The 129,811-nt window shown below is 39.6% G+C and overlaps 1 protein-coding gene across 3 annotated transcripts; it reads left to right on the top strand.

The window, feature by feature from the left end:
• The first annotated feature begins 61,308 nt into the window (after positions 1–61,308).
• Positions 61,309–120,655, top strand: LOC131225619 (ferritin-like catalase Nec2). Of its 3 annotated transcripts, none has more exons than XM_058221180.1 (3): positions 61,309–61,754; positions 119,742–119,967; positions 120,152–120,648. In XM_058221180.1, exons 1-3 carry the CDS (start codon positions 61,411–61,413, stop codon positions 120,527–120,529), a joined length of 948 nt encoding a protein of 315 aa, XP_058077163.1. In that variant the 5' UTR covers positions 61,309–61,410; the 3' UTR covers positions 120,530–120,648. The 3 variants fall into 3 exon arrangements, with proteins under 3 accessions (XP_058077163.1, XP_058077161.1, XP_058077162.1); XM_058221178.1 differs by lacking the exons at positions 119,742–119,967; positions 120,152–120,648 and adding exons at positions 62,801–63,026; positions 63,517–63,962 and having other exon boundaries at positions 61,388–61,754; XM_058221179.1 differs by lacking the exon at positions 61,309–61,754 and adding an exon at positions 118,732–119,120 and having other exon boundaries at positions 120,152–120,655.
• The last annotated feature ends 9,156 nt before the right edge of the window (positions 120,656–129,811 follow it).

The following is a 129,811-nucleotide window of genomic DNA, read 5'->3' as shown; positions in this document are numbered from 1 at the left end:
ATGAATCATAAACTGTGAATCAAATATACTTAGGAGCTGTTTAATTTTCTAACTACTATCATAAATCTATGATGATAAATATGTAATGATGACTTCAGAAAAGGGTTTGAATGAGAGGGAAATACTTACATAGTTACCCCTCTAATACCACATAAAAATGCATAAAATCAAACATGAATTAGAATCTTATAAAATCTATGGGTCCCACCGGTGATCAACTTAATCCATCCATTTTAATTATCATCTCTTTTTAAAGTATGAGCCCAAAACTAAGGCAGATTGTAAGCTTAAATAGACCTCGCCACTGGAAATAGGGTAAATAATGACACCCACCATTCAAACTCAAAACCTTCTTAAGGCTCATGGGGATGTCTATCTCTCATCCAACCTATTCATAAGGTCACAAAAACATATATTAAGGGAATACACAAATATCAACTTGATCTAGAACTTTTGTGCCCCAAAGAAGTTTTCAATGTTAGGCGTTTAATTTTCAAGCATGGTCCACTTAAGCTTTGGATCTACTTCAATTTTTTACTGTAGCCTTAAAATGATCATACGGTGGAATTGATGGATAGCGTGCATAAGATACATATATCATGTGCCTTACCATTTTTACATGCCAAAATTATACAATGGTTAAAGCTCTGTAAACAAGTTCCTGTCAACGTAGTCAACATTGGAACCGCTGCTGTAAGTGTACCTGTAATTACTTATTTAGGTTGAATTACAATAGCAAAAAAATAAATAAAATCAAATATATAGCTCGTTATAAAAGAAACAAGTATATTCTTTTATTATAAAACTACCATTTTAATTGTAATTGTAGTGTATGATGGACAAGTAATTAAATGTACATAACGTCTCAATATGAATATAATTAGTAGAATAAATAATCATTATCTATTTTCAGCCAATTATCATTGTAATTGAAAAGCCAAACACGCCCAAAACAGCTCTGATTTAGCAAGCTCATGCAATGAACGTGTTAAATGCCATTTAGCCAACACGGTTGATAAAAATCTGACACATGCTATTATTTTGTTGTGGCCAATGAAAAGGTACGTACATTGACCAATTTGGGGTAAGAATTTCTCTAAGGATTTCCAGATTTTTGACTTCTTTCTCGTAATATTATTGGAAAAATCTTGCTGAAAATAAAATATTAGAAATATTTATTATAAATTACTAAAAAATTTAAACTTAAAATGTTCATGTATAAACTAAATTATTTAAACTTTGAAATAAAATTTCCATTAAAATTGTGATAATAGAAACTCAAAATTGCTGACATTTTCGGAAAAATATTTTGAGATTTGATATTTTATTACGATGCTGATGCTGACAACGGATGTTGACATTGACGGCAGGAGATATCATCGTTTTGTCTGCGTCGTGAGTCGTGTCTCGGGATCAACAGCTTGCGCCACCCCACAGGGCCCACACGCAGATGTGTGAAGTGTACACGCATTGATTGCTACCTAGGATGGCCTGCGATACAATATAATACTGAAAAATGATCCTGACCGTTGATTTATTGGCTTGAATCTGATTCCTTCAGAAGCTTCCTTTCCAATGGTTCACATTCTACTCAATGTTAAGCACGATCCATTCAACATGATTTTATTATTAGACCATTTCTTCAAGTGGGACCTATTCGGGGACGTATGTTGGAAGTAGATTGGCTGGTGTACCACACACCATCGATCTGGCTGGTGTGGGTACGTGTCGTGCGAAGACGAGCACCGACGCTCTTCGACCTCCGACTTAAAGGAACGGTTTAAAGAAGATCAAAGTTACATGGGCTCACAATGATGTATTTATGATATCCAAACCGTTCATCCATTTGGAGAGATCATTTTAGAGCACTTCCAAAAAAAAGAGTCATATGAAAATCTCAAGTGGACCACACCAGAAATAGCTGTGGGACAATGATTCTCACCGTTAAAACATTCGTTGGGCCCACCATGATGTTTATTTTCCATCCAATCTATTCTAAGGTCAAAAAGAGCAGGATGAAGAGGAGAAAAAAACATATCATGTCGATCCAAAATTTCTATGACCCCCCAAAAGGATTTCAATGGTATACGTTCAATCACCTACTACTTTTTGCAGTGTGGTCCACTTGATCTTAACATCTGTCTTATTTTTCGGCTCAAGACTTACGACGAGCTTGCCAAATGGACGGACATTTTTGATATAAAACGTAGCTCATGATGATGGGAACCACAGAACTTAGTGACGTCAACAGACCAGCCAGGCCGGTGGGTGTGGTACACCAGCTTCCACGTATGTTGATAATTATTTTTAAACCAAACAGCAGATTGGCATACGTTGGAATCATACGCAAGTTATCTCATCACGAGAACGAAGAGATGCAGATAATCTTAGTCAAACCTTATCCAAAATTCATAGGCCAGAAGAATCAACCCTCAGGATAGTTCGACCCATCACGACACGAAACGGTGAACTACTCCACTTACGTGACAAATTTGGAAAAGATTTGATATACCCAAACGCACCCTCTCTAACCACATGATGCTCCCCGTTGGATAGCTTGGCTAAAACTCGGGTGGCATTAGGCCGAGTTTGAGCCGGGCAAGGCAAGGCATGGTTCGACACTATCGGCCCAACATCTGAGCCCAAAAGAGTAATTGGGCATTTGGGCTCGGGCCTGACCACGCCATTGTGAGCCACACATGCACGAAAAAAAAAAAAAAGACATTTAGAAAATGAAATCAACGGTCATGATGCAAGATACACGTGTTTTCATGGTTTTCTGACTCAGCAACTCAACCGGAATTGTTTGGAATTAGCCGAGTTGGTAAATCGGCAAATCTGGAGTGACTCGTCCGAGCCAGGGATTTGGCAGGGTGGCTGGTGTACCTTATTAGATTGGAACTAAGTAGGAGTTGGCTCAGTCGGGTCACAGTTGGAATTCTACAATCCTTTTGCATATCCTAACCAAAGATTAGAATGGTATATTCATAAGAAGACATGTATACAGTATGCATGAGCCAGAACGACTTGAGCCCAAGTGCAGCCTGGAAATTGATCCGGCCATGTATGCCGGACCCAAGTCCACAGGCCAAGCCAATAAATCCAAGCCCAAACATAGTGGGTCCCAGCTCAACAGGTGACGTAGAGCAGGTCGCATACACTTTCATAGCAAAGATGGGCAGAAGCAATATGGACTGTCAGAACCTTAAATCAACCGTATCTTGCAAATTGAGATGAGTTTTTGGATATATTATATACGATTTTGGTGGAGGACCTAGTTAAGCCAACCAATGCGCTACGCTTGGTTGCACCTATTGGATTTGCAAGATTTCAACAAATCAACGGTCGAAAGTTTCATTTAGTTTCATTTTTTACTATAAATAGTAAATTTTAGTTTAAGTATAACTTTTAATCCAAGTTGTAGAAGTCTTGACCAACATGAAAGGGGTTTAGAAAAGTTAGGTGATAACATGGTTGGCCAAATTGTACACTTATTTTGGCCAAAAACCAAGAAGTGTAAGAATTAGAGGAAGTATATAAATAGTAAGTTTACTATTTAGAGTAAGTCACCCTTTAGGGTGTTTAAGTTGGAGTCTAAGTCTAAAACTTTGTCCTATATTTGAGTTTCTTATATAAAGAGTTGTAATTTTATTTTTCTTATTATCAATTAAATTATTTTAAATTTATTAAAAATTATTTCTACTTTTATCCTTTTATGGATTCGAGGAAGCTCTATTTAGAATCTAGAGATCTCAGTGAATTTGGAATAGTTATCTCCTAAAGAAAACAATGATCTACCTCATCACGTCCCTCCCTACAACGGTCAGTCCAATCATCAATCAAGTCACCATGTATAAATTAAAAACAAAATATAGATAGATGGTTTAAAAGGACCTTCTTAGGTTAACTTTCAATATACATACGTGTGTATCACCAGTGAATCTGCCTGATTTGTCACCTCAAGTCATCAAATGATGCTCAATACGAACCTAAGACAGCAAATCCTCAAGAAACAGACCAACGTAGTGGTTTAAGCTAGTAATTTATTTTCTGACTTGCTCTTTGGTTTGAAAATTTTTCTTTAAGTTTTTCATCTGCCAACAAACTGGGTCCACAAAGTTCCAATAGTGGTTTTTTCGTGCTAATCGAATGCAGAACCACACACAGGCTCGTCGTATCTTAGAAGCTATTTTGCCTGCAACCTGTCAGCGGTCTCAATTAATTTGAGAAGTGGTGAATGATGGTTTAAGAACAATGTTCACACGTGCTTCAGCCTATCCTTAATATATATAAATATATATATATATATATATATATATATATATATATATATATATATATATATATATATATATATATATATATATATATATAATTTTCTTTATTAACAACAGCCATAAATATGTAATTTGAGATCATCAAATTTCTCAACACCTAAAGCACGAAACAGTGAACTACCCAACTTGTGTGACAATTTCGGACAAGGTTTGATAAACCTATAAGCACCCTCTTTAACTACATACTCTTTTACACACACGTGCTAAACCCTATATATATCTAATATCCTAGTCACTCTTAGCATGAAACATTGAAATACCTAACTTGCATGAAAAATTCAGACAAGGTTTGGTAGTCCTATACACATCCTCTTTAACTGCATGCTCTTTTACACACACATAATGAACTCCATTGGATAGCCTGGTTACCTACAATACGAAACAATCAATTACTTAACTTGTATGATGAATTCGGAGAAGGTTTGGTAGATCCATACACACCCTCTCTAACCACACGTTCTTTTACACACATGTGGTGAATTCTATCGAATAGCCTTGTCACCATTAGCATGAAAAAATGAATTTCCCAACTTGTGTGACAAATTCAAACAAGGTTTAGTAGATCCATACACACCCTCTTTAAGCACACACTCTTTTACCCATACTTTGGTGAACTTGATCGGATAGCATGGTCACCTACTACACGAAACAATGAACTAGACAACTTGCATGACAAATTTAGATAATGTTTAGTACATCCATATATACGCTCCCTCTCTAACCGCAAGCTCTTTTACACAATACAATACGTGTGGGGTCTAAAGTATCAAGTACCCTAATTATGATGTATGTTTGACAATACCAAGATTGCCTTTAAGTTATTTCAATTTTCAAAACCACTTCAGCCGTTAAATGCATTTGTTTAGTTATCAGGTTAAGTAATATTGAAAAACTAAAGAGTGCTTTGGCACACAACTACTTGTGTGGCCAACTAGTTCACATGTGTGGAGCCCACCATGGTGTTTGCAAGACATTTCATCCGTGTGACATCGTCATTCCATCATAAAACTACTACCAATAATTGTACCTTTTTCCTTAAAAGCTCATTAGTTATCCCCCTTCTGTTTAATGCTATACGGCACCCGTGTTGTAAGCTGGGTTGATTTATTTTATTTTATTTTTTTACCATAGGGCTAGCATCTAGGGGTACACCTTATATACGATGTGCATGCCCCACATATAGTATGGTGGGCCCTGAGAGATCATGTGTTTTGCTACTGGCATACAACAGGTAGTGTAGAGGATTCCTCTCATCAGTGGAGAGGTCATTCCTAAGTAAGCTAGTCTATAATGTGTGTGGGTCATACCGGAAAGTATGTATCACATCCAACCTGTCCTGCCGGATCACCCCACCATGGAAGTGAAGGTTTTTAGATATGTCTATAGTTTCTTGTGGTGTGTGGCTCACTTAGGGAGTGTTTGGTATTCCAATTACTTGTGTAATGCAAAGAAAAAGAGCCATTAATTATTATCATTTCAAGGTGTTTGTTTAAATAAGAATTACGAATCATAAACCATGAGTCAAATATATTTAGAAGCTATTTAATTTTCCAACAACCATGATAAATTTATGATGGTAAATATGTACTGATGACTTTTGAAGAGGGTTTGAATGAGAGGGAAATACTTATATACTTACCCCTAGAATACCACATAGAAATGCATAAAATCAAACATAAATTAGGATCCAATAAAATCTATGGGTCCCACCATGATGTATGTGTGTAATCAATGCCATCCATTCATTTTTATCATCTCATTTTAAGGCAGGAGCCCAAAGCTGAGGCAGATTGTAAGATTAAATAGACCACGCCACTGGAAATAGGGGAGATAATGACACCAACCGTTCAAACACGAAACCTTTCTAGGGCCCATAGGGATGTCTATCTCTCATCCAACCTGTTCATAAGATTGTACAAACATATACACAAACTTATACCAAGGGAATACACAAATATCAACTTGATCTAAAACTTTTGTGCCCCAAGAAGTTTTCAACCATAGGTGTTCAATTCTCATTGTTCCTGTAGTGCGGTCCACCTGAGCTTTGGATTTACCTCATTTTTTGGCTCTAGCCTTAAAATGATCCGGTGGAATGGATGGATAGCGCGGATAAAATACATACATCACAGTTAGGCCTACAATTTTTAGCTGCTGAATTTATACAACGGACTCTACAACTTTGCAAACAAGTTCCTGTTGGGGATTTGGACTGCAGAATCACATAGATCTAGATCTAGGATAGCAATCCAATGACACCAAGCACACACAAGAGAACACAAATTTAACGTGGAAAACCCTTGCGGGAAAAAACCACGGCACAAAGCGATAGATTTCCACTATGAAAATATAAATTACAAAGAGAGAGGACTTCCCCGATTCGAATAACCTCGAATCTCACCCTTGCTACACCCTTTAGAAACCCTAAAATCCTTTTAGGAACCCTTGGAACTCCTTTAGAAAGCCTTAGCATACCTCCCAATCCCACATACACCCCTTTATATAAGTTTAGAAAGAAGTAGAATCGGAATAGGAAACAAAAATGGCAAAATCTGCGTTTCCGCAGAAAATCTGCGTAAAATCTTCGATGTCATTGAAGGTCTATCGATGTTATCGAAAATGGACCAAAACTGTCTAACGACTAGGGGTGAAATTTTTTGAAAATTATCGATGGAATCGAGCAACCGTCGATGTCATCGACGACTGGCTTCGATGACATCGAAGCCTGGTCGATGTCCTCGACAGACCAACAGACAGATTTAAGACATCCGTCCATAACAATCTCTACCATATCTTCAATCTTCATCCGTGTAACTTCTTGTCCCCTTCTCTTGTCTCTGCATCTCATCATAGCTTTATCAACGCTTCTTGTGCACACTCCATCCTTCTTTTACGTTATCGTCAAGCCCAGAGAAGTTACACAGAACTTGAACTTCTTTGCAGGAACATTCTTGTTGATCATGTCTGCCGGATCTAAATCCACATGCCCAACCACCTTTGCTCCTGTCTTTCTAAAAGAAAAGATGTAGTCTTCTTACCATCTCATCGCTACCCAATATTGCTTGTCGGGGTACTTGCTCACAACACTGATAGCCTGTGAAATAACTAGTCTAATCTAGACCATGGCATAAACTGCCAACCGCATTTGAATAAGGCTCATGAGATATCCTGCTTTTCCTCACCTGTTTTGGGACATGTCTTGAGGAAAACTTGAGGAGAGACGCGTAGGGAATGCTTTCTGACTTTTCCTGGCTCATCACATCCTTGATCAATACCTACACACAAGGTATTCCTCCTATGATTACCAAAGCCTACTCCTCTTTCAGTCTCAACGCCAAGAACCATCTTTGCAGCCCCTTGATCCTTCATCCTAAATGTCCCACTTAACCGAGTCTTCAGTACATTGATTTCAGACATGTCATAATTGGCGATTTACATGTCATTCCTAACTCACCATGAAGGAATCAAACCACTGCCTTACCGATAGGTCGAACCAAGACCTCCTGCAAAGTCTTTTCTCAGCCCCTTTAACTTCGAACTGCTCTGGTTACTTTATGTAGATCTGCTCTTCACTTTTCCTTGCAGAAGTGCAGACTCCACATCTATCCTTTCAGCTCAAGATCACATTGGCCAACCAGGGCCAATCATAGATCTAATAGACACCTGCTATACTGTCAGCATGAATATCTTTGAGAAGTCGATCCATTCTCTCTGAGCATAACCCTTCGTTACCAACCTCGTCCTGTATTTATGATGTATCCTCCTAAAGATCCACCTATATCCAACCACTTTCCGACCCACTGGAAGCTCCACCAACTCTCATATGTCGGTCTGGTACAACGAATCCATCACATCGCCCATAGTCACCTTCCACTTCTTAGCACCAAGCTCACCTAGAGTCATCAAAATAGAAGATGAATCTCTTGCGATATTGGAGTCATCCATGCACCACGCCGATATCCTGTGATCATGCCGTGTGATTCTTATCACAGGTGGCTGCTCCACCTGCTCTGTATTCCTGTCCATGTGTTTTAGCCTTTCTGCTCTACCCGCTCATGTGGCCATGCCCAACATGCCACACACGTGCAGATGTGGAATCTGTTACATCTACTGCAGCTCCACCTTTTGAAGTGCTCCCAATTAACTTGTACAAGTTACCAAGTCGTTGCACTTTTATGATTACCCGTGCCCCCTTAGATACCTTAAGAGAACTATCAATACCTATGTACTTACATCCTTTTGCCTCAAGTACACTAAGAGAAATCAGATTCTGCTTCAAATCATGAACGTGCCTGACATCAGTCAAGGTACGCTCCACCCCATCAAACATCTTGATGTGCACCGTACCAACAGCTACAACATTACAGGCAAAGCCATTGTTCATAAACACCTGTCCACCATCGCACTCCCTATAGCTGGAGAACCAACTCTGATGAGAAGTCATGTGAAAAGATGCCCCTGTGTCTAGCATTCACTCATCCTTACGATCATCGTATGGCCGCCTGATAGTAGACATAGATAAAACATTACCATCACATCCACTCGATCCATCTGACGTGGCAGCATTGGCCTCCCTATATGAAGCCTTAGAATCTTCTCTCTTCGATTTAGGATTTTCACAATCCTTCTTCACATATCCTTCCTTCCTACAATTCCAACACTTTACCTTTCCTTTGCCCTTTCCCTTGGATTTGGATCTAGAACCTCAAGAACCCGTACCTTGTTCAGAATTCCTACCCCTTATAAACAGTGCACCAGAAGATGTCCTCATATTGCCATTTAGCTTTCTCATAGCCTTCCCTTAAGAGGCTGAGATAACGGTGTCGACACTTAGGATTTTATTTGTGTTGCATATAACGTCCTTGAATGACTCATACGATGCCGGAAGAGAATTCAGGAATATACATGCTTATTCTTCATCTTTCATTACTTCCTCCATATCTAACAATTTGCAAACTAATTTATTAAAGTTGCTGATGTGAGCCTCTAGATTTCCACCCTCTGTCATCTTGAAGTTATACCACTGCCGCTTCAAGTGTAGGCAATTTTTTGAGGATTTTTTCGCATAAACATCTTCTAACTTCGTCCATAACTTAGCCGCAGTTTTCTCCCTCATGACATTGTAGAGAACCTCATGCGTGACACATAAATGGATTGATGATAATGCCTTCTTATCAAGAGTATTCCATTCATCATCAGTCATAGTAGACTTTCGCTCCTCAAGAGCACCATCTTCGCTTTGCTTGATTAAGGAACTCATCATCTTAATCTTCCATAACTCAAAATTATTTTTCCCTGAGTACTTCTCAATATCATACCTGATGCTCGCCATTATTACTAATCCCTCAGATTCAGATTCGTACCCCAGCAATTGATCTGATACCACTTGTTGGGGATTTGGACTGCAGAATCACACAGATCTATATCTAGGATAGCAATCTAATGACACCAAGCACACACAAGAGAACACAGATTTAATATGAAAAACCCTTGCGGGAAAAAACTACGACACAAAGCGACAGATCTCCATTATGAAAATAGAAATTACAAAAAGAGAGGACTTACCCGATTCGAACAACCTTGAATCTCACCCTTGCTACACCCTTTAGAAACCTTAAAATCCTTTTAGGAACCCTTGAAACTCCTTTAGAAAGCCTTAGCATACCTCCCAATCCCACGTACACCCCTTTATATAAGTTTAGAAAGAAGTAGAATCAGAATAGGAAACAAAAGTCACAAAATCTGCGTTTCCACATAAAATCTATGTAAAATCTGCGATGTCATCCAAGGTCCATCGATGTCATCGAAAACGGACCAAAATTGTCCAGTGACTAGTGGTGAAATTTTTTGAATATTATTGATGGAATCGAGCAACCATCGATGTCATCGACGACTGGCTTCGATGACATTGAAGCCTGGTCGATGTCATCGACAAACCAACAGACAGATTTAAGACATCCGTCTATAACAGTTCCTGTAAAGATTAGCATTAGTACCACATGCTGCTATAAGCATACTTGTAAATAATCATGACTTATTTACATTGAATTATAATTGTAAATAAAAAAATCAAATAGCAATCAAATAGCTTGTTACAAAGGAAATAAGTAAAAATTTTAATTATAAAACTACCCAAGTAAATATAGGTAATATCACAATATGAATACAATTAAAAGAGTAAATAATCATTACTCATTTTCAGTCAATTACTATTTTAATTGAAAAACCAAACACTCACAAAATAGCTCTTATTTAGCAAGCTCATGCAATGCACGTCTTGAATGCCATTTAACCAAGATGGTGGGTGAAAATCAGACACGCATATACAATTATTTTGTTGTGGCCAATACTATGGGACGTATGTTGACTAATATGGGGTAAAATTTTCTCTAAGGATTCTTATATTTTTGACGTATTTCTCATAATATTATTGCTGAAAATAAAATATTAGGAATATTTATTATAAATTACTAAAAAAAGATATACTTAAAAACTAAATTATTTTAACTTTGAAATAAATATTCCATTAAAATTGCAATAATAAAAACTTAAAATTGCTGACATTTTTAGAAAAATATTATGAGATTTTCAAAGTCTCAGTGATATTTTATTACGATGCTCACAACCGATGTTGACATGGCTATCGTTTACCATTGTAAGAGGATTGACAGATGGCGGGAGGAGAATGGTATTTGGGCAACATGAACGTTTTATCTATGTTGTCGGTCGTGACTTAGGACCACCAGCTTGCGCCACCCCACAGGGCCCACATGCAGAAGTGATGTAAAGCAGGCTGTGTACAATTTTATGTTCAAGATGGACCAGAAAAGGCCCAATGGGAGGTGGAAGTGATCCAGACTGTCAGAACATTAAAACAGGCGTATCTCGCAAATCGAAATGATTTATTTGACATATCCTATATGATTTTAGGGTAGGATAAGCCACCATAGCCAGTTACCCATGCCAAATTTGTGAGATTCCATCATATCGACGATCAAAAATCCATTTTATTTCATTTTTACTATTTATAGTACGTTTTAGTTTGATTATAACTCTTAATCATTTACGCTTTAGGAGTTGTGTCCAACATGAAAAGTGCTTAGTAAAATTAGGAGAATAATGTGGTTAAGCTAAACACTTACTATAAATAGTAAATTTAGTATTTATAGTAAGTTATGAATTTTAGGGAGTTTAATTCTGAAACTTCTTCCAAGGTTTATTATCATTATTTAAAGGGGTAGTAAATTTGTTTTTATTACCTATTAATGAAATTTCAAATTTATTAAAATTTATCTCTGTTCTTTCCTATTTTTTCATCGTGGATTCGAGGAATCTCAGTGAGGAGTCCAAAGAAGCTCCGTGGATTCGGAGACTTATCCCCTTGAGGAAGATGGTGATCGACTTCATCACGTTCATCCCTGCGTCAATTGGTATCAGAGTGAGGACTCCCCTTGGATAGATGACAAAAAACGAAGGTATGGACCAAAATCATGTGGATGATGATATAAGAATTCATTATCTTCTGGAAAGAATGAAAGCTTTTCATCGGGAGAGTCAATTGATCATGCAAGGGCTACAGGTAACCCTTGACCGTATTTCGAATGTGCTAATTTCACCCTGAGCCTAAGGCGATGCTCAGCCGCCCATGGTTGTTGTATGACACAACCCTAATTTTCATAGAGCACTACTAGTGGTGAATTGTAGGGCTACTCCAAATGATTTGAGTTCTAGTGATGAGGACCTCGATGATGGATTTACTTGATGACCAGTCCATGAAGTCGATCGACTAGATCATGCCGAAAGAGATTATGAAGGTAAGGCTGAACTTTCTAGTTTTAATGGCTTATTACGTATATAATATTTTCTCGACCAGCTAGCCGAAGTAGAACGATATTTTGATTACATGGATATGCTGGAATATAAAAAGGTGAAATTAGTACTGTGTAAATTAAATTTTGGTGCTTTTGTAAGGTGGGAGCAATTACAACTCTCACGTGCCTGAAAGAACAAGGCGCCCATCCGATCTTGGCAATGGATGAGACGCCTTCTTTGATCACGATTCCTTCCTAGTGAATATGAGTAGGTATTGTTCAAAAAATATTAAAATTACTGATATGGGAGTTAAACCATCACAGATTACACCGAAGAATTCCAATGGTTGGCAATGGGGAATGATCTATCAAAAACCGAATTATAGAAGGTAGCACGATTCATAAGTGGGTTACGATTGATGATTCAAGACCGAGTTCAGATGCACCTGGTTGGTACTATGAATGAAGCAATTCAGTTGACAGGTAGAGCAGAAACACAACTTGCAAGAGCCTCTACTCATCCTTATCCTTCAACTTAGCTGCCCATGACGGGTCTCACATAGGATTCAATGTTGGTATGAGGAACGGAACCAGTAGGAAGACATCCTCAACCATCCACAACTACAAATCGTGATACGGGAAGCGGCCCATCTAGGCCTTAATGGAAACACCCATAGTAGTGGGTCTGAGTAAGATTTCAAATCCTTAGGGTCAGTCCAGACTGAACACTTGTTACCAATGTTGCCAACCATGCCACTTATCAAATACCTACCATCAACCCACCTGACCATTAATGAAGGAGGCATTAAAGGTGATGCAACGGAGGAAGACCTTAGATTTTATGAAGATGAACAAACCATCGAGGAAGGATTTGCTGACGAAGAATGGGTGGCGGAGGATCATGACGAGTCCTTGGTCATGAGGCGATTACTATACATTCCATGGAAGGAGTTAAATCTACAATGGCACAATATATTTCGTACGTGATGTACCATCAATAGCAAAGTCTGTGATGTAATCATAGACAGTGGCAGTAACGAGAACATTGTTTCGAAAGTGATGGTGGGCAAGTTGTGGCTACCTACGATAAAACATCATTCCCCTTACTCGATTGGTTGGATAAAAAAGGTGAATGAGACCAAGGTAATCGAATAATGGATTATCTCATTTTCAGTTAGTAGAAATTATAAGGATCAAGTACTTTGTAATGTGGCTGACATAAAAGCATGCCATATATTACTCGGTCGACCATAACAGTCGGACTGTAATGCGACCTACCGAAGATGAGACAATGTTTACATATTCGTTAAAGATGGTGGAAAGATGGTCCTTGCCCCTATGGCACCAGAGAACCACTCTGAATCTTATAAAGTAGAGGAGAGTTCCCTCCTGACCATTAAGGATTTCATGGAGGAATCTAAGGAAATTGGCAAGATGTATGACGTAGTGGTAAAGGGAGAGGAATCAGAGTCCTTAAATATTCTCCTAAGTTTAAGGCCATTGCTAAACGAATTTAAGAAAATCTCGCTCGAATAGTTACCTGATAGATTACCACCCATGTGGGATATCTAACATCACATAGACCTCACCCCTAGGGCTAGCTTGCCCAACCTCCATTACTATTGGATAAGTCAGAAAGAGTGTGAGATACTTCAGAGGAAAGTGAAGGAACTGATCTATACTGATTAAGTCAAGGAGAGCATGAGTACATGTATTATGTCTGCTCAAGAGCCTATTGCAAGATACAGGGAAAAAGATGATAAACATTGATGCTAGAAATTATTTGAGTATCATGATCAAAGTCCCTTGAGTAACTCGAGGATGAATTTTTTCCAAGTGAAGGACTCTGTTGTAGGACATGGCACCGATATATTCCTAGCATGATTGGACTAAAAAGAAGGTGAACCGTAAATTGGCCATAACTTTTAATTCGGGTATTGTTACAGGGTGCACCTAACCGAGTATTATGAACCAAAGTAGGATGACAACTTGAGGAGAAGTTCTTTTGAAGTAGAGGAGACTGATATAGATCAGGTCAAGGACACTTTCATGTCCAAGATAGACTAGAGAAGGCCCAATCAGAGGTGGAAGTGATTCAGACCGTCAAAACCTTAAAACAAGCGTATCTCGCAAACCAAAATGAGTTATTCGATGTACCATATATGATTTTAGGGTAGGAGAAGTTACTTTAGCCACTGCATCAGACTCCATGGTACCTGCATCTATGATAGGACCTGGTTGGTATTTTAAAATATTATCCCAGAGTGGGAATGGGTGATCAACTTAGTGATTCAATTAACTCTAAGCCACTTATGTTATCAATTACACGAGCACAAGTAATGATTAAGAAACTTAAACACCTAGTTCCTAAATGCTTTTATTAATGCATGTGCATGCTGTCATGAGATGATGCATGCCCTCAGAATCCAACACTCCCTCATAAGCGACTCCAACAACACATTCACAAATGCCAACACTCCCTTAACACACGACCACAACTTCCAAGTCACTACAACCTAGACTAATGTGATGCGATGAGTATTTATGTTAGTCGAGCAAGTTAATTAAGTTCGTTCATCCAGCAACATTGGGAAAGCTGGAACACCTCCATTTAGTTAATGACCTTACCCAGATTGCTAGGCCTAGGGCAGATGTAGCGGCTCTGTGCCTGCAATCCTTGATGTATATTAGGGTTTACCACCCAGATGACAACTCCCCAATCAATATGAGGCCAACACTAGTCCGACCAATTAACCCAACCGATCACTAAGGACCCGGATGACACAATTCAGACGCATAGGGTTAGGCTGCCCATCGATGAGTGGAGGGTGCCCACAAATGACGTAAGGGTCGACACCTAAACACAATTGTAGAGCGGTTGTAGCATCATTAGAATTTGATGTTTTAGGCTCATTGCTTCCTTGATTGCTCATTGATCACTATGGGGAGGCTCGTCACCCTAGCGTAGGTCGACAACATGGACATGGTGTCCTATACCACTATGCCCGGCTCTTGAGATTTGGGGATCGTATCACTAATAGTTGTTAGTAGATCTCTTAAGGGTATGGGGTTCTCCAGATTTAGGCAGGCGTGATCATATATTGGACACACATGGTTGGTCAACTATTAGGCTAATTCAATTGACTTAGGCGAACCTTGGTGTAACTGGCATTGGGCGCAAGCGTCCCGTGTAGTCTGACTACTATTAGTTGTTCGTATTCGGCCTTAGTCAATTGAACTAGTCTGGGATGGCCCACCTAATCAAGGCTGCACTCATGGATTTGTTATTTGCCGACCAACCTAATTACCTAAATTGTCACGCCTTAAACTCAGAAATTGGGCTCATAAAATTTTTGACTGTCGAATCTGGTGTCGACAGTCTCCTTAGAACCCCATTCTCGGCTTCTAGCACCCATATGCCAGATTTCGATCCTGGGATCTTATAAGGAGGATTTTTCAATGTACATTTATCTCATAAAAAGCATAACCACAAGTTTACCCAAATTACAAAGGCAGCATTATCATCACATATATACTAATATAAACAGTTGAATATAGTGTTGAAAGGGAAATACATATATCGATAATCAAAGCTCCAGAAGACAGCTGGACGCTTTAAGCTCGACACTACTATAACACGCATCTATCATACATAAGTTTATAGAAAGGTTAGAGGGTGGTGTAAGTGTGTGCGCAAGGTAAGTGCCAAGTATGCAATATCAGAGTAATGTGGAAACATGCTGGTAAGTCCATAATTACCATAAGCCTTATTTAGGCTATGTGATGCAAAACATAATATGCCAATATCATATACTGAGGAAACAATGTAGATCAGCTATACAATGCAGAGTCATAGTAAGCCAAATATCATATACTAAGAATGCAATAAATATGCGGTGCGAATGAGATGACCAAGCTGGAGTGTGAGTTGGGATGATAGTACGTAGTATCACAGGATATGGGGTTCATCACAAGGGACTTCTATCCAAACCAGTCTCATACCTAAATTTTGATAGACACACTCAATGTGGTAAACTTCTGATCTCAGGTTAGTTGCGTGCTCCAATCGAAATCTTGGCCATTGTGAAGGTACACAATAATTAGTTGCACACCACCAGCCCGAGTGGATAATGAATGAATGAATGAATCAAATGCTGAGCACACAACTGCTGCTCAGTAAGTCCATATATCAGTATCGTACATCTCGAGGATCATCACCAGGGTCTAGTACACTTTAAGCTGGCTACCACCCTTACTGGTCGCGTAGCCCAACGAGTGGACAAGACCTCACTACCCACCTGCCAATATTGGCCTGACTCATCGATAACGGACCCATTTGTGAGCTGGTCAAAATCAGCCTAGCTTACGACCCTTTCACTCAGGCGGATAAGGTCACACCCCCTCCCAACTAACCACGACATAGTGGAAAGTGTGGCCTCTTGGTATTTGCATTCAGCGCTCATGTCTTCCACTCGGTCTAGACATTGGAGCATCCTCTGGCCACGAGAGTTTAGGGACTTTCACCCACGGACATCCAAAGTACCCATATGCTCAAACCAAACATTTTTGGTGTCCCATCTGGCCATCCACGATATGCCTGTGGAGGACGCAGCCCTGATGTTAGTAGAGCGCCAAATGATCATGTCACAAAATGCGAGATGCATGAGCCATACCATCCAGTCATGCATCAAACCTGCACGTACCACACTCTCATGTGGGTCAACTCCGTCTCTCAGGGAGTCCCATAATCAATCAGCCCAATGGCACATGCTATGTTCAATCACTCCTCACAACAAGCATGCAAATGATGCGTATGGGCATGTATCATGAAGTATACTAAGCATGATTATAATCACATACATCATGGTGGGCCTGTATAAGGTGGCCCATGGCTCGTAATAATGAATGAGCAGCATGCACACAATCACATACACATGACGGGTCTCACACATCACAATTGGGCCTCGCACATACAAGGGGCTTCACACAATCACAATGGGCCTCATATAATCATAATGAGCCTCATATAATCGCAATGGGCCTCATATAATCACAATGGGCCTCATACAATCACACAATGGGCGTCATACAATCACGATGGGCCTCACATATTCATAATGGGCCTCATACAATCACAATGTTATGCTAACACATACTTAGTGTATGTACCAATCATAGTCGTAATCGATCACAGGCCTATATATATATATATATATATATATAGCGAGGTTCATAGAAGGACAATAGATCTAATCCATAACATGAGGATCAGTCCTCAACAATGGATATACCAAACCTGATACCACCGTTCTTTCCATCTACGGTGACGATGTTCTCTCTCCATATTAAGGATGTGCCTAGATGGCCTACTCCTATCAAGAATGGGCTTAAGAACAATGAGTGGGCTTCCTTGCCCATTTTATCACGTAGCAATCTTAGCTTCCTAAGGGCCCAATAAGCACAAGTTGGACCACATTTCCTATGGAAGGCTCGGTACGAACACAAAATGGGCTCCAAGGCTTGGGTGGTCCTATAAGGTATGCTGGAAAGCATCATTATCAATTGTGGGCCCAACGGATTGAGATAGCCTAATCAAGGGAAAGATGGGTAATGTAATCATCAATGGGGGCCCAATGGATTAGGGATAGCCCAATAAGGCAAGATGGATCATACTAATAATAATAAGGGCCCATCAATTTTCACTAAGGAAAATGAGAATGAGCCTAATACAATCACAATGGGCCTCATACCATCTTAATGACTTGTATCATGATGTTATACTAGCACGTACTCATAGTCGGCATCGATAATCGGCCTATACACAAGGCGGGGTCCATAGATGGACAACAGATCTATGACATGGGGGTCAATCCTCGACTGTGGATATAGCAAATCTAATAGCACTGATCCCTTCGTCTACGGTAATAATGAACTCTCCTCATAATAAGGTTGGGCCTAGGTGGCCTACCTATAATCCTAAGGATTCAGAACAGGCTTCCTTCACCACACTATCATATGGCCTGTTAGATGCCCTAGGAGGAGGGCCCAAATAAGTCCTAGATGGACTCTAAGATTAAAATAACCTTACTAGCAACCAATGGGGGGGCCAATAGCTTAGGTTAGCTCAATGCGGATAGATGGATCATGCAAATATCAATGGGGCCCATTGATTAGGGTCGATCCACTTAGAGAAGGATGAGAATGGGCCTAACAAGGTTTAAGGGAAGGTTACGAAGTGAACATTTAACCATCATTTCCCATCAATGTGGACATTTAACCAACATTGCTCCCAAGGAGTAGCCCATATAGAGCCTAATATATAGTGGGCCCATGGCCTCATACAAATGACCTAATATACATCACAAGGGGCCTCACTCATGGGCCACGTATGCATCACATTGAGCCTTACTCATGGGCCACATATATATCATAATGGGCCTTATCACGTGGGCCATATATACCCTACATCGGGCCTCATCATATGGGCCTCACACATCACATTGGGCCTCATTATAAGGGCCTTATATACTACACATCGGGCCTTATATACATCAGATTGGGCCACATCCCAAGGGCCTCAAATATAACAATGGGCCACATCCCATGGGCCATCACAATGGGCCACCCCCATGGGCCTCTCATATACATCGCAATGGGCCTCATATACATCAAGTGGGACCCATCGTCCTAGATGGGCTATCTACACCATTCATCTATTTTAGAGATCATTATAGAGCATTACCCAAAAAAGATCATCTGGACCATACCACAAATAGCAGTGGAGATAATGATTTTCATCGTGAACAATTCATAGGGCCCACCGAACATTTATTTTCCATCCAATCTGTTCATATGGTCACAAGGACCTGAATTTAAGAGGAAAAACAAATTTCATATTAATCCAGAACTCCTGAGATTGCAAACGCGTTTCAATGGTAGTCGTTCAATCCTCCACTGATTGCAGTGTGGTCCACCTGATGGATAGATCTGTCTTAATTTTAGTCTCAAGCCTTAAAATAAGCTCACCATTGGGATGGATAATTTGGATGTAACAGATACATCATGGCCCACCGTCCAGATGGATGGTCTGGATATATACATCGAAGGTGGGTCCCACTTGAAATTTAGATCTATCTCATTCTCTTTGCATCTCTATGCATGGTTGGATGGTATAGATGAAATGCATACATGATGTGGGACCCTCAGACCTTGCTGACGTTAATCCAGTAGCTACATTTTGCTGGGGTCCCCACCGTCCAGATGGATGGATAGGATATGACGTATACCTCATGATCGTGGTCCACAGGACCTGTTGACATTAATGCAATAGCTATGCTGCTCGTCTAACAAATGGACAGTGTCGGTGAAATGGATGGACGGTTAGGTTATAATACATACCCATGATCAAACCCACATCTTACTGACGTCCGTACAATAAACAGTTTGGATATAACACATACATCATGTGGGACCCACAGAACTTGCTGATGTCAGTCCAACAGCTATCTACTGCTGGATGGACAGTCTTGATAAAACACACATATCAGGTGGGTCCCACACCACGTGTGAGGCTGGACGGTGGGATAAAAGACATACATTATATCTGGCTCCACCGTCCCTGCTGCTCGGATGGTGGGGATACAACAAATATATCAAGTTGGGTCCACGTGGTGGCCCACCATGTCTTGGATAAGCTGATATCCGTGATTTCTCTTCATCTCAGCCTGTTTAGATGGACGGGCAGCAGGCCTGTCAGCTGGATAGGCAGTGAGGTGGGTCTCTACTGTCGGACGGTGTGGATGGCATGCATGCATACGGTGGGGTCCACGGAAGGGTGGCCCACACAGTTTTGGATCAGCTGATATTTGTGTCTATCCTTCATCCAGGTCCGTCAAGGAATGATAGTATGGATAACACATCATAGTGGGGGCTTTACTGTCCGTTGTGTGGATTTAATCCATTCATCAAGGTGGGCCACAATAGGAAAAAAGTAGGGCGAGAGAGAGAGAGAGAGAGAGAGAGAGAGAGAGAGAGAGAGAGAGAGAGATGGTGTGTGTGCGAGGGAGGAGCTCCGCCACTATGAGCTCCTCTTTGTTTACAACACATACATCAAATGGGTCCCACCATAAGTGGGCCCTCAAATAAAATCAATGGTGGAAATTCTAGGATCACTCACTGATTGCCTTCTTCTTTAGCTCATTAGAATCTTTGGCTCCTAAGCTTCAACTTTGATGGAGGATGATGAAGATTGAAGGGCTAGGATGAGAGATGAGAGGGGTAGAAAGTAAACCACACTTGGCTCTCTTGGGAAGCTTGAACGGTTCCTCTCTTTGGTAGCTTGAAATGGAGTGAGGAATGAGAGACAAAGGGAGGTGTGGTGTTGTAAGGAGAGATGACATAGAGGGTATGGTGCTTGTTGACTTTTGGGATGAGAGGAGTGGGCTAAGCGTGGGTTGATTTGACTTGGTGAAGAGAGAGGTATGGGTGAGTGATGGGTTGTGATGAGATGTACTTGACTTGATTGATGTGATTGATTTGATAGATTCTCTTGGGTTTTGCAAATGCATGATGTTTTTCCGAAATATGTGTGGGCTCACAACTCCTAGCCTAGGTATCACATCGGTGCACAAGACGCAACATTGGAACTAGGGCGATAACGCGGTTGCAAGAGTTCAAGTCTCAGGTCAAGTCGACTCGGGTTGACAGGGTGTGACTCAGGGTCACGCGCAAACGCTGTCTATAGGTCGCGAGTTGCCAAAAATCATCGGGGAGGATCGCGAAAGTCTAAGGAATGGTATAGTTTAGGATACAAACCTTACACAAATAGTCTTGATCAGTCAATAACGCTAATAAAGTGACTATCACGACTATAGGGGAGGTATAAACAGTGAATCAAGAAATTCTACTTCATTGGGCATTTTATCGAACATGTAAGTTGTATTATAACTGAGATAGTAATTCACAAGGGGTAAAACAAATTAAATGCATACACAGGTGAGTAATAGGAAGTACGAGCACTAAATCAACAAATTTGACCTACTCTAACAACCAATTGGGCACACGGGCTTCATCACACACATGAATAGCAATTCATGGAAAGTACATGGTCATGCGAGTGTACATTGGTTAGCATGCATTTTTCTATTCATTACACAAATCATTAATTGTGACACGGGTTCGATAAAGGGCAACCTAGGGATAATGATCTACACCATAGGTCGGTATGTCAGGTTTAGGCTTGCTCCTAGTGCTAGGGTCCCGTAGGTCGGCTCATCGGTGCACTACACTAACATGGTTAGCTCGCAAGGGCACATGTAATCGGCCCTCAAGGCCCAAAATTTGAGGAAAGGCTCGATAGTTACCTCTACTCATCGCCGTGGTAAATTCCGATTGTGAGGCACGGTCGCATCTACGTTGCAGTTAGCGGGGTGAGCGAATTCTCTAGTTAGCTCCTCTCCTATGCATCTTCTCCCCTCTTCTCCTCTCTCTCTTATTGCAAATAAAAATTTGTATGGGAGAGCGAGTATGGTCAATAAGGCTATTTATAGTGCAAAGAATGTGCACAGATAGCCCCGGTGCTCCATTTTCCATTAAACTTGCTATGGGGGAGGCCATTTTCAATTTATAGGGTCTTTTTGGGGGCCCACTAACTCATCCACACCAGGGGGGTAGGTGCCCCATTATGAGACCTATGTTTCATCACAACGGGGCAGCAATTAAACACTTCGATTAGACGTGGGGACCCCACTTATGATAAATGGTTGTCGGTGATCGATCGAGGCCGTGACTATACAAATATGAGTGGAAAATTATCCTTAATGCATACCTCAAGTTTGGTTGCGATCTAACGGTCGAAAAGTTACAACTTTATGAAATAATGAGGAGTCTATTTCACTTAAGTTTTCATATATAAGCCTAGGGGATTCACGTGTTTTAAGCACTTGACTTTTGACCCAAGTTGAGTAGTCTAGGCACTTCCTTGGTTCGCCAACCGCGTTGGATGTCAAACCTACTAAAATGAACGTCTTTCTATGGCCTTGGGTTTAGTGGCCTACTAATGAGCGGTATAGAGCTTATTCGAAAAATTAGGGCATTTCTGTAATGAATTGGGTAGAGAGATTTCTTATGTGCAACGATTAGGGTCTAAATTAGCCAAGTCCATAGTATGGCCTATTTGCAATTAGGGAATATGGTGATTTGGTCCTAATCACTCCAAACTGTTGGTTCGTTGGCTAAATGAGTAGCTGGGTTGATTTGGTTTGTTAATTAAGATCTGACCCCTAGTTGTCTCGATTTTAGGTAGGTCTTTATTTAGTTATAGTTGTCTCGATTAGTCAGTGATAGGTTAGCTAGATTTGGACCATATGTGAACAAATCTCAAGACTAAACTCGATGTTTAAGTGATCAGGTGGATTTGTTGGCTTTCTACGGTTGATTAATCGGATTTGTACGGTTCTTTACTAGTACTACTTGCGTGTAGACTCAATTCGAGCATCAATGGTAAGTAAGTTACAACGTAGGCTAGTCATATCTAAAAAATTTCAAGGAATTTTGGAAGTCTAAAATAGTGAAAATCTAAGACGTTACACGAGAACTTGAGGATGAGTTCTTTTGAAGTAGAGGAGACTGATATATATTAGGTCGAGGATACTTTCATATCCAAGATGGACCAAAGAAGGGCTGATCGGAGGTGGAAGTGATCCGGACCGTCAAAACTTAGAACAGACATATCTTGCAAACCGAATGAGTTATTCGACGTACCATATATGATTTTGGGGTAGGAGAAGCTACTTTAGCCAACCAACTTGGCCATTCCAGGTTACCCATGCCGAATTTGCAAGATTCCATCAGATCGACGGTTGAAAATCCTTTTTATTTCCATTTTTACTATTTATAGTAAGTTTTAGTTTGATTATGACTCTTCATCATTGGAGCTTTAGGAGTTGTGTCTAACATGAAAAGTTCTTAGAAAAATTAGGAGAATAACATGGTTAAGCCAAATAGGACACTTACGATAGTAAGTTACAAATTTTAGGGAGTTTGAGTTGGAGTTTAGTTATGAAACTTCTTCAAAGTTTAGTTTCACTATTTAAAGGATTGTAAATTCGTTTTTATTATCTATTAATGAAAATTTGAATTTATTTATATTCTTTCTTATTTTTTTCTTGTGGATGTGAGGAATCTTTGAGAGGAGTTCAGATAAGCTTTGTGGATTCGGAGTAGTTATCCCCTCGAGGAAGACACTGATGGACCTCTTCATGTTCATCCCTACGTCAAGAAGTGTACGTGCACCCAACGATTGCTATCTAGGATGGCTTGTAATCCAGTATAACACTGAAAATTTATCCTGACCACTGATTTATTGGGTTGAATTTGAGTCTTTCCGAAGCTTTCTTTTCAATGGTTCACATCTGCACATGGTAAGCATGATCCATCCTGCATGATTTTCTTATTGTTTGCCCATCCAGGGAAGCATACCAAAACATATACAGATCATCTAACCATTTCTTCGATTGGCCTCGTTTGGGAATGTATGTTGATATTTGTGAATAGCGATATAGCCAAAAGAAAGACATTTTGTTTGTTTGTTTGTTTCTTTTCTATTTATATTTTGAAAACCAAATGGCAGATTGTCAAACGTTGGAATCATAAGCATGTTGTCTCATCATGAAAATGAAGGGCTGCAGAGGATCCTATTCAAACCTCATCCAAGAACCATAAACCAGTAGCATACAAGATCATTCAACCCATCACAAGACGAAACAGTGAACTAGCCCACTTACGTGATAAATTTGGAAAAGGTTTGGTAGACCAATACACACCCCCTCGAACCACATGCTCTTTTATACATAGACGATGATACCCATTAGATAGCCTAGTTGGCTAAAACTTGGGTGGCAATAGGCTGTGTTTGAGCCAGGCCAGGCTATACCTGGTTCGACACTATAGAGCTCAACACCTGAGCCCAAAAGAGTATTTGGGCTTTTGAGCTAGGCCTGACCAAGCCATTGTGAGCTGCAGATACATAAAAAATGGCCATTTAGAAAAATGAAACCAAACTATCATGAGGCAAGATACATGTGTTATCATGGTTTTCTGACTCAGCAACTCAAATTTAATTATTTGGAACTTAGCCAATTTGGAAATTCGGCAATTCCAGAGTGACTCGTTCGAGCCGGTGATTTGGCAGGTGCATGGCTGGTGTACCTTACAAGACTGGGACCAAGTACGAGTCGACTCAAATGGGTTACGGTTGGAATTCGACAGTCCTTTTGCATTACAGTATACATGAACCAGGCCTGGTCTGACTAAAATGATTTGAGCCCAAGTACAGCCTGGAAATTGATCCGACCATGCCGGACACAAGACCACAGACCAAGCCAATAAATCCAAGCCCAGAGGTAGCATGGCAGAGCGGCTAGATAAGTCATTTGGTTCATTGTCATCCATATTTAGTATTGGGGGACATGTAGAAGCAATTTCAAGTTATAATTAAATAATAAGAGATCAATCAAACTAAGCACAAACGAAATATAAAGTTTTACGTGGAAACACGGTTTGGGGAAAAAATCATGGTATAAAGTGATACTGAATCCAAAATTAAAGTTTACAATAGATGGAAGAGCTTATCGATCTAGAATAAACTCTGAATATCACAAAAACCCTAACTTTGAACTCCCTTTACTCTTCAAAAGTTCTAGACAAGTTTTTCATACCCCAATTCTCAATTTCAAATTCTTTAATAAGTTAAAAACCAAAATAGAAAACAAACCTCACAATTTTGCAGAACTGTGCAAAATAGTCCATGGAAGCATCGATCATATCGAGTACCATTAATGTCTATCAATAATATCGAAGCCACCTCCAATTATATCGATTTGGACCTAAAAATGATCCAACACACAATAGGCTTAAAATCAAGATTTTTTATTTTATTTTATTTTATTTTTTATTTATTTATTTTTAATTTAAAGGGATTGAGTGATCTATTAATCCCATCAATGAATCAATGAATCGTAGATACAGATAAATTTAAGACATCAGACAACATCTATAACAAAGACCACCGGGTCAGTCCATTCATCATTTAAGTCATCTAAAACAAATACCACCGGTTTATTCATCAGTCAAGTCATTTAGAACAAAGACCACTTTAGTTCATTCATCAATCAAGTCACCGTGCACAAATAAAAAACTAAAAATAGATAGGTGGTTTAAAAAGACTTTACGTGTGTCTGTCGTGGCCAGTGAATCTACCTTATTTGTGGCATCGGGTCATCTTCACAGCAGGGACCACCTTATGACGCTCAAGTGACTTGCACGTGCAAGTTGGTTAGTGATTTGAGGGTGCGTGTGTAGCTAGCAAACCTCCAGGTTGGCCCCTCCTCTTCAGAATTATTCCTAACACTTGTAAATTCATGTGTTATGTGCCACCTCAGTTTTAGAATTGCGTGGGAGAATACTTTCATCCTACGTGTTTAACGGATGATGTCCTTTATAATGTCCTTGATTAAATGACTACCATAGGACTTTAGAAAGACTAAAAAAAAAACTTATACATGATAAAATCGCTCTCGAATCATCTGAATTTGGAAAAAGCAATTCTAAAAGCTAATGATAGTGGAAGGGTAAGATCTTAATGATCATATCATCGCATTCAACTAGTCACTTTACAAATTGACAAGTGTAGAAGTGAAGATTGACGAAGAACACCAAGCCCTAATCTTGTTGAACTCTCGTCAGGAGTTGTACAAGAGCTTCATAGATACTAAGTGCCATTGTAGGAAAACCATTGATGTCAAAATTGTCATCTCAACCCCTTAGTTGAAGATGTTGAGAAAAAAGGATAGCGACGCGGGGTCCTCTATGGATACATTGGTCACTAGTAGAAGAGCTTCTGAGTGGGAGAAGGGTTAGTCGAGATATAGGTCCAAGTCGAAAGGTAAGGGGAATTACTGGAATTTTAGAAAGCCAGGGCATATGAAGAATGATTGTCAAAATCATAAATCCTAGAAGGGAGACAAATTAGATGAATTACTGAAGAAGGCTAATGCAGTGGAATCAAGTGAGGAGGAGGGGAATAGTGATGTTCTAGACGCTTCCAAATCCAATTATCTTAGTAATGAGTGGATTTTATATTCAGGAGCATCATAACACATGACCTCGCATGGGAGTTGGTTCACCAGTTACATCGAGTACGATGATGGCCATGTGTTTATGGGCAATGATGTTGCCTGTAAGGTTGTTGTTGTCAGATCGGTGTGCATCAAAACGTTTGATGGAATATAACATATTCTAAATAGTGTGAGACACATTCCTGACTTAAGGAAGAATCTGATCTCACTAGGTACGCTCAAAAGCAAAATTCATTATAATAAAATTGCAACAGAGTGATAACCTTTACAAGTTGATTAAGAATACCGTGTTGGGTGGAGCTGTAACGTCTATAGCGGAGTCCATGTTGACACATTTGTGGTATGCATATCTATGCCACATGACTAAGCGTATTATGAAGATACTTTCTGATCATTGTCTAATTTGTGTATTTAAAAGCGTTGATTTTAATATATATGAGTATTGTATTGTAACGCTCCAGTTTTTTAAACCCGAGTATCTAACTCGTTTTCTAAAAGCCCGAGTGTTAATCTTTAAAATTCAGTCTAAATTTGAACCGCTAATCAAATATCAGAGTTAGCAGCAAATTAATGTTGGCGGAGTAAACCATGCATTAGATAAAAATATTTTAATTACCATAAATATCTAAATGTAGCACCTATACAGGACTTATACAATCCCAAATAACAAAGTTTATTAAATAAAGATAGAAATCTATCATCTAATGGTTGAGCTCAATATGGGCCGTCGGGACCCCGTCTAGCTCCTCAGCTACTTGATCTACTCTAATGACCCAGTGAACAACATCGACTCGCTCTACACCTGAATCAATTGATACAGTTTGATAGCGTCAATGGCTATCATAGTGAGGAGTACCCTCTAAGATTACTCACTCATCACTCATAATCTAGGATAGATCGCAAGTCATAAGAATGGATATATTAAACAACATAATGCATAATTATGATTATATGCTCAAAATTAAGCCAGTCAACACAATCTCATCATAAGAAAAATATAATAGCAATCATAATGCAAGTGTATGTGTCCAGATAGTCAAATAATCAATCATACGACTTTCTATTATATCCGGAAATCACATTGTATGTGTACTTCGCAAGATGACTAGAAAATTGATAAGCGAACTCTTGCTCCAACTAAAAATCATGGTATAAGTGAACTCCACATGGTGAATAAAAAATCAATATTTAAACCTCTACTTCACCTGCAAATTGTATTGTACGTGAACTTCACAAGATGTCTAGAAAATCGATAACTGAAAATTATGGTACGACTGAACTCTACAAGATGAAGAGAGAATCAATAGGGGCATTCCAACATTATCCAAAAATCGTATGAACTCTGCAAGATGGCTTGAAAATTGATAATAGGACTTCAGCTTCACCCGAAAATCATAACGAACTCCGTATAATGAGAATCAACACACTAACATCTACTTCATTTGGAAATCATATCGTACGTGAACTTCGCAAGATGGCTAGAAAATTGATAAGTGAACTTCAACTCCACCCGAAAATCATGATATGATTGAACATTGCAAGATGGCTAGGAAACCAACATACAAAACTCTACTTCACCCAGAAATCATATCGTATGTGAACACCGCAAGATAGCTAGAAAATTGATAAGCGAACTTCGGCTCCACTGGAAACTCATGGTACAAGTGAACTCCGTAAGGTGAATAGAAAATTAACCTTTAAACTTCTACATCACTTGGAAATCATATCGTACGTGAACTCCACAAGATGGCTAGAAAATCGATAAGCGAACTTCAACTCCACTCAGAAATCATGGTACAAGTAAACTCCACAAGGTGAATAGAAAATCAACCTTTAAACCTCTACTTCACCTAGAAATTATATCGCAGGTGAACTCCGCAAGATGGCTAGAAAATCGATAAGCGAACTTTAGCTCCACCCAGAAATCATGGTACAACTGAACACTGCAAGATGAAGGGAGATTTAACATACAAATATCTACTTCATCCGAAAATTATATCATACGTAAACTCCAAAAGATGGCTATAAAATCAATATGTGAACTTCAGCTCCACCCGAAAATCATGGTACGATTGAACTCTATAAGATGAAGAGATAATCAACATACAAATTCTAGACCACCCGAAAATCATATCGTGCATGAACACCGCAAGATGACTAGAAAATCAATAAGCAAACTTCAACTCCACCTGGAAATTATAGTACGACTGAATATCGCAAGATGGCTAGAAAACCAACATATAAACCTCTACTTCAACCGAAAATCATATCGTACGTGAACTCCGCAAGATGGCTAGAAAATCGATAAGTGAACTTTAGCTCCACCTCAAAATCATGGTATGAACGAACACCGCGAGATGAAGAGAGAATCAACATGGGAAGTCCGACGTCATTTGAAAATCTTGTGAACTCCGCAAGATGGCTAGAAAATTGATAAATGAACTTCAGCTCCACTCAGAAATCATAACGAACTCTGCATAATGACTCGAAAATCAACAAGATATGTGAATAGAACCAACAAGCCACAAAAGGGCACCAATGTTTCATCAAGGCCACAAAGGATAAATAAGAGATCCACGTAGGGTAAATATGCGATTCAAGCCACGTAAGGCAATGCACGATGCAATCCAAGCCATGTAAGCCAGATGTGCGATCCAAGCTGTGTAAATCAAATATGGACCGCAATATGGTAAGACAACGACAAGTTTCATTCAATCCATCAAATGATCATAAATGACAATCATATAGTTAATTAACAGATGTACAACTAAAGATAACATTTTATCATCAAATCAATTATGCTTGCTATATTTAAATAGACATGTTCATCATCTAACACAAGAATTAAGCATGCAACGAATTAACATATTGACATAATGAGGTAAATAACTTAATGAGAGAAATCATATCATCATCTATGTCCAAATTGATGAATTTGAATGGGAAGCTCAAAGGGTGAGTCCTCACCTTATGGTTTGGTTCACGTTGCTAGATGGTGTGTGCTTCTTAGAATTGAATCTTACTCAATTGGAATCGTAAGAGGTTCGGCTTGGTCTTAATCAAGAGACATTTGGAATTCCTACACACTCGAATAAAATTTAAAGTTAAATACTTTCAAGTATAATAAATTTAGAACTTAGGATATATATGGAGATGATTCTTACCTATCCCACTAAGTCAACCCAACCCAAATTTAGGTCCAAGCACCACTCATCTTAGACTCCATAAGAGGGATCGAAAGTAGCCTTTAAGGAATTCCTATATTTAACCAATACAAGAAACTCACTAATCTAGATAAAGTTTTAAATACTAATATAAGGCAACTAGAGAGTCAACTCACCTAGTTGTCGACTTGTCCTCGACATGGCCTCAACCTGGATTAAACCCGCAAGACAGCCGAGTCGACTCACACGGCGGACCTCGACTTAAACTCACTCTCTTCCTCTTTTGTTTCTCCCTTCTTCTTTTTATTGTATTTTATTTTATCTTCCTCTTCCTTAGTTCCTCTTTCCCCTCTCTTCGTTTCTACACAACCAACAACACCTCTAGCTTGAGCCATACCCGTTCTAGACTTAGAAATGAGTCAGGCTCAGCTAGCTATCTTGAAGGTGCCGGAAACACTCCAACAACAAGCCCACCTCTGACCTTCTTCTTCTTCCTGCTTCCGCTCTCCTCTACGACTGGACCAGCAAGGAAACTAGGCCCAAACCGATCCAGCAACTCTGGGTTAGAACTGAGGTTGAGTCGTGCTTGACTCGGTTGAGTCGGACTGGTGCAACAGTTGCTAGCTTGACTCTCTTCCTCTTCCTCTATCTTCTTATCTGTACCGACCAGCAGCTGCTAGACCAGACCACACCCAACTCGGTCTGTAACTTGAAAAGGCCTAGCTATGAGTCCTAGAGGGAGGGGGGGAGGGGGTGAATAGGACTATGCCAAATTAAAACTTTAACAGCGGAATTTAAATGAATAAAGGAAAGATAACACTTTAAACAAATTACAATACGAAAATGTAAAGCAACCTCAAATAGAGAGATTGATACCAATGTTGTTCTAAGTACAACCTTGCACCATAAAAACCAAGGGTTTATGGCAGGACAACCTTACTAGAACAATTTAAATATCAAAAACTCAAATTGAAAGGAAATAAAGGAAATAGTAAGAAATAAATTCTAAACTATTACAACATTCCCCATAATGCTTGAAATGTAAATATTACAACATTCACATCCACACATACATCCCATAAATTTGAATAATAAAAGATATAGAAAATAAATCACACATCCACAAAATACAAAGAGTTATAGTGGTTCACCTGTGTGTACACCAACTGTTAAACAACAACTACACAACTTGCTACTCCACTCCTAATATCCTCACACAGTGGATGTTAGCGTTCACTATGAAAATAGGTTTTTCTCAGGTTCACCCAAAACCTTCACAATTGTGTCTTTTAAATGGGCTTACACAATTCAAAAACCCCTACTTCTGAGTTTTCTGGCTCTCCTTAGATAACCAATAGATTGAGATTTTTTGGCTTAATCTCAAATAAAACCAAAAGAAGGAAATTTACAATAATGTAAAATACCTAGATTTCTCCTTTTGTTGCAGCCCGGAAGAACCAAGTTGGAGTAGAAGTTCGAATGTAGAAGTTCAATGTCCAATACTCACTCAAGAAATGGTTCTAAGTTCTAATCGATTTTAAATTAAACCAGTTAGGCTAGCTCTATTTGATTTTGATTCCAAGAAGAAGGAATACAACAATTCCTCTTTCAAATCAGATTGAAATATAGAAACAAAACCAACTCAACAAAGCTAACAAAAGAGAATATTAAATATACATAATGTCGCTTAAAAAGAACACAAACTTATCTCAGAGTGATGCCTTGATTTTACTTTAATTCGATATTAAACTCTGAAATTCGTGCTCTATTTATAGATGCAGAAATCGTACCTTCGACTAGTCCTGTGGACACTACGACTGGTCTTAAGTCAAACAGATTTTTGAATATTGAGCGCGATCGGATAAAATCATTTCACGACTGGTCGTAGGCTGCTCATAATCAGTCGTGATACCTCCACAATTGGTCGTGACCATCTTACAACTGGTCGTGAGGCACCAGGTTTGGTCACTGTAGTTTGAGTCGTAGATCTTGGACTGGTCGTAGGACGAGTCATGCACTGTTCACACAACCGGTCGAACAGAGTTTAGGATTGGTCGTGGATGAATAAAAAGTTCTAAGAAATTACAACAAACTAAGGACTGGTCCTTGAATTTCTTGGACTGGTTGAGGCAGTGCTAGGACTAGTCGAATAGAGTTCAGGACTAGTCTTAGAATAGTTCAATTTCATATAAAGTGATTTAATTTGAATTATGTATACAAAATGACCTACCCTAAGGTCAATCTAAGGTCTTTCATACCTGGGATATGAAGTATGAACATTAAAACTTCATTTCTTTAGATGATGGTTGACCTTTGAAGATTATGAAGCTTGAGATCTCCACATGATGTAGCTTGAACTTGAGATCTTCTAAAGCTTGGATTTGTCGTTCTTGAGTTGTACTTTATGTTGAGTTGAACATTATCTTAAGTCTTGAACAAGCACTCATCTTTTTGATGTAGCTTTAAAAACCCTGAACATTGAAGCTTACAGAAGTGGACAAAGTACTTAACCTTGCATTTCTTGAAGCAAATCACCATTCTTTCTTAACTTGAAGCATTGTGATCCACTGTCTTGATCATATAAATCAACATACTACACAAGACACAAATTGTGTTTTTGGCACCACAAAATTTGACAACCAAAGGAGTAGGAAACCATAGCACTTACATAACTCTCCTTGGTTGGACTTGGTACACAACAGCAGTCGCACCATCCTCTCTGTCTCTCTCTCTCTCTCTCTCTCTCTCTCTCTCTCCTTTTTCCTCCATTGCACCATCGAGCAACCTGGACCAGTCGGCGCTTAATTCACACTCGACTCAGTTGGGTTGGGTTGGGGCAGCAACCACTCTCTCCTTCTCTATTCTCTCCTTCCTTTTCACTCTCCCAAAAAGGACCAAACTGGCACCTGAGTCATTCTTGACTCAACGATGAGCTGGATTCATTCTAGCAGCTTGTTACGGCATGGTGAGTGCATTAGCGAAATTCTTGTGGCAGCCTCCACTCCACTCTGCTCCTCCCTTCTTCTTTATACTTTCTTCTCCTTTCTCTCCGCCCCAGCAACAGTGCCAGAATCACCCAGCCACGATTGTGTCAACTCGACCCAACATGGCGGGAGGAACGACGCCCATACTATTTCGTTTCTCTTTCCTTTCTTTTAGATGGGCTGTCCTAGCTAAAAGAGAGCTTAAATAGGGCTATTTTAAAATCCCAACAGGGTTAGCTATGAAGCCCAGTGAGTAATCTCTATATAGGTTTCAAAATAACCTCATATAATTTTAATAAAATGTGCTAAAAGATACAATACCTATTTAGGTAAAGCAATAGATAAGGATATTAATAAACAAGATTTTTTAATGTAAATTCTAAAAAATGAATGAATGAAATCAACATATGTTATAATCCATAATAACAAGTGTAGTTTATTCTTTTTAATACCAGGGCCAGTTTACACCGGTTGGCTAATACCAGCGCCAATACAACACCTAACCTAGTAATGGGATACTCTTGTGTGACATGCTCACCCATCCAAAGGGTACTTGGTGAGGGACCTATTTATACATTAGCTAATCAGACTACTACTCTACCAAATCTAATAATAGGAACCTTTTACAATCTTGACATGCTCACCTACCCAAAGAGTATAGTAAAGGTTCTAAGAGATACCAATCGAGTTTTTAGGACTTTCAACCCAAGGGTTTTAATCGCCCAACCTATTTGCACTTTAGGAATTTTTAACCTAAAGGACTTGATCACCCTATCTATTTTCTTGTGTTTCAAAAACTATTATGATAATGTATGATATCAGTATTACATTAATCAGATATTTCTAAAAATCTACAATGATCGCTATTCTTCGATTGAATTCATAATATATGATGTAAATAATTTATCAAACCAAACATACAATCTCAAATTAAGATAAACTATCCATACACGATCAAAGTTTCATGTAGAAAAATATATATGCAACATATTCTATTATATTTCATAAGCTTAAAAATTATATATAAACTCGAGATTTCTACAATAATTTTAAGAAAATAGAAATAAAATCCTTAAAAAATGAATTATTAGTGTAGGATTAATAATAAATAAAAATTTAAAGTTGAATTGAAGTATGTTAAAATATCAACAACCGAGGTAAAAAACTAAATGAAATATCAAAAAGCATGATAAATAATTACAACAATTAAAAAAACAAATTCGGCATACAATCTAAGCTTAAGTGGAGTTTGCTTGTTACGAATTGATCCTCTCAGACCCCACTCAAACTTCTTAACTTTGCGAGCTTCATCCTTAATCATGTATGGGGTAAAATGGGATAGTTCAACAAATTTGGACTTATATTAGCCTACGGTCAGCTCCCCCTATTCTAAGTGTCACGCCCCAAACTCGAAAAATGGGCTCACAAAATTTTCGATCGCCGAATCTGGTGTCGACAGCCTCCGTAGTGCCCCATTCTCGGATTTCGGCACTTACATGTCAGATTCCGATCCTGGGATCATACAAAGAGGATTATTTTTAGTATGAATCTTTTTTTTGTAATGGAGTATAACCACAAGCATAACCAAGTTACAAAACAACATCACCACATATCCACTATATCAAAACTTTAAGTACAATATGGGAAGGGAAATATAGGGTGATCAAAAACTCCAAAATAGTCTGATGTGCGCTCCTGCCTCAGCGCTGGTGCGATCCAATGCCACTTGCATGCAACGATCGTGCATAAACTTACAAAAGCTTAGAGGGTGGTGTAAGTGTGTGTGCAAGGCAAGCGCCAAGTGTACAATATCAGAGTAATGCGAAAATATGCAGTAAGTCCATGAATACAACCAAGCATACCAAAGCTATGTGATGTAAGGTATGAATGCTATTGGCCATATCAAGGCCATGCGATGCGGGACATGAATACTATCGGCCATATCGATGCAATGCGAGGCCTATGTAGCCGAATATCATATGCGAGATGTAATCCATGCAAGCCAGTACTCATAAAGTACACATATCAGTGCAGTTCCTCTTTGGATATCACCGGGGTCTAATACACTTCACACTGACTGCCTCCTCCCTAACTGCACAGCTAAGCAAGTGAAATAGATGTCACTATCTGCCTCACTAATAGTCTGCTAATACCTACACGGCTCGTCGATAGCAGACTCATTTACAAGCTGGTCAAACTCAGCCTAGCTTATAGCCCCCTCACTTGGGCAGATAAGGCCACACCCCCTTCCAACCGACCACGACACAGTGGGAGATGCGGCCTACTGGTATTCAGTACTCGGGCGCTCGTGTATCCACTTGGTTTAGACGTTGGAGCAACTCCTGGTACCAAAAAGGTTTTAGGACTTTCACCCAAAGACATCCTAAATGGCCACAGTGCTAGAACCAAGTATTTTCGGTATCTAATACGACCATCCATATGTACCTGTGGAGCCACGACCTTGATGTTGCTAGGGTGTATAATGATCAAGTCACACATATGCGGGATGCATGAGTCACACCGTCAAATCATGCAACAATCTTGCACGTACCACATGCTCATGTGGGGGCACTCCGTCTCATAAGAAGTCCCGTAAATGTCTTAGCCCAACGGCTTATGTTATGATCAAACATTCCTCATATCAAGCATATATATGATGTGTATGACATGAGGCATGGAATTATACTAAGCATGTTATAGAGAAATGAACTATCCTTTCAATGCAGATGGGCCTAAATGGCCTACACACAACAAGTACAGGCCTATCAATGGGCCTTAGGGAGAGTCATAATGCGGACATTTAACCAACATTATTCTTACAATATGGACGTCAAACCAGCATTGTTCCCAAGGCATAGCCTGCCATAAACATCATTACTTAAACCATGTTGGGATCACACATTGCAATGGATCTTAGGTACATCTCATTGGGCCTTAAATACATCAAATGAGCCATATCACATGGGCCTTATATTCATCAAGTGGGCCACATCAATGGGCCGCACCAATGAGCCTTATGTACATTGCAATCGGCCATAACCCATGGGCCTTAGAATGCATCAAAACAGGCCTGATCACATGAGCCTTATATGTATAAAATGGGCTACACCAATTGGGCCCTATGTATATTAAATGGGCCATATCCAAAATATAAATGGTGATGATGACTTCCACCATTAAAATTCCTAAGGCCCGCCATAGCATTTATTTCCTATCCAATCTATTCATAAGGTCATAAGGACCTGGATTTAGAGGGAAAGCAAATATCATACTTGTCCAACCTTGCAATCCAAAGGTTTTAATGGTGGACATTCAATCCAACACTATTTTTATATTGTGGTCCACATGACTCTAGATTTGTCTTATTCTTAAGCTCATGCCAAAAGAAAAATGATCTTTCAAAATGGATAGACAGTTTAGATGCAACATATGCATCATGGTGGGTCCCACTGTCTCAACAATGGACAGTGGTGAGAACCGAGTGGGTTCCAGCATCCACTGTGGATGGCGTGTATGAACACATACATCATAGTAGGCTCTATCGTCCGCCTGGACGGTGGGAAGAAAACACATATATCACTGTGGGTCCCACGTGGGGCCCACCATAATGTTTATTTACAATCCAACCCATTAATGAGGTCGCACGTACCTGGATGAATGGGAAAAATAAATTTCATATTGATTTAAAACTTTTGTGCTGACCTAAAAGGGTTCTAATGGCAGACGTTAAATCTCCACTGTTTCCTGTGATGTGGGCCACCTGAGCGTCAGATGGGTCTAACCTTTGGAGGGGGGCCACTTCAGGGAGGGGCCCACCAACTGAATGGGGTGGATACTAAACATACATTATGGTGAGGCCCACGGCTGGGACCGTGGGTCCCTGTCTGCCCGCCTACACGCGCAGGCGCTTCCTGCGCCTTTGGCAGCAGCATCATCTGCTGCCTATATATATATATATATAATTTTGAAATATCACAGTTTTTCACACGTGGCACTGGTTCCCATAGTTCAAGACAAGCCAAACAAGCCTATTATCTGATATTTTTCGGTGTATAGAAATGACAGGGTGGTTTTCAACGGTAGGAACCACTGTTTTATATGCTATGGCCCGTCAAAAGATCGGATGGACTTCATTTTTCGGCTTAACGCCTAAAATGGACCAAGGAATGGAATGGACGGCGTGGATTGAATACATACATCAAGGTGGGGCCTACACAAGTGGCCCACCCAATAAGCTTGAAATCAAGCTTATATTTGTTTTCACGTCCCTGCTCAGGTGGGCCACCACATGGCTAGGTGGTGTGGAACAACACATATAAAGTGGGCCTCACGTATAAATGACTTGAATCCAATACATGCTTCATGGTGGGGTCCATCCAAGTGGGCCACACGGCCATATCATCACACACAAAAATAAATAAATAAAAAAAGAGGGATAGAGAAAGAGAGAAAGAGAGAAAGAAGGACACACGTAATGGAGGGACCCCGGCACTATGGGCTCTCCGTTTCAAGCATCCAATCATACATCAAGTGGGTCCCATTGCATGTGGACCCACCAAATCAAAGATCAACAGTGGAGATCCCTTCTCCACCAAGATTTAAGGTCTAGATGACTTTTTGTTAGACTAGAAAGTAAACATCATGATGAGGTCTATGGAGAATGGCACCATCATGGAATGATAATAAAATCAAGGTGGGCCATCGGCCACATCTCCTTGTGTCTCACTTTGATGGTGAAAGATGAGGTTTGAATGGCTAGGATGATGGATTTGGGATGGGAAAGTGGGCCATACACAAACTCACTTTTCTCTCTCACATGAAATGCTCAGACGTGTGGTTTTTAGTTGCTTATAATGGCTTGGAAAATGTGAAGAGAAAAGGAGAGAGAGAGGTGGTTGTAAGAGGTGATGGATGTGAGTGATGGGTGTGAGGTGATATTGTACTTGACATGTATGGGTGTGTAAGAGAGAGGGTGAGAAAGAGTTAACTTGGTAGTTGCTTGACTTGTGGAGAAAGAAAGCATGGGTGCTTTGTACTTGACATGAGATGATTAATTAATTGATTGATTGATGGGACATGTTGTAGAGATTCTCTTAGAATTGCAAACGCGGGGTGTTTCTCAAAATAAACGCCAGCTCACATCTTCTGACTTGGGTATCGGATTGGTATGCGAGTCACGACGTTGGAACTGTGGCAACGGTGCGGTCGTAATGGTGCAAGTCTCGGATTAAGCCGACTCAAATCTATAGGATACGACTTACGGTCGCGCGCAAACGTTGATTATACGTCGCCAGTTGTTGAAATTCGACGTGAAGGATCACGGGAGTCGACGGAACAGTACGGACTAGGATACAAGTCTTACACTAAGCTTATGAATTCTTTTGCTTTCTGCTCCCATACACACTCAAGAAAGTATTTCTTGTTGAACTTCTCACAAAACAAATCTCACGTCCATGCGATCTCTTCTTCAATTGTTCTAGCAATTGTCTCCAACTAGTGGTTGGCCTCTTCCTCTAACATCAAAACTGCAAGTGTGACCGTCTGCTCCTCATCACATCCTAAAACAGTGAATATCTTCTCTATTTATTTATTTTTATTACTTTTCTTACTTCATAGGTTCTGACAAACCCTTGAAAGCACGCAGTTTCAATCTCTTAAATTTCTCTACTAAGCCCCCAACACCATCCTGCATGGGGTGGCTCCTCCATTATCACGACGAATGTGCTGTCCAAGAATTGTCGCCATGTCACTTAAAGTATGGAAGACCCCATCAAGTGACTGGCCACTTTTGGTGGACCCCAGTGTGGCCACCACAGGACTGGCTCTAACTCTACCTCTATCTCCACGCCGATTCTCAACATGTTCTAAATCAAACAATACTCTTTAGATGTCATATAAGGGTGAATCACTAAAAGATATACAAGTTAAGTTTCGATCACAACTACACTCACAGGGGATATATCCTAGTTTCCAAAGTAACTATGTTTTCATATAAAACCCTAGGTCCTTAATTATTCTAAACTTAAGCTTTGATACCAATTTGTCACGCCCCGAAATCCGACACCTAGGTATATCTGACCACGATTTTGTACCCGAAGGTGTGACTTATATTTTGTATGTTTACATTTCATAACCCGCATATATATATATTACTAATATGATTTTCATTCATAAAATATAATCATCTAAAAATTAAATAATTAAGCATTTATTTAAAGAAGAATAAAATATCCGTGTTCCGACTATTGAAGATTATCACCAAACACATGTCATCACCATATTTAATGTTAATTACAACTTATTTAGAAAATGTTAAAGAAACAAAATAAATAAAAGTGAATCTCTTTAAGTGTCTCCGCGAGATCTTGATCTTGAAATTTTTAAATCCCAATGGCATAAGTTGCAAAGCCCAATGAGTAATCTCAACACAGGTTTCAAAATAACCTTACATGATTTGAATAAAATGTGCTAAAAGATACAATACCTATTTAGGTAAAGCAACAGATGAATGAATGAAATCAACATATGTTATAATCCATAGTAATAAGTGCAGTCTATTCTTTTTAACACCAGGATCAGTTTAAACCAGTTGACCAATACTCACGCCAACATAACACCTAGCCTCACAATAAGAACCTCTTACATGACATGCTCACCCATCTAAAGGGCACTTGGTGAGGGACCCATTTATACATTAGCTAGTCAGACTACTACCTTACTAAACCTGAGAGCAAGGACTTTTTGCAATCCTGATATGTTTACCCACCCAAAGGCTATGGTAAAGGTTCCAAAAGGTACCAATTGGGTTTCTTTGACTTTCAACCCAAGAGTCTTAATTGCCTCACCTATTTACACGTTATGGATTTTCAACCCAGATGACTTAATCATCCCACCTATTTTCTGGTGTTTCAAAAACTATTATGGTCATATATGATTTCAATATTACATTAACCAAATATTTCTAAAATTTTGTAATTATTGTTATTCTTCAGTTGAATCCATAATATATGATGTAAATAATTTATCAAACTAAAAATAAAATTTCAAATCAATATAAACTATCCGTACACGAGCAAAGTTTCACGTAGAAAAATAAATATATAACATAATTTATTACATTTGAGAATCTTAAAAATTATATATAAACTCGAGATTTCTACAATAATTTTAAGAAAATAGAAATAAAAATTCTAAAAAAAATGAATTATTAGTGCAGGATTAATAAGAAATAAAACTTTCAAGTCAAATTGAGGTATGTTAAAATATCCACAACCGAGGCAAAAAAGAATGAAATATTAAAAAGCATGATAAGTAATTATGACAATTAAAAAACAACTAAGATAGCAAAATTACTTGATGTTTATATATATATAAACATCAAGTAAGAGAAACTCACTTTTCTTTCCATTTTTTTCTCTTTCTTTCTCTCTTCCTTTTTCTCTTTAGTTTTTTTTTCTCTACCTTTTCCTCTCTCTCTCTCTCTCTCTCTCTCTCTCTCTCTCGTGACTGACCAACCACTTTGTTTATATATATATATGTATATATATATATATATATATATATATATATATATTCTTTCTTCACTTTACAATAAAAGAAACTAGCCCTACTATATCTCTCTACTCACGTTATTGTATTCTTCCTGCTTCATTCTCTCTCACAAGTCCTTTTATAACACTTTAATGGCCTATGCATCACGTCTGCAAAGTCTTCATCTCTTAACATTTTTTTTTTCTTCTACAGTTTCTCTTTACATTTTCAATTAAAAATATGTGTGGAACAAAATTCAATTTTCATGCACAAACGTTATGAACACTGTATGCATGCCATATGTCTGCCACATGTGTGTGCATGTGATGTATTTGATGCATGCATGCCACATGTGTGAAAGGTATGTGTGCATGATGTGTTTGGGGCATGTGTGTGGTTGTGATGTATTCAATGGTGCACAAATGGATGATGTAGATGGATGGACAGATCGATGTATAAATAGATGGATGGATAGATATATAGTTAGATGAGTTGGTGCGTGATCATTGGTTGGACTCAAAGGTGTACATATGTATAAAAGGTGGGGTGGATGAGTATCATACAAGGATGGGTTAAATAAAATGGTGATGAATGATGATTTATGGAACAAATGATGTGTACACCTTTAATATGGACCCTACATTGGGTATGTGGTCAGATAAATAGGTACGATTGTAGATGGCCGCATGACCAACAAGATGGATGATTAGTTTAGATGGATGAACCTATTCTAAGCAGAATCAAAGGGCAACCCTCAGGAAGGTCTCATTCATAGGTTAGCTGTTGAAGACAAGGGCCCAGAGGAGGAAGTGAATAGAAAACATAGAGTCCGAGCAAAATCGGTGGACAACTTGATATCCAACAAGGCCTTAGATAGGGAATGCCAAACAATACAGCCATGGGAAAGAGCAAGAAACTAGTAGTCGTGACACAAATTTCCTCTACCTGATTCATGGCCTCATTCAACCATGTAAGTTGCTTCATCTCGGCAACAACACTCCCTGTGTCAGTAGATTCCTCCACCTCCTAGAACAGGATTGGAAGTCAATCTGTCACCTTTCTTCATGTCCATCACCAGCCCAACAAATGATCTCAGACACTCTACAGAGGACCTCATATTAACTCCAGTAGTCCAGAAAGAACAGATAGGGATTTGTCGCTGTCCAGATCCAGTAGAAGAGAATTTCAGATTGCAACAGATGCAAGATCTCAGAGTTTGTAAGGCAGGTCACACACAAACAGTGGAAATTAAATCTAGGATGCTATCCACCAGCCCATAACGAGAGAAAGTAGCCACAAAGGTTCTAAGAAGGCCCAGAATTCATTATTCTGGGAGAGACTGGGAATCCAGACTGTGAAGATGAAAGAGAAGGGCTGTTAATTCAAGATATGTAATGGATGGATAAGACCCTAGTGTGGAATGTCTGTAGCATAGAAAATCAACAAACAAAAAGGTCATGCAGGAGATTAATTAGGGAGCATAATCCATGGGTAGTGGCCATCCTTGAGCCGATGCTTAGAGATGAGAAGCGAGTGGGGGTAGGCCTAGCTCTGGGCTACCACGATTCGTGCTCCAATAGTGACGTAGGTGGAAAGATTTGGGTCTTTTTCAGAGACCACATCCCATAATCAGTGGTGAAAGCAATAAACCAGTTTATAACAGTGATGATCCCAGGTCAAAACAATCATCCAGTCATCCATATGACCTTTGTCTATGCTAGTTATGCTAGGAATGTCAGAAGGGAACTGTGGGATGATTTGGCCGTAACTTCCTCCTCTATGCAGGGACTGTAGGTGGTATGTGGCGACTTCAATGCAGTAGTTAATGCTTCTGAAAGAAGAAGTCGTAGGGATCTGAACAGGGCAAGTGCAACAGAATTCTTGACTACGATAAATGTTGCAGGTCTTTTGGACGCAGGCTACAAGGGCAGCCGCTTCCCGTGGAGTAACAATTAGGTTGGGGCAACCAGAGTTTGGGCACAGTTGGACAGAGTGCTGTTAAACTTCCATTGGACAACCTGCTTCCCCCTTTTCCAGGTATACCATCTTCCTCGTATCTCTTCGGATCATGCTCTGCTACTTCTTCAAAGTTCTTAGCAGGCGTATAGTGGTCCTAAACCATTCAAATTCCACTGTGTGTGGACCCAAGATGATTCCTTCATGCTGCTGATCAGATCTGTGTGGGCCCAGGTTGACTCTACCCATCTCATTTTGAACGTTTTAGTTAAGATAAAATCAATTAAATAGGCTTTGAAAGTCTGGAACAAACACTGTTTGGGAACATTTTCACTTAGGTAAAGCTAGCAGAGGAGGCTTTAGTAGCTGCTGAGCTGGAGATTTAGCAGGCTACCGCTGAAAATGATGCCCATGACATAGAATTGCAGAACAGGCTCACCGAGGCAGTAGAAAACCTGCACAAGATGGAGGTTCGTCAGGAGATTTTTTGAAAGCAGAAATCCAGAGTCAGCTGGCTAAACGAGGGTGAAAGAAATACCAGATTTTTCCATGCGGCGGCATTGACGAGACATAGAAAATCAGGCATTCACAACATTGTTTTGGATATGAGTCAGGTCATGATGGATCAGGTGTAAATCAGGGAGGCAGCGATTCTTCATTTCATGTAGCTTTTCACGGTAGGGACGTGCGCCAGTGTCCCTAACACCTTGGACAACATTCCCCAACTGGTTACTCAGGAGGTAAATGAGATGCTGTTAGCCCCTCATTTGATGTTGGAAATCCAGGTGGCAGTTCAGGCCATTCAAGCTGATGGGGCCTCTAGGCCAGACAGGTTTTTAGGAATGTTTTTCTTAGCCTAACGAGAAGTAGTGGGGCTGGACCTGCTCAAGGTTGCAAGGTTTTTATTCCAAGGCAGGAACCTCCCAAGGGCAGTTATCACATCCCTTATTTACCTCATTCCAAAGTCAGGTTCCCTGTTTAGGTTCTCAGAGTTTTGCTCGATTAGCCTTTGTAACTATTTTTATAACATCTTGGCAAGTGTTATTGTGACGAGGCTTAGTTAGGTTCTTCCTTCCATTATCTTGCCTGAGCAGGGGGCCTTCATTCAAGGAAGATCGATCTTAAAAGCATAGCGTTGGCGCAGGAGCTTTTTAGAGACATTAATAGGAAAGTTCGAGGTGAAAACAATATCCTAAAGCTTAATATGGAAAAAGTTTATGACAGGGTGGAGTAGCTTTCCTTAAGCAAGTTCTGTTTTGATTCAGGTTCAGTTCCAGGTGGATTCATATGGTTGAAGGCTCCTGGGAAAATGTATGGTTTTCAGTTCTTATTAATAGAGTGCTGGCGGATTTCTTCAAGTCCTCAAGGGGTCTTCGACAACGAGACTCGCTTTCTCTTAGTTTGTTTATTATTACCGCGGAAGTCCTTAGTAGGGGCCTTAAGAGATTGGTGGAGTAGGGCCTTTGCCAACCTTATAAATTGGCCCGCAGGTGTCATCAGGTCTCGCATCTCCTGTATGCAGACGACACCCTTCTGTTTCTAAATGGAGGTAAGGCTTCCCTTTGGAAGGTGAAAGATTTCCTTGATGCCTACCAAGTGTCCTCGGGCTAGGCCATTAACCTTCGAAAGAGTTCATTTTTTACTTCTAGCAAGCTTCCGGTGTCTAGAGTTAGAGCGATTGAGTCCTTTTTAGGTATTTCCAAGTCGGCAGCCCATCTTATGTACCTTGGTGTTCCGATGGCAGTAGGCAGAGTGAAAGCAAGCAATTTTTAGCCCTTTATAGATAAGATAAAAGGTTGAATTTACAGGTGGCAAGCTAGATGCCTCTCAGGGCAGGTAGACTAGTTTTGGTGAAACATGTTCTTGGAAGCATCCCAATTCACATCCTTGCAGCCGCCCACCTCCCTGCTCAGGTGATATCTTCGTTGGGAAAATGTTTTGCTGATTTCTTTTGGGGATGGGCTGACGGTAAGAAAAAATGCATTAGCGTAGCTAGAAGGTAGTGGCTCGAACCAAGCTAGAAGGCGGGTTGGGTATTCGGAAGTTGTCGAAAACTTTGAAGGCCTTCCGCATCAAGATGGCATAGGCCTACCGATTCAGTGATGGAGCGAGTCTATGGGGATCCTTCATGGCTTCCAAATATGCCGCTGATTTGGTGGTGAACACCCTCCCATGGTCAGCTTCTACGCCGTCTCCATTTTGGAAGAAGATCCGTGTAATGTTCCCATTTTTAGAGGCCGTGGTGTGGAAACTAGGCTGAGGTAGTTGTAACTTGTGGAGTGTTAACTAGATGGGCCTCGACCCCCTTCTGAATTTGATTTCGGCCCCTATTCTTGCTTCTCTTCAGTCTTTATAGGTGAAGCATTTCCTGGGCGTGAGCAGCTCTCTCCCTCCATCTGCGGTGTTTCACTTTCTGCCTCAAGAAGTCATTGAATATATTTTCCCGATAGGGTTTTTGCATTACAGGTGGCCTGGACGTGCCTCTCTGGCCTCTCACCCCGTCGGGGTCTTTCTCGGTTAGATCGGCTTGGTCGGTTAGCAGAGTTTCCAGCGAGCATGAAGGCTGGGCTCTTTGGGTGTGGCATGTGAAAATGCCTCCTAGGATCTCGGCATTCCTCTAGAGGGTCCTGCATAGATCAATTTCGTTTGATGTTGCAGTCCATAACTAAGGCATTCAACTCGCTTCTAGATGTGAATTCTACTAACCTAGTGCAACAAGGGGCCTTGCAGTTGAGATAATCTAACATTTATTATTGGACAGCGACATGGAAAATCTAAGGTGGCAATGGCTGGGCGTTCAGTTCGGGATTAGCGTGTGCTCTGTCACCTCAATTGAAGTAAGACTCCTTCAGTGGTGGGGAGCTTAGTCTGATAACAATAATTCAAACCAGGTTCACAAGCTCGCCCCGGGTTTTCTACTACGGGAGCTTTGGAATTCGAGGAATGCAACTCTTTTCGAAGGGAAGGCCTCCAATACGGGAGCGATCTTAAGGCAAGTTCAGTGGTGGATTTTAGTCATCTGCGATTCCTCTGGCAATGAGCAGAATCAAGGGTCGTCAATTGGAGTTGATGGGCAGCAGAGGAGAGAGCTAGTCAGTAGCGTGGGCAGTCCTCTAATCAGATCAGACAAGTCCGATCCCTCTAGGTATGCAGAGGTGGTGAAGTGGATCAGGCCGTGCAGTAACTGGGTAAAGGTGAGCATTGATGGGTCCTCCGGATTGAACCCGGGTTCAGCGGGTGGAGGGGTGTTCGCAAAAGAGACAAGGGCCAATTCCTTTTCGCCTTCTCCATGGGTTACGACATTGGTTCCAACACCTATGCAGAGCTTTGTGTGGTGCATGACGATCTGCATTTTTATTTTTTTAGAGGCTTCAATCAGGTTATAATCAAATCCGACTCGTTGCAGGTTGTGAAAGTGCTGAATGGGCTAACCCAACCAGGTTGGAAGTGGAGCTATTGGTTAAGCCAAATCAAAAGTATGAAGTGTAGAGGCCGTATTGATTTTGCTCACATCTTTAGGGAAGGGAATGCCCTAGCGAACGCCTTGGCTTACCAAGGTAGCGAGTCTCAGATTTCCTCCTCCATTGATCTTTTTGCTGATCTCCCACCTAGGATCCAAGGTCTCCTATTTCTGGACAAGGTGGGGCTAGGGGCGATTAGAGAGCTTTAACGAGTCTAGCGTGTTTGCTCGAGGTTAGGGCAGTGGTTTTGTTAGGCTTGACCTTTGTTTAGTGTTCAAATATATGATAGGTTTCCCCACATCCTTTTTCTCCTGGGGAATCCCAAATCAGAGCTTTTGTAATTATCCTCTCATATCAATGAAGCGTAATTTTTTTTTTTATAAAAAAGTTTAGATGGATGATAAGTGTTTTGACAATTTTTCAGCATATGAACGCTTAGATGAGCGTTTCTTTGGATGGGTGGTCAAATACATGGTTAAATTTATTAATTAATGGATGATTGAGTTTGGATATGTTCAAATTAACAGTTATGATTGAATTGGTTGATCATGTAGATCAACGATCATAGTGAATTAGTTTGACACAACGATCAATAGTTAAAATTGGCCAGTCAAGATTAATTCAGGTTATTACAAGGCCAAAGTATATTCAACAATGTTGGGTTAGGCAAAGAGCTATGGACTGAGGCCATTAATATGAATTTCTACCTATCGATTTGGTCCCCTTCTATGCAGATAGATTATAAAATTCCAGAAGAAGTATCAAATGGTCATGTTATTTACTACTCAGGGCTGGGAGTATTTAGTTGTGATGCTTACTCTTACGTACCGTTTATTGAGAGAGATAAACTAGACCAAAGGGTGAAGAAGTATACCTTTGTACGTTATGGTGATTGTGACAATGGGTATATGTTCTATGACTAGGTCATAAGAAGATCATGATTAGCCATGACATCAGGTTTGATGAGAATTTCTTGTTTTGTAAGGAAGAACACAAGAAACTAGAAAAATCAATAGTGATCGATGTCGAAACCGACAAGGATAAAACATAAGAGGAAGTTGAGCTACAAGAATAGGTACAAGAGTAGGTGGAGCATCCACCTGTGATGAGAAATCCATTGAGAGATTGCATATTATTGGAGAGATATAAATATGACTCAAATATTGCATTCGCTCAAATTGTGGATGATGGGATTTCTTGTCATTCCAAAAAGTATTGAAAGACACTGATGCTGAGAAGTGGATGGCGACAATGCAAGATGAGATGGACTCTTTGTACAATAATGAAACATGGGGGCTGGTGGAGTTTCTCGTTGGGCATAAAGCAATTGGTTATAAGTGAATTTATAAAAAAAAGGATAAGTACAAGGTGAGATTGGTTGTGAAAGGGTATGCTCAGAAAGAATGTATCAACTTCAATGAGATCTTTGTGCATGTTTTCAAGAAGGTATCTATCAGATTTATGCTGGCATCGGTTGCCTAATACTATCTGAAACTAGAATAAATTGATGTGAGACTGATTTCCTAAATGGGAAATTAGAAGAGCAGATCAATAATGAAACAACCAAAGGGGTTCGAGATACAGGGGTTAGAGAATTAGGTTTGCAGGTTATGGAGGTCATTGTATGGCCTAAACAGTTTCTTAAGCAGTAGTTTAAGAAATTTGATACTTTCATGGTGAGTTAGTGGTTTATCATATGATTATTGTGTCTACTTTAAGACACTGAGTGATAGAGAATATATTGTACTAGTATTATATGTTGATGACATGCTTATTGTCAGCCATAGCATGTCTAAGATCAATATATTGAAGAGTTAGTTATCAGTTAGAAAGGAAAGATTTAGGGGTTACAAGGAGGATTCTTGGCATTGATATAAACAAAGATAGGGAGAGAAGTAGGTTATTGTTGTCTCAAGTAAAATACCTTAAGAAGTTGTTACTCGAGTTTAGGATGAACAAGGCTAAACCAGTTATCACGGCCCATGTTGCTCACTTTCGACCTTCTTCAGAGTAATATCCCATTACAGATGAAGAAAAGCAGTTTATGTTTCATGTAGCATACTTGAGCGTGGTTGATAGCTTGATGTATGCCATGGTCTTTATGAGACAGAATATTTCACATTTAATCGATGTTGTGAGTAAATACATGTTAAATCCCTATAAACAATATTGGGAGACAGTGAAATGGCTACTTCATTATCTACAAAGTACAACGGACTAAGCCTTGACATTTGAGAAATCAGAGGGAAAGCTTATAGGCTATGTTGATTCAGATTACGAAGGGAATGTTGAAAATAGAAGATTGACTTCCGGTTACTTATTTATATTAATGGGTGGAGTGATCAATTGGATGTTGAAACTTTAATTTGCAGTTGCTCTTTCCACAACCGAAGTTGAATATATGGTGGTGATGGAGGCATTCACAGAAGATTTTTGGTTGAGAGGAATGATAAATGAGCTTAGGTTCATCAAGAGGTCGTGTCAATTAATTGTGACAGTGAAAGCGCAGTAAAGTTTGGCAAAGAATTCAGTTTACCACTATAGAACTAAATATATTGATGTTCGTCATCATTTTATCCGACAGGTGCTTGAGAAAGGTAGTGTTACTCTTAAAAAGATCCATACAAGCATGAATCTGATGGATATGCTTACTGTAACTCCCCTTACTTTTAGTCTTCTGGTGTTACTAACCGTCAATGTTTGGATTGTTATTAATCTAACCATTGGATTGATAAATATCCATAAATAGACAAAATTCAGTGATGTGGACCACCTAAGCTTTGGATATGCCTCATCTCTAGTCAAATGGCCTGGTGGGACCTGTAGAATCTAATGGTTGGCTTGGATCTCATAAAAGTAACTTGTGGGCCCCACTTTGGGACTTTACATGTGTACAGCGTAAGTAGAAACGCAATCAAATTTGGTTTGACCAAGCCGAGCCCGAAGAGAAAAACCTCTTCCTTTCTTTTATTTCCCGTCGCGGGGCATTTTTAAATGGACAACATCTATTATCTAATATGTGGTCCACCATGCATGATCATGTCAATGATATGAACCATTCTTCTTGTGTAGGAGGGGTTTTTAACCAAAACACTAGCCATCTTGCCTGTGGAAGCTCATTCGCATGCACATAAACACAAGCACATGCAGAGTTACGCACGAGCAAGTTCCGAAAATAGAAAACTATTTCAGTGCTCAGTTGACAATCCATGTGAACTCTCTTCCTGATATTTCAACTGCAAGATATAGAGCATCCCAACCCTCCATTTCAAAAGTGCGGGTCGCTAGCTGTGCAAAACCATATGGTAAAATCTGTTCGTATAGAGCATGCAAGTAGGAAACCCTAGATTGAATCTAGGCTATCTATTCCTTATCATACAACTTTAGGAAAGATTAGGGCATGCTTAAGACAAGAGAGGATCGAGCAACAATAACTCTTTCTTCTTCTCTTGCGATGAGTTGTAAAATCCCTGAAAAATCGGTTGTAACCTTCTTGCCATAAACCTACCAGGAAATCTATGTCAATGCTTCAAGAGATCATTTTTCATGCTCCTACAAACCCATCCACGCCATCAAGCATTGTCAGATTGAAGAAAATAACCATTGTGCAAAAGATGCCATTAATGGAGGTCTTCTTCCTCGTCAAAAAATGCAAACTATATGATCCTAGTTGGATACCAATTCCAAATATGGTTCATTCATCAGGTACACTGCAGCACTGAGTTGAATCTTCCTTCTTGTGTTTGAGTTGTTCGCTTGTTCCATAAGGCCTCACTGTTGTTGAGAAATTTCTGATAGAAATTTGGTAATTAGATAAAGAGAAGAGGAAGGAGAGGAGTAGAGCAAGAAGGAGGCATTTGAGAGAAGGAGAAAGAACATAAGTGAATTCGGTTTTATCGAGTCATTGCAGTCCAACTCAGACCGAGTCTAAACCTGGTCCATGGTTCGCTCTCTGTCCAAATTGACTAGACATGGTGGGGTTTCAAAGGAGGAGAAAGAAGGAAAAGAAAGAGAAGGAAAGAAAGAAAAGGGAAGAAGAAGGAGATAAAGATAGAGAGAGAGGTGTGGTCTTTCGAGTCAGACCAAGTTGACTCAGTGATCGACGGAGTTCAGCTCTGTTCAGATCCATTATGGAGTGTCCAGGGGTTGCGTCCTGGTTGAATTCACTCCAATTTTCTATCGATTTAATCGAGTCCTCCATCGAGTTTAAAATAAATCTAGTCTTTTTACTTTGTGTTAAGCTAAACTGAGCTAACTCAGTTGGGTCTACTGAGTCAAACAGTAGGCTAAGCCTAGGTTGGATTTTAGTTTTTTGCTCAACTCGTGTGCCTCTAATCTCATGGGCAACTTCATTGCGTGGTGGACTTGATATTAAATTAAGCCAGAGTGACTCAAGCAGCGATAATTAGTTTTGAGGCTTGAGTTGTTGAGTGAACCATGTCGCGATGGAGTTCATTTTGGGGCATCAGGTCATAATGAATTGGATTAACCTTTCAAGTTTATGTATAATCCTTGATCTAGTTGCTAAGTTTAATAAAGGTAAGTAAATCTTTATTGCCTTGTGAATATCAATTCTAGTTTCACATATATATTTTGTAGTCTTAAATTTCATGTAGAAGATCTAAGTTCCCTTTCCCATTTAGATCAAAATATTTATATCTAGTTCCATGTTTAATCCTCTTTTTGATCAAATCTTGTATATGTAAATCCTAATCATTCCATATTAGAAATTTTTGTTAGAATCCAATCCTTGCTCATTTTCACATCCTTTCATCATTAGGTAACAACTCGTCTTAGAAAGGTGAGGATCACCCTTCAAGCTTTCCCCATTATGATAATTAGATTAGTTTATTTTCATTTGTCTTACATGCTTGACTTATTACTCATGTTTAGTGATAATGCGAAAATATTGCATATTTATCCTCTCAATTGCACGCATTAACTTTTCTGGTATTTAAGTGTTAAACCGATTCATTAACATATATTTCATACATGCGAAGTAATTTTAGATGTAAAGTTGAATATATGTTTAAAAGGAGTAATTAAAGCTCAAAGAATGATCGAATGAAGAATTAGAGATTTAGAGGATATTATTGAAGATTTCAAGCGCCAAAGATCCAAGAAAATAAAGTATGAAGGATGGACAAAAGACTAAAAAATCATAAAGTGTAATAACAGAAATAATAGATAGTTCGGTCCCACTTGAGGTTAGTTCGATCTGACTGAACGTGCATAGAATAATCTAGTGATAAATAGTGATTTTAAGAGTTCAGTTCGACAGTTCGGTCTGACCGAACATGCATAAAACAATTTAGTGATAAATAGTGATTTTTAGAGTTCGGTTCGACAATTGGGTCTGACCGAAGTCATGCTCGGTGCCACCGAAGGAGGGTTCGATGCGACCTAAATGAGACAAAGATTTTAGATAGATTTTGATGAAATTCGGCTGCACCTGAAGAAATATTCATCTAGACTCGATGTGATTTTAGTGTGACTAAAAGTGATTATCAGTGCGATCGAAGCATAATAAAAGTACATAAATTTTAAGTCGGTTTCAAGTTGGTGTTGGTTTTTCCTATTTAAAGAAGTGTGCTAAGCTATTATAGATAGAATTAGAGCTTAAAAGAAAGACCTATGGGTGGTAGAGCTTCCACGAAGCCATCCTTCTTCTTCAATCATTCAATTCTAATTTGTCTTTTATATTTTTTTTTGTTCTATCTAAGGGACGAAGCTTGTAGTCAATTATAATATTTAGTTTATTTGATTTAATAACATTGGTTTGAATGATCATAGTAGATTGAAATATATTTAAATTTATTTTAAAGTCTTTGAGTTGTTTATTTTTATTTCTTTCGTGCACTACGGGTACAATGAATGCTTTGATTTAACAATCATTTAGCCCGAATTAGAGAAGGATTCAATCTATATAATTGATCGATTTATTCTTGCCTACGGGTGCTTTAAATGCTTTTGATTCCTTGCGATTGAGATTTGAATGCTCCATGAAAGAATCATTCAATCGAATTCATATTCTTATTGGTGTTAATGAATAGTTTAACAAAATTATGCTCTGATTGCATAGTATAGGACTTTGATTCCAATTGAGTTATATATTAAATTAATGAATGAAATATTGTGATTGCTATGATTAGATTCCTGGATCCTTAGTCTTTATTTATTGTGTTAAAATCCTTTAACCTATTCACTAGATAAAAACCCAATCATCCTTTACCTTAAGATTAGTTCCAGGTTGTGTTCCCTACTCTTGGGGGATTCGACCTCAGTCTCACCAAGTTATTACTATGTTACAGCTCTGCACTTGGGGTTGTCAACCCTTGGGATTGATCATTTAATTTACATGAATGATATAGTTTCATTTAACTCTAAATATATTTTAGAATATGACTAAAATCATTATGTACGTTGTAAAATTAATATGCTTTATATTGTAGAATTGTCTCTCTAATCTAGTTAAGTAGAATATCTTATTTGTATATCGATGATACATTTGTAAGTTGATGGAAGTGATGTTTGTTTATTTTTGGAGGGTTGAATTGATTATAGTTTGGTTTGAGATTTGTTTATGTTAATGAGTTGTATTGGAAATCTAATGATATATGTTGATAAATATATACATTAGAGGCTGTTCAAACTAGTAGCCAGTTGTGAATAGATGAAATATATTTGGTTTTAAAATTACCATCTCATGGATTATTTGTGCCTCATGGCTTATGGTTTGTAATATTTTGTTGTATCCTTATATGGAGTTGGTGCTAATGTGGCTTGTTGGGAGGATTCTTTTTGTTGGAAATCCCTTAATTTTTTGTTCCAATACAAACAATTTTACTTTCAAAAAGACATCTTGCAGTTGCTCTTTATGATTGACTATGAATATTATTTTTTTTTGTGTTTGACAAATCTCATAGTTAAATAGTCTTTTCATATAGAAGTAAGGTACAACCCATATTTATTTGTGACAAGTGGATTGTATCTCCTTATATTATACTTTGAATTGTGGTTTGGATATATAGCTGGTGTTGTATTTATGAGTTGTAATTTAAATATTATAGTTTCTTCAGTTATACTTGTAAAATATGGATTATGTCTTCTTTTAATTTGCATGTGGTATCCTCTTATATTCTACTTATGAAGTGTAAATTGTACATTGAATATTGTACTTAATTTCTTGAGCTTATTTGAATACTATTATTAAGTATTATAATGCCTTGATAATCTTAGGGAGTATACCACACTAGCATAGCTATTGACGCTATCGAAACATATGAAGTTGATGCAGGGTACGTAGATGATGTACAGGTTGATGCTCATATGAACAAAGAGGAGTTGTATAATCTTGTAGCTCTAGATTTATTACTTTTTAGATTTCTTCATATTTGCTAATTTAGTATTGTTTGTATTTGTGTGGCATGAGTCATTGGTTTGTATGAGCCCTATGGGCAGCCATTTGTATATGTTGATATATATATATATATATATATATATATATTAGACATTCCCTTTATGTGTAGTTTGGTTTCCTTCTGTTGCGATGCTCATTAAAAAAATATTGTGAATTGTGAGATATTCTTGAATGTTAACACTCGGAATTTAAAAAAAGAAGTATTAAACCCGGGTTATAAAATCTGAGGCATTACCCTTACAAAGGTTGTTCCTACAGAGAAGTTTAAATTCTATTCGACTTTTCTAGGTTTGGCAAATGTTTGATAAAGACGGAGTGTGTAAGAGAAATGACGACGATTGTAAAGTTATGATGAATGTGATTAGAGATAGAGCTTGGAGCCATGGTTCATGATGATTGAAGTAATTGTGGATACTTTTGTCAAGATGTCTTCAATCTGGCTAGAATAGAGGAGTTTGATCGATCGAATCCCTGCCTCAATCGATCAAGAAACCCATTTTTTATACAGTTTTCTCTTTGGATAATTTAGGCTATGTTCGATTGATCAAACATGTGAGCTACTTAATTTATGTCGATCGATTGATGCTTAGATTGACGGAGCGCAAAATTTTTACAGAATTGCGTGGATTTTGTTTCATATTACAGGTGTAACATCATATATGGGTGTATTGCGGGATTAGAGTATTTTAATCAGGGCTAAGTTATTTATAGGATTTGGAGATGAGAAAACAATAGTTTTCATGATTGTAGGCGTATCGATCTTTTGTGCCTTTCACTTTCATAGTGATTGCTCGTTGCTTCGTGCGGTGGTTGTTTTTCTCGTGAGGATTTTTTCACATAAAATTCGTATGCACTTATGCATGCTTTGTTTGTGTTTTCTTATCGTCGTGTGATCTGAATTTGGGGTTTACTTCTATGGTCCTCCAATAGGCATCCCATGATACAACCCACAAGGTAAACGGTCTATATCCATCATCCCCTTAACTAGGGAAACCTAAAGGCACACGTGACTAACCAATGACATGATCAACAAGAGGGGGGCGGAATACGTGAGAGGGTGGCCCTTACCACGAGAACCTTGATGTATGTATTGTGTATCTATGCAATCCAGTCATTTTGTCATTTGTCAGATCGTTTTGGGTATGATAAAAAAAATGAAATAATTCCAAATCTCAGGTGGACCATACACTAGGAAATAGTGGTGATCGTCTATTAAAAGTTTTTTGTTTTTTGTGAGCCACAAAATTTTTACATCAAGCTAACAAATTTTTCCAATTTTTCCCTTTCATCGAAGTTTCCATGACCTTATCAATAGCTTGGATGAGAAATAAACATTAGGGTGGGCCCTAGAAAACTTTTAATGGTGTAGCATTCATTGACGTTGTTTCTTCTAGCATGCTCCACTCGAGATTTAGATCTCCTTTTTTTTGACTCATGTCCTAAATTGATATTATAAAACTGATGGATGGTGTATGAATACACTACATTCATCAAGGTGGGCCATGGTAAGGGTTGCACCATCTTGGTGAGGCCAGGAGAGTGGATAACGTGTGGCCCAGCCTTGTCTAGGACTGTTCGGCCTTTACTGAGGGGCCCACTTGTATGTATTGTGCATCCATGCCGTCCATTCATTTTCTAGATCATTTTAGAGGATGAGCTCAAGAATGAAGCAGATTTAATTCTTCTGCAGGCCATACCATACCATAGGAAACAATGGCGACGGACAATTAATGGGCTGCAAAAGTTTTAGATTAAGCTGATATTTATTTATTTTTTCCTTCATCCAGGTTTGTGTGACCTCATCAACATATTAGATGACAAATAAACATCACTGAAACATTATGGTAGACCTTAGGAAGTTTTAAATTGTAGGGTGTTAAATCTTCTCCATTTCCTATATTATAGTCCACCTGAGATTTGGATCTCCTTCAATATTTAGTCCCATGCCCTAAAATGAAATGAAAAATGGATGAACGACAGATATAGAATTCATACATCGGATGGCCCTACAGTAATGCCTACACCGTCTCAGGTGAGACTAGGCCTCACCTAATACACTCCCTCCCTCAAAGAAGAGAATGTCTACGGCTCGTTAGTTGAGAATGTAGAGACGTTGCTCTTGGAGATGAAAAGCTGATTAATTGCTTTACAGTTATTCCAACCCGTATAGATGGTCAGGTGGGCCCACCGTGTTGATGAGCTAGTCTAATTTAATTTTAAGATGGAAAAAGGGTAGTAAAAAGGAATAAAATACTAGGGCTGAAAGTTGGGCGAGTTCAACCCGACTGACCCATGACCGAATCGACAATGGGTTGGGCTTGCGTAGGATATATCGGGTCCAATCTCAAGCTTGGGCTATACAAACACCAACTCGATAAAACTTGGGTTGGGCTTGGGTTGAGGTCTCAGGTTGCCCAACCCAACCCGAACCTGTTCAATATATAAGTTACTTATACGTTATAATTGAGTGTGGATCGTTTGTGTCAAAGGCAAACTAGTGATGTCGAGTGTCATTTGTCCACGTCATTTCCAATGACTCGAGCTAACAATATATGCCGGATTTCTCTCTCCCAAATAGATTGCGTGCTATGCTACATGACTTTTAAAAGAGTAATTCGTCTTATATTTTAGCTTCTTTTTTTTTTTTTAAAGAAAAAAATGAAGTTCTTTACCATGAATAATCACATATATAATTAATAAAATTGTAGATATAAAAAATAAGTTCTATATTGAAATATAATAAACTAATGTAATAACAAAAATATTAGCACGTATACACCCGACTTACTCAAACTCATATTGATGGTCAGGTGGGCCCACCGTGCTGATGACCTAGTCCAAAAAGTCATCCCATTCGAGGATAAAATCTCACGTATGCGAGTGGGATTGACACATACCCTAAACCTAGCCCAATTTTATTTTAAGATGAAAAAAAGGCAACAAAATACCTGCCACTGCAAAAGTGAGAAAAAGCAAAATTAACTTCGGTTGTTGGGTATGCGCCACCGACCTCATTCCCATCCCTTTCATCACCACCCTCCATCACGCTAACATGAACCATGCTCCCATAGAGCATCCATACAAACGCATGCATGCTCATAGACACGTATAACATGCATCCAAGAGTAGGCATGGATGTATACACATTACGTACGGTGAATATTGGACGTGATCCTGATTGCCCATCACTTGGGTGGCACGGAACGGCGTTGCACTGGGTCCATCGCTACGAATTTTTGGCATTTTTTTTACTAAACTTTTACATATTTTTAACGATCAGGGAACAAATTAAAAGACTATTATTTTCCATACTTTATTTTTTGTGGGATCAGTACACGACAGTACCTTATGCAAATATCAGCTTCGTCCACCAGTTGAGTGGCTTATTACACTAGCGTTTATCCATTTTTTTTCTATGGTGTGGCCTACCTGATAAGTGGACTGGGTTGAATTTTGCACGAGGTGATCTTTATGACGGTTCCAACCAAGTGGAAGGATTGGATTTCGCACCAACATTAAAGGTTGGAATCTGTCGACTGGTCCAACATGTTGGATGAGGGCAACACCACCTTCATGGGCGCAGGCACACATGCAGCACGTATAGGCACGAGAACATTCCAAAAACCACGATCCATATAATATATGATCTTTGGAATTTCGTATTTTATCATCTTTTTTCAGGGCCATTAAATCAACGGTTGGTGTATTTCTAAGGCCCCTCGTGGATCCAAGCGCTCACAATTTCGCTAAATTATTTGTTAAGGCATTTGAATACCCACTCAACCCAGCCATTGATCCTTACATCAGTACCGTTCATTACCACTGGGCTCCCATGTCATTCCATATGTGGGACTTGTGGACTATGTGGGCACTAACGCAAACATATACGGCTAGGTTTCAAGAAAGAACAAGTAAACTGACCATCTTTACCTTTATTATTAGCAAGAGGGCTTACTTTTACTGTGAGGGTATCTACATGGTGGGGCCCACATGATGAGCAGCTTGGATCTCATCCACGTGTGCTAAATTGGCACACGCATGGAACAATTTTGCCAATTAAACTGATAAATGGCCATTTTTACCCTGCTATAGCCAGCCACATCAACTTGACTGCCCAATTCGTAATAATTAAACAGCTTAATTAGGTTATATGATCAAAGAAATGTTCATCTTGGAGATGTGGCCCATTTATTAGATGGATTAAAACAATGATCAAGTGCATGCAGCAATCAGATGGTATAAATAGTCGGTTCATTGAATTAAATCACATGAGTAACACCAGCTCAGGGCATGAGTGCAACGTTTTCATGCAGCCGTTGGCTGGTTCTTCGGATGTGAATGGGAGCCAAGAGGGTCATCTACACTTTATACAGTCCTTGGGTAAAATTCATTTGTACATTTTAGCTAGGAGTTTGGATTAGGGCTGAAAGTTGGGCGGGTTCAACCCGAACGACCTGTGACTGACCCGACATTGGGTTGGGCTCGGGTTGAGGTCTCGGGTTGCTTGACCCAACCCGAACCCAGTCAATATATTAGTTACTTATAAATTATAATTGAGTGTGGATCGTTTGTGTTGAAGGTACACTAGTGATGTCGGGTCTCATTTATCCATGTCATTTCCAAGGACTCAAGCTAACAAGATATGCCGGATTTCTCTCTCCCAAATAGATTGCGTGCTATGCTACATGACTTTTAAAGGAGTAGTTGTCCTATATTTTAGCTTTTTAAAAAAAAAAAAAATGAAAAAAATGAAGTTCTTTATGATGAATAATCACATATATAATTAATCAAATCATAGATACAAGAAATAAGTCATATATTGAAATATAATAAACTAATGTAATAGTGAAAATATTAGCACGTATACAACTGACCAACCCGATCAAACCGACCAAGCCCGCTTGGGATGGACTTGGGTTGAGAATTCCCAACCCGAGATTGGGTTGGGTTGGGTTAGGGTTGAGGTATAGGAACCTTAGGTTGGGTTAGGGTTGAGCACCAACAGGACCCAACACGCCTTACTTTAAGCCCTAGCCTGGATCCTGCAATGTGATTGGACTGTCTCATTATTAACTATATTTAATACATCATCATTGATTGCATTTAATACATAATAATGACAACATCAATGATGAAGTTAACCAATCACGCAGGAAATTCGGTAACACAGTGGTGTTATCCTTGCGGTTGGGCCCACCTTAATTTAATGATGTGTTCTATATCCAAGCTGTCCATTCATTCTTCCAACCAGTTTAGGACGTGTTTCTGAAAATTAAGAAAATTCAAATCTCAAGTGTACCGTTTCAAAGGAAACAGTGGTGGCTGAACGTCCACAATTAAAAGTTTCGTAAGGCTGACTGTTGATTTCGGACCAATTAGAGACACTGTAGTGCATGGATTAATCAACACCTTCTGCCCATTTTAGCATATCATTTTAGATTTTTGGCCCAAAATGAGAAGGGTTCGACTGGACCACACTACAAGAAAGAAGCAGTGTAATAATGATGCCCCCATTAGACCAAGAAAAAAATAAAATAAAATGACGCCCCCATTGAAACATTCCTAAGGGCCACAGTAATATTTATTTGTCATCCAAACTGTTCATAAGCTCACATTGACCTAGATGAAGGCAAAACACGAATATTCAACTTGATCCAAAACTTTTGTAGCTATCAAGAAATTTTCAATGGTGTAAGTTTAATCCTCATTGTGTGGTTTACTTAAGTCTTGGATCTGCCTATTCTTGAGCATATACCCTTAAATGATATGACAAAATGGATGGACAGCATACATAGACCCATTCATCACAGTGGCCCCTCATAGCTCAGCCTGTTCCTTGCTAGGGAGAGGCTGGAGAGTTCCTAACCCGAGTCCCATGATCCATGCTAACGCGGAGCATTTATACATATGCATGTGTATCAATATGTACCTAAGTTTGATGTCGCAGATGTATGTTTTGTGTATCCACACTATTCATCCATTGTGATCGCATTTTAGAGTGAAGCAGATATAACTCTTAGGTGGATCACACCATAGGAAACAGTGGTGATTGAACACCCACCATTAGAAACCATTTAGGGCCCATTGTAATACCCAACATAATGTTTATTTGCCATCCAACCTCTTGATAAGGCCAAGCAGACCGAGATGAAAGATAAAAAACAAATATCTAGCTTTATCCAAAACTTTTGTGACTTACAAAAAAGGTTTTAATGATCAATCACTACGGTTTCCTATGCTGTGGGGTACACTTGACATTTGAATCTACTTCATTTTTAGGCTTATGCAGTAAAATCAGTTGGAAAAATGGATGAACAATATGGACATACAGTGCATACATCAAGGTAGGCACGATGGTCAAGGCCACACATAATCCACTCCCAATATAGAGATTCAAGCACGTCTTTTTAAGAGTGAAGACTGGAAGAGAAAAACTCACCAAATATGCTCATAGTATAGATGGGAGCGGATTAGGTGCTGTGCTGGCCTCACCTAAGATTGTGCGGCCCTTATAGTGTGGCCCACCTTAGCATATGTATTATACATCCATGCTAAGCTTAAAAATGAAGAAGATCCAAATCTTAGGTGGATCATACTATGAAACAGCAGTACTTGAAACCGTAGATTAAACTTCCTAGGGCCCACCCCAACATTTAGGTAATGTTTATTTTCTATCCAACTTATTAATCAGGTCATATAAACTTAATTGTAGGGAAAAAATAAATATAGTCTTGGTCCAAAACTTTAATAGCCCACAGGAAGCTTTTAAGTGTTTACCATGTTTTTTTTTATTTTTTATTTTTTATTTATTTTTTATTTATTTATTTAATATATAATAGGTTTGCGTCAAGTTTGGATATATTTCAATTTTGGACTCGGGCCTAAAATGATCCCAAAAAAATGCATGGATGGCATGGTTATAAAATACATACATCAGAGTGGGCTCTATGGCAAGGGCCCGGCCTCACCTAATCCACTCCTATCATCATCGTGTAGAGAAATGCTCCAGTGCTTTCACAGCACTATAAGTTATAGTGCTCCTAGTTGAATGCTATGCATACAGACAGTTCAATCGATTTATCTGAACTGTCCATTAAATTAAGATACATTCACAGGGATTTTGTACAAAACTCGGACTTATCAGATGATCCAGTCCATTTTTTATTTGCATTTTTTTTTTCTACAGCCATCAGTATTCAAAGTCATGGATGGGATGGTTACAATTGCCTAACAAAAGTGATGTTTTAGAATCATAAGCAATCCATTATGGCCTTAACATAAAGATAGATCAAATGGTTGATTACACCTAGTTTTAGTAGTTGATGTTAACCGTCCATATTAAATACCATTCACCAAACAGTTCATATTTGTTAGAGAAATAATTGTGGCTTGAGATGCTGCCTTTTACCCGTGTGATTTGGCGATGTCCCAAAACCTTAAGTAGGATGAAATTGCCCTTTTTTTTTTTGTTTTGCAAGAGTAATTCTGCTTTTACAAAAGTGAGTAGAAAGCTATTAAAAGCAGGGGCATTTTTGTATTTTTTGATTAGTCTGTATGAACAGAGGTCTACTTTGATGCTTAAGATTTTTTGGGTCCAATGAAAAAGGGTGGATAGTAAATTAGGTCTATGCAACACAAAAGCCGGTTGTTAGATTAGTGTGATGTTTGAATGATAGCTCGTGAAAGATGCGCTGAACCTAACGAACAGCCTATATCAATGGACTGAAAGTCCAGGTGTTCCAATGCAACTAGAAGCACTATAACTTGCTCTGAGCGCACTACCTAATGGCCCATCACTTGGACGGCACGGATCAACGTTATACTGGGCCTAAACTCCTGTGCATCTTGTTTAGTGTATAGATGTGTTAAGATCTTAATTTTTTATCTTGTTTATAAAGAAAAAGGTGCATCTTGTCCATGTATGGCGTATATAATAGGCGCTTCCTACATCCTATAAAGACAAAGGTGCATATTCCGTACACGACGTGTATACACGGATACAATGGCCACGATAGGACCGACTTATCTGCGCATACGCCTACCAATGTCGTGTGTGTGTGTATACATATGAGCCCGAAAAAAGAATTCTGATGGGCTACACCATTTGGAAAATGTAAAATGGCTCCTGTAACCTTTCACGTAGTGTGGCCCGCCTAAGTTTCCAATCATGCATAATTTCTTAAATTCACTTCATCCTGGTGATTTTCACCTGATGAACGAATTTGATGAAAGATAGATATCAGGTTGGCCCCACGGGCGAACCTATGATTGGCATCCCATTCCCATTATTCCCTGTGGTGTCGCCCACAGGTCCGGCTAATTATTTTCTCCAGTGCCTAGAATCAAGGACAGAAGCTGATGGACGGAGTGGATTTCACATGTTCAGCATAGTGGGCCCCACAGAGCATGTCTTATTACGATAAGATAGAGCTTGTACGTGCCAGCTGACGTTAATAGAAGATGGAAAAAATCTTGAAGCGGCGGCTACACAATCTTCGTAATTTGCGTAAATTGACTTACGTGGATCTTGTTTTTCAAGTATAAATACCATGGCTCGATAGCACTTCTCTCACTCAATATCTATTCCCATATAGAGAAATTAAGGAATTTCGATGGCTGTATCGGGCTTCTCTGTTTCTTTGCTTTTCTTCTTTCTCTGCTTAGGCTATTTTGCGCCGGGGTGTCTGACAGAAGACCCAGCATGTGTATCTCCTCCACCACTAAATGGGACTCCGATATTCCCTGATGATGTGGACAAAATACAGTTCGCTCTCAATTTGGAGTACTTGGAGGCTGAGTTTTTCCTGTATGGAGCGCTAGGGTACGGTCTAGATGGGGTTGCTCCTGAAATAGCCCAGGGTGGCCCACCTCCTATCGGAGGTAAGAAAGCCAACCTCGACCGCCTTACACATCAGATCATCGAAGAATTTGGTTATGAGGAAGTTGGCCATTTGAGGTCTCTCTCTCCCTCTCTCTCTCTCTCTCTCTAATTCTCTCATATCCTATTGTATTTTGAGAGATATCCATCCATCAAAGGTTCGCCCCACTAATGAGGACCACCTTATTCTAAAACCAGCTTGACTGGCCCATTAATCGGACCACACATAAATTTTCTTATCATACTAGCCTTGCTGTCGGTGAGTCAAGTTTTTCGGAATGCAGCCACCAATGGATAGTAAATTCTGTCTATTGGCGTAGAGGGAAAAGGGTGAAAAGAACTTTGAAAATATAGTAAAAAAATACTTAAATTATGAGGAAGGAAGTAGAAGGGGAATCGTGACGGACGCGGATTGCGTCCTACCCCCGTCCGGTCCGGACAGGGCTCTGTGGGACCACAGTGATGTAAGTGTTTTATCCACGCTGTTAATCGTTTTTCTCAGATCATTTTAAGGTATGATTCAAAACATTGAGTAGGTTCACAGCTCCAATGGACCACACCAAAGGAAGCTGTAGTGATAATGACACTCACCGTTGAAACCTTTCTAAGGGCCACGGTGATTTTTTTTTTTTTTACCATAAAAACTATTCATAAGGTCATGTAGACGTGGATGAAGCGCAAAAAACAAATATCAGCTTCATCCGAAACTTCTCTAGCTCTCAAGAAGTTTTTAATGGTGGAAGTTCAATCCCCAATTTGTGGTCCACTTGAGCTTGTTCCTGCCTCATTTTTTTGGCTCATTTCTTAAAATGATATGAGAAAAACGATGAACTGAGTGGATAAAACACTTACATCACTGTGGCCCCCACAGAGCCCTGTCCGGATGGATTACCGTCCGCGCGGGGGTAGGACGCAATCCGCGTCCCACTCGTGACGTGCCAGCTGTTGTGATATTTGCATTTCTTGCTCTCTTCTCTCCCACGTGCACGCGCATGTGTAGCACATATAAGCTAGCAGATGTACAAACATTCAATCACTCATAGATGCAGCAAATATCATTTTTTTTTGTTTTTTATTATTCTTTTCCTGAAAGGTTGTTTGAGTTGTGTATTTTTTTTTTTCAGGGCCATTAAATCAACTGTTGGCGGATTTCCAAGGCCCCTCATCGACATAAGCTCTAAGAATTTTGCTACTATATTTGATAATGCATTTGAAAAGCCACTCAGCCCACCTTTTGATCCTTACATCAGCAGCGTTAATTACCTTCTTGCTTCTTATGTCATTCCATACGTGGGACTTGTGGGCTACGTGGGCACTAACCCAAATATCAACGGCTACGTTTCAAAAAGAGTAAGTTTACCGTCCATTTCTTTCTTTTTGTGCAACTCTGTGTGGTACGGTACATGAGGGCGATGGTGCAACCCTTTTGATCTAACCACTACATGTGGTCCATTTGTGTGAAATCCTAGACACTCATCTCTATATTGATTTTGACTGACGTGACCCTTTACCTAAGGCCTATCCATGATAAGGATATATTACATGAACGATCACAAGAATCATTTAGGTCCATTTTCACGTGGGCCAAATTTGAGGAAGCAAATTTATAACCTGAAAAGGTTTGGCCAAAGGTCATGTGCATAGAGTTCATAAACTTCCATCTGATCAGTGTTAATTTAATAAAACAGTTTTATTTATTTATTTATTATTTTTTTTTATTTTTTTTTATCATACCTATCCCATCTATTCAACGGACTAGATTGATAATCAAGTGCACCAATCTGGTTTATACATTGAATTTGGGTTGTATAGCTGACATTGGTGCACCATTTTTATGCAGTTGTTGGCTGGGCTTTTAGGAGTGGAAGCGGGTCAAGATGCCGTAATTCGAGCTTTACTCTACGAGCGAGCTGACGAGCTTGTGCTTCCTTACAAACGCACGGTGGCTGAATTCACAGCCCGTGTATCGGACCTGCGAAACAGACTGGCAAACTGTGGCATCAAAGACGAAGGCCTTTTCGTCCCACTACAGCTCGGTGCGGAGAATAAGACCACTAGCAACATCTTATCGGCGAATGCAGATTCTTTATCGTATGCACGGACGCCTGCCGAGATTCTAAGGACGGTCTACGGGACTGGCGATGAAAGCAAGCCTGGCGGTTTCTTTCCAGAAGGTGGTAGTGGGAGCATTGCTAGAGGATTTCTGAAAACGCCATGAATGTGTTCTGGATCTTTGATTTGGATCATGTTTGATGAAACTTTGAATAATTGTGGTTTTCTAGAGTTGTGATCCCACTAGTAACTCATAGAAAATCACGACTAGAATAAGTGAATTGAGTAGAATAAGTTGTTTAATAGCACTTGAATAGGCAGGTCCGGCCCATGTTAGAAAGCCTACTAGGCCCAACATGGACCACATGGGTTAGACCCGCTATCATTGTATGTTTAATAAGATCTAGGGTCCTCCATACCTTTTCTTCTCCTGAGTTGATATACCTCTCTATCTCTCCTTCTCTTTCTTTCATTGCAATACCTCATGGTATCAGAGCATTGTTTGCTAAGCAAACCTTGCAATTTGGTACATTCATATCCACAGCAGTCCTACAAGTATTATAATCTCTGCTACTGACTGCTGGTAATATCTACCCTCTCTCTCGATCTCTTCGTTTTTAGATCAGAACCAGTTGAGTTTTAATGATATAAAAGATGTCGTGCATCATCTGTTAATGCTGAATCAATTGAATCCGAGCCGTCCGGTACTTGAGAATCAACGTATGTTGTTGAGCCAATAATCGTTAGACATTTGGGCCTTGATCAGTGATCGGCAATCAGTTTTCGGCCATTGGGTTTGGCAGTCATATACCTTCAGCGTTGGTATTGTTCTTTAATCAATCCAGAAAGCAGATCTGCCATTTTTAAAAAATCTGCTTTGATTAAAGATCAACTTCGTTGCTGCTCTTTTGCATGGCCTAGATTCATGTTTGGATCAAGTGCAGCTCCAGCTTTGGTGGTTGCTTCCATCGATTACTACTAAATTGTAGTTCATCAAGAGGTTGCATCCTACTTTTTGTTAACTTAATGCACTTTATGGGAATACATATATGTGTTTCAATTCATGAACTTTATGAAATATATGTATTTATTCCAATACATGTACTTTGGAATACATGTATTTGTTCCAATACATACATGAGGTTACGGATTTATTTATTTATTTTTAAGGTGTAATATATTCATACCAAAATGAGAATACAACAACTATCCAGCCTAAGCTTCCGGGCAGGCTCGAACTGGTTGGGCCCACCTATAGTAAGAAGAAAAAGAATCTGGAAAACTGAGACAAATTCAGCCCACCTGCAGGCTCCCCAATTCAATTTTGTCAAGGAATAAAGAACCTCGAATAGTTGGGGGGAGATCACCTAACATTCTGTACCGATGGTCCACTTACCCGTCACTCCCCAATTATGCCAGGAAATCCAGGGCAGTGTTCGCCTCCCTAGGGGTATGGGCGAAGTGCACCTCCAAAATGCTCCTTAGGGACTCGATCCTAATCCTCCAATACCACATGGACCAGGAGGATAGAACAAGATTAGAGATGGTATATACCACTGATTTAGAATCACTTGTTGTCACGCCCCAGACTCGGTAACCGGACTCACAAGGAACACAATTGCCAGTTCTGACCGCAACAGCTTCCGTAGGACCCCATTCTCGGCTCTTGAGGTAGGTTTCGGTCCTGGAATCCTATAAGGAGGATTTTCATAACAGTATAATCATTTTCAATACGAGCATACCCAAGATCACAGCAAATACATCTAAGAATAACAAAGGCACACATCGCAAAATTCACTAAAAATTTAAACTTTTACATCATCCATAAGGTCCAAAAGGACATACATGAGAATAAAAGGAAAAGAGAGAGAAATCAGCAACACTGGAGTCCTCACTGCTCAACTCTACTCCACGCTCTGCTGCTACAGCGCCTACCTAGAGTCTCCTGCACGCATCAATCGTGCATAAGCTTATAGAAGCTTAGAGGGTGGTGTAAGTGTGTGACAATGGTGCACAGAAGAATAGTAGAAGGTATAAGGAGAGAAGCATGATCAATGAGTATATCACTATCCTTACCAAGGCTTACCATGAATGCGATGCAATGAGTAATGAGTGTCATACCAAGGCAATGTATGAAGGGGGGCTTGTACAGCCAATGCTAATGCGATGCAAGTAATGTCAGTGCTCATATCCAAACCATAAGTTAAGTACATTTCCAATAATAAGGAATCACCAGGGTCCATTACACTGCTGAATGACTGCCGCTCTGCAGACCCCGCATAGTCAAACGAGCGTAAGAGACCTCACTACCCGCCTGTGGACAATCAATCACTAACAAGGCCTGAAGGTAGTGGACCCATTTACGAGCTGGGCAGACTCATCCTAGTAATACCTCCTCACACCAGGCAGGTAAGGCCACACCCCTATCCAACTGACTACACGACAGTGGGAGTCGCGGCCTAACGGTATAAGGCCCTCGTGCGCTCATGTGTTCCACCTGTTCACGGCGTTGGAGCAGATCCTTGGTACCATGGAAGTTTTGAGAATTTCACCCATGGGCATCCTATGCACCCGGTATGCTCAACTAATATTTTCGGTGTCTAGTCATACGGCCATCTACAAATACCCCTGTGGAGGTAAGGCCCTGATGAAGTAACGGCAGATATCCACAAGCTATGCAATGCTAGATGCATGAATCACACAATCACCCATGCATCAATCCCAAGCATCCATCTCTCGGGGAGATACCAACATGTCCTACACAATGACACAACCATGGCCAATCACAACTCAACCAAGCATGCATATGATGCGTATGGGAGTGGCCCATGAAGATGAATAGGGGTGCCAATGAGGTGAAGATGAACTCTCTACCTAACTATGAAGGGTCTAGGTACTTAACTAATTCCTTATAAGGAATACAACCTCTAGTGGGGGGCCCATATACCTAGGGTAGCCCATGAGACTAAGGAGAACAATGGTATGGGCTTAAATAGATGAAACGGGCCTAGCAAGGGTCTATGGTAGACCTTTAACCACCCATAGAAGCCCATGGGCCTACCTTAGGGCCACCAATGTGGACATCCAACCACAATTAGTCCCCAAGAGGTAGCCCATCTTTAATTGATCATGTATCAAGGCTCAAGGACCACGCAACATCAGAAATAAGAAACGGGCAGCCTTAGTCATACCACAAACACTCATGTTGGGCTTTAGAAAGGGCGGCCTAAGGCCTATACAGAACATGGGTCCAAGGGAAACACACATAGCCCAACTCATAATTACTATTATGGGCCCATAGGGGAAAGGTTAGGGCTCAACATAAAGGCCACTAATCCCATATATTGTGGTGACCTAGTGGGCAACCCATTGCTCAAACCACACGGGCAAATGTCATGCTCTTAGTCAAGTAAGTTGGGCCTACAACCTAGCCCAAGTATTAAAGTTGATTTGTTGGGCAACCAAGGGCCCATCTACTTGTGTAATCCGGCCCACTAACCCAACACAATAGTATGGTAAAAAAATGGCTCAAGAGTTCAATGGGCCTATTTGGAAAGTCCCAACCCAATCGGGCATAAAGAGTTCAACAGCTAGCTACATTCATGGACCTAATTAAATTCAACTGCGGTGGGCCTCAAAAGTGCATTTATTAAGCCCAATATTTAAAGAATTAAAGGTATAAATTATTCCTTCTAAGATCTTCACAATGTAGTGGGCCTCACTCCTCAAAATGTCAGTCCAAAGGCCAAGCATAATTATAACATGTTGCTGTCCTAAATTTGGGCACTCCATTGGAGTGGGTCCAGGGCCTCTAAAACTCTGGAAATTGAGGGCCAAGGCCCCTCATCATGCATACAATGAGAGGAAACTCAAAGAGGTGGCCCACCATTAAATGAAATATTTTTAAATTATGGTTTTATCAAGGCATATTGTTGGACTGCACAGCAGAAAATCTGGCAGTCCAACTATCTTGGCCCATTCTTTTGGATGCCCAAATGAGGTCAGTTGGGGCTGAAATTTTACAGAGTGATACTCCCATAGGTGAACCACACCCTTACAAAATTTTATAATTTTTGAACATCTATAAATATTTTAATTCATTTAAAGAATTCAATTTGTCCTGAAAATCAGACTGATCTGGACACCATGTTGTAATGGGCCGGTCCAGCCACCACTATGGTGTGTACAGGTGTCCATTGGCCCCAAAATTTTGAAGTTGGGTCCTACCATGGGTCGTACACCTTCCTGTAAATTTTTTTATAATTTTTACACACCCAAAACTATTTTAATAAATTTTAGAATTCTAACATGTCCAGGGTGGATTGTTGTTGGATTAGTGCAGAAAATCCAGACTGTCCACCTTACTTGGACCACACCTTTGGGACCTCAATGAATGTCAGATAGGGCTGAAATTTGGGGGACATCAAGATGAGATCCCCACCTTTCAGAAAAATATATTTGGTGGTTATGAATAGCCCCCCAAACAGTCCCAAAATCTAGTCCAAAATCAACCAGAAACTGTTCAGAAAATTCTGGACAGCAACATGTACTTGGATAAAATTAATTATATAAGTTAAATAAAAAGGGGAAATACTCCAAGAACTAGGTGTTATGGCCCTCCCTAGTGGGCCCCATAAATGGCCAAAATAAATCCCAAGGTTACCACACTTGCATGCATCAATAAAGGTCAGCAAATGGGACACCCAACCATAGTGTAAGTGGGTATGGATGTCCCACCCTAGCTGAACTTTTCTGGACTATCCAGGCCCACTAAGTGGACCACACACATCATCAGCAATCATAGGAAAGGTGGAAGAAGGAAAAAAAAAAATATTCCGGCCATTGGGAGAAGGCACCGTCACTATTGAGCCTTCCCCAACACAATCGCACCCATACATTGCATTTTCATCTACATTTCACGATGGATCTTCATCATGCATGATCTACACTTGAGATGAATGGATGAGATACCATCCCAACCATGATGTAAGGGTCTAGATGACCCATCAAGTTATGGAATGTGGAAAACCCTCCATGATGGGGTCCATCAAGAGGAAACCCCATACATGGGACATGCATGCATAAGATGGATCATTTGGCCACATCCAATGAATTGTGTAGGATCTCCACCATTGATTGGTGGGTCCTACACGTTCCGAATGAAAGAAGAAGAAGATCTACACTATAAAAAGGATATTGCATGGAATAAAGAAGCACCCACCTAAATATCTTCACCAAAACTTGGATCACCAAGCTCCAAATGCTCCAAGGAACCAAGATAGATGGATGAGATGGGTTTTCAATAGATGGATTAAGAGGAAAAAAGAGGAGAAGGGGCTAGAGAATTTGGAGATTTTTGGAGGAATGTTGCTAGGGAAGAAGAGAAGAGAGAGAGAAATGAGAGGGAAAGAGAGAGAAATCTCTTTTAAGCTAAGTAATCATGAGTTTCTTACCTTAGATAGAGAAGAGAAATCATGGCAATAGGGAGTTAGAAACAATGTTGTAGGGTTAGTAGGCTTTTTAGGTTAGTGGATGGTGTTTTAGAGATGGGTGGTGTAGGGATAGGGCCTAGGTAGTGTGTGTTGGAAATAGTGTAGTGTGTGTTGAAAATAGTTTTAAGAGATGGGACCTACCTAGAAATCCATGCACACCACCCCTAGGTGGGCCACATGATCATGATTAAGGGCTTAGAAAATGAAATGCACCCAACTTACGATCTACACATCGGATGGATGCACAAGACGTGTCGTTGGAACCGCAGCGACGATGCGATCGCAATGGCATAGGTTTTAACTCGATCCGAGTCGGGTTTACGTGACCGAACTCAAGGGTAACTGCAAACATTATCCGAAGGTCGCGGGTCACCGAAATTTGACCGATAGGACCGCGGGACCAAAATGAACGAAATGCATACTCACACACACACATGCACACACGCGAACTCGGGTTGGGTTTCACAACCCTCCCCACCAACAAAGAAATTTCGTCCTCGAAATTGAACAATTTAAGACAAAATAAAAGATAAAACACCACCATCATATAGTAATCATCATATAAGGAAGGCAATACAAACAATCATATATCAATCAATCATCAAACAAATGGGGATAACGCTCTCTAATCTCGGCCTCACGTTTTCAAGTCGCCTCGGCTTCTGAATGATGACCCCATTGCACCTTCACTAAGGGAATGACCTTGGTCCTGAGGACCTGCTTCTTCTGATCAAGGATACGAATCGGCTGCTCAATATAGGAAGCATCCTCACGGACCTCAAGTGGCTGTCAATCAATCACAGGAATAGTGTCTGACTCACATCTCCGCAACATAGAAACATGGAACACGTCGTGGATCGTAGACAACTCAGGAAATAAGGCAAGCCCACGCACTCGATAATCTCAAAAGGTCTGATGAATCTTGGGGCGAGCTTGCCCTTCACACCAAAGAGAACCACGCCCTTCATTGGCGAGACCTTGAAATACACCATGTCCCCGACTGCGAACTCGAGGGGTCGATGCTGACGATCAACAAAACTCTTCTGCCGGCTCTGAGCTGTGCGCATCCTCTGCCTGATAACATTAATAACCTCTGACGTCTTCAGCACAAGCTCGGGACCTAAGAGATGACGCTCTCCAACCTCGGTCCAACAACTAGGAGATCTGCACGGTCTGCCATAAAGTGCCTCAAAAGGAGCCATGCCGATAGTTGCCTGATAGCTGTTGTTGTACGCGAACTCGGCGAGGCGCATATGATCATCCCAACTGCCCTCAAAGTCGATCACACAAGCCCTGAGCATATCCTCAACGATCTGGTTGACCCTTTCGGTCTGCCCATCCGTCTGCAGATGATATGCGGTGCTGAGATGCATAGTGACCCCCAATGCCTGTTGAAAACTCCTCCAAAACTGAGACGTAAATCTGGTCATATAATACCTCAAAAGGAGCCATGCAGTGTCACTATCTCCTCAATGAATATCCTTGCTAATCGATCCATAGACCAGAAGCACGTATCGAATGAAATGAATCGACTTCGCCGATGATCGACGATAACCCAAATGGTATCGTGACGCTGAGTCCTCGGCAAACTGCGATGAAGTCCATCGATACATGCTCCCACTTCCACTCTGGAATGCTCAATGACTGCAAGGGACCAGGGGGTCTCTGATGATCGGCCTTAACACGCTGGCATGTATCACACTCAGCCACAAAACTCGCAATCTGGCGCTTCATCCCTTGCCAGAAGTACTGCCTCTTTATATCACGATACATCTTCGTGGAGCCCGGGTGGATAGTAAGTCTCGATCGGTGTGCCTCGGTCATCAGATCCCGACGCAACTCTGGAACGTCCGGGACACACAATCGGCCTCTGAAGCGTAATCCACCATCGGAACCAATCTGCCCGTCTGACTACTCCACGGATGCGGCCTCTGCTCGGTACTCCTGAAGTGACTCGTCCGTCTGTTGAGCCTTGATCACCCTGGCCATTAAGGAGGTTTGAATCGACAAGCTCGAAAGCTGAACAATGGAAGACTGCAGACCGAACTCAAAGTCAAACTCGAGCATCTGCCACTCACGCACCATCATCCGTGACACCAGGCCTCGTGGCTGTCGGCTGAGCTCGTCCGCCACCACGTTTGCCTTGCCCGGGTGGTACTGAAGGTTAAAATCATAGTCTTTCAGCAACTCCATCCATCGCCTCTATCACAGGTTCAACTCGGACTGCGAAAATAGATACTTCAAGCTCTTATGATTCGAGAAGAGCTCGAACCTGACCCCATATAGATAATGCCTCCACACCTTCAGTGTGAAGATGACTGTTGCGAGCTCCAAATCATGAGTGGGGTAGTTCAGCTCATGGACCTTGAGCTGGTGCTAGGCATATGCCACTGGCTTCCCATGCTGCATTAGTACAGCACCCAAGCTAACTCTGGAGGCATCAGTAAAAATAACAAAACCCTCACTCCCATCAGGAATAGTGAGAACAGGAGCCGATGTGAGGCGGTCCTTCAACTCCGTAAATGCCTTCTCGCAAGCGTCACTCCAGACAAACTCGACGCCCTTCGGCGTCAACCGGGTCAGCGGTGCTGCAATACGGGAGAAACCCTCGATAAACTGTCGGTAATATCCCGCTAGACCAAGGAAGCTGCGAATCTCGGACGCGTTCGTGGGCTGGCCCCACTAACGCACTGCATCAACCTTCGAGGGGTCCACAGCGACACCCTCCCTCGTCACCACGTGATCGAGGAACTTCATCTCCTCCTGCCAAAACTCACACTTCTCCAGCTTCGCATATAGCTGGTGGGCACGGAGGGTCTCAAACACAATCTGCAGGTGCTCAGCATGGTCCTCTCGAGTCCTCGAATATACAAGAATATCATCAATGAATACCACCACGAACTGATCAAGGAACGGCTGAAAAACCTCATTCATCAGCTACATGAATATAGCGGGCGCGTTGGTCAGTCCAAACGACATGACCAAGAACTCGAAGTGACCATAACGTGTCCGAAAAGCTGTCTTCGGAATGTCCTCCTCTCGGACCCGAATCTGATGGTAACCAGAATGCAAGTCTATCTTGAAAAAATACTGTGCACCTTACAGCTGATCGAACAAATCATCAATACGGGGAAGTGGGTATCGGTTCTTGATGGTGACTCTGTTGAGCTCACGATAATCTATACAGAGTCGCAACGAACCATCCTTTTTCTTCACAAACAATACCGGGGCTCCCCAAGGTGAACTACTGGGACGAATGAAACCTAACTCCCGAAGCTCATCCAATTGCTCCTGCAGTTCCCTCAACTCCAATGGTACCATCCGGTAAGGGGCCTTCGAGATGGGCGCAGTACCGGGTACCAAATCAATCTGGAGCTCCACTTGCCAACGTGGATGCAAACCCGAGATCTCCTGAAACACATCCGGGTACTCACAAACAACTGGTAACAACTCAATACTCTCTGCCACAGAATCCTCAATGACTGAAGCCAAGAAACTAGATAACGGCTCTCCTCTGGGCTCAGCAACGAACTGGAACACTGGCAAGCCTGGAATGTGAAACGTAACCGTCCTCGCGGCACAGTCTAAGATGGTACCATACTCTGCAAGCCAGTCCATACCCAGAATCACATCAAAACCTGACATCGGCATCATAAACAGATCAGCAGGAAGGAACATCTCACCCACTAACGCCAGGCAAGAAGGACAGCGAAGGGTCAACATCATAGACTTCCCCATGGGAGTCGAAACGGTCAAAGCCTCAGACACGGACTCCGATGAAATACCGGTCGATCGGCAAAACTGCTCGGCCACAAAAGAATGAGAGGCACCAGAATCAAATAAAACATGAACAATGTAGGAAGAAACAAGAAGAATACCCTCGACTACTCCACCGGTCGATGACTGCGAGTCCTGGCCTGGCACCTGCTGCGCAGAATAAAAGCGGCCCTGAGCTGGTAAGGGAAGTAACCCGGAAGACTGAGGGTCCTGAGTCTGTGCCTGCTGGGCTACGATACATATCGAACCCAGGGACCGGACATGCGGATATCTCCTCTGCTGGTGCTGCGGCTGCTGCTGTCTCTGCTACTGCTGTCGCTGCTGAGGAGGTTTGCCTGACTGCCTCTGCTACTGAAGAGGAGCCCTAGGAGCGGTGGGTGGAAGCTGAGCTCTCTGCTGCTACTGAGGAGGATGAGGAGGAGGCAACTGCGGTGGCCTCTGCTGTTGAATGGGGAGAGGGCACTCATGCCTCCGATGCCCGGCCTGTCCACAGCCGAAGCATACACCAGAAAAGGGGCCGGAAGATGGTGCTGACAATGATGATGAAGCTACTTTTTGAACCGTAAGCTGCTGAAATCCTGACATGCCCCTCCGTCTCTGCTGACGGTGCTGCCTAAAACTGCTGGCTGGTGCCCTCCTCTTCCGGTCTCCACCGGAACTCTGCTCTCTCGACCTCTGGGTCATAGCCCAGTCCTCCTCATAAACCAGTGCCTGATGAATGACCTGGTCAAACGTCTCCAAACAATACCCTACCACACGACTGCGAAGGGCAGGACACAAACCAGTCACAAAACGACAAGCCCTCATCTTCTCATCGCTGGTGAGATGAGGAGCAAATCTAGACAAGGCCAAGAAAAGGGCCTCATACTGAGATACAGTCATATCACCCTGCACTAGGGTCTCAAACTCGATCGCCCGTTGGATTTGAACGTGCTCAGGGAAGAACTTCTGGTCGAAACGGACCACGAACTCGTCTCATGTCCAAACAAACTGAGGTCCGACCATCCTAGATACAGATGACCACCAATGGCGGGCCTCGCCCTGAAGGAGATAGGTCGCAAGGGATACTCTCTAACCCGCAGGATACTGAATAGTGTTAAAAATTCTCACAACCTCAGTGTGCCAAGCCTCGGCGGCAGAAGGGTCAGGGTCACCACTAAACCTCAGGGGATCATGCTGCCAGAACTCTCGGGCTATCGCACTAGAACGCGGTAAGTCAGACTGCCTAGACACCTCAGCGGTAGCTGGCTAACGGGTTTGCAATGTGGTGGTAACAAGCTGCATCAACTGCTGAAAATGCTCAGCTCCTATAGGTACTATCGGAAAGGCAGGGGTGGCACTCGCCTTAGGCGGAGGCACGGGTGTGACCGGCGGAGCAGGAGCCTCCGAAAATGGAACAGCAAGCTGAGGAGGGGGAATAGGTGGGGGAACCGGAGCAACTGGAGGTACAGACATTACGGGCTCACTGGAGGAACAGGCCAAATCGGGACCTTAGGAATCGGATCCTCAACAACGGGAGTAGGATGGGTAACTCGGGTGCCTCGTCCACGGGCAACATGGCCACGGGTGCACGACCAATAGTGCCACGACCATGGGTGCCACGTCCACACAGCATCGTCTACAAAATAATGACAACGCAAGGAATCAGGACAATTACATGCTCAATACGGAGCGAAAGGAAGGATCTCGGGACACTACTTGTCCCATATTCTTGGCAGACATGCGATGTTATCCTGAGTCATCCCAAAATTACTTGTTATGCTCTGATACCAACTCCTGTCACACTCCAGACTTGGTAACTGGACTCACAAGGAATTCGATTGCCGGTTCTGACCGCAACAGCCTCCGTAGTACCCCATTCTCGGCTCCTGAGGTAGGTTCCGGTCCTGGGATCCTACAAGGAGGATTTTCATAACAGTATAATCATTTCCAATACGAGCATACCCAAGATCACAACAAGTACATCTGAGAATAACAAAGGCACACATCGCAAAATCCACTAAAAATTTAAACTTTTACATCATCCATAAGGTCCAAAAGGACATACATGAGAATGAAAGAAAAAGAGAGAAATCAGCAACACTGGAGTTCTCACTGCTCAACTCTACTCCCCGCTCTGCTGCTACGGCACCCACCTAGAGTCTCCTGCACGTATCAATCGTGCATAAGCTTATAAAAGCTTAGAGGGTGGTGTAAGTTGTGACAATGGTGCACAGAAGAATAGTAGGAGGTATAAGGAGAGAAGCATGATCAATGAACATATCACTAGCCTTACCAAGGCTTACCATGATTGTGATGCAATGAGTAATGAGTGTCATATCAAGGCAATGCATGAAGGGGGGCTTATACAGCCAATGCTAATGCGATGCAAGTAATGTCAGTGCTCATATCCAAACCATAAGTACATTTTCAATCATAAGGAAATCACCAGGGTCCATTATACTGCTGAATGACTGCCGCTCTGCAGACCCCACACAGTCAAACGAGCGTAAGAGACCTCACTACCCGCCTATGGACAACCAATCACCAACAAGGCCTGAAGGTAGCGGATCCATTTACGAGCTGGTCAGACTCAACCTAACAATGCATCCTCATACTAGGCTGGTAAGGCCAGACCCCTATCCAACCGACTACACGACAGTGGGAGTCGCGGCCTAACGGTATAAGGCCCTCGTGCGCTCATGTATTCCACCCAGTCACGGTGTTGGAGCAGATCTTTGGTACTATGGAAGTTTTAGAAATTTCACCCATGGGCATCCTATGCACCCGGTATGCTCAACTAATATTTCTAGTGTCCAGTCATACGGCCATCCACGAATACCCCTGTGGAGGTAAGGCCCTGATGAAGTAAGGGTGGATATCCACAAGCTATGCAATGCTAGATGTATGAATCACACAATCACCCATGCATCAATCCCAAACATCCTTCTCTCGGGAAGATACTAACATATCCTACACAATGGCACAACCATGGCTAATCACACCTCAACCAAGCATGCATATGATGTGTATGGGAGTGGGCCATGAAGATGAATAGGGGTACCAATGAGGTCAAGATGAACTCTCTACCTAACCATGAAGGGTCTAGGTACTTAACCAATTCCTCATAAGGAATACAACCTCTAGTGAGGGGTCCATATACCTGGGGTAGCCCACGAGACTAAGGAAAACAATGGTATGGGCCTAAATAGATGAAATGGGCCAACCAAGGGTCTATGGTGGACCTTTAACCACCCATAGAAGCCCATGAGCCTACCTTAGGGCCACCAATGTGGACATCCAATCACAATTAGTCCCCAAGAGGTAGCCCATCCAATCGAGGGACCGGACATACGGATATCCCATCTGCTGGTGTTATGGTTGTAGCTGTCTCTTTTGCTGTTGTCTCCGTTGAGGAGGTTTGCCTGGCTGCCTTTACTGCTGAGGAGGAGCCTTAGGAGTGGCGGGTGGAAGCTGCGCTCTTTGCTGCTGCTGAGGAGGACGAGAAGGGGGCAACTACGATGGCCTTTGCTGCTGAATGGGGAGAGGGCACTCACGCCTCCAATGCCAAAACCCTGATCTTCCCCTCCATCTCTGCTGACGGAGCGTCTGGAACTGCCGGCTAGTGCTCTCCTCTTCCGGTCTCCACCGGAACTCTACTCTCTCGATCTCTGGGTCATAGCCTAGTCCTCCTCATAAACCAGTGCCCGATGAACAACCTGGTCAAACGTCTCCAAACAATGCCCTACCACACTGCTACGAAGGGCAGGGTGTAAACTAGTCACAAAACGACGGGTCCTCATCCTGAAGAAGATAGGTCGCAAGGGATATTTCTGACCCACAGGACACTGAATAGTATCAAAAATCCTCGCAACCTCAGTGCGCCAAACCTCGATGGTAGAAGGGTCAGGGTCACCACTAAACCTCAGGGGATTATGCTGCCAGAACTCTCGAGCTATCGCACTAGTGCATGGTAAATCAAACTTCCCAGAAACCTTGGCAGTAGCTGGCTAATGGGTCTGCAATGCGATGACAACAAGCTGCATCAGCTGCTAGAAATGCTCGGCTCCTATAGGTACTATCGGAAAGGCAAGAGCGGCACTCACATCAGGCGGAGGCACGGGTGTGGCTGGCGGAGCAGGAGCCCCAGTAATTGGAACAACAACTGAGGAGGGGGAATAGGTGAGGGAACCAGAGCAACTGGAGCCTTTGTAACCGGAACAGCAAGCTGAGGAGGAGGAATGGTGGGGGAACCGGAGCAACTAGAGGAACAGGCTAGATCGGGACCTCTGGAATTGGATCCTCAACAACGGGAACAGGACGTGCTCGAGTAGGATGGGTACCTCGGGCGCCTTGTCCACGGGCACCACGACCACGAGGCGCCACGACCATGGGTGTCACGACCACGCGTGCCACGTTCACGCGTTATCGTTTAGAAAATAATGATGATGCAAGGAATCAAGATAATTACAGGCTCGATACAGAGCGAAAGGAAAGGTCTCGGGACACTACTTGTCCTATGCGCTAAGCAGACATGCGATGTTATCCCGAGTTATTTCAGAATTACTTGCTATGCTCTGATACCAACTCATGTCACGCCCCAGACTCGGTAACCGGACTCACAAGGAACCCAATGGCCAGTTCTGGCCGCAACAGCCTCCATAATACCCCATTCTCAGCTCCTAAGGCAGGTTCCGATCCTGGGATCCTACAAGGAGAATTTCTATAACAGTATAATCATTCCAATACGAGCATATCCATCACAACAAGTATATCTGAGAATTACAAAGGGCACACATAACAAAATTCACTAAGAATTTGAACTTTTACAAGTTTACATCAGGCCCAAAAGGACATACATCAGTTAATAGGAAAAGAGAGAAATTAGCAACACTGGAGTCCTCAAGCTCAACTCTACTCTAAGCTCTGCCTCTACAATGCCTGTCTAGGATCACCTGCATGCATCAATCATGCATAAGCTTATAGAAACTTAAAGGGTAGTGAAAGTGTGTGTCAATGGTGCACAGAAGAATAACAGAAAGTACAAAGAAAGAACATGCTCAATGAGAATATCACTAGCCTTACCAAGGCTTATCATGAAGACCATGCAATAAGTACTGAATGCCATACCAAGGCAATGCATGAAGGGGCTTACACAGCCAATGCTAATGCAATGCAAGTATTGCGAGTGCTCATATCCAAACCACATATCAAGTACATTTTCAATCATAAGAAAATCATCGGGGTCCAATACACTACTGAATGACTGCCGCTCTACAGACCCCGCACAGTCAAACGAGTGTAAGAGACCTCACTACCCGTCTGTGGATAGCCAATCACCAGCAAGGTCCGACGGTAGCGGACCCATTTACGAGCTGGTCAGACTCAGCCTAGCAATGCCTTCTCACACTAGGCAAGTAAGGCCACACCCCTATCTAACCGACTACACGACAGTGAGAGTCATGGCCTAACGGTATAAGGTCATCGTGCGCTCATATATTCCACACGGTCATGGCATTGGAGTAGATCCTTGGTACCATGAACGTTTTAGAAATTTCATCCATGGGCATCCTATGCACTCGGTATGCTCAAATAATATTTTCGGTGTCCACACATACGGCCATCCATGAACATCCTTGTGGAGGCAAGGCCTTGATGAAGAAAGGGCAGTATCATCATGAAATGCGATGGCAATACATGAGTCACACACACAAATCATGCACTAGTTGCAGGTACACAATGTGCACGAGGAGAGAAACTCCATCTCTCAATGACTACCACACAATGCAATCAATTCATACATATGATGCATATGGGTCACGAAATGTAAGTGGGCTACCTGCGAAATTATGGAATCCTCCATCCTAAGGAGGGTCAAGGTTTAGGCACATAGACAAGTATTCTAAGAAGAAGAGAAATCCTCTAGTGGGAGCCTAATAATTTGGGATGGCCCACATGCTAAGAGAGAGTCATGGCCCTAAAGAGGGACGGTCCTAGCCAACCCAAGGTGGGCCTTTAACCACTTATAAAGGTCTCTATGGGCCTACCTTAGGGCCACCAAGGAGGACATCCAACTACAACTGGGTCCCTAAAAGGTAGCCAGCTATGCATATGATAAGAAATCTAAAGTCTAAGCAATGTATAGTTTAGTGGGTCATATCCTAAACTCAAATCATAGGCCATGAAGTGGGCCCTCAAGTGAAGTTTGGGCCCAACCATAAGGGTCATGGGTTCACTCATTGTGGTGGGCCCAATGGACAGCCCATTTTCCTAACATATAGGAAATCCTTATATTTAACACAAGTTAGGCCTCACATCTCGGCCCTAGTATGAATTTATTATAATGGACAAGCAATGGCCCAACTACTTGAGTATTTGGCCCATAAGACCCATCACAATGGCGAGGTAAATATAGGACCCAAGGGCCCAACGGGCCTATCAAAAGTTCTAGCCCAACCAAGGCTATAAGGCCCATTAATTAGAAGACTAGCCCGAGAAGAATTCAATTGGAATGGACCTTTAATCATGCACTAAGTAAGCCTAAAAATAAAACTAAAATTGTAAGATAACTGACTTAAATCTTTTCCAAATCTAGTGGGCCATACTACCCCAAAACAAACATTTATGGGGTGGCAACATTGGGCCCATTGCTGAATTTCCAGCCCACCCGCTTTTTGGGTTGTTGGAGTTCAACAATTTAATTAATTTATAGTATATTTATTTTCTGATATCTCACATACATCACTGTGGGTCCTACCAGATGAGAGGGGGATGCACAACACATATTATAAGTGGGCCATGCTGCTGGAATATAGGCCCAGCAACAACACAAGGTAGGGGCATCCCATGGTGGTTAGTCCTACGGGCCTAGGTATTTGACCCAAAACTGACCTAAATTGCAGGCCCAACCGCGGTCAGTACAGGGGCCCGTTGGCCCTAAAACTTTGCAGGGTGGTCCTTCTATGGGTGGGACACACTAAACAAAATTTCACAAATTTTGGATAACTAAAAGTATTTTAATTAATTTAAATAAGACAGTCTGTCCAGAAAATCGGATACACCTGGACGTCCCAATGTGGTGGTCCAGTCCGGCCCTCGCCACGGTGTGCATAGGAATCCATTAGCCCAAAAAATTTGTAAGTGAGTCCCAACATAGGTGGACCACCTCCTTGTAAATTTTCATGATTTTAGGCTACCGAAAAGTATTTTAATAAATTCAGAAGTTACAATGTGTCTAGGGTGGAATGTTGCTGGAAATAACTGTTTTGAATTTGGGCCATCCAAATGGGAGGGTTCTGGGCCTCCAAATTTCTTGAAATTTGGACCCAAGGTCCCTCATCAATCCTAAAATAAGAGGAACCTAGAAAGATGGCCAGCTTCTGAGAAAATATTTTTAAAATTTTGTTTTCATGGGACTATGTTACTGGACTGCACAACAGAAATTCTTTGCAGTCCATCAACTTGGCCCACACTTTTGGATGCCCAAATGGGGTCTAATGGGGATAAAATTTGGTATGGTTGTAGGTGGGTCATGAGGATACAAGAATCACAAATTATTTTGTTTTATTATTCCCACTAAAGATCCAGAAATCAGGCCCCAAAGTGGCCCAAAAATCAGTCCAGGCAGATTTGGACAGCAATATGTACTTCAAAAAAAAAAACAATTGCAACCATAAATTAAATGGGGATCTAGCCCCTGAAAATCATGGTGTGGTCCACCTAAGTGGACCTCAAAAATATCCAAACCATCCCATCGCCAAAACAAGCTTGCATGCACCCATTTTTGTGCATTTAGGGGCCACACATTCAATGGGAGGGACTTGTGAAAACATCCCCTCTCTATGGATGGTTGGGATCTTGTTAGTCCACAAGGTGGGCTACACACTCATGATCAGCACTCTCAACAAGAAAAGGAGGAGCATCCGGCCATCGGGGGAGGGTCCGCCACTATTGAGCCGTCCCCACACAATCATCACCACAAACAACATTACAAACACATGTACAACCTAGATCTTGTGATGCATGGCCTAGATCTTTGAGACGAAGGGTTGGGATGCCATCCCAACCACATGTAAGGGTCTAGATGACCCATCATACTTAGGGAAATAGGGGAAATCCCTATGCAAGGGGTCCATCAAGAGAGAAATCCCATGCATGGTCATGCATGCACGAGATGGGCCCATTGGCCACATCCAAAGGGTTAGATGGGATCCCCACAATGGATTAGTGGGTCCCACTTGTTCCCTACATGAAGAAACAAAAGAACTAAGATAGGGAAGGGAGATTAGCATTTGTGGAAAACACCCACCTTGAATCTTCAAGCTACCACCAACACTAAGTACTCCAAGCTCCAAGCTTTGAGTTCAATGGTCAAGATGAGTTTGTGGTGGCTAGATGGAGGAAGAAAAGAAGGAGAAGTTGCTAGAAATTGGGAGAGGGAGGGCTAGACCTTCCACCATGGAAGAGGAAAATGAGAGAAATGAAGGAGGAGAGAGGAAGGGAGGGTTGTAGGAGAGTCATCATTGCTCTCCCTCATTAGTTAGAGAAAGTAATCATGACTTATGGTGATACAAACAATGTTTGCTAGGGTAGGTTAGGTGTGGGTAGTGCTTAGGGTGGGTAGTGTTTATTCTATGAGAATTTAGTGTGTGTGGGTGGTGTGCATGCGAACTTGTGCCATGAGAGTGGTCCATATGCTTTGTGCAAAAAGTGGGTCACATAATGAAATGCTCACAACTTTTGATCTATAAGTCGGATGAACGCACAAGACACGTCGCTTGAACCGCAACGACGATACGAATGAGATGGCATAGGTCTAGAGTCGACCTGAGTCTGGTCTATATGATCGGACTCAAGGATGACCTCAAACACTATCCGAGGGTCACAGGTCGCCGAAATTTGATCGATAGGACCGCAGGACCAAAATAAACAAGATGTGTACTCACACACACACATGCACATATACAAATTTGGGTTGGGTCTCACAATCCTCCCCACCAACAAAGAAATTTCATCTTCAAAATTGATAAAACTGGAACAATAAAAATGGATAAACATCATCATATATATATACCTCAATCATCAAGCACAAGAGAAGGTCAAGGATAAAAGCAAGATTGGTAGCTTAAGGATATTCACGGATAGAAGGCATTGACTTTGATGAAACATTTGCTCTTATAGCTCGTCTTTAGTTAATTAGGATTCTCATGTCAATTGCATGTGCTTTGAAATTTAAACTGTTCCAAATGAATGTCAAAAGTGCATTTCTCAATGGAGTACTTGAAGAAGAAGTCTATGTGGAACAACCTAAAGTATTTTTAGACCTTAAGTATCCTCAACATGTTTATCGATTGAGCAAAGCACTTTATGGTCTCAAACAAGCACCATGTGCTTGGTATGAATGTCTGACGTAATTTCTTCTAGACCACAAATTCTGCAGGGGTAGTGTAGATAAAACACTATTCACTCAAAAGACAGAGAATTCATTGCTCATTGTCCAGATCTATGTGGATGATATAGTCTTTGGCTCCACATGTGAAGATACTACTCATAACTTCACTGATCTAATGAAATCTGAATTTGAAATGAGCATGGTTGGTGAGTTGAACTTCTTCTTAAGCCCACAAGTGAAGCAATTGCATAATGGGATCTTTGTATGTCAGAGCAAATATGCGAAAGATCTAGTTAAAAGATTTAAACTTGAACCTGGTCGTACCTATCATACTCCCATGAGCACCACACTCAAACTCTCTAAAGATATAAATGGGAAAAGTGTGGATCAACACCTATATCGAATCATGATAGGAAGCCTATTATATCTAACTGCAAGTCGTCCAGATATATCATTTAGCGTAGGAGCATGTGCGTGATATCAGGCTAATCCCAAGGAATCTCACCTAACAGTAGTTAAAAGAATCATCAAATATGTGGCTGGAACAACTGTCTTCAGTCTATGGTATCCATTTGAAACAACTACCATCATTGCTGGATACTCAGACGCTGATTGGGCTAGAAATTTAGATGATCGCAAGTCAACCAGTGACGGCTGTTTTTATATTAGAAATTGTTTAGTGTCTTGGTAAAGTAAGAAACAGAATTCTATATTCCTATCCACTACCAAAGCCGAATACATTGCTGCAGGTAGTTGTTGTGCTCAACTCCTATGGATGAAACAGATGCTAATGGATTATGGGATCGAGCAGCCAACTATGACTCTCTTCTGTGACAACACTAGTGTATCAATATTTTAAAGAATCCTGTTCAACACTCTCGAACCAAACACATGAACATTAGATATCATTTTATCCGAGAGCTTGTTGAAGAAAAGATCATACTGTTGGATTATGTGTCTATAGAGAATCAACTTGTTGACATATTAACTAAACCACTTGATGCAAACAGGTTTAGTAATCTTCAGAAATCAATTGGATTAAGTGCAATTTGATGACAAGTCGAGTCAAACAAAAGCTAAATGGGCATATTTAAGGACTATGGTCCTCTTATTTTTGTATGGTTAAACATGTACTACATAGGTATATCTTCATGTATTAACCATATTCTGGATGTTCAGAGAGATACTTTTCATTTTTTTTTTATGAAATCGACCATGTATCGATCTCATCGATGGCTGTAGGGAATACAAGGTCTTAACCGTCGATCCCTTCTAACGGTTATAAATTCAACTATCTCGATATTTGCTGGTTATTAACTGTTGATCCTTTCCAACGGTCATCGACACAGTCTTCGATATCTTTATGAGCCTACTTTCGATGACATCGATGGTATATCGATATCATTGACACTCTCCTATAAAAGAGAAATGAGCATCAGACTTGTCTATCAATTTGTTCTTTCTCTTCTCTGGTTGTTTCTCCGTATCTGTATCTGTCTTCCTAGGTTCTCCTCCAAAAAGAACCATGATGAAAGGCAAAGGTAAGGATCTTACTCATTCTAAATCATCCAAATCAAAGAATAAACAACCAAAAACAAGTCAGTCTCATCCTAATCAGTTGGCTTAGGAACAAGTTATAATAGCAGAGCGCATTCTTCTTAACAGTGCTATTGAACCATTCGGAGTGGATCTCCTCTTAGAAGTTATAGGGTGGTAAAATATACTCAATCTTAGTGGACCCTATCAATTTGACTTGATTCATCATTTTTTCAACAGCTACCATATTGTTCATGATAATCCCCTATGTATTCGATTGGAGCTCTTGCATCACGCGAAACTCATTACTCCAATCATACTTGGCCGTCTCCTAAATCTAGAAGTAACTCGAATTCCAATGATGGAACGCAATCTAAATGGGTTAGGAGTATAGGGCGAGATAACACGAGTACTGTGTCATGGCACCACAGTTCCTAGGAATGATGAAAACACTCTTCATGTCAACCACCTTGGACCCTCCTTCAAAATTCGTCACAGCATCTTTGGGAATAATGTGTATTCATGTGATGCAAAGGAAAGTTATCTTACTCCCTTTGTGCTCAATGTCCTATATGATGTTTATCAAGAGGTCCAAGTGTGCCTTCCAACCCTTATCTTAGGGTAGCTTACTCATATAATCAGAGGAGACCATCGGGATACACTACCATTTCCCTCGCTCATATGCAAGCTAGCTCACTATATGGGCCTACCAGCCACGTCCGATGTTGTTCATCTGGTAGTATGGTTTGATCAAGATGCAGTCCAGCGGACACAACAACTATGCCTAACTTCATCCCTTCAACCGAGTAATACTTCTGCACAGACGCCTGGCGTAAAAAATGATCAACTCTCATATCTACCCACGCCATGGGGATCAAATCGTACACCGTTGTACAGTCCTGAGGTAATCACAAATCATCGAGACCACCAACTTGAACATCATCTGCTAAATGGTCTGGCTGGTATTGACGAGCATCTTTACAATTGTGAAAGATGTCTAACAGCGATTGAGGATAAAATTGGAGCCCTCCAACATACCACCCAGTAAGTGGTTGACTTGTTAACTGATGGCGAAACTCAAGCACCTTAAGTGTAAAAGGAAGGATTGGTATAGATGAGGCCAATTTGGACATTGAGGTTGATTTCTTTTTACAGACAACATGATTTTCTTATAATGGATTGAAACATTTTGGGGTTATTCATCCTCTAGGAGAGGAAAATACTTTATTTTGATGTGCTCATGGTTAGGCCGGAATTTTAGTTTGGTTGTTTTGGGTTAGATGTTTAAATTCTGCCATGCTTGGGTAGTTTTTTTATTTTAAATATTTTGATGGTCGATTGATAATTTCTATATATTTGCTGCCATGACTATCTGCTCTCAATTATTCACTGATCTCTATGGAATGCTAGTATAAATTGTTATTGCTTTCTACTGAATATCCATTAAGATTGAGAACTGGATTGTGATTTCTGACATTTAAAGATATACTGCTATTCGTTTTTACGAAATCACCGCTCTCCTTTGCCTTAATTCTCCCATGTCTTTATGCTTCAACATCAGTCAACTAATATTGATATATATTGTCCTTTACTAATGACTAACAAAAAGGGGGAGAACAAATCCCACCATGGAGAAAGTTGTGTGTATCATGTATGTATGGTGGTACGGGTGTTAAGGGGAGCAGCTGCAAGAAGATAGGAGGAGTAGCTACTATTGAATGTTACAATCTTGTGTATGAACTCAAATAGCCTATTTGTAAATTTGTGTAAAGTTCTTGTACACACAATTTAGGATGTTGGTCTAGGTGTTGTTCTAAGATTTCAGGTGTTTTGTCATGTAATTGACAAAGGGGGAGATTGAAAGTGCCTTGGTTTGTCAATTAATGTGAGTGTTGAGTCAGCAAGTCAAGGGACCCCCATAGGAAGATCATTCAAGCGTCTACCTCAACTGGATGTGTGCTCCAAACTCCTTAAAGGTAAATTTAACCTCACATTCCATGTCCCAAAACACCTAGGTATATAAATTTTCTAAAAGAGGATAGAATGACATAGGTTTTAAAGTATGAAAACTATTTTGAAAATTAGAAAAATTTCTAAGTTTTCAGCTTTTATCGATATATCGAGACCACCTCGATGAGATCGAACACCAGTTATCAATGTCCTCAGAATACAATCGATATCATCGAATTGAGGACTACTTATGTCCAGCAACCAACTTGATATCTGGATAAAATTATCGATGAATCGACGAAACAATCGATATCATCGACATTCAAATTTTGAGATCATCGAGATGACTTGATATAATCGAATCCTGGTCTGTTTGCGTCCAGCAAGCTTCTATGGTAAATCATACATTTATTGATGACTCGAAGGAAGCCTCGATATCCTCGGAATTCAAACTCCGATGATATCAATGGACCTTCGATGTTATCAATTTTGGACCAAACTATCTAGTAAGCTTTTTAGGTAAATCATCTTTAAATGATTCGAGGAATCGAGACTCTTTCGATATTATCGATATTCAAATATCGATCATATAGAATCTAGGTCGATATCATCAAATTAGGACAATGGAGTGTCCAGCGAGCTTATAGGAAAATCTTTTATAAAAGATCGATGAATCGAACTAATTACCGATATCATCAATGTTTGAAATCCGATGACATCATAGGAGGATCGATAATATCGAAACTACTGTCTCATGTCTTAGCCTACTCTCATAGTTTTCATTGTCGAGAAATCGTGGGTCGATGAAATCGGAGTTCGAAATCCGATGACATTGAAGCATGTTCGATATGATCGATTTGTGTATGAGAGATTCAACGGTAATTATCAGAAGAGTTCATATCATTGATTCGTCCCTTGATGTCTTCGAAAATATACGTTCGATGATATCGAAGATGGCTCGATGATATTGAACTCTGTAAAAAATCTGACTATTTTATTACCGTTGGATCTCTTTGCCTATTTAAGGAGAGCTTGCTATTGGTTGTTGGAGAAAAATAGAGAGAGCCTTGAGAGGGTCTTGTATACCATTTACCCTAAGCTCTTTTTCTCATGGAAGTTCATCCTCCAACCCACCCTCATCATTGATATTCAATAGAGTGGATTGGGGATGAACTTCTGCATTCAAGGATCATCCAGCTACCACCTTAATGGCAAATCATTAAGCTAGGATACCTTAAATGCTTAGATGCTTGGAATCACTCCGTCTCTAAAACAGGAAAACATTTAATAGAGTAAGATTCCAACATAACCCAACCCGTCGCCATACATTGGAGTATCATCAGTATTATGGTTTAAGGGAGCTAAAGATTCTTCATCATTAAAGGAGGAGATCTTCATTAACGTGCTTAATGGGGCTCATCTACTTATTTATAAGTCATTAGAGTCCAGAGACCATGCTGATAATTCCTTTGTGTAGGATTAGGTCACAGGTGATTCTCACCCCTTTCAAGTCCTCATAGGAGGCCTCCAACGGAAGAATACGTGTGGGTTCTATATGTTAACCCTTGCTCTTAGTGAGCATAAACTTAGGTCCTTAGTATATGTCCTTGGCCTGTGTGGCCTAAAACCTAAGTGTTGTATGTTGACCTTTGATCTTGTGTAGGGCATAAACTCTAGGTTCCTTGTGTGGATCATTGGCCTGTGTGGCCTAAAATCTTAAGTTCCTTATGTGGATCCTTTGCTCGTGTGTAGAGCATAATACCTAGGTGTTGTGTGTTGACTCTTGCTCCTGTATGGGGCATAAACTTGTGTCTCGTGGAGACATGTCAGGTACCTTGTGTAAGTCCTAGAGTCAGCCTTGTGTAGGTTGTACTGGTTTAAGGTAAACCTGATTTGAAACCTCCTTTAGTGAGATTTGGTATACTAAAGGGTTGAGTGCGTCCGCCGAAAGTGGAGTAGGCACGTAACCGAACCAGTATAAATGATTGTGTTTGGGATTGATATTTTCGCCTTATTATTTATCTTTACTTTAAATGTTCTCATAAAGCATACTCACATGATTATTTAAAACTAATAAGAATCACATCCTACACACGCACACAATCGTATCTTTCATTTCTCATAAACTAAGCCTGCATACTGTTTAAATTCTGAATAGTCTTATGATCGGATCCTCTATTTGGCTTGGAAGCCATTGGAGTTAAATTGGGGTCATCTTGATAGGAGTTTGTTAAATCAGGATTATGTCAATAGGATTTTAAATCATCATAAAATTTTTATAAAGTCATATTCACCCCCCTCTAGGACACTTTGACATATTCCCACTTCGACTAAAGCGGTATTTACAGCATTTTCAATGTACGGTCCGTTAAGAGAGAAGTTGAAGCAAAGGGTGAAGAAGTATACCTTTATACGATATGGTGATGGTGTGAAGAGGTATAAGTTGTATGACCAAGTCACATGGAAGATCATGATTAACCGTGATATCAGGTTTGGTAAGATTCCTTATTCTGTAAGGAAGAACATAAGGAACTAGAAAAATCAATAGTGATCGATGTTGAAATTGACAAGAATAAAACATAGGAAGAAGTTGAGCCGCGGGAAGAGGTACATGAACAGGTGAAGTAACCACCTGTGAGGAGAAATCCATTGAGAGTTTTCATATTACTAGCAAGATATAAAGATGAATCAAATGTTACATTCACTCTCATTATAGATGACGACATTTGTCGTCCTTCTAGAAAGTATTGGAAGATACTGATGCTGAGGGCAATGCAAGACAAGATGGACTCCTTATACAAGAATTAAACATGGGGGTTGGTGGAGTTTCCCGTTGGGCGTAAAGCGATTGATTATAAGTGAATTTATTGAAAGAAATAGGATAAGTACAAGGTGAGATTGACTGCAAAAGGATATGCTCAGAAATAAGGCATCGACTTCATTGAGATCTTTGCACCTATTTTCAAGAAGGTATCTATCATATTTATGTTGGCACTAGTAGCATAATACTATCTTAAACTGGAACAAATTGATGTGAAGATTGCTTTCCTAGATGGGAAATTGAAATAGCAAACATACATGAAGCAACAAAAGGGGTTCGAGAAACAGCGGGTCAGAGAATTAGGTTTGCGGGTTGTGGAGGTTGTTGTATGGCCTGAACAATTGCCTAGGTAGTAGTATAAGAAATTTGATACTTTCATGATGAGTCAATGGTTTATCATACATGAATATGATCATTGTGTCTACTTCAAGACATTGAGTGATAGAGGATTCATTGTACTAGTATTATATGTTGATGACATGGTTATCATTAGTCATAACATGACTAAGATCAATATATTAAAGACTCAGTTATTAATTCAAAAGGAAAGATTTAGAGGTTATAATGAGGATTCTCAGCATTGATATATACAAAGATAGGGAGAGGAGAATGTTACAGTTGTCTCAGGTAGAATACCTTGAGAAGTTACTCAAGTTTATGATGGAAAAGGCTAAACTAGTTCTCACACCCCATGTTACTCACTTTCAACTTTCTTTAGAAGACTGTCTTATTACAGATGAAGAAAAGCAGTTTGTCACTACGCCAAAACTGCGAAAAAAGGACGGTCCAAAACCGTCTCAAATGGCCAAAAAGGACGGTCATGGACCGTCGCAAGGGCCGTCAAATTTTGACGTGTTGTATTACTTAAAGGACGGTCGAAAACCGTCATTTTTATTGACGAAAAAAAAGACGGTCATGGACCGTCCCAAAAAAGGACGGTCGTGAACCGTCCTTAAAAAGGACGGTCTCAGACCGTCTCTTATAAGCCTTTAAAGGACGGCCATCGACTGTCCTTTTAAAGGACGGCTATCGACCGTCCTTTAAAAGGACGGTCATGGACTGTCCTTAAAAATGAGCGTCGTAGACCATCTCTGATAAAGGACGGTCATGGACCGTCCTTAAAAAGGACTGTCATGGACTGTCTCTTATAGGCCTTCAAAGGACGGCCATAGATCGTCCTTTAAAAGGACGGTCATGGACCGTCCTTAAAAAGGACTGTCATAGACCGTCTCTTATAGGCCTTCAAAGGACAGCCATAGACCGTCCTTAAAAAGGACTGTCATGGACCGTCCCTTTTGAGAATTTGAGAAGATCACCTGTTACAATATATTTCATCATATTCTTCCTAATATACACCTGTTATATAATATATTTCATCATATTCACATTCACATCCATCTAAACAACCCAAACCACATAAATCCAACATAAACTACATTCATCCAAACATAAACTACATTCATCCAAACATAAACTACATCCATCTAAACACAAGCAATCTTATCCACATTACATTCATCCACACATAAATACATATAAGTTTAACATCATAAATAAAAAAAGAAAAAAATCAACAAATTTCTTTTTGTGTCTTTCACCTGAAAAAAATATTAAACCAACAAAACATTATAATTCAGAATTACGAAGAATTGCATAAACTTCTTCCAAACAAGTGGACACTTTTTAAAAATAAAACTGATCATTAAAACAGGTTTAGGTTTAGGTTTTAGGTTTTAGGTTTAGGTTTTAGATTATAAGTTAACGTTAAGGTTATAGGTTTTGGTTTAGGTTTAGGTTTAGGCTTAAGTTATAGGTTTAAGTTAAGGTTTAGGTTTTAGTTATAGGTTATAGTATATAGGTTATACCTTTAGGGAATTGAGAATAGGTTAAGGTTTAGGTTTAGGAAATCGGGTCCGAGTTCGGGATCAGGTTTAGGTTTGGGTTATCAAGTTTAGGTTTAGGTTTTAGGGTTATGTTTAGGTTATAGGTTTAGGTTATAAGTGCAGGTAATAGGTTTAGGTTTATGTTAGGTTATAGGTTAAGGTTTGGGTTTAGGAAATCGGGTTCGGGTTCGGGATCAGGTTTAGGTTTGGGTTTTCAAGTTTAGGTTTAGGTTTAGGTTAAGGAGTTGAGATTAGGATTAGGTGTAGGTTTAGGTTTAGGAATTTGAGAATACATTTCGATTTTAAGTTTAGGTTTAGGTTTTAGGCTTATGTTTAGGTTATAGGTTTAGGTTAAAGGTTTAGGTTTAGGTTAGATTATAGGTTAAGGTTTAGGTTTAGGAAATCGGGTTCGGGATCGGGTTTAGGTTTGGGTTTTCAAGTTTAGGTTTAGGTTTAGGTTAGGGAGTTGAGATTAGGATTAGGTTTAGGTTTAGGTTTAGGGATTTGAGAATACATTTAGGTTTTAGGTTTAGGCTTAGGTTCTAGGTTATAGGTTTAGGTTTAGGTTTAGGTTAAGCTGTAGGTTAAGATTTAGGCTTAGGTCATAAGCTATAGGTTTAGGGAATTGAGAATATGTTAATGTTTAGGTTTAGGAAATTGGGTACGGGTTCGGGATCGGGTTTAGGTTTGGATTTTCAAGTTTAGGTTTAGGTTTAGGTTAAGAAGTTGAGATTAGGATTAGGTGTAGGTTTAGGATTAGGGATTTGAGAATACATTTAGGTTTTAGGTTTAGGTTTAGGTTATAGGTTATTGGTTTAGGTTAAAGTTTAAGTTTAAGTTTAGGTTTAGGTTTAGGTTTAGGTTTAGGTTATAAGCTATAGGTTTAGGGAATTGAGAATAGGTTAAGGTTTAAGTTTAAGAAATTGAGTTCGGGTTTGGGACCGGGTTTAGGTTTGGATTTTCAAGTTTAGGTTTAGGTTTAGGTTAGGCAGTTGAGATTAGGATTAGGTGTAGGTTTAGGTTTAGGGATTTGAGAATATATTAGGTTTTAGGTTTAGGTTTGGGTTATATGTTATAGGTTTAGGTTTAGGTTTAGGTATAGGTTATAAGCTATAGGTTATAAGCTATAGGTTTAAAGAATTGAGAATAGGTTAAGGTTTAGGTTTAGGAAATCAGGTTCTGGTTCGAGATCGGGTTTAGGTTTGGGTTTTCAAGTTTAGGTTTAGGCTAGGGAGTTGAGATTAGGATTAGGTGTAGGTTTGGGTTTACGGATTTGAGAATACATTTAGGTGTTAGGTTTAGGTTTAGGTTATAGGTTACAGGTTTAGGTTTAGGTTTAGGTTAAAGTTATAGGTTATAGGTTTAGGTTTAGGAAATTGAGAATAGGTTAAGGTTTAGGATTAGGAAATCGGGTTCGGGTTCGGGTTTTGGTTTGGGTTTTCAAGTTTAAGTTTAGGTTTAGGTTAGGGAGTTGAGATTAGGATTAGGTGTTGGTTTAGGTTTAAGAAATCGGGTTCGGGTTCGGGATCAGGTTTAAGTTTGGGTTTTCAAGTTTAGGTTTAGGTTTAGGTTAGGGAGTTGAGATTAGGATTATGTGTAGGTTTAGGTTTAGGGATTTGAGAATACATTTAAGTTTTAAGTTTATGTTTAAGTTATATGTTATAGGTTTAGGTTTAGGTTAAGGTATAGGTTTAGGTTTCAGTTTAGGTTATAAGCAATAGGTTTAGGGAATTGAGAATAAGTTAAGGTTTAGGTTTAGGAAATCGGGTTCGGGTTCGGGATCGGGTTTAGGTTTAAGGTAGGCAGTTGAGATTAGGATTAGGTGTAGGTTTAGGTTTAGGGATTTAAGAATACATTTAGGTTTTAGGTGTAGGTTATAGGTTTAGGTTTAGGTTTAGGTTTAAGTTATAAGCTATAGGTTTAGGGAATTGAGAATAGGTTAAGGTTTAGGTTTAGGAAATCGGATTAGGGTTCGGGATCGGGTTTAGGTTTTAGTTTTCAAGTTTAGGTTTAGGTTTAGGTTAGGGAGTTAAGATTAGGATTAGGTGTAGGTTTAGATTTAGGAATTTCAGAATACATTTAGGTTTTAGGTTTAGGTTTAGGTTATAGGTTACAGGTTTAGGTTTAGGTTAAGGTTTAGGTTTAGGCTTAGGTTTAGGTTATAAGATATAGGTTAGGGAATTGAGAAAAGGTTAAGGTTTAAGTTTAGGAAATCGGGTTTGGGTTCGGGATTGGGTTTAAGTTTGGGTTTTCAAGTTTAAGTTTAGGTTTAGGTTAGGGAGTTGAGATTAGGATTAGGTGTAGGTTTAGGTTTAAACATTTGAGAATACATTTAGGTTTTAGGTTTAGGTTTAGGTTATAGGTTACAGGTTTAGGTTTAGGTTTAGGTTAAAGTTATAGGTTATAGGTTTAGGTTTAGGTTAAGGTTTAGGTTTAGGTTTAGGTTATAAGATATAGGTTTAGAGAATTGAGAATAGGTTAATGTTTAGGTTTAGAAAATCGGGTTCGGGTTCGAGATCGGGTTTAGGTTTAGGTTAGGGAGTTGAGATTAGGATTAGGTGTAGGTTTAGGTTTAGGTTATAGATTTAGGTTTAGGTTAGGTTATAGGTTAAGGTTTAGGGAATTGAGAATAGGTTGAGGTTTAGGTTTAGGAAATCGGGTTCGGGTTCAGGATCGAGTTTAGGTTTGGGTTTTCAAGTTTAGGTTTAGGTTTAGGTTAGGGAGTTGAGATTAGGATTAGGTGTAGGTTTAGGTTTAGGGATTTGAGAATACATTTAGGTTTTGGGTTTAGGTTTAGGTTATAGGTTACGGGTTTAAGTTTAGGTTTAGGTTAAGGTTATAGGTTATAGGTTTAGGTTTAGGTTATGGTTTAGGTTTAGGTTTAGGGAATTGATAATAGGTTAATGTTTAGGTTTAGGAAATCGGGATCGGGTTCGGGATCTGGTTTAGGTTTAGGTTAAGGAGTTGAGATTAGGATTAGGTGTAGGTTTAGGTTTAAGGATTTGAGAATACACTTAGGTTATAGGTTTAGGTTTAGGTTATAGATTTAGCTTTAGGTTAGGTTATAGGTTAAGGTTTAGGGAATTGACAATAGGTTGAGGTTTAGGTTTAGGAAATCGGGTTCGGGTTCAGGATCAGGTTTAGGTTTGGGTTTTCAAGTTTAGGTTTAGGTTTAGGTTAGGGAGTTAAGATTAGGATTAGGTGTAGGTTTAGGTTTAGGGATTTGAGAATACATTTAGGTTTTAGGTTTATGTTTAGGTTATAGGTTATAGGTTTAGGTTTAGGTTTAGGTTTCGGTTTAGGTTATAAGCTATAGGTTTAGGGAATTGAGAATAGGTTAAGGTTTAGGTTTAGGAAATCGGGTTCGGGTTCGAGATCGGGTTTAAGTTTAGGTTAGGGAGTTGAGATTAGGATTAGGTATAGGTTTAGGTTTAGGGATTTAAGAATACATTTAGGTTTTAGGTTTAGGTTTAGGTTATAGGTTACAGGTTTAAGTTTAAGTTTAGGTTTAGGTTTAGGTTATAAGATATAGGTTTACGGAATTGAGAATAGGTTAATGTTTAGGTTTAGAAAATCGGGATCGGGTTCGGGATCGGGTTTAGGTTTAGGTTAAGGAGTTGAGATTAGGATTAGGTGTAGGTTTAGGTTTAAGGCTTTGAGAATACACTTAGGTTATAGGTTTAGGTTTAGGTTAGGTTAGGTTATAGGTTAAGGTTTAGGGAATTGACAATAGGTTGAGGTTTAGGTTTAGGAAATCGGGTTCGGGTTCAGGATCAGGTTTAGGTTTGGGTTTTCAAGTTTAGGTTTAAGTTTAGGTTAGGGAGTTGAGATTAGGATTAGGTGTAGGTTTAGGTTTAGGAATTTGAGAATACATTTAGGTTTTCGGTTTAGGTTTAGGTTATAGGTTACAGGTTTAAGTTTAGGTTTAGGTTTAGGTTATAGGTTATAGGTTTAGGTTTAGGTTTAGGTTTAGGTTTAGGTTTAGGTTATAAGATATAGGTTTAGGTTTAGGTTTAGGTTATAAGATATAGGTTTAGGGAATTAAGAATAGGTTAGGTTTAGGTCTAGGTTTAGGTTTAGGGAATTGAGTTTAGGTTATAGGTTTAGGGAAAGGTTCGGTTTAGGTTATAGGTTTTGGGATTTGAGAATAGTTTTAGGTTATAAGTATATGTTTAGGTTGGGTTATAAGTTAAGGTTTAGGGATTTGAGTTTAGGTTAGAGGATTAGGTTTAGTTTTAAGTTTAGGGATTTGAGTTTAGGTTATAGGTTTAGGTTTATGTTTAGGTTATAGGTTTAGGTTTAGGTTTAGGTTTGGGTTTTGGGATTTGGTTTTGATTATATGTTTTGATTTAGGTTATAGATTATAGGTTTCGGTTATAAGTTTTGGTTTAGGTTATATGTTTAAGTTTAGGTTTAGGTTTAGATTATGGGTTATAGGATTTGAGAATGCGTTCGGGTTTAGGATATAGGTTTTGGTTTTGGTTATATGTTTTGATTTAGGCTTAGGTTATAGGTTTAGGTTTTAGGTTAAGGTTATAGATTAAGGTTAAGGTTATAGGTATAGGTTAAGGTTTAGGTTTAGGTTTAGGTTTAGGTTATAAGATATAGGTTTAGGGAATTGAGAATAGGTTAAGGTTAAGGTTTAGGTTCGGGTTCGGGATTGGGTTTATGTTTGGGTTTTCAAGTTTAGGTATAGGTTTAGGTTAGGGAGTTAAGATTAGGATTAAGTGTAAGTTTAGGTTTAGGGCTTTGAGAATACATTTAGGTTTTAGGTTTAGGTTTAGGTTTTAGGTTTTAGGTTAAGGTTTAGGTTTAGGTTAAGGTTGAGGTTTAGGTTATAGGTTAAGGTTTTAGGTCATAGGTTTTGGTTTAGGTTAAGGGTATGGTCCCTGCAAATACAGATATAAACACGGCCATCCGACGCAAATGGCCAGGCCCTTCCAATGCTGTCCATAAAAAATGGACAGCTTCATCATGGTCATAATAGCGGTTCCCTCTTTCCAGGGAACCCCGCTCTTCCGAATAGCTCCGACGCACATCCGGGTTTGCTCCATTAATTTCGATCAAATACATAAACACGGCATGTCCAAATGGCCAGGCCCCTCCAATGCTGTCCATAGGAAATGGACAGCTTCATCATGGTCATAACAGCGGTTCCCACCTTCCAGGGACCCTCGCTCAACATCCGAATAGCTCCGACGCACATCTGGATCTGCTCCATCAATTTCGAGTAAATACATAAACATGGCCTGTCCAAATGGCCAAGCCACTCCAATGCTGTCTATAAGAAATTGACAGCTTCATCATGGTCATAATAGCGGTTCCCACCTTCCAAGGACCCCCGCTCAACATCCGGATAGCTCCGACGCACATCCGGGTCTGCTCCATCAATTTTGAGTAAATACATAAACATGGCCTATCCAAATGGATAGGCCACTCCAATGCTGTTTATAGGAAATGGACAGCTTCATCATGGTCATAACAGCGGTTCCCACCTTCTAGGGACCCCCGCTCAACATCCGGATAGCTCCGACGCACATCCGGGTCTGCTCCATCAATTTCGAGCAAATACAGATATAAACACGGCCTGTCCAAATGGTCAGGCCACTCCAATGTTGTCCATAGGAAATGGACAGCTTCATCATGGTCATAACAGCGGTTCCCACCTTCCAAGGACCCCCGCTCAACATTCGGATAGCTCCGACGCACATCCGGGTCTGCTCATTTAAATAAAATGGATTATCAAGATCATTTAAATAAAATCAGGTTCAATCAACAATCTGACCTGAAGGATTCTGTTAACATTGTTGACGGCACCTCGAATCTTGTTTTAGGGCCTAGAAATTCAAAATTAGATACAAAAATTAGAAAAATCAAAGAAATTTAAGAAAGATAGTCAGAGTCCATGTGAATGAGCACAAGTATGCACCTTACATATGAATTCTGAAAAGCTATTGCATATCACAAAAATAATAATAATAATAATAATAATAAATAAATAAAAAATCCTTGCGTTTGGATATTCAACAAAATGTGTTAGAATGAATTCATTTGCTTAATTCATGGAAACCTTGCGTTTGGATATTTAACAAAATTGAATTGTAATAATTCAATTCAGTTCAATAAACTCAAATTTCTGAGAAGGATTTAATGGTTTTAAATCCATGGTTTTCTGGAAAAGGTCCATTTCCTAGATGTCAAATTCAACGAGGAAAGTAAGATGGTTAATATTACTTTTCACAGTGTAAAGTTTCAGTTATGTCTCTTCTTTACCTTCCATTTTCTTCTTAACAAGAAAATCCATATTTACTAATATTCCCATTTTCCTATTTTTCAAAAGAATGAATTCGGACTCCAAAAGCGTCGGCTCCAGCACTCGTACTTTCAACCCAAACCCTAACCAAGGACTCCAAAATTACCAAGTACTCATAAACATTCATTGCAAGCATTTTATATCTATGTGCATGACGACCATACTGTTAAGATCAATCCTCTTATTTTCATTTACAGAAACTAGTGGATGACAAATTATGTGTAACATACAGAGATGGTTCAGCCACTTGTGCAATTAGGGAAGGTTCAAAAGGACATACATATTTGAAAGTTGGTCAAATCATAAACGGACGTATTATAGACGGAGACATTGTTTTCATTAATAGGCTACCTAGTGCTCATAAAAATTCATTGCAAGCATTTTCTTTTTTTCTTTTTTCTTTCTTTTTTGGGAATGATGGGAGAAACAATGGATTTTTAAATTTCACCTTTTTTATTGCTTGTGCAGGAGAACAGATAACTAAGAAGAAGTAAGCAATTGTCGGCATTTCAAATAACTAGTGAAAGATGATAGTTAAAAGGACAAGTAAAAGCAACCAAACACCCCAAATCATAAACCATGAAATTGCATAAATTGGTAACAAGGACAAATTATCTTAGATGCCTTGAACAAAATGGCATTTCATATGGAGTTCTGCTGCACAAGATGGAATGAGGCAGTGCAAGTTGTACTGGTTTCAATCTCTAGGTGATCCAAAACCATTATTTCAACTATGGTTACACAGACCTAAAGCAACATAGCATGAAAAAACTTCATCATGGAGACTTAATGATCTAAGGTGCAAAGACAAGCTGGGCACATGCACCTACTGCATTTTCATCAACAACATCATTGCCAAAACTTCTCTACTGCAGCTTAACAAGTAATCACATCCAATAGTTGTGATTAATCTTAGGAATGAGTAACGAAAACCCATGCATAACAGACTAGCCTCTAGTAGTTGTGAACTCGTGATTAGTCTTAGGAACGAGTAATGAAAACCTATGCATAATAGAATATCCAATACAGGACTCTTACCTTGCCAAGCATGCATGACTCGGCTATTCTTTTTTGCTTCAGCATGATTCTGAGGCAAAAAGAGAAAGAAATCCATAATGTGGCAAAGCCCCAAATTCCACAATTTTAAATGATTGAAAAAAGTATAACACAATCAGGCAACACTCATATGCAAGTTGAAGTTTTATGGATTATTTCACACTGTTAAAAATGCAAGATTGATAAGAAAAATTGATAACATGAAATTAGGAAACATAGGCTAGAATTCTTGGCGAGGGGATTTTGGAAGTCTTCCTTGTATGAAACAATCAATGCTCTATAATTTATCGAGCATTGATTGTATGAAACAAGTATAATTTTTTCAATATCAATAAGATAAAGGAACATGTTGAAACAATCAATGCTCTATAATGTTTGCATCTTTTTCATGCCTGTATGCAAAACAAAAATCTTCATAGGACATCCAACATCGTGTCATATTCATGAATTCCCATGTCAAAGTCAGTGGAATAAATAAATAAATTCCTCGATAAATTAGTAGTCACGGAATAGATAATTTTAAGATACAAGGCCTAATACATAGTCAACCAACGTATCCCAACCCTATTAGTAACTACTCAATAGATACAAGTTGTGGTGGAAATCTGAGAACTCGCAAAAAAATCCAGTGTCATGGTTAGGGGGACAAAGTATGGCATTGGAAATAGAAATAGAACAAAATGTGCATAAAACCAGAGAATAAAGTTGAAACCCAAGCATACCTTGGAACCGTGAAATAACTGCGGAAGGCAAGAAGCATGTCTCAAGGAATGAGTCATGTCCAACCAACAAACACACCAAATAAATAATCCCATTCAGCAAATGTTGAAAGGCAATTGATTTTAATACTGGTATTTTAGGAAGAAGGCAGCCGGAGACCCACCTTCATCAGCCATTGCCAATGGTGAACGGTGAGGTTGTCGACGACTGTGGAATTGACGATTAACACCCTGTTGCAGTCAGATTCAGATTTAAAATAAAAATAAATAATAAATAAATAAACTCTTCTAGAATAAGCGACAACCATGGCCGTGTGCGAGAACCCGATTCCACATCCACGAACCATGGAAGGATGAAATCTCTGCTGCCAAAGCTGCAATGAAGACTACTAAAAATCCTTGAACCTTTTCGAAGGGCCTTGGGCTCCACTTCATTTAGTTTTCTTGCAATTCACTTCAGTTGAGCATTTAAATGCACCTTGAATTTGGAAGTTTGTTTGGTTTCATTTCTTACCCTATTTGTTTTCTTATTATGTTTGTGTCCCATACTACGAATCCCCATTATATCATTTCCATAACGCATATTTGGATGGAAGGATGATAATTTGAGTTAACAATATAGGGTGTGTTCAGATGTAGTCATGAATTGAGTTGCAATTATTCTGATGAAGTAGAAAAAATAAACTGCAACTTCTTTACATATCATTCATGTTCGGGGCCTAACCTCCAAATTGCTACTACGTTACTTGCAAGTTGCACATGAAAGGTACACAATTTGAGGACTTCCTCTACATCATGGTCACTAGGGAAAATCACTAATTGTGTCATTGTCTCTTGATAAACTAAGTGCGGCAATTAAAGTCACTTGCGTTTCAAACTGCAGCCATAACGACTCTCTTTTCCTCCATTCTTTTCAGTTTACACACAGAGAGAGAGAGAGATACGTATGTATATCTATATATGCGTGCGTGCGTAAGGAAGCTGATTTTCTTTTTTTTAAATAGATAGAAAAAAAAAATTGCCTGAAGGAGAAGAATACATACAGGCAGCAGTAGGCACAGGCCTTCAACCTGCAGGCAAAAACACAAAAAAAAGATAGAAAAACTAGCCCACTGGATTGGCCACCTTGGCATTAACTTCTCTCTGAATATAGGAGAGAGAAAATTCGTGCCCTGACAAATATCTTTGCTTCTTCCAAAAGGTCCACAAGATGCCATGGGTACCCCTAACCCAGCTTATCGCAACAAAAGAATCGCCTTCAACAGAAATCGGGAAGAACTCAAAATCAGCGGCCACTTTAATGGCCTGCAGAAGAGACACATCTTCAGTGAAGTTGGAGTCTATGATTGCAACAGACCCCAAAAAATCAGCCAATATCCTGCATCTGATCCTGCAAATTTCCCCAATGCCCACAAAGCCTGGGTCACTAATGGATCCAATAAAAAGCTATCTAGAATCCCATCAGTCATGGAAGGTGGTGTGGTGGCTAGGGTTTTTCAACCCTGCTGTAGAAAGGAAGTGCACGTTAATGCTGTTATCTTTCAAAAAAAAAAAAGGAAGTGCAGTTAGGGGTTTTCAACCCTGTTGTGTTTCAGATGGTAATAAAGAAACACGGACCTTGAGCTTCTCCATTGAATCAAACATGAATAGCTTTTGCGGCTCCCTGATGCTCCTCGTCACTCCCTCGCCGAATTGGAAGAAGACGGTCATGATCTTTTAGGTTTTCTTCAAACAATTTACGCCCAAAACATTAATAGATTTGGGGTTTTTTTGGGCGCGGCTCTATTTTTGAGCGCGCGCCCAAATTTAGGCCGGGGTCGGGTATGGCTATGTGGGCCCCACCATCAAGCGTGTCAAAAATCTACCCCATCAGTCAGATGCACCATCCCATGGTGGGCCCAGGGATTAAAAATCAAATCAATCTATGACTTTTGTGAGCCACACCACATACAAAAGTTGAGAGGGGTTACCGTCCATTAAAACATTCATAATTATTTTTTAGGCCCACCGAGATGTGGTCCACAAATCCAGCCCATCCATTATGTGTGTGCCACTTTGATGAGCGGTCGTACCAAGTTTCAGACACATCCAAATTTCAGGTGGGGCCCACCAAGTGCTTTTATATGTTTTAGGCATGTCTTCACATGATTTTAGATGGTATGGCCCACCAGAGTTCCGTATACAGCTGATTTTTGGGACATCCCATAATTTAAAGGGGACCCATCAAATGCACAGTGTTGATGTTTGACACATGTCATGATGGGGCCCACACAGCTTGACCTCATGGGGACGGCGTGGATTAAACACAAAGGTCAAGCTGTGTGGGCCCCACCATGACATGTGTCAAACATCAACACCGTGCATTTGATGGGCCCCCTTTAAATTATGGGATATCCCAAAAATCAGCCGTATACGGAACTTAGGTGGGCCATACCATCTAAAATCATGTGAAGAAATGCCTAAAACATATAAAAGCACTTGGTGGGGCCCACCTGAAATTTGTATGCAATTGAAACTTGGTTTGACTCCTCATCCAAGTGGGACACACATAATGGATGGGCTAGATTTGTGAACCACATCTCGGTGGGCCTAACAAACGATTATGAATATTTTAATGGAGGGTAAACCCTCTCGACTTTTGTATGTGGTGTGGCCCAAAAAAGTCACGGATTGACTTGATTTTTAAGCCCTAGGCCCACCATGGAATGGTGCATTTGACTAATGGGGTAGATGTGGGCCCACTTTGATTTATATATTGTATATCCATATGATCCATTTGTTTTGCGAACTCATTATAGGATTTGAGCCCAAAAATGAATCTTATTCAAATATCAGGTGGACCACACCACATGAAAACAATAGTGATTGGTTATCCATCATTAAAATCGTCGTAAGGCCAACTTTACTGTTTTTTTTTTCGTTTGTTTTTTTTTTTTTTTTTTTTTTTTACATGAAGACTATAATTCTTCTTCAAGAGAATGTTCAGCAAGTTCAACTACTACTACAACAAGGGCAGATACTTCATAACCATGAAGAATGAGTAAATCTTTCTTTTCTTTTTTTTTTTTTTTTTATATAGGAACAGGATTCCTTAAAATTTCACAAACAAAGGGAGAAATCTGAATTATAAAAGAGATTTCAACATCAAAGTTGGGAAAAAAAAAAAGAAGGAATGTGATACCCAAACACCTAAATCCAGATGGACAAAAAACCATCAAATCTCAAAACAAAAAGATATAAATGAAGAGAAAACATAAACATCAGCTTGATCTAAAACTTCTATGAATGTTATTTTTAATGGTGGACGTTCAGTCCCTATTTTGTAGTCCACTTAAGCTTTGGACCCACCCCATTTTTTGGTTAATATCTTAAAATGATCCAAGAAAAGTGTTGAATAGTATGGAGAAAGTCAATCCATGACTTAGGTGGGCAAAGAGCTTAAAAATAAAGTGAATCCATGACTTGGGTGGGCCACACCACATAATATAATAGAGAGGGGTTTCCTTAAAACATTCATAATCATATATTGGGTCTGCCTAAATGTGATTCACATATCTAACCCACTCATTATGTGTGTTCCACTTGGATGAGGAGTGAGATAAAAATCTGTAGTGGACCCCACCACAGAAATCTTAGGTGCACCACACCACATGAAATCAATAGTAATTGGATATCCATCATTAAAATCCTCCTAAGGCTTATTGTACTATTTATTTGACATCCAATATGTTAATTAGGTCATACAGGGCCAGATGAAGGGAAAAAATAAAAATCAACTTGATCCAAAACTTTTATGGCCCCAAAATGGTATGACATCCAATATTGTACTGTTTATATTTTTTTAGATGTCTTCACATAGTTTTAAATGGTAATCAACACTTGAGTTTCATATACGTATTATTTTTGAGATATCTCATAAGCTAAAGGGGAGACATCAAATGCACGGTGTTGATGTTCGACACACATCATGATGGGCCCATTTTACATGTCTGGTCCATTCACTCTATTTTACTGATCATTACCCTCAATTTGACTAGTTACTCGCCTCGATCATACTACATATGAGAAAGATATTGGGCAAACATGATTAATCAACAATTTGAGTGAATTTTGATTTAAACATTTGAAGTTATTTACTCTTCATGTCCGGACTGATTAGATTGTCCAAAAACAGTTAAAGGTTGTTCATAATATCAAAAATATATAAATGAATAGAAAACACAAACATCAGCTTGATTCAAAACTTCTATGGCCCCCAAGAAATTTTAAATGGTAGAGGTTCAATCACACTATTTCCTGTGGTGTGGTCCACTTGAGCTTTGGATATGCTTCCTTTTTGTTCTTTAGACTTCAAATTATCTGTTAACATGGATGAATGGAGTGGGTAAAATAAATAAATAACGGTAAATCCCACAGATTTTACTCTGGTAAAGGTAACGAGTAACTCACTTAAATGTAGTGGAGAAAGGTTTCCTCAAAACATTCATAATCATATATTGGGCCTGCCTAAATGTGATTCACATATCCAACCCACTCATTATGTGTGTCCCACTTGGATGAGGGGTCAGACCAAGTTTCAACCGCATCCAAAACTCATGTGGGCCCCACCAAATGCTTTTATATTTTTTAGGATGTCTTCACATAGTTTTAAATGGTATGGCCCACTTGAGTTTCGTTTACCGATGATTTTTGAGATATCTCATAACCTAAAGGGGACACATCAAATCCATGGTGTTGATGTTCGACACACATCATGATGGGGCCCACAAAACTTACTAACATTAATTCTTAGGTTCTCACGAAGTCAGTAAGTTGGGTCACAATTCTAACCGGAATATTTGGCCCATTTTACATATCTAGTACATTTACTCTATTTTACTGATCAATACTCTCAATTTGACTAGTTACTCGTCCCAATCATGCTACATATGAGAAAGATATTGGGCATATAAGATTGATCAACAATTTCAGTGAAATTTGATTTAAACATCTGAAGTTATTTACTCTTCAATTTGAACTGATTATATTGTCCAAAAACGATTAAAGGTTCAATTAGTGGATGTGCCTAATAATTTAGTAATTTTGTTTTTCACAAATAAATTTAACATTTTTTTCAAAATGTATATTTTTTTACTCTTTTAACTAAATATCATTTTTATTGTAAATAAATTTAACATTTTTTTACAAAATTTAGTTTTCTTTTTTAAAATATATATTTTTACAATTTGTCAATTTTTTCACAATTTTGTTTAATTTTTTAAATTTTCTTTTTCAAAATATCATTTTTAATCTCACTTTTGTTATCTAACTTTTCAATTTTTCTTGTCAAAATACAAAATTTAGTTTTCTTTTAAAAAAATATATATTTTTTTACATAATCAAAATTTTATTTAATTTTTTAAATTTTCTTTTTCAAAATATCATTTTTTAAATCTCACTTTTGTTATATAACTTTTCTTATCAAAATACAAAATCTAGTTTTCCTTTTTTAAAAATATATTTTTTTTACAATTTGTCAATTTTTTCACAATTTTGTTTAATTTTTTAAATTTTCTTTTTCAAAATATCATTTTTTAAATCTCACTTTTGTTATATAACTTTTCTTATCAAAATACAAAATCTAGTTTTCCTTTTTTAAAAATATATTTTTTTACAATTTGTCAATTTTTTCACAATTTTGTTTAATTTTTTAAATTTTCTTTTTCAAAATATCATTTTTTAAATCTCACTTTTGTTATATAACTTTTTAATTTTTCTTGTAAATATATATAACTCTTTTTTAAAAAAAATATATATTTTTTTACAATTTATCAATTTTTTCACAAATTTGTTTAATTTTTTAATTTTCTTTTTCAAAATACCATTTTTTTATTAATATTTTTTTTTTCAAAATTATCAACATTATTCAAAGTTCTTATTTTTTTTTTCAAAATCTAGATTTTTATAAAATTACAGTTTTTTTTTTCAAAATTTAAAATTTCCTTAAACATTCTAAATTATTTTTCTAAGCTTCTCAATTAATTTTTTTTTCGAAATTCATAATTTTTTTGAGCTTCTTAAAATTTGACCTAAGCATTAGAGACAGTCTTTGACAGGGCTATAAGACAGTTTAGAACCGTCTCTGCTAGAGACGGTCTTTGACAGTCTCCAATAGAGACGGTTTAGGACAGTCTCTAATAGAGACGGTCTTTGTCAGGGCTATAAGACGGCTAAGAACCGTCTCTAATAGAGACGGTCTTTAACAGTCTCATATTATAAGTAAAAGACGGTCAATGACTGTCTCTAATAGAGACGGCCAATGACCGTCTCAGATGGCTGCATATAAGACGGTCAAGGACCGTCTCTAATGCAGACGGCCAATGACCGTCTCAGATGACCCATATAAGACGGTCAACGACCGTCTTAAATGATTTGTGGACGTTTAAATTTTTAAGACAATATTAAGGACGGTCAGGGGCCGTCTAAAATTTTAGAGACGGTTTACGGCCGTCTCTAAAGCGTCTTTAAACCAAGCAATTTTAGAGACGGTCCAGAACCGTCTCTAAATCTGTCATTTTTTTCCATTTTTCACGTAGTGTGTCTTGTATGCCATACTTGAACACAATTGACAGCTTGATGTATGTCATGGTCACTACAAGACCGGATATTTCACATTCAATCGATGTTGTGAGCATATACATGTCAAACCCCTATAAGCAACATTGGGAGGCAGTGAAATGGCTACTTTATTATCTATGAGGTACAACAGACTATATCTTGAATTTGAGAACTTAGAGGGAAAGCTTATAGGATATATTGATTTAGATTATGAAGGGAATGTGGACAACAGAAGATTGACTTATACTTACTCATTTATATTTCTGGGTGGAGTGATTAGTTGGACGTCGAAGTTTCAGTTTACAGTTGTTATTTCCACAACAGAAGCTGAATATATGGTGGTGATGGAGGCATTCACGGAAGGTTTTTGATTGAGATGAATGATAAAAGAGCTTGGATTTAGCAGGAGGTTGTGCAGATTAATTGTGACAGTGAAAGCGTGGTCAATTTGGCAAAGAATTTAGTTTACTATTATAGAACTAAACATATTAATGTTTTTCATCATTTTATCCAACAGGTTCTTGAGAAAGAAGTGTTACTCTTGAAAGGATCCACACAAGCATAAATCTAGCGGATATGCTTACCATTACACCCCTTAATTTCAGTCCTCGGGTGTTACTAACCGTCGATGTTTGGATTGTTATTAATCTGACGGTTGGATTGGTAAAGATCAATAAATAGATAAAATTCAGTGATGTGGCTCACCTGAACTTTGGATCTGCCTCATCTCTGGTCAAATGACCTGGTGGGGCCTGTAGAATCTAATGGTCGGTGTGGATCTCATAGAAATAACTTGTGGGCCCTACTTTGGGATCATGCATGTGCACAACGTGAGTAGAAACGCAGTCAAATTACCGAGCTAAGACCGAAGCGGAAAACCTCTTCCTTTCTTTCATTTCCCACCACGAGGTATTATTGAATGGACAATGTCCATTGGCTGTGATGTGGCCCATCATGTGTGATCATTTCAATGATCTGAACTGTTCATCTTATGTAGGAGTGGTTTTCAACCCAAACACTAGCCATCTAGCACGTGGAAGCTCATTCAAATACACACAAACACAAGCATAAACTGAATTGCACACGAGCAAGTTCTGAAAATAGAAAACTATTTTAGTGTTGAGTTAGCAATCGATGTGAACTCTCTTCCTGATACTTCAACTGCAAGATATAGAGCATCCCAACCCTCCATTTCAAAAGTGTGGATCACCAATTATGCAAAATTGTAAGGTAGAATCTGTCCCTAGAGAGCATGCAAGTAGGAAAGCCTAGATTGAATCTAGGCCATTTATTCTTCATCCTACGGCTCTGGGAAAGATTAGGGCATGCTTAAGAAAGATTGGGGCATGCTTAAGACAAGAGAGGATCGAGCAACAGTAGCTCTTTCTTCATCTCTTACGATGAGTTGCAAATACCTTAGTAAATTGGTTGTAACCTTCTTGCTGTGAACCCACTGGGAAATCTATGTCAAAGCTTCAAGAGATCACCTTTTCAAGCTCCTAAAAACCCATCCACGCCATCAAACATTGTCGAAGTGAAGAAAAGAGTCATCTTGTGAATGATGCCATTAATGGAGGTCTTCTTCCTCATTAAAAAATGCAGACTATGCAATCCTAGTTCGCCATCAATTCCAAATCTAGTTCATTCATCAAGTAGGTCATTTGGTGAGCATTTAATTATCATAGTTTCATAAGAGATTATGCAACACCATTGAAGCCAACTATCGTGTGACTCGCTGTAACACCGAATTGAATCTTCTTTCTTGTGTTTGAGTTGTCTGCTTGTTCCATATGGCGTCACTGGTGTTGAGAGATTTTTTCTAGACATTTGGAAATTAGATGGAAGGAAGAGGAAGGAGAGGAGTGAGAAATAAAGAAGTATTTGAGAGAAGGAGAAAGAACATAAGTGAATTCGGCTTTACTGAGTCATTGCAGTCCAACTCAGACCGAGTCTAAACCTAGTCCATGGTCTGCTCTCTGTCCAAATTCACTAGAGATGGTGGGGTTTCAAAGGAGGAGAAAGAAGGAAAAGAAAGAGAATGAAATAAATAAAAGGGAAGAAGAAGGAGATAGAGAGAGAGAGAGGTGCAGTCTTCCGAGTCAGACCGGGTTAACTCAGTGATCAACCAAGTTCAGCTCTGTCCAGATCCATTGTGGAGTGTTTAGGGGTTACGTCCTGGTTGAATTCACTCCAGTTTTCTACCGAGTTATTGAGTCTCTTTATTGAGTTTAAAAGAGATCCAGTCTTTTGTAGTGTGTTGAGCTAAATCGAGTTAACTTAGTTGGGTTTGCTGAGTCGAACAGCAGGCTAGGCCTAGGTTGGATTTTAGTTGTTGGCTTAGCTCATGTGCACTCTAATCTCATAGGTAGCTTCATCACACGGTGGACTTAATTTTAAATCAAATTAGAGTGACTTAAGCTGCGATAGTTGGTTTTGAGGCTTGAGTTCTTAAGCGAACCGAGTCGCGATGGGGTTCGTTTTGGGGCATCAAGTCATATTGAATCGGATCAACCTTTCAAGTTTAGGTATAATCCTCGATCTAGTTGCTAAGTTTAATAGAGGTAAGTAAATATTTATTGCCTTATGAATATCAATTTTAGTTTTACTTATAGATTTTATATTCTTAAGTTTCATGTAGAAGATTTATAAGTTCCCTTTTCCATTTAGATCAAAATCTTTATATAAAGTTCCATGTTTAATCATATTTTTGAATAAATCTTATATATGTAAATCCTAATTGTTCCATATTGAAAATTTTTGTTAGGATCTGATCCTTGCTCGTTTTCCCACCCTTTCATCATTAGTTAACAACTTATATTAGAATGGTGATGATCACCTTTTAAGCTTTTTCCATTATAATAGTTACATTAGTTAACTTTCATTTGTCTTACATATTTGACTTATTGCTCAGTTTAGTTTACATGAATGATCTAATTTTGTTTAACACTACACATGTTTTAGGATATGAATTGAATCATTGTGTACATTGTAAAAATTGATATGTTTTATATTGTAAAATTGTCTATCTAATTTAGTTAAGTAGAATATCTTATTTGTACATCGATGATACACTTGTAAGTTGATGTAAGTAATATTTGTTTGTTTTTAGAGGGTTGAATTGATTGTGGTTTGGTTTGACATTTGTTTATGTTAATGAGTTATATTCGAAATGTAATGTTATATGTTGATGGATATGTATATTAAATGTTCATCGAACTAGTGGCCAGTTGTGAATGGATTAAATGCGTTTAATTATAAACTTATAATCTTGTGGATTATTTTTACCTTAAGACTTGTGATTTGTAATATTTTATTATGTCCTTCAATGGACTTGGTGCCAATATGGCTTGTTGGGAGAATTCTTTTTATTAGAAATATACCTAGACTTATGATGGTAATGTCTACGTGTTGAATCATGAGTGGTCACTAGCTTTAGAGGTTTATATTAGTGAAATATCATGAATTTATTATATTACAATCACTACTTGTAACCTTCTGAGTGTATTTTGATTCTACTTGCTAAAGTGTCCTGAGCCGGGGATGCTGGTATGGGACACTATGCCTGAGTTATCGTCCTTTGCTGCGTGACCACCCGCTCCTCCCTCCCCCCAGAGTGACCTTTGAGCTTTTATGATGTGTTAATTATAAATTGGACTAATAAATGATGGGTTAATTATGAATACATGGCACATAGGTGTTATAGGGTGTTTGTTGGACTATATGAAAGACATGTGTACTGTCCAAACGACCCTATTGCATTTTGAATGGGTCAACTATTTGAAAGACTCATTCTCTTGCATGAATGGGATAATTGTTTGAAATGTTCATTTATTTGGTTAGCTGGATGTGCATCCCCAAGCCAATTGCATTCATACATATATGCATTAATCAAAATTAAATTGGCAATTGAATATAGTGATGCTTTATGTTATATTGGTGAAGATTTGCTTGTATCTCCTTGTATAATACCTTGAATTGTAGTTTGGATGTTATTGTTTTTTGTGTTATATTTGTGAGGAATGGATTATATCTTTTTAAGTTATACTTTGAATTGTTGTTTGGATGTGTAGTTGGTGTTGTATTTGTGAGTTGAGATTTGTAATTTAGATATTATATATAGTTTCTTAAATTATACTGATTAAATGTGGATATTGTCTTCTTCTGATTTGAAAGTGGTATCCTCTTATATTCTACTTCTGAAGTGTAAATTATACATTCTTGTATTCTATTTATGAAGTGCATATTGAACATTGTACTTTCCTGAGTTTATTTGAATATTATTCTTAAGTATTGTAATGCCTTGGTAATTTTGGGGGTATACCTCACTAGGATGGCCATTGATGTTATCGAAACATATTTAGTTGATGAATGAAATGTAGATGATGTATAGGTTAATGCTCAGCTCTAGATTCATTACTTTTAAGATTTCTTCATATTTTCTTTAGTACTATTTGTATTTATGTGGCTTGAGTCATTGGTTTACATAAACCCTAAGAGCAGCCATTTGTATATGTTGAGATACATATTTTACATATTCCCTTTATGTGTTGTTTGCTTTCCTTTTGTTGTGATGCTTATTAAAAAATATTGCGAACTTTGGGCTATCCTTGAAGGTTAACATTTGGAATTTTCGAAAACGAGTACTAAACTCGAGTTACGAAATCCGGGCATTAAACTTACAAATGTCGTTCCTAGAGAGAAGTTCAAATTATGTTCAACTTCTCTGAGTCTAGTAAAGGTTTAATGAAGATGGAGTGTGCAAGAGAAGCAACGATAATAGTGAAGCTATGATGGAGGCTATTAGAGATGGAGCTTAGAGTTGTGGTTCATGATGATTGAAGTCATGCTGGAAATTTTTGTTAGGATGTCTTCAATCTATCTGGATAAGAGAGTTTGGTTAATCGAATCCCTGGCTCAATCGATCAAGAAACCCCATTTTTGTAGAGTTTGCTCTCTAAACAATTTAGGCCATGTTCGATTGATCGAACATGTGAGCTACTTGATCGATGTCGATCAATCAATGCTTAGATTGACGGAGTGTGTAGTTTTGAGTAATTGCACAGATTTTGTTTCATGTTCCAAGTGTAACAGTATATATGCGGGTGTAATATGCGATTACCATATTTTAATCAAGGCTAAGTCGTTTTTAGGATTTGGAGACGAGAAAAATGAGAGTTTTCGAAATTGTAGTTGTATCCATATCTAGTACTCTTTTGTTTTCGTAGTGATTGCTCATCGCTTTGTGCCGTGATTTTTTCCCGCAAGGGTTTTTCCACGTAACATTCATATGTACTTGTGCATCCTTTGTTTGCCTTTGCTTATCGTTGTATGATCTGAATTCAGGGTCTGCTTCCGTAGTCCCCCAACAAGCATCCCATGATGCAACCCACAAGGTAGACAATTAAGATCCATCATGCCCTTAATTAGGGAACTCAAAAGGCACACACGACCAACTAATGACATGATCAACAAGAGGGAAGTAGATTATGTGAGAGGTTGGCCCTTACCGTGGGCACATTGATGTATATATTGTGTATCCATATCATCCAGTCATTTTGTCATATCATTTAGGTATGATAAAAAAAAAATGAAGTAATTCCAAATCTCAGGTGGACCATACACTAGGAAATAGTGGTCATCGTACGTTTATTTAAAAAAATATAATTATGGGCCAGAAAAGTTTTGGATCAAGCCAATATTTTTTTCCCTTTCATCAAAGTTTCCATAACCTTATCAATAAGTTAGATGAGAAATAAACATTATTGTGGGCCCTAGGAAATTTTTAATGGTGGAGCATTCAATCATCGTGGTTTCTTCTAGCATAGTCCACTTGAGATTTAGATCTCCTTCATATTTTGGCTCATGTCCTAAAATGATCTAGTAAAACTGATGGATGGTGTGGATACACAATACATTCATCAAGGTGGGCTGTGGTAAGGGCCGCACGGTCTTGTTGAGGCTAGGGGAGCGGATAACGTGTAGCCCAGCCTCATCAACTATGCGGCCTTTACTGTGGGACCAGCTTGTATGTATTTTGTATCTAATCCGTCCATCCATTTTCTCAATCATTTTAGAGGATGAGCTTAAGAATGAAGCATATTTAATTTTCAAGCGCACCATGCCATAGGAAACAATGGTGGTCAACAATTAATGGGCCATAAAAGTTTTAGGTTTAGTTGATATTTATTTATTTATTACTTCTTCCAGATTTGTGTGACCTTATCAACAAATTGGATGGCAAATAAACATTACAGAAACATTACAATGAGCCTTAGGAAGTCTTTACTGGTAGGGTGTTCAATCACCACTATTTCCTATGTTATTGTCCGCCTAATATTTGGATCTCCTTCAATATTTAGGCTGATGCCCTAAAATGATTTGAAAAAATGGATGAGCGGCAGATATATAATACATACATCAAGGTGATCCTACAGTAAGGCCTACACCATCTTAAGTAGAGCTAGGCACAATCCAACTCAACTCGCCTATCTCAACTCGTCCAACTCCTTTGGACCTGACTCGACCCGAACCAAATTGGTGAGTCGGTTTGAACTAAGTAGGCTTCGCCCAATCCGAACACAAACCAAGTCGAGTTCGAGTTACCCATCAACTCGACCCGACTCGACCCGAAACCCGATCCGTCAGACTCGACCCGATCCGAAACCCAACTCGACTCGGGTTGTCGGGTATGGTATTAAAAAAAAATACATAATTCTTAATTCTCTATTTCTCTTTACCATACCCGCCACATGCCATGATCCGAAAAACCCAACACATTCCTATCCAGTACCCATCGGCCATCCCTTCCTGTCCAGTAAGCGACAACAGGTCAACAACCCTCTAGCCTTCCTCCTCCTCATCTCTCTCTGTTTCGGTTACTTGTCAGATGTTATATTTTTAAAAAGACAGATATCCTCGCTTCTTTTAATATATTTTTTTTCTTCTCCCACTGCTCTCTCATCTCTCTCACAGTTTCACGGATGAATGGATTAATGATCCGAGACCTTTATCTCTGCACGGGCCACCTGTGACGAGTTTAAAAGTGAGTTCTTTTTAGAAAATGACCCAAAATATAGATAGATGCGTGACATTGTCTATCCTTTTTAATATAAGACTGATCCATCCGAGACCAGCCTAACTTATGCATGTGCTCATCTTCATGGTACAACACCTTATCAAGGGAAGTTTTTAGAAGAGCCAAGCTTGGCATTTTGATGGGAATGGGCTGCAGCAGGCGGCAGCCATTGGCCCATCAAGTGTTTTTTTTTTTTTTTTTTTTTGTTTTTTTAAATGTTAAGAGGATGAACCACGCACAGGAAATGGTGGAGAATTTGGAGATGGAAGGAAGTGGGTGACCCGATGAATGGCTGGCCATCCAGTCCAATGACCCAAATCGGTGCCAACTTGATCCGACTCGGTATTTCTGATCAAGCCAGACTCGATTCGGATCAGCCCGGCCCAAACCCGGACTTTGATCGAGTCAGACATGCTAGACTCGGTACCGAGTCAGATCGAGTTCAGGTAAGACAGTTTTCAAAATCAAATCGAGTCAGGTTGGACCTAACTCGAACCGACTCGACTCCATGCCGACCTCTAGATTCTTAGCTGAGACTGGGCCGCACCTAATCCACTCCCTCAAAGAATAGGACGTCTGCGGGGTCGTTACTTAGAACTGGCAGAGACGTTGCTCCTGGAGACGAAGGGCTGGTTAATTGATTTTCGGTTACTCAAACTCATATTGATGGTCAGGTGGGCCCACCGTGCTGATGACCTAGTCCAAAAAGTCATCCCATTCGAGGATAAAATCTCACGTATGCGAGTGGGATTGACACATACCCTAAACCTAGCCCAATTTTATTTTAAGATGAAAAAAAGGCAACAAAATACCCAACATTACAAAAGTGAGAAAAAGCAAAATTAACTTCGGTTGTTGGGCATGCGCCACCTTCCCCACTTTCATCCCTTTCATCACCACCCTCCATCACGCAAACATGAACCATGCTCCCATGGAGCATCGATACATACACATGCATGCCCATGGACACGTACAACATACATCCAAGAGTAGGAATGGATGAATGCACATCACGTAAATGATCCTGATGGCCCATCACTTGGGTGGCACGGATTGGCATTGCACTGGGCCCATCACTCTGAATTTTGGCCTTTTTTTACTATACTTTTTACATATTTTTAACGATCGGGAACAAATTAAAAGACTAATATTTTCCACACTTTATTTTTTGCGGGATCAGTAAGACAGTACCTTATGCAAATATCAGCTTGATCTATCAGTTGATTGGTTTATTACACTAGCGTTTATCTTTTTCTGTATGGTGTGGCCCACCAGGTGAGTGGACTGGGTTGAATTTTGTATTAGGTGATCTTTATGACGGGTCCAACAAATTGGAAGGATTGGATTTCGTACTAACATTAAAGGTTGGAACCTGTCGACTGGTTAGATGGTAAGTTATGGTCCAACATGTTGGATGAGGGCAACACTGACCTCATGGGCGCACGTACACATGCGGCACATAGGCACAAGAACATTCCAAAAACCACACAATCCATATAATATATGATCTTTCGAATTTTGTATTTTATCTTCTTTTTTCATGGCCATTAAATCAATGGTTGGTGGATTTCCTATTAACCTTATGGATCCAAGCGCCCACGATTTTGCAAAATTATTTGTCAAGGCATTTGAATAGCCACTCAACTCACCCATTGATCCTTACATCAGTACCGTTCATTACCACTTGCTCCTATGTCATTCCATATGTAGGACTTGTGGACTATGTGGGCACTAACCCAAACATTAACGGCTAGGTTTCAAAAAAGAACAACTGACCATCTCTACCTTTATTATTAGCAAGAGGGCCTACTTTTACTGTGAGGGTATCTACATGGTGGGGCCCACATAATGAGCAGCTTGGATCTCATCCACGTGTGCCAAATTGGCACATGCATGGAACATTTTTGCTAATTAAACTGATAAACCGATTTGAACCTTTTGGACAGGAGTCTGGATCCCATGCTTGATACAGATAGGAATTTTTTTACTTATTGCAATGTGATATTATTATTATTATTGTTATTATTATTATTATTATTATTATTATTATGTTTAACACACACTCACGCTAGTGGAATTTCACCACCTATGATACTCAACCCTTGACCCGGTGTTGAAACTCCCGAGAGTGTACCACCCGAGCAACAGTAAGAATCCTATTGCAATGTGATTAGAACACATCATTACTGACTGCATTTAATACAATGGTACTGACCATATAAGTAATGAAGTGGACCAATCACTCTACAACAAGCTCACATTCTTTAAGGGTTAGGAAGCAGGTGATAGCAACCTTTACTCACCCCAGGACCTACTCTAGGATCAAGAAGCTGCCATTGACCCTGTAACCTAACCTAGAAGCCTTGCAAGACAGTGACTTAGGTAACACCTTAGTGTCGTTACCTTACCGTGGGATCCCTTATTAATTTAATGATTTGTTTTATATCCAGGCTGTCCATCCATTCTTCCAGACCTTGAGCTCAAAAGCGAAGCAGATCCAATTATGAGGTAGACCATATCATAGGAAACGGTGGTTATTGACGGCCTACCATTAAAAACTTTCTAGGGCCCCACTGTAATGTTTCGGTATTGTTCATTTGCAATCCAACCTTTTGATAAGGTCACGTAAACATGGATGATCCACAACTTTTGTGGCCCATTAATAGTCAATCACCACTTTTTCATATGGTATATATATGGTCCACTTGATAATTAGATCTAGTTCATTTTTGAACTAATAATCTAAAATAATCTGGCAAAATAGATTGACAGCAGGGATGTAGGATATATACATCAAGGTGGGCCCCCACGGTAAGGGCCACACCGTCTTGGGTTGAGCCCGGGGTGTCACCTAATCCGCTCCCAACCATTCACCACCATCCTTCATCATGCGCAGATTAGGTACTCAGTAGCGTACCGAGTAACTCAGTAGGCAATCCGATTTCGACTCAGAATAGGCTGGCGCTGTGAGAGGGCCACTGTCGTGCATGGATTTATCAACACCGTTCATCCATTTTTTTCATATCATTTTAGTATAAAATCTCCAAATGAGAAGGATCCAAGGCTCAAGTGGACCATACCACAGGAAGCAGCAGTGATATGATGCCCACCTTTGAAACCTTTAGGAGCAGACAGTAATGTTTATTTGCCATCCAAACCGGCTTATAAAGTCGCATTGACATGGATGAAGGCAAAACACAAATATTCGTATAGAAGATAAAATACTTTTTAGCTTATATCCTAAAACGATAAAGAAAAATAGATAAACAGTGTTGATAAACCCATGCATCAATGTGGCCCCTCACATCGTTCCGAGCTAGGGACATGCATAGGAGCAGCCGTACATTTGCATGTACCTATTGTAGTACCTAATCCGCGACCCATGATCCATGCTAACGTGGAGCAACCGTATATATACATGTGTAATGTACCAAAGTTTGACGCTGCATATGTATGGTTTTTTTTTTTTTTTTTTTTTTTTTTTTTTTGTATCCACACCATCCATCCGTAGTCAGCTCTTTTAGAGTGAAACACATACAAATCTCAAGTGGACCACACCATAGGAAACAGTGCTGATTGAATGCCCACCATTAAAAACCATTTAGGGCCCATTGTAATACCCATTGTAATGTTTATTTGCCATCCAACCTCTTAATACGGTCAGGCAGACCTAGATATTGAAAGATAACAATATATATATATATATATATATATATATATATATATATATATATATATATATATATATATATATATATATATATATATATATAGCTCTGCTCCCCTGCGCACCTTTTCACACGTGTCATGGGTGTCTAATTTGAACGGTCCATGTGATGCGGAATTCCATGAAATCACATGTGACAAATTTTCACCCTGATCTAAAATTTTGTTGGGCCATAGCAAAGAGAAATGCAAATCAAGGGAAGAAATGTTTTCATTTTTCATGAGCCATCAAAGTTTTAGATCAAAGTAAAACTTGGGCCCGGGGGGTTTCACGAGGTGCTACTTCACATGAACGGTTCAGATTTTGGATCCACAACACGTAGGATGGGTTCTCAAAAAAGTTCGTGTATAGTACGTATGAACTGGTTCGCAGGTGAGCGTTTTCGTGTGTGTATTAGCTTGATTCAAAACTTTTAGCCAACAAGAAACTTTTAATAGTTAATCACCATTATTTTCTGTGTTGTGGTACACTTGAGATTTAAATCTACTTCATTTTTAGGCTCACATGGTAAAATTAGTTGGAAAAATGAATCTACAGTATGGATGTAGAATACATACTTCAAGGTGGGTCTAATGGTCAGTGCCACACCCAACTCACTCCCAATGCAAAAATCCAAGCACGTCTATTTAGGCGTAAAGACAGTAGCAGAAAAACTCACCAAATATGGCCACTCCCCATACAAAGATCCACGCACGTCTATTTAGGAGGGGAGGCAGGAGCCAAAAAACTTCCCAAATATGTTCATGATGTAGATTGGAGCGGATTAGGCGTCTATTTAGGAGGGAAGATAGGAGCAGAAAAACTTACCAAATATGCTCATACGGTAGATGGGAGTGGATTAGGTGCTGCCCTGGCCTCACCCGAGACTGTGGCGCCCTTATGGTGTGGCCACCTTGATATATGTATTATACATACATGTTGAGCCTAAAAATGAAAATCCAAATCTCAGGTGGATCGACCATTAATTATAAAACAATGGTGATTGAAACAGTCCCCCATTAAAAACTTCCTAGGGTCCACCATAACATCCATGTAATATTTAATTTCCATCTAACTTGCTGATAAGGTTAGAAAACTTAGGTGGAGGGAAAATAAATAAATATAGTCTTGATCAAAAACTTTTGTCGCCCACGAAAAGTTTTTAATGTTTAAACGCTATTCTTTCCTATAATATATTCACCTAAGATTTGGATATGTTTTAATTGTGAGCTCATGCCTAAAATGATATGAAAAAACGAATGGACCGCATAGTTATAGAATACATGCATCAAGGTGGCCCCGCCTCACCTAATCCACTCTCGTCATCGTGTAGAGAAATGCTCCAGTGCTTTCACAGCACTATAAGTTATAGTGCTCCTAGTTACATCAGTGCACATGGACGGTACAATCGATTTATCTGAACTGTTCATTAATTTAAGATACATTCACAGGCATTTTGTACGAAACTAGCACTTATCAGATGATCCAATCCATCTTTTATTTGGTTTTATTTTCTACAGCCATCTGTATTCAAAGCCATGGATTGAATGGTTACAATTACCTAACAAAAGTGATGCTTTAGAATCATAAGCAATCCATGATGGACCTTAACATATAGACGGATTAAATTGTTGATTAGGCCTATTTTTTGTAATTGATATTAACCATCCATATTAAATACCATTAATCAAACGGTTTATGTTTGTGGGATTGGTGTGATGTTTGCATGATAGCTCATGAAAGGTACGCTGAACCTAATAAACAGTCTAGGTCAATGGACTGAAAGTCCAGGTGTTCCAATGCAACTAGGAGCACTATAACTTGCTCTGAGCGCACTACCTAATGGCCCATCACTTGGACGGCACGGATCGGCATTTTAATAGGCCTAAGATCCTTTGCATCTTGTCTAGTGTATAGATGCGTTAAGATCTTGTGTATTTTGTTTATAAAGAAAAAGGTGTATCTTATCCGTGTATGAGGTGTAAAATATGCTTATCTTACATACTTTAAAGACAAAGGTGTATAATACCGCATACGACGTGTATAAACGGATACAACGGCTAGTATAGGACTGAAATTATCTACAACATTTGTTTTAGGCATAGCCGAAAACATCCAACGGTCGTGGGGCATACCATGTCTTATATGCAAATCAACTCCGTCCATCATGTGAGAAACCCTATTTGAACCGTACATATAAAATGTGAGACTGACAAAAGAATTCAGATGGACTACACCATTTGGAAAGTGTAAAATGGCTCCTGTAACCTTTCACGTAGTGTGGCCCGCCTGAGTTTCAAATCGTGCATACTTTCATATATTCACTTCATCCTGATGAGTTACACCTGATGAATGGATTTGATGAAAGATACACATCAGGTTGGCCTCACGCACAAACCTATGATCGGCATCCCATTCCCATTTTTCCCTGTGGTGTCGCCCACCTTTATTTTGGGTCGGTTAATTATTTTTTCCATGCTTAGAATCAAGGACAGAACCTGATGGACGGAATGGATTTCGTATGTTCAGCATGGTGGGCCCCAAAGACTGCCTTTTTACTAAAAGATAGAGCTTGTGTGTGGCAACGGACATAAATGGAAGATGGAGAAAATCTTGAAACGGCAACTACACAATCGTCGTAATTCGCGGAAATTTACTAACGTGGACCTTGTTTTTCAAGTATAAATACCATGGCTCGATAGCACTTCTCTCATTCAATATCTATTCCCATCTAGAGATAATAAGGATTTTCTATGGCTGTATCAAGCTTCTCTGTTTCTCTGCTTTTCTTCTTTCTCTGCTTATGCTATTTTGCACCGGGATGTCTAACACAAGACCTAACATGTGTACCTCGTCCACCAGCAAATGGTGCTCCGATATTCCCTGATGATGTGGAGAAAATACGATTCGCTCTCAATTTGGAGCACATGGAGGCTGATTTTTTCCTGTTTGGAGCGCTGGGGTATGGTCTAGATGGGGTTGCTCCCGAACTGGCCCAGGGTGGCCCACCTCCTATCGGAGCTATGAAAGCCGACCTCGACAACCTTACACGGCAGATCATCGCAGAGTTCGGTTATCAGGAAGTTGGTCATTTGAGGTCTCTCTCTCTCTCTCTCTCTCTCTCTCTCTCTCTCTCTCTCTCTCTCTCTCTCTCTCTCTCTCTCTCTCTCATATCTCATATCCTATTGTGTTTTGAGAGACATTCAACCATCAAAGGTTAACCCCACCATGAGGACCACCTTTTTCTAAATTCAGCTTGATTGGCCCATAATTAATTGGGTCACACCTAATTTTTATTATTATTATAATCATACTAGCCTTGCTGTAAGTGAGTCGGGTTGTTTGGAAGTGCGGTTCTAATCAAAGATAAATTCTATCCAAAGCTAAATACGGATGAGAGACTGATAATTGATAAATACTACGAGATATAATGTTAAAAATATTAACTTTGAAAAGAGAATAAATAAGTGCTTCAAATTGTGAGGAAGAAAGTGGATGGAGGCTGTCGATGCATCGGCTGTTATGATATATGCATTTCTTTATTAATGTATTTCTTACTCGTCTCTCTCCCACGTGCACGCACACATGCAGCACATATTGGCAAAGGCAGATTTACAAACATGCAATCAGTACTCTCAGATGCAGCACGTCTTTCTTTTCTTTTTCTTTTTTGCTTGAAAGGTTGTTTGAGTTGTGTATTTTTTTTATTTTTTTTTAGGGCCATTAAATCAACGGTTGGTGGATTTCCAAGGCCCGTGATTGATCTAAGCGCTAAGAATTTTGCTACTATATTTGATAATGCATTTGAAAAGCCACTCAGCCCACCCTTTGATCCTTACATCAGCAGTGTTAATTATCTTCTGGCTTCTTATGTCATTCCATACGTGGGACTTGTTGCCTATGTGGGCACTAACCCAAATATCAACGGCTATGTTTCAAAAAGAGTAAGCTTACTGTCCATCTCTACCTTAATTTTCAGTGTCAATTTAATAAAATAGTTTTTTTTGTTCTGATTATACCTGTGTCCCATCTATTCAACGGACTAGATTGATAATCAAGTGCACCAATCTGGTTTATACATTGAATTTGGATTGTATAGCTGACATTGGTGTATCATTTTTTATGCAGTTGTTGGCTGGGCTTTTAGCAGTGGAATCAGGTCAAGATGCAGTAATTCGGGCTTTACTCTATCAGCGAGCTGACGAGCTTGTGCCTCCTTACAAACACACCGTGGCTGAATTCACAGCCCGTGTATCTGACCTGAGAAACAGACTAGCGAACTGTGGCATCAAAGATGAAGGCATTTTCGTCCCACTACATCTTGGTGCTGAGAACAAGACCACTAGCAACATTTTATCGGCGAATGCAGATTCTGTAGCGTTTGCTCGAACGCCTGCTGAGATTCTGAGGACAGTCTATGGAACGGGCGACGAAAGCAAGCCAGGCGGTTTCTTACCAGAAGGTGGCAGTGGGAGAATTGCTAGAGGATTTCTTAAAAAAATATGATTTTGTTTTTTGTTTTTTTATTATCTTTGATTTGAACTGTGTTTGACACTTTAAATAATTATAATGTACTGAGTTATGACATGGATGGAATAATAAATGACTGGTTTTGTATGGGTGTGGCCAATTAAAATTCATTATGTAAGATCTTAGAGCACTAGTACTTCATGGTGCTCCTAGCTGTACTACGGAACGGATTAGGTGTCACCATCTAAAGTATTACCTCCGACGTGGTAGCATATATATATATATATATCATCCTTTTTTTTTTCCATAGCCAAAAACATCGCTGTACAAGAAGGATGGAGGACCCCACAAAATGACCGGGGCACCCAACAAAAAAAAAAAGAGCATTCGGGCGGCACCCTGCAGCAAAAATACATCCTGGTGTACATATATATCATCCTGGTGTACATGCCTGTTTGGGACGCAGCTTCCCGGCCAAAGCCTTTGGCACGAACTTTCTGACACGGTAAGTTAGATGGCCCAACCATGATGTTCATGGTAAATCAACCAGTTTTGCAAGATCATTTTAAGTGATAGGCCTAAAAATGATATAAATCCAAAACTAAAGTGAGCCATACATCAGGAAAACGTGTGCAGGTAAATTCCTACCGTTTAAACCTTACTGGGGTCCAACGTGATGTTTACGGCTCATAATGCCATTCCTACTAGGATGAACTAAAAACATAAAAAATTAGCCATTCAAAATTTCAGTGGCCAGATGCATATTTCAACGGTGGACGTTCAATCCTCTGTTGTGTGGCCTTCTCTGGTCAGTTTTGGGCCTATGTCTTATCATGATCTTGTAAAACTGATGGACGTGGTTGGATCTCATATAAACATCATGGTGGGGCCCACCTAACTTCCCGTTGCAGGAAAGTCCTGCTACAGGCTTTAGCAGAAAACCGCGTCCCGTCAGATCTGTGAAAGTTGATGGCCCCACTTTGGCCGCTTCTGCACGCCCCGTGACGATTCTGCTTTTTTTCCTTTATTTTTGGTCCTCCATCTGTCCTTCGTACATACACCTAGTGACTCTTATATATGTGTGGTGCTCACTATTATATACATATGATCCAATCCATTCATTTGATAAGTCCCACTATGAAGAAGGGATTTAAAAAATCTAGTCATTCTGAAACCCAGGTGTAATTGAATCAACCGTTCAATAACGGACCCATGTCTCTTTATCCGGATTATTGATTAGATGGCTGCCTTCCTATTTTCAATGTGGGGGCCACTTGAAATAGATCATCTGTTGAACAAATTCGATTTTGCACTGATTTCTTTAAGAGAGGCCTTGCGACCGTACAAAGAAGATGAGCTCGCCTGCATGACACAATGGAAGACGCATCGAGGCATTTCGGTAGCTTGGATTGGCCGAGATAAACAAACTCTCTCTTATTAGAAAATAAAAAATAAAAAAAAATTACTATTTATCAAAACTCCCACCTGTACGAGAGGCTTCTTTAGTATAGCTTGTTATGGATGGAATTTATGAAAAAGGAAGTTTACTGTAGAAGTATTATTACCACATCCCTCTCCACCAATCACAATGTGCCATGTGTGCTAGGAAGCAGAGAAAAACTCAATTTTTATGAGAAATACACTCATCCATCCATTTCACCATATGACATTACCACAAGAGCCCAAAAACTTAAGTGGGCCACACAAAATGAAAAAGGGTACTGAACACCTACTACTGAAATGTAGAGCCTTTCCTCTCAAAATGTGGAGAACCATTACTCAGCTTGGAGGGAGGCGTGCCCTTTTTTTTAGGCCCTGATGAGATAGCTACCATAGTCCATCTTCTTGAGAGTTTTGGAATGTGATCAATGCAAGTGGTCTACCAAAAATCAACGGTCTTGACGATTGCACACAAAGGCTACGTGTCTATATTATCGGACTCCATGATACAGAGGGTAGAATTTCATGCCCGGAAAAAGAATGTATGGCTGTTGTGTGTGGGGTCCAGTGGGTGTGTAGATATGCTATCTAATCTGTTGTCTTACCATGAAAATTTAATGTCCTAAAAATCATGACCATACAATTATCAGATAGCCACACCAAATAGAACAATGTACTGTTGGGGGACTACGGAAGCAAATAGAGATTAATCAAGTGGAGTAATCCAATAGCACTAAGCAAGCACAATGCAAACACTTGAAATTTAACATGAAAAAAACTACGGCACAAAGCGATAGAAAACATTATGAAAGCAAAAAATTGTAAGAGATAGAGAGTATACCCGATTTGAACAAGCCTCGAATCTCATTTACAAGCCCTTAAAACCCTAGAAATGAATAAAAAAGCCTTAGATTACCTTTCAATCCCGATTACACCCAAATATATAGCTTCTGGAAGAATCCCAATCGGATTTGGAAACCAATTTCGCAAATTTACAAATCTGTGAAAATCTACGTGAAACTGTTCGACGATATTGAACACACTTCGATGACACTGAAACTTAACCTTCGATGACATCGAAGCTACTTCAATGGCATTGAACTAATACCAAAATGTTCCAACGACCAAACATAAAAAATGGATTTTCTCGATTGCATCAAACCATCTTCGATGTCATCGAACCCTCTTCGATGTCATCGAAAAAACACCCAATATGTCCAACAACCAACTGAAAGAAATCCAGAGAATCTCGATGGCATCGAGCCAACTTCAATGGTGTTAAAGTCTGCTCGATCGCATTAAATCTGTTATCAACAGACTGTTGAATTATATATTTAAGACATTTATCAACAATCTCCACCATGTCTTCAATCACCATCATTCATAGCTTCCCTTTTCCTTTTCTAATCATACCTTGCATCATATCCCCATCATCACTTCTCGTGCATACTCCGTCCTTTTTTTACCCATTCACCAAGCCCAGATAAGTTACATAAAACTTGAACTTCTCTATAGGAACCACCTTGGTGAGCATGTCCGTCGAATTCACGCTGGTGTGAATCTTCTCCAGAGTCACACCTCCTTCAAGCACATGTCAGATAAAAATGGTGACGAACATCAATGTGTTTTATACGTGAATAATAAATTGAGTTTTTAGCCAAATCGATAGCGCTCTCGCTATCACAATTAACAGGCACGACCTCTAACTGAAGCTCCAACTAATTTATCATGCCTCTCAACTGAACACCTTCTTTGAAAGGCTCTATCATCGCCATGTACTCTACTTCGATTATAGAAAGGGCCACCAAAGACTGAAACTTTGACATCTAATCAATTTCTCCACTCGCTAGTACAAACGAGTAACCTAAAGTCGACTTTCTGAAATCCATACTGTCCGCGTAATCTGAATCCACATACCCGACTAACTTGGCCCATGTCTTCTCAAAATTTAAGCATAATCTTTTGTACCTCGAATATATCGAAGTAGACATTTCACCGCCTCCCAATGTTGCTTGTTGGGGTTTGACATATATCTACTCACAAGACTAACTACTTTCCATATACAAGACTAACTTGGCCCCTATCTTCTCAAATGTTAAGATGTAATCTTTTGCACCTCGAATATATCAAAGTAGACATTTCACCACTTCCCAATGTTACTTGTCAATGTTTGACATATATCTACTCATATAGTCTCTTATACTTAACTGCTAGTAGATTAGATATTGCTTTCAGTGCAGGAATCTGTGCTAGATATCAGTCTGATCCGAAAAAATCACATCTTGTTACTATTAAGCGCATAATTAGATATGTCGCAACTACTGCTAACTTCGGCCTTTGGTATCCGCATGATACGAATGTGCAACTAGCTGAATATATATATATGCTGACTAGGCAGGGAACATTGATGATAGAAAGTCTACTAGTGGTGGATGTTTCTATGTTGAAAATTGTTTAGTTTTCTGGCACAGTAAGAAACAGAGTTCGGTATCTTTATCTACAGCTAAGGCTGAATACATCGTAGCTGGTAATGCATGTACCCAACTGGTTTGGATGAAAAGAATTCTAACCGATTATGGAATTGCACAAGATACAATGATCTTGTATTGTGATAACTCTAACACAATTAATATTTCAAAAAATCTCATCCAACATTCTCGTACGAAGCATATAAACATCCATTATCATTATATTCAAGAATTGGTTAAAGATAAAAGCATCTCTTTATAATATATCCAGACCGAAAATCAGATTGCCGACATTATGGCTACACTGCTTGACAAAAATAGATATTCCAAATTAAAACATGATATTGGTATGTGTATTTCAAATTAATTAAATCATGTTATTTTTGCGCACGCGCGCACACACACACACACATATAATTTTATGCAAAAATTTTGAAAATTTTTAAAATTATTTGAAATTTTCAATGTTGCACGACCAGTCGAGGAGTGCGGGTGGAATTCTCTAAAAGAGGGAAAAACCACTTTTTCTTCATCTTCCTCATCTAACTCTTGCTCGACCCGTCGAACCCATTTTCATATAGTCATTATAAGTGCCTCATTTTCAATTTCTTTTTAGATTTGGGTTCTTGTATGCATCTTAAGCTTCATTTTATTTTCGTTTTGAGATTTTCACTCTTTTCATAGAGGGTTTTTGGGCAAAAATCTAATTCTTGTCAAACCCATCTTCTATTTTTTATTCTCTCTAATGCAATCACTAAATGGAACAACGAACTAAGAGGAAAGTAACTCAGGGCTCATCCTTTAGGTCGACTCTAATTAGGATGAGAACCCCGAGAGCTCCCGAAAAAAATTCGGAGCATGTAAGGGATTTCCATACAAGAGCTATCTGCCGTTAATTGGGAAAATATTCTGGGTTGAGGCGGAATGGCTTATCGCTCCATTGCTTAAGGCATGTATACATTAATTGGAGAGATGTCCCTTGAAAATCTCACATTTTCTATCAACTTTAGAGAAGGGACAGTTCCTATAGACATGCACTTGATTTTAAGTTTGCTTGATGTAAATGTTAATGATGATGGCATACCGATTCATCCACTTAAGGATAGAATGTTTAAGTCTGAGCGTCAACAGATTACCCAAAAATTATGTCGATTTGATGCCGAATGGAGTAGCAGTAATGCTCTACGTGCCACTCAGATGATTCCTGGTTTCCGTGTTCTTCATCGCATATTTACATCAAATGAATATCCGCAGCAGTTTGGGAACAGGTTCGAGCTGACTTTGTTTATGGCTCGTATTCTTCATGTCGTTGTATCTGGCATCCCTATTTGCCTCCCTTCTTTGATTTGCTACTTAATCATCGAATTTTGCATTCATCCAGGTCATGGTTACATTCCATTTGCATATCTTATGACGACACTAACCATTCATTGCAATGTTGTCATTCTTTCCACTAAGGCTCCTGAGGCAGCCCTCCCATTTGACAACGCTAACATTCATAAGATGAGTCTGGACTGCCTTCCCGATCAGTGAGACAAGGATGATGTTGAAGAAGAGGAAGCGCCATTGCCTGTAGATACAACTATGGATAACATATTTGATGAGTTAAAAATAGATAATGAGGCAGATTCTGACTTTCAACTGTCTCAATTTAATGATCGCTTTCAATCTTTAGAGGAGAAGGTGGTTGAATTGATAGTTTCACAGGACAATCTGACTGAAAGTCACTAGTATTCAATAAAGTACATGTAGAAATATTTTCATCGCATTACTAAAGGACTTCATCAGATTGACCCATCTATCCCACATCGTTCTTCCTCTGATTCAGATTAGCTTAATTTGCTTTGTTTTGGATTGTTTAAAATTTAACTTATGCTTGGGATTATATTACTTAATTCATACTCTTAGATGTTACTTTCTTTATGCTTTCTTAATCTTATCCTTACTCTTGATTTGCTCTTAATCATATTGTTTATATTGTCATTCAATTATCTATTTATGATTGTCATTCTATCTTCCTTTGTCAAGTTGTGACAAAAAGGGGGGAGAGATTTATGGTTATGATTGAATGAAGAATGGATTGTGTGGATTGTAAGTTTGGATTAATACAGGTATATTCTACACAAGTCCAAGCTCAGATTGAGGGGGAGTAGATTGGAGTAGATTATTTTATTTTATTTTTTTATGCCCTTAATGAGAGAGAGTGTGAAGTTCTTGTATTTGATTTGTATTTTGTTCTAAGCATGTTTTGTCACGATTTTGACAAAGGGGGAGATTGTAAGTGTTATAGTATATAAAGCACCCTTATTTGTCAAATTTCGATGGAACAAAATACCTTATAATGTGGTTCACTCATGTGATGGAAAGTTCACCTTCAAGTGAATCAAGATGAAAAGTTCACTTTCAAGATCAACACATGATTGGAAAGTGCAAGTTTAAGAATAAGACGTGAAGATGATTACTTCAAGTTCAATGTTTGCAAGCTCTACTTCACTTCAGTTCAAGATCAAGCTACAACTATAAGATTACTTCAAGTAGAAGATCCACTGAACACTACTAAAGATTCAAGTAGAAGTTTCAAGGTATATACTTCAATGTCCAATAATTTCAGGTATAATTGACCCTAGAGAGACCTTATACTTAGGTTCTTTCATATACTAAACATATATGGGTTCTTATACTTTGATTAGGCTTTAGTTCGACTAATCTAAGCCTTAGTTCAACTAGTCCAGGCTTTGGTTCGACCAGTCTAGGAAAAGTTTCGACCAGTCCAAGATTTGTACTTAAAAATGAATTTTTTCTATTTGTTCCTCGACTAGTTAAAGGAAGGCACACCCTCGACCAGTTGAAGGGTACTCAACTCGAAGTCCAGCAACCATTTTTTTGCACCCTCGACCAGTCGAAGGCTATACTCGACTGATCGAGCAGGCCCTTCAACCAGTCGAAGAACAGTTTTATCCGATCGCGCCCAAAATTTGAAATTTGGTTGATTCTTAGACCAGTCAAAGCAATAACTTTTTAGCCTATAAATAAAGATCTTTTCTCACTCCGAAAATATTCATTCAAGTCACAAAAAGCCTTCACTTTGAGAGAGAAAAGTCCCCATCTTCGTCAAGCTATTGTACGGTATTTTAAATCTTTTAAATATAGCTTTTTGTTTTGTAATTTCTAGATCTCTTTTATGAATCTTATGTTATAAGGGGAGTTTATACTCTTCTCTGTGAGATCTAAGGAATTCAAACAAGTAGCCTAAGTTTTGAATTAATTTAAACTCAAATTAGAACCTAAAACCCTTGATTGAGTTGTTGGACATTGAACATTTCAATATCAAGAAAAGCGATTTTATGGGCTACATCAAAGAGCGTCTTCAGAAGAAGATAAGTATTATTCTTTATTTATTTTTGGTTTCTTGAGATATCCAGAAAACCTCTGTATTGGTTTTGACTAATATATTCAGAAAATCTCGACGTAGGGTTTCGATTGTGATAGCCCATTTGAAAACACAACTGTATAGGTTTTAATGTGAACCTGAGAAAACTTTGATTATTAGTAAACGTCAATATCACGTGGGTTGTGATTATTGGGAGTGGAGTAGGTGTAGTTGTTTGAGAATAGTTGGTGTACACACCGAACCACTATAACTCCTGGTGTTTTGTGGTGAATGATGGATGTGATGTATATGTGTTGAATAGTTGTAATATTTTTATGGACATGTGGTGAATGCTTGTAAGAGATAGCTTTCTTTCATTTTTCTCTTGTTTTAGTTTGTGATCTTGATCCTTACTAAGTTTAAGAAATCAGGTTGTCCTACCTAAAACATTTGTTTTTAGTGTAAGGTTGTCCCTTGAACAAGGTTTGAAATACTTTCTCAATACTATTACAATTGAGATTTCTGATTAATTCTGATTTATTTAATCTTTTAGTTCTTTAATTTTTAAATTGGTATAGTCCTATTCACCTCCCCTTTAGGACTGAGAGCTCGCCCCTTTCAGTTTTTATATTATTTATTTATGGTGTGGTCCCTTCATTCATCCAATCTTTATGGTAAGATATCTATTGGGAGAGACTGGGCGTCGTATTTGTTAATTCGGTATTCACAATTATCAATTTTATCAATCTCTTAGGGAAAAAAGAAAGGCAATTTTTGTTTTACTCCTGCGACAACACTTTCTAGATTCAAATTTGAGAAATTTACGACTGTGGACCCCACCTTTTATCCATTGGATATTCTTGAAACAATACAAACTTAACATACTCACTTAGACCTCCTCGTACGGACGACAAATTCCAGGACGAAAATACCCCTCCTTTTCACAAAAACGGATTGGCTACTCTGCCTGCCAACCGCCAATGGCGAATCGTCGTGGTCTGTGGGCCCCACCATGATTTATGCTTTTCATCCATGCCGTCCATATATTTTTCCAGATCATTTTATGGTATGAGACAAAAATTGAGGTATATCCAAATCTTAAGTGTACCACATTACAGGAAACAGTGTTGAATGTGCGTCAACCATTAGAAATCCTCCCCCGTCTAAGTTGGGGCCCACTGTGATGTTTGTGAGAAATCCTCCCCATCTAAGTTCATTCATAGGGTCACAAACACCTACATGAAGAGGAAAAACAAATTTCATAATGATCCAAAACTTCATTAACCCCTGAAAGGGTTTCAATGGTAGACGTTCAATTCCCCACTGCCTTTTACAGTGTGGTCCACTTGATAGTTAGATCATCTTTTTTTTTTTTCTCAAGCCTTAATATGAGCTCACCAAATAGATGGACGGTTTGGATATAACACAGACATCATGATGGGACCCACGAAAGCAACCTAGCAAAAAAAAAAAAAGGCATAGACAGCCGCGGCACTACCGCCGGTTCGGCGGCGGTGCCGCGGCTGTCTGGTAGTTTTTTTTTTAATAGAGAGAACTTTTTTTCTCCTACATTTTTCTCTAATACATAATTATGTAAATATGTATATATAAGTATATAAAAATATTTTTCTATCTTTTAATTCATTTCTTTGTCTATTTATTAAACAAGCATAAATTAGAATGTTTTTTTCTCTTTTTTTTACACATGCACACACACCCTCATGCACTCACACTAGTGGAATTTCACCACGTATGGATACTCGAACACTTGACCGGGTGTTGAAACTCCTAAGAGTTTACCACCCGAGTAAGAGTAAGAATCCTAAACTAGCAGGGGAAGCATGAAAATTAGTGGAGCAAGCATGTAAATGAGTGGGGCAAGCATGAAAATCAGCGGGGAAAACTAAAAAATCAGCGAGGCAAACCGAAATATGAGCGGGGCAAACTAGAAAAACAGCGGGGGAAACATGAATTGAGCGGGGGAAACATGAATTGAGCAGGGGAAACATGAAAATGAGTGGGGGAAACTAGAAAATCAGC

Source organism: Magnolia sinica, chromosome 14 (assembly GCF_029962835.1).
Source record: "Magnolia sinica isolate HGM2019 chromosome 14, MsV1, whole genome shotgun sequence".
In the NCBI taxonomy this organism is placed as follows: domain Eukaryota; kingdom Viridiplantae; phylum Streptophyta; class Magnoliopsida; order Magnoliales; family Magnoliaceae; genus Magnolia; species Magnolia sinica.
This window is presented reverse-complemented; position numbering and strand designations above follow the sequence as displayed.

What these genes read in the sequence shown, in the direction of transcription:
- LOC131225619 (XM_058221179.1), top strand. Translation starts at nt 118,777, where the DNA reads ATGGCTGTATCAAGCTTCTCTGTTTCTCTGCTTTTCTTCTTTCTCTGC. An exon ending in CAGGAAGTTGGTCATTTGAG is followed by an intron (nt 119,121 to 119,741) that starts GTCTCTCTCTCT and finishes ATTTTTTTTTAG; the next exon opens with GGCCATTAAATCAACGGTTG. An exon ending in ACGGCTATGTTTCAAAAAGA is followed by an intron (nt 119,968 to 120,151) that starts GTAAGCTTACTG and finishes TTTTTTATGCAG; the next exon opens with TTGTTGGCTGGGCTTTTAGC.